A 124,610-nucleotide genomic window follows, 5' to 3' on the forward strand; every position below is an offset into this window, starting at 1 on the left:
CAAGAAGTCAATGCAACTTCCATTAGAATTAGTGATGTGATAACAGATGTTAGTGCTGTCAGACGTGCAACCTTACAGAACAAAACCACAATGGATTTTCTTTTACTGGCACATGGACATGGTTGTGAGGATTTTAAAAGACTTTGTTGTATGAACTTGTCTGACCATTCAGTGTCCATCCACAAACAACTTCAAAAACTGAGAGATCAAATTAAAACAAACAATAGGGCATGGTTAGACAAGTTGTTTGAAGGATGGAGTTTTGCACCTTGGCTAAAAGAACCTTGCAAAATAGGTTTATATGCATGGATTGTTATAGTAACATAGTGATAGTGCCTTGTGTACTTCACTGCACACAGCAAATAATGAACAAAGCCATCAAAGAACTTTTTTCTGTCCAAGAAAGAGGGGGAAATGTGGGAAATGGATTTGTAGAGAGCTCTCAGAGCCTGACAGAAAGCTCATATAGTCTGCATCTGCATGCAAACTTGGAGACAAGAAATGGTGACTTAGAAATGCCATGAAATGGGACAGACATTGTTAAGAGGGAAATGGAGCTAGAAAGAAGTTTCAAAGGATGGCCTTGCAAATAAGACTGGATACTTTGGAGAAATAGAACTGTGAAAATGCATTGTAGTGGGACCCACGAGGGGTGGTTCTAGATGATTTGCTTTAAGACATCTACAGCATGGTGTGACAAAAGCTGATAGGCCAAGAAATGCTTCTAGTATACTGTAATTAAGAAATAGTTGGCTGCTGATGGTGATGGAGTGAATTATAACATCTGTATTGTCTCACCCTTCTCATGAGACTGAAAATGGAATAAAAGTTTTTAAAATACCTCTTAGTTACCCCATCTCTGAGTCAAGAAAAGGGTATTATCCAACAAGATGATCCTATCCAACAAGATGATCCATTCTCTGTTGGATGACTGCATGTCATTCTTCTGACAATACCACTAAGCACACAAATGTACCTTCTTTCTTGGTATGATCATGATGCATTATCATTTCATGAGTTATTTTTGGCAATTATGTGCCTCAAAAGCAGACCTGCAAGTTCTGTAGAGTTGGAGATGTGAGAATGTTGATGTATGGGTAGAACAGGTTATGATTGCTCTGTGAAGATTCCTTTCTCCATTTATGCATCTCTGTGACTTTTTGATGGAGATTTTCATGAAAGCAGTAATGACATTTTCCCACCATGGATCTTCCTTTGGGTTTTGTTTCCTGGAAAGTTATGGTTCATGTTTTCTATCTGCAGACTGTTCTTTTGCATCTGTAGCTTGTGTTGTTCTGCATAAAATACTGACCTGCCTTGGAAACCCAAACCAAGACAGAATATTTTTTTGTGAGTAAAATGATACAGAAACTAAAACTGAGGTTCCCAAGGTGCTATTCATATAAAGGCCTTTGATACTGCTTTTAGACTTGTGGCTTCATATTTCTAGGAAGTTAATGGGCCACAAAGTAGAAAATTTAACAAGAATTGATGAATTTCCATATATGTACTTCCTTACAAAGTAGTCCAAAGTAAGACCTCTGGGCCTTGATTGCCGTCTCAGTTCAGACCTTACTGATTTTTGGGTGTTCTGGGAGTAGATGTTTTTAGGCAGAGATGTGTAAAACCAGCTGTACTTTAGAGGAGCCATATATTTACCTCATAGAGGCCAGTAACAGCTTTTGGTTTTGTTTCTTAATAACCAGAAATGAGTGAGAGATTTGAGGTTCTTGCTTGGCAAGGACAGCCCTTGCACACAGCCCTACCTGCAGCTTACTCCAAGTGGGTAATAAGCATTAAAAATGATCAAGGAGCTTTATTGCATAGCAGCACTCACCTCTGATCTCCCTCTGGCAAGCTCTGGAACATTGTCCAGACTGTTGAGTGCTGCTGGTCACACCCCACCTGCCTAGGCATTGTTCTTATGTCTCTCAGGACTACCCGACTATGAGCCTCTCTGTGATTTCCTACACAGTACAGGGCTAGAAGAGGCACAACAGAGAATAACCAGTTCCATGTGGGAGAGTGGGAAGTGTTTGATTTGGTTTTAATTAGAAGCATTTTTCTTGTTCTGAATAAAAGCATTGTCTGAGATTTACTAAAATCATTAGGTGCAGTCAAGAGAGACCTAGTAGCCCTTTCAAAGGTGTGCATCTTACCTAGCTTAAATCTTGAGGTTTTAGTGACCTTTCATCATCTGTGAGGGTGATCATTTTCAGGCAGAACTGTGGCAAAAACGCTGAAGGCCATAGGAGGGATATAACTTCCTCAGCAAGGTCAGAGAGAGGTTTGGGGTTTTGATATTAATCATTCGAAATTATTAAAAACTTACTACTATTCATGCTATCCTTTGACATCTGGGTTGGCCAGTTGATAGCACTTTGGTGTCGTAGCTCGCAAAATTAAACAAATACAAATGTGAAATCAATTCTTATGGCAGGCCTTAGAATTTGAGGTTTCAACCATCAGGACTGACTTTGATTTTCTCCTGGACTGGAGTCAGTGTAATGATTTGCAGTTTGTTTTTTTCTGCAAGGTATGGAAAGTAATATTGCTTGAAGTTCAGGTCCACTGACTGTGGGCTTCGCATTTCCTTTTCACTTTTAATAAAGGTTCTGAGTCAGAACTGAACGTTGACATTAAAAAGCATCATCGAATTCACACTTTTGAATGGGATGCACAGACAGGGTGGGGAAAAGGAAGCATTTAGAATTTTGGTGTAAACTTATAGAATGGGTTTGAAAAAGGTGAAAGCAGTGGTTAAAAGAGAGAATTCCGTTCTGTGTCTCTGCATTCTGGTTGTAAACTCGAGTCAAGAGTTCAATTCTTAGACTGCAAGAGCAAAATTTCTTATTTGTTCTGACATACATAATTGTTTCCTCCTCTGTTTTCATGCCACCTCCATGAACAAGATGGAAAGGTCTATGGCACTACATAATACCGGCTTAAATGTTTCCTGCAGCTACAAAAGAACCTTTTAGGTATGGCACGACTGTTGTTGCTATATTCATTAGGTTTTCTCCTCAACATAAAACAAGAGCTTCTGCTCTTGTAGATTGCAATCAAAGAGAGCCCCCGGGGCCGGTGCAGCCGCCGAGCCGCGCCAAAGCCGGGCCCCCTTGAGCGCGTCCGTCCGGCGGCTGCAGTGGCGCGGCGGCGCCTCCGGGTGTCGCTGTTGGCCGCCGCCGAGCGGCGCTGGAGCCGCCGCCGCCGCCGCCGCAGCGTCCTGCCCCCGCAGGCTGCTCGCTCGCCCGGCGCCGGCCACAGCGGCAGCGGCACCGCCAACAGCAGCAGCTGCAAGAGGCGGCGAGAGACGGCCCGAGCGGTCTGGCAGCGCTGCGGCGGCCCCTGCGCTTTGTGCCGTGAGCGGCTGGAAGGGAGGCAGGGCAGCGGCAGGAGGCAGGAGCGCGGCGAGCGCAGCCGGCAGAGAATGGCGGTGAGGCGGCGGCAGAGGCGCGGGCCGGGCGGCGGGCGAGCGCTGCTGGCCGCGCTGCTGCTGCTGCTGCTGGGCGTGTGGGGCCGGGCGGCGGCCGAGCGAGTCCGCTACGCCATCCCCGAGGAGCTGGGCAGAGGCTCGCTGGTGGGGCCGCTGGCGCGGGACCTGGGGCTCAGCGCGGACGAGCTGCCGGCGCGCAAGCTGCGGCTGAGCGAGGAGAAGCAATACTTCACGGTGAATGAGGAGAACGGGAACCTGTACGTGAACGAAAGGCTGGACCGGGAGGAGATGTGCGGCCAGTCGGCGACCTGCTCCATCAGCTTCGAGGCGCTGGTGCACAACCCGCTGAACATTTTCCACGTCGAAGTGGCGATCGAGGACGTGAATGACAATTCTCCGGTTTTCAGGAAGGCTGCTCTTGACCTCGAGATCGGTGAATGGATTCCTCCCGGGACTGGTTTTCCACTGGAGGTGGCTCATGATGCAGACGTGGGCAGCAACTCCTTGCTGACTTACCAATTAACCAGCAACCCATCCTTCTCTCTCGCCATGAAGGAGAGCTCGGACGGAAGCAAGCCGGAAATAATTCTGGAGAGAGCGTTGGACCGAGAGAAGCAGAGCTCTTTTGAGCTGGTGTTGACGGCGGTTGATGCTGGGGATCCCGTGAGGTCCGGGACTGTCCAGATTCGGATCAACGTGACAGACGCCAATGACAACAGACCCGTATTCTCACAGGACCGGTACCGCGTGAGCCTGCGAGAGGACTTGCCACCAGGTTCAGCCGTACTGAACCTGTCAGCCTCGGACGCCGACGCTGGCACCAACGCCCGCATCACCTACAGCTTCGGCGAAATGCCGCACAAGGCACTTCAGAAGTTCGTGCTCCATCCAGAGAGTGGGTCAGTCACGCTGCAGGAAGCACTGGACTTTGAGGAGACGAGCACATATAGCTTGGCTGTAGAGGCGAAGGATGGCGGTGGTTTGGTGGCACACTCCAAGGTGGAGGTAGAAGTGCTGGACGTGAACGACAACCCACCTGAGATCACCATTCTGTCGCTGTCGAGCCCGGTGCCTGAAGACGCGCCGGTCGGCACCGTGGTGGCCCTGCTGAAAGTGCGAGACAGAGACTCAGGCGAGAACGGTAAGGTGTCGTGCGAACTGTCGGGAGAGGCGCCGCTGTCGATTGTGGCGTCCTCGGGCGGCTCGTACAAGGTGGTGACGGCGAGCGCGCTGGACCGCGAGCAGGCGTCGGAGCACCGCGTGACGGTGGTGGCCCGGGACCGGGGCAGGCCGTCGCTGTGGAGCAGCACGGAGCTGGTGCTGGAGGTGTCGGACGTGAACGACAACGCGCCGGAGTTCGAGGAGGCGGCGTACAGCGCGTACGTGGCGGAGAACAACGCGGCGGGCGCGCTGGTGCTGCGCGTGCAGGCGCGGGACGCGGACGCGGGCGCCAACGGGCGCGTGAGCTACTGGCTGGCGGGCGGCAGCGCGGGCGCGGCGGGCGCGGCGCCGCTGGTGTCGGTGGAGGCGCGGAGCGGCGCGCTGTACGCGCAGCGCTCCTTGGACTACGAGCAGTGCCGCGAGTTCACGGTGGCCGTGCGGGCGCAGGACGGCGGCTCGCCGGCGCGCAGCTCCACGGCCACGGTGCGCGTCTTCGTGCTGGACCGCAACGACAACGCGCCCAGGGTGCTCTGGCCCGCGGCGGCGGCGGCGGCGGCGGCGGGAGAGGCTCCGGGAGGGGCGGCGGCGACGCCTTTCGAGGTGGTTCCGCGCTCGGCCGAGGCCGGCTACCTGGTGGCCAAGGTGGTGGCGGTGGACGCGGACGCGGGGCGCAACGCGTGGCTGTCGTACGAGCTGGTGCAGGCGTCGGAGCCGGCGCTGTTCCGCGTGGGGCTGCACAGCGGCGAGGTGCGCACGGCGCGCGCCGTGGGCGAGCGGGACGCGGCCAAGCAGCGTGTGGTGGCCGTGGTGAAGGACCACGGGCAGCCGGCGCTGTCGGCCACGGCCACGCTGCACGTGGTGCTGGCCGAGAGCTTGCAGGAGGCGCTGCCGGAGCTGAGCGAGCGGCCGGCGGGCGCTGAGGCGGCCGAGGCGGCGGCCGAGCTGCAGTTCTACCTGGTGCTGGCGCTGGCGCTGCTCTCGGCGCTCTTGGTGCTGAGCGTGGCGCTGGCCGTGCTGGCGCGGCTGCGCCGGGCCGGGCCGCCCGCCGTGCTGCGCTGCCTGGGCGCGCAGCGCTTCTCGCTGGCCGGCGCCGCCTTCCCGGCCGACTTCTGCGAGGGCACCTTGCCCTACTCCTACAACCTGTGCGTGGCGGCGCCGGCCCGCGCCGTGCCCGAGGCCGCGTGGCCGCCGCCGCCGCCGGTGCCCATCCTGTCGGCGGAGGAGCTTCTGGGCGGGGATTCCTGCGGGAAGCCGAGCCCGAACAACGACCTCGTCGTGGGAGAGGCGCCCGCCAATCCCGACGCACCGCAGGTCTGTAAAGCCTGAGTTTCCTCCTTTTTTAAATGTTGCCGAAACGTCACCTTTGTTTCTCGCGTGTTCTCTGCGTGGTGTCAGTGGGGATTTCTCATCTGTATTCCCCCTTAGCGGCGGAAGTTTTTCATTTTTCCTCGGTAACAGCTTCACATGACGGGCTCTGACTTTAGCTCTTCTTTCAGCTAGTAGTAGAAGCGTTTCTCCTTGTTACCTGGAGTCGTGTTTATGTGAGTTGCACAGTCCTGTCTCCGCGACGGACTGAATGAAGGAATGGGCCGTCCCCTGTTCCTGTAGCACAGGAAGCTCTTGTTTCTTCCTTGGTCACTGGTTCAGCTTCAGGCGCGAGGTTTTGTCTTCAGCACTCGAGCTCTATAAATTTGAATGTGTTAGCAACATTGAAAGCAGTTCCCTATTCTGTGGAAGAAGAATGGCTGATTCTGCATTATGGAGTCGAGGGGAGAAAAAGCCAACCAAGGAAGCGCTGACATCTGGTGTTGGAGCTATTTCCTTCCTGATTTGTTCAGTAAGGGTGTACTTGGAACTCGTATATAGCTTTACCAAGGCCCGTTCTTTAGGTTTTTTTTTTTTAATTTTATTTTGTCCTTGTAAGTTTAGGAAGGAAACGAATGTAGGAAGTTCCTTTCAGTCTTTTTTCTGAGTGAAATAAGAGATTGTCGGGCGTTTCGGGGGTGGGGGGGATTTCAGTAGTGGGACTAGATGGCTTCGTTTATTCGCCCTGGCTTGCAGTTCACTCTGTTGTACTCTTCATGGTCTCTTTTTCGTACACTGGTGAGAGTGCCAAAAGATTTCTTTTTCACAGATTTTTATTTTTCTATCGTCTTTGGGCCAAGATGTTAGGGGTTTTAGTAGAATTCTGGTATATTGAGAACAGCACATTTTTGCAATTCTCTTTACTGGGATAAACATCTGAGATATGAAGGGGTGTCATATCAGAGAGATTGGCCAGAGGTAGGTTTAGGCACTTGAATCAAGCCCATTTGCACATTGACTAGTGGTCAGCTCATTTTCAAGAGTTGTATTTTTGTTCTACGGTTCTATCATTCCTTTCTTGAATACATATCCAACCAACGTGATTAAGAAATACTTAGGAGATTAGTTTACTAACGAACTATGGTGCTTTAAACATTCATTTCAGAAAAAAAGGAAATCTAGATTGACTTGGTTAAATCTAAATCTGCATAAACTAAGGAAACAGTAGGCATATCTTAGGAAAGGATGTCATTTATAGTCCTGAACCTTTACTTTGAAAGTTTCAACTGCATCTTTATTTGTACCTATAATTGAATCCTGTAACAATTAGCTCGCTGACTTCAAGGAGCATGCAATTGCTTTTGTCCCTCTTGTGGTAATGAACCTGATACCTCTCTTTCTTCGGGGTGCAGTATCTTCCTGATTTCTATCTGAGAGCCTGTTGTTGAAGAAGCTTTTGAACAAAAAGGATAAGAGGACCAATAAGCTGCTGCGTAAAATACGAAAACTGTGTTTTAAATTACACTTAATGACATTAGTAAGTGCTGAGTTTCCCGTGCGGTTAAAGAACCCCCCCTACGGAATGCCCGTGCCTTCCTTCCGATGGCGATAGCCTGGAGGATGAAAGCAGAGATGGGCTGGAGAAATGCGGAGGCAGGAGATCGGCTCTGGACGAAAAGCGACATCCCCGTGGTGACCGTGCCCTTTATGGAGCAAGGCATGGCGGGCAGCGCTGGGCAGCGCTCGGTGCCTGCAGTGCCGGGAGGAGGCTGCGGGCGCCGCTGTTGACCGAGAGGAGCGAGAGGAAGCTCGGAGCGCCACCGGCAGCCCCGCCCGCTGCGGATCGGCTCACTCGGTTGCTCGCTCCCTGTCAGAACCTGCGGCCAGCGATCGTCCCCGCGGTGCTGATCCATTCTGGAACCAGGCGGAGGCACCAAGAGCTGTGCACGGTGCCGAAGCTGAGTGCATTGAGTGGCAGGGTGATTGGATCGGCGGTGCTGCGGTGCCGGCGGTTCTGCGGTGGAGATGTGCGCGGCGGGGAGGCGCTGGGGCCGGCGGCAGCGAGTTCTGCTCTGGGCCGTCCTGCTGGCGGCGTGGGAGGCGGCGTGGGGGCAGCTGCGCTACTCAGTGCCCGAGGAGATGCCCAAGGGCTCGTTCGTGGGCGACGTGGCCAAGGACCTGGGGCTGCAGCTGCCGGAGATCCGAGATCGCGGCGTTCATATCTTGGAAAAAGGTAGGACGCAATATTTCGCTCTGCACGGGAAGACGGGACATTTAGTGACAGCAGAGAGGATCGACAGAGAGCAGCTGTGCGAGAGTGTGCAGCAATGCGTGCTGCGCTGTGAGCTGATAGCGGAGGGGGAAATGCAGGTTTACGGAATCGAAGTGGAAATCACGGACATTAATGACAACCCTCCCAGCTTTCGAGAGGCTGAAAAAGAACTGAGAATGAGCGAGACGACCGCTCCAGGATCGCGGTTTCCCCTGGCCGAGGCTCACGATCCTGACTCGGGCAGGAATTCCCTGCAGAGCTACGAGCTGAGCGGTGACGAGCACTTCTCGCTGGCCGTGCAGGCGGGCCCCGGCGGCGATCAGCGTCCCGAGCTGGTGCTGGCGAAGGCGCTGGACCGGGAGGAGGCGGCGTTTCACGAGCTGGTGCTGAGGGCGAGCGACGGCGGTGATCCGGCACGGACGGGCACGGCTCGGATCCGCGTGACCGTGGTGGACGCGAACGACAACGCGCCCGTGTTCAGCCAGGCGGAGTACACGGTGCGTGTGCCCGAGGACGTGCCCGTGGGCTCCGTCCTCGTCAATGTCACGGCCAGTGACGCCGACGAGGGGCCGAACGGACTCATGAAATATTCGATTCAGAAAATCAAAGAGAAAGCCTCGCAGATTTTCCGACTGGACGGCGACACGGGAGCAATCACCCTGTTACGGAGCCTGGATTTCGAAGAAGGCAATTCCTACGAACTGGAGGTGCAGGCACATGACGGGGGAGGTCTTTCCGACACGGCGAAAGTTGTAGTTACCGTAACAGATGTGAACGACAACGCCCCGGAACTCACAGTGTCGTCTGCGCTTAGTGAGATCTCTGAGGATGCCCCGTCCGGGACGGTGGTCGCCCTGCTCCACGTGCAGGACAGGGACTCCGGAGAGAAAGGCGAGGTTCGCTGCTCGCTCGATGGGGGCGTCCCTTTCCGGCTGGAGAAATCCTTTGGAGACTACTACCGTGTGGTGACAGCGAGAGAGCTGGACCGGGAGCAGGTGTCGGAGTACAACGTGACGGTGCGGGCGGCCGACGGCGGGTCGCCGTCGCTGCAGAGCAGCGCGGTGCTGGCGCTGCGGGTGCTGGACGTGAACGACAACGCGCCGGTGTTCGCGGAGGAGCGCTACAGCGCGCGTCTGGCGGAGAACAACGCGGCGGGCGCGCTGGTGCTGACGGTGCGCGCCACGGACGCGGACTGGGGGCAGAACGCGCGCGTGCGCTACCGGCTGGCGGAGGGGCGGGTGCGGGGCGCGCCGCTGTCGTCGTACGTGTCGGTGCAGGCGGAGACGGGCGCGCTGTACGCGCTGCGCTCCTTGGACTACGAGCAGCTGCGCGAGCTGCAGCTGTGGGTGCGGGCGGAGGACGGCGGCGCGCCGGCGCTGAGCAGCAACGTGTCGGTGCGGCTGCAGATCGTGGACGAGAACGACAACGCGCCGCAGGTGCTGTACCCGCCGCCGGCCGCAGCGGCCGCGGGCTCGGGCTCGGGCTCGGTGGCGGCGTGGTCGGGCGTGGAGCTGGCGCCGCGGCGGTCGGAGGCGGGCGCGCTGGTGGCCAAGGTGGTGGCGGTGGACGCGGACGCGGGGCAGAACGCGTGGCTGTCCTACGAGCTGGCCAAGGCCACGGAGCCGGGGCTGTTCCGCGTGGGGCTGCACAGCGGCGAGGTGCGCACGGCGCGCTCGCCGCTGGCCCGCGACGCGGCGCGCCACAGCCTGGTGGTGCTGGTGCGGGACCACGGGCGGCCGGCGCTGTCGGCCACGGCCACGCTGAGCGTGGTGCTGGCCGAGAGCGTGGCCGAGCTGCTGGCCGAGCTGGGCAGCGCGGCCGACGAGGCGGCGGCGCCGGCCGAGCCGGCCGCCGGCCTGACGCGCTGGCTCGTGCTGGCCGTGGCCGCCGTGTCGTGCCTCTTCGTGGCCTTCCTGCTGCTGCTGCTGGCGCTGCGCCTGCGCCGCTGGCACCGCCGGCAGCTGCTGCCGCCCGACAGCGGCGCCCTGCGCGGCGTGCCCGTCTCGCACTTCGTGGGCATCGACGGCGTGCGCGCCTTCCTGCAGTCCTACTCGCACGACGTGTCGCTCACGGCCGACTCGCGCAAGAGCCAGCTGCGCTTCTCGGCCGCCAGCTCCTGCGACACCCTCCCGGCCCGGCCGCTGCCCGACGAGCCCGCGCCGCTGCTCGGGGGCGAGGACCCTGCCGGAGCCCTCCCCGTGGACCCCGCCCCTCCCTCGGTGAGTTCCTCTGCGCAGATTTTCTCAAAAACTCTTTTTCCTAATGCTGCCCTGCGCTTTCCCTGCCGTATTCTCTATCTTTCATCGGAGACTTTGTGTAACAACATGGTAAAGTTTCCTTCGATGAAGATCCTAAGGCTGGAGCACATTGCTATCACTATGTGAGCATGGGGTGGCTCCTCAGCCTTCCAGTTCGTGAAGAAGGGATGAGGGAAAAGGCTGCTGCTGGCAGGTGTTGGTTAGGTCGGAGGTTTGGATATTAATCATGTTCCAGGTATTGGTCCCCTATATCGTCTTTGCTGTATAGAATCCATGTTCCTGATAGCATTATCTCTCCTGAAGGGATGGATCCCATTACTTAGAAATACAACTTTTTATCAGGGTCATGTGTCTTCCCAAGAGCACGTGTGCTTGAATAGGTAGAATGTGTCTTGAACAAAATGTTGATGGCTTTGTGTGGAGCCCCACTGCAGGTTGTTTTCGGCCTTTATCGTTCTCCATGATACATAGTGGAGGTCAGGAGAAAAAGTGTTTGCATCATCCATTCTTCGTTCTTTGTCGCCAAGAGAGGATTGGACCAGGCAACTATTGGTCCTTGATGGTGTCTGTCTGTCTGTTATGAAGGATCCTCCCAAAGTTGTGTCTCTTTGAAAAGCCTGTGGGTGGCTCCATGTGGAGGAGGAAATGCAGGAGGAAATGGCAGAACTACTTTGGTTTGTACTTGTTTTTTAAGGTAGAGATTTGTCAAATGGAGCTGGATGAGCCATGGTTAGAAAGTATTTATTGTGGCAAGAGAATTTCCTGGATGGGAAGAAGAGATTCAAGGTGCAGTGGGAGATAGAAGGTGGGCATAATTCCATGTGAGCAGATGTTCACTGAGTCAGTGTCTCTTGGAAGACTGCTCGGCTTCTCCTTTGAGACCTCTGAAGTGTCTCCACAGAACTTCTGTGAGCAGCAAATATACATTCCATAGCACAGAAATGTCCAGAGAGCTGTGTGAAATTGGTGCTGGGAAGAGAAATGGTCTGGGGAACTGGGCCTCCACTGTCACGTTTTTATGCTAGATGGGTGAAAGGACACCATGGATGGTGTGAAGGGTTGCAAATCTGGGTGCTGTGAGCTGTGTGTGAATGTCTGCTGAAAGACTCAAGGGAATGTTTTCCTCCATTCCCTGTCCACTTCTTATGTCTAGGATGAAGAAATGTGGTGTTCTTCCCCAAGTAATTGTCTAGAAGATCTGTATTCCAGCTGCATGGAGAACTCTGGAAGAGTCTTAGTATGTGTTTTCATGTCATCATAATGGTGTCACTTCAAAGCTAAATTTTGTACTTATGCAAGATGGCATGTGAGAATTGCAAGCTGTGTATTCAGTGCCTTTAAACAATGTCTTCAATCATGTACTCTGAGTTATATAACACAGAAAAGAGTTGTGAGCTCTTCATTCTGCAATTCTGTGTTAAGTTTCTGTCTGATTCTTCTGATGATCTGAAAATGGTTCTTTCATGGTTATAGGTGCAAAGAGGAAGACTTCCAAAGACAAGTTTCTTTAAAATGTCTCTGTAATCAATGCTGTTTCTTGTCTCATGGCTAGGTTGAGAAGTCAAATATTATCAAAAGGAAGGAGATACTGAGCATGGTTGATTGTAAGGCTTCTGAGCAACTTTCCTTGTGGTGGAGTCGCTCAAAATTCTGAAGACCTGTGCTAACCAAGTGATCTGTGAATGGTTTGGAGGGAGTGTTGGGGGTGTGGTGTGTGAGGAGGCCCTGCTGGAGACATGACATGTGTTTCGTTGATCCCCAGGACTATTGCTGGCCTTCTGAAAATGAGTCAGGAGAAGTCTTATGATTTTCAGTTGTGTGGTTTGGGCTGAAATGGCCTAGTTTGGGTTCCATATTCCTTTGCATCTAGAGGGGAAGTCACACATGCTTTGAGGAGTCCATGTGCTGAGGAATGGAGATGTTGCCTTTCAGGTTGTACTTGGATGTGAGGGTCTTTGACAGAGCTGGTTATAATTTGTGGCCTCTGTAACATTTCACACTTTTTCATACAACTGGGAGGAGCAAAATAATGTTAGTTGTGATGCTTGGGCTCTGAGAAGCTGTGGGCATGAGTTTTCTTCTAATGAAGTCTGTTTGCAAAATTTGCTTTAATGCTGTGTTTGGTCAGAGAGAAGAAGTCTGTGTATGCAGGACAGGGCTGGTGCTGGAGTTCACTGTGATACAGTTCAAAATGAATGAATGTCCATTTTCTTGGGTTGTGTATGTACTGTATGTGACCCAATTTGAAATGTGAGGCCATGATTGATACTCTTCTGAGGTTTTACCATTCTTGGCTGGTTGATTTCAGGGTGTTTTTTGATAATTTTTTTAGTTTGGTTTGGGTTGTTTGTTGGTCTGTTTGTTTTTTTGTCAAAGAGTAAAGTTGATCCTCATTGTGCCTGGCAATCCTGCAAACTCCAAAACATATAATTACCCAGTTGGGAGAGTATCTCTCATCCATCCCTGGAAGCTGTACATGCAATCATAGAATCCTAGAAACACAGAATCAGAGAATGGTTTTGTTGCAAAGGACCTTAAAGATCCTCTTGTTCCGGCTGCTCTGCCTTGGGCAGGGACATCTTCCAGCAGAGCAGGTGGCTCAGAGCTCCAGCCAGCCTGACCTTGGATATTTCATTCTAGAAGTACAACTTCATGAATGGATGTTTCTCCAAGGTGTTGGTTTTTTGTGTGGCCAACGTGGAACCAAAATTGTGGTTGGTGTTGATGGTGAAAGTAAAGGCTGTGAATGCAGAGTGAGGAGGGTGAGAGCTCAGTTGTGTGCCAGGGAAATGGGGGACTGAGTGTGGGTTTGGCAGAGAAATGGTTTGATTTCATGCTTGGTGCCAAAGGCAGTGCCATTGCTGTTCTGCTCCTGGTGTCTCTGTCATGAAAGACAACGACAGTCCTCCAACAATAACACTTTTCACAGCAATTGTTCATGTAGAACATTAATTCTTGGCTAAAACTGCCAGATAATCCTGTGTGCAACATGCATTATCCATAATTACACTTTCATTTAGGGCTTTGTTTCCAGGCATGTTGCAACTCATTTTCACAATTCTGGTCAGTACTTTGAAATATGAAACAGTGACTGTTGTTTTCAGCCAATCCTTACTTCAGTCATCTAGGAGAAAATTGTGTGTGGAGGGGACAGGATGAGTAGGTAGCAGAAGCAATAAAGGAATCTGTTGTAATTTATCAGAAGATTTACCTGGAGAAAGAGGCCGAGGAGAAGCTGTTTGAAATGATGTTTTTATAACTGTGCAAGGTGAGCAAGTTATGCATTAGAAAAAATTGCTGAGGAGAGGAGTAATTCTTCAAATGATCCCGCTCTGCTATTTTTCGATGTTAGTCCTCAGGACTACATAATTGCAACTTCTCAGTGACTTCTCCATGCTCTCAGGTATGAATTTTAAGGTCTGCAATAAAGGCCTTGAAGACTTCACAGTGAGCATCTCTGTCTCGTTGTTTCCTTCTAATGTTTCCTTTCCTTATCTGATTCATGTTATAGGGTTTTCTGTGGGTTTTTTGCTTTGTTTGGTTTTCTCTTTATTTACTCAGTGTGTGGGTATACTGACAATTATCAACAATCCATCCTTTTAGAGCAATGTGTGGTGTGTAATGTCCCCTACTCTTGTTGCACTGGGAGTGGAAATCAAGAGATAGGAGAGTGACTTTGTGTTCTGTTCCTGTTGGGAGAAATAGATCTAAATATGACTTTAGTAGACTTTGCCTCTCTGTGGAACAGAGCATGTGATAAGGACAGGGAGAAGATTCCCCCTAAGCCAATGGTTTGATGAGGCATTCTCAGTTGGATGACTGCTGATCTTTTAGCATGATTGTTTATCATTTCTGTGCTCTGGAATCCTTCAGTTCCTTATCCTAATGGTGGTGAGCAGACAATTGTACCTCCCTTCTGGGTGTGGCTGCAGTGCATTGTCATCTGATGGTAGATTTGAGCAGTGAGGAGATAGCCACATCCAAAACCTCTCAGTGGCCTGGCGTGGAAGAAAAAGCAGAGAGGGGAGCTCTGAGTGTGAGGCTAGCGAAGAACTCTGTCATTGCCCTGCTTGTCACATGTCACAGATAAGACCAGGCTGTGCCTGCTGGAGTCCAGGGTGATTTGAGTTGCTTCTGTAGAGCAAGGCAGACCTACCAAATGTTATTGCATCTGTCCATTTCCATGTGTTTCTGACTCTTGCATTGTTGTCATGAGCTCAGCCTCAGGGTGCCTGAGCTCATGTGGAAGGTCTCCTCTGTCCCAGCTGCCCAAGTGCAGGTGCAGTTCCCACACACACCTGGGATGTTTACAGCTGTACAGAGGAAGGGTTTCATAAGAACTCCTGGTGGGCTCACCCAGGAACATTTTGTCTGTATGGTAATAATGCAGGATCATCTCTGCTGCAGCTGTCAAAGGGCAGAGTGACCACCCAGCCCAGCCAAGATTCCCACGCACAGATCAGGAACCAGTGGGAGAATGGGGACAGAGTGCCTCCCACCCCAATAAGCCAGAGGAACATGCTGGGCACACACCTGGGGGCTGTCAAATGGCTGAGGAACAGGCTGGAGAGTCACCTCCAAAGAGTTATAGACAGTGGCTCCATGTCCAGGTGGAAATCCGAGCTGTGTGCTGTCTCTACTGGGATCAAAGCTGTTCAGTACCTTCACAGACAATGGGATCAGGCACACCCTCAGTGAATTCACAGCTGACACCGAGCTGAGTTCATTAGTGACAGGTCAAGGGTGATGTTTAGGGATAAGCTGGAGGAGCAGACCTGTGCAAACTTTATGAAGTTCAAGAAGGTCAAGTGCAAGGTCCTGCAGGTCGGTCAGGGCAATTCCCAGTTTAAACGGAGAGTAGGGGATTAAGAGCAGCCTTGCAGAGAAATGCTTTGGGTCACTGCTGGATGCTGAATGGGTCATGAGCTGGTGATGTCCACTTGCTGCCCAGCTTGCATCTAGGGTTGCGTAACTAGTAGGATGACCAGAAAGAAGAGGAAGGAGGTCATCTCCCTCTTCATGACTTCATGGATTGTCAAAGAAATGCAACATCTCTGCCATGAAGAATATGTGGCAAAACTCAGGTCCTAAAGCCTGAGAAAATAAATCTTTGTGTAGAATTTATTGTGTCTCTTCAATTTATAAAGAATATTTAGAAGAAAGTTTGAAAGATATTTTTTAGGTGTAGATTAGACAAAATGTTTTATGATGAGGATGGTGAGGCTCTGGAATGAGTTGCCGAGAAATATCATGGATGTGGCACCATTGCAAGGCTTCAAGGACAGGTTGGATGGGCTTTTCAGTAACCTGGTGTAGTGATGGATGCCCCTGCCCATGACTGATGAGTAGATTAAATTATTTTAAAGGATCCATTCAACATAGAGAATTCTTTAAGTTTATAAAAGACTGATGGTGGCTTTGCATTTTGGTCATTACTTCCTCAAAAAGGTAGATGGAAAAGAAGCAACTATTCGGAATCAGAAACCAGAAACAAATGCTATGCTTAGCATAAAGATAGAAGCATTGCTTTAGACTAAACTACCCCGCAACTTAATTCGACCAAAGACAGGAAAGCAAAATGGAAGATACATGATAGAGTACTTATAAATTTCCCTGGCTATAGACATATATACAGTTTCCTATTTCCTTAGCTGTGCCTTGATATTATTAAGACAAATTTGGTTCCTTTATTTATAGCTTTACCATCAACATTTGTTTCTGTATATATATTGCGACTGAAAAAGAATACATAAAAGTATTTAGCAGCGGACCTAAATTTTAAACGTATTTAAAATCGCGTTTAGGGCCTGACCCTGCCCAAAGCCGGGCCCCCTGGAGCGCGGCCATCCGGCGGCTGCAGTGGCGCGGCGGCGCCTCCGGGTGTCGCTGTTGGCCGCCGCCGAGCGCCGCTGGAGCCGCCGCCGCCGCCGCCGCAGCGTCCTGCCCCCGCAGGCTGCTCGCTCGCCCGGCGCCGGCCACAGCGGCAGCGGCCCCGCCAGCAGCAGCAGGAGCAGCGGCGGCGAGAGGCGGCCCGAGCGGTCTGGCTGCCTTTCAGCGGTGTCTGTTGTGGCCGGCGAGAGCGGCTGGAAGGGAGGCAGGGCAGCGGCAGGAGGCAGGAGCGCGGGGAGCGCAGTCGGCAGAGAATGGCGGTGAGGCGGCGGCAGAGGCGCGGGCCGGGCGGCGGGCGAGCGCTGCTGGCCGCGCTGCTGCTGCTGCTGCTGCTGGGCGTGTGGGGCCGGGCGGCGGCCGAGCGGGTCCGCTACGCCATCCCCGAGGAGCTGGGCAGAGGCTCGCTCGTGGGGCCGCTGGCGCGGGACCTGGGGCTCAGCGCGGACGAGCTGCCGGCGCGCAAGCTGCGGTTGAGCGAGGAGAAGCAATACTTCACGGTGAATGAGGAGAACGGGAACCTGTACGTGAACGAGAGGCTGGACCGGGAGGAGATGTGCGGCGAGTCGGCGACCTGCTCCGTCAGCTTCGAGGCGCTGGTGCACAACCCGCTGAACATTTTCCACGTCCAGGTGAACATTCAGGACGTGAATGACAATGCGCCGCGTTTTCGGCGAGACAAATTTCAGCTGGAGATCAACGAGTTTACTTCTCCCGGTGCCCGTTTTGCCGTGGGCATGGCTGACGACGCGGACGTGGGCAGTAACTCGCTGCAGGGCTATCAGCTGGAAGCCAACAAGTATTTTGAGGTGGAGGTGAAAGATAGCCAGGATGGCACCAAGTTCGCAGAGCTGGTGCTGCGCCACCCGCTGGACCGAGAGAATGAGCCGAGCCTCCAACTGGTGCTGACGGCTCTGGATGGGGCAGATCCGCCCCGGACTGGCACCGCCCAGCTGTGGATCAACGTCACCGACGCCAATGACAACCCACCCGTGTTCGCTCAGGACAGGTACCGCGTCAGCCTGCGCGAAGATGCGCCTCCAGGAATGATTGTGTTGAACGTCTCTGCCTCTGATGCCGATGCCGGCACCAACGCCCGTATCACTTACGGATTCGGGGAAACGCCGGCCAAGGTACTTCAGAAATTCTTTATAGAAGCCGAGACTGGGGCGGTCACACTGAAAGAGACACTGGATTTCGAGGAGACGCGAGGTTACACGTTGTTGGTGGAGGCAAGGGACGGAGGCGGTCTGGTGTCCCACTGCAAGGTGGAGGTAGAGGTGCTGGACGTGAACGACAACCCACCTGAGATCACGCTGCTGTCGTTATCGAACCCAGTGCCCGAGGATTCGTTGGCGGGCACCGTGGTGGCTCTCCTAAACGTGCGGGACAGAGACTCCGGCGAGAACGGTCAGGTGTCGTGCGAGCTGTCTGGAGAGGCGCCGCTGTCGATCGTGGCGTCCTCGGGCGGCTCGTACAAAGTGGTGACGGCGAGCGCGCTGGACCGCGAGCAGGCGTCGGAGCATCGCGTGACGGTGGTGGCCCGGGACCGGGGCAGGCCGTCGCTGTGGAGCAGCACGGAGCTGGTACTGGAGGTGTCAGACGTGAACGACAACGCGCCGGAGTTCGAGGAGGCGGCGTACAGCGCGTACGTGGCGGAGAACAACGCGGCGGGCGCGCTGGTGCTGCGCGTGCAGGCGCGGGACGCGGACGCGGGCGCCAACGGGCGCGTGAGCTACTGGCTGGCGGGCGGCAGCGCGGGCGCGGCGGGCGCGGCGCCGCTGGTGTCGGTGGAGGCGCGGAGCGGCGCGCTGTACGCGCAGCGCTCCTTGGACTACGAGCAGTGCCGCGAGTTCACGGTGGCCGTGCGGGCGCAGGACGGCGGCTCGCCGGCGCGCAGCTCCACGGCCACGGTGCGCGTCTTCGTGCTGGACCGCAACGACAACGCGCCCAGGGTGCTCTGGCCCGCGGCGGCGGCGGCGGGAGAGGCTCCGGCAGGGGCGGCGGCGACGCCTTTCGAGGTGGTTCCGCGCTCGGCCGAGGCCGGCTACCTGGTGGCCAAGGTGGTGGCGGTGGACGCGGACGCGGGGCGCAACGCGTGGCTGTCGTACGAGCTGGTGCAGGCGTCGGAGCCGGCGCTGTTCCGCGTGGGGCTGCACAGCGGCGAGGTGCGCACGGCGCGCGCCGTGGGCGAGCGGGACGCGGCCAAGCAGCGTGTGGTGGCCCTGGTGAAGGACCACGGGCAGCCGGCGCTGTCGGCCACGGCCACGCTGCACGTGGTGCTGGCCGAGAGCTTGCAGGAGGCGCTGCCGGAGCTGAGCGAGCGGCCGGCGGGCGCCGAGGCGGCCGAGGCGGCGGCCGAGCTGCAGTTCTACCTGGTGCTGGCGCTGGCGCTGCTCTCGGCGCTCTTGGTACTGAGCGTGGCGCTGGCCGTGCTGGCGCGGCTGCGCCGGGCCGGGCCGCCCGCCGTGCTGCGCTGCCTGGGCGCGCAGCGCTTCTCGCTGGCCGGCGCCGCCTTCCCGGCCGACTTCTGCGAGGGCACCTTGCCCTACTCCTACAACCTGTGCGTGGCGGCGCCGGCCCGCGCCGTGCCCGAGGCCGCTTGGCCGCCGCCGCCGCCGCCGGTGCCCATCCTGTCGGCGGAGGAGCTTCTGGGCGGGGATGATTCCTGTGACAAACCGAGCCCGAGCGGTGACCTAATCGCGGGAGAGCCGCCCGCCAATCCCGACGCACCGCAGGTCTGTAAACCCTGAGTTTCTTCTGTTTTTGGAAGTTCCTGAAACGTCATCTTTTTTCCCCTTGTATTCTGTGCATGGTGTCAGTTGGTACTCGTCAGCTGTATCCCCACGTACAGGAGGAAGTGGTTTTTTTTCCTCGGTAATAGCTTCAGGTGACAGGCTTTGACTTTAGCTCTCCTTTCGGCTCGTTGTAGCCTTTCTTGATGTTTCTCCATGTTTCCCTGAGTCGAGTTTATATGAGTTGCACAGTCCTTTCTCTGTGACAGACTGAATTAAGGAACGGGCTATCCCCCTGTTTATGGAGAGCAGTAAGCACTTGGCTCGTCCTTGTTTACAGGTTCAGCTTCAGGCACGAGGTTTTGTCTTCAACACTCGAGCTCTTTAAATTCGAATGTGTTAGAAATATTGAAAGCAGATTCGTGTTCTGTAGAAGGAGAATGGCTGGTTCTGAATGATGGAGTCAAGGGAAAAAAAATGAAAGCACCTACATCTGGTGTTGGACATTTATCCTTCCCGATTGATTTGTTCAGAAAGGGCGTGCTTGGAACTCGTTTATATCTTTACCCTAACCCGATCGTAAAACTTTCTTTTGTCCCTCTTCGATTTAAAAAGGAAACGAAAGTGCAATGTTCCATTCGCCATCCTGACTGAAAAAAGGGTATCGCCCGTTTTGGAGCGGGGGATGATGCAGTAGTGGAAATAGATGGCTTCGTTTATGCGTCCTGGCTGGCTCTGTTTTGCTCTTCATGATGTTTATTTCGTACACTGGTGAGAGTGTTGAAAGATTTCTGTTTCGGAGATTTTTATTTTTCTATCCTCTTTTCCCAATAATGTTGGAGGTTTTAGTAGAACTCGCATATACTTAGAAGAGCAAATGTTTGCAATTCTGTTTACTAGGATAAACATCTGAGATAGGAAGGGATCCCATATTAGGGAGACTGGCCCGAGGAGAGTTTAGGCACTTGAATCAAGCCCATTTGCACATTGATTAGTGGTCAACACAGTTTCAAGTGTTGTACTTTTGTTCTACGGTTTCATGATTGTTTTCTTGAACACATATCGCATCAACGTCATTAGGAAATACTTAGATGAGTATTTTACTAACCAACTACGGTCATTTACACATTGATTTTAGGAAAAAATAAAAGGAAGCCTAGAAAATTATGATTAAATGTACGTCTGTTTAAACTAAGGAAATTCTAGGTGTATCTTAGGAAAGATTTTCAAATATTTGAAGTCTTGAAACTTTTTTCCTAAAGTTTTAGCTGCATCTTTATTTTAACCCCCTTGCAAACAATTAGCTCCCTGACTTCAATAAGTATGCAATTGTTCTCGTCCCACATTTGTTAATGAACTTGATAGCTCTGTTACTTCGGGATATGATATCTTCCCGTTTTCTCTCTGAGGGCCTGTTGTTGAAGATGATTTTGAACAAAAAGAATAATCTTAAGAATGAGCTACAGAGCGAAATACGAAAACTGTGTTTTAATTTACATTAGTAAGTGCTGATTTTCTCGTGCGGTAAAAGAACCCCGCCCACGGAATGCCTGTGCCTTCCTCCCGATGGTGATTCCCTGGAGGATGAAGGCAGAGATGGACTGGAGAAATGCGGAGGCAGGAGATCGGCGCTGGACGAAAAGTGACGTCTCCGTAGCGACTGTGCCCTTTATGGAGCAAGGCAGGGCGGGCAGCGCCGGGCAGCGCTCGGTGCCTGCAGTGCCGGGAGGAGGCTGCGGGCGCCGCTGTTGACCGAGAGAAGCGAGAGGAAGCTCGGAGCGCCACCGGCAGCCCCGCCCGCTGAGGACAGGCTCCATCACTCGCTCGCTTGGTAACAGGCTCGGCGGCGGGCCGTCTGCGAGCTGTCCCCGCGATACAGAGCCGTTTTGCAGAGAGGTAGAAAAGCCGGCGAGAGCACCGGCGATTGGCGAGTCGGAGCGTGAGTGGAAAGCAGTGGAGCGGTTAAGCAGCCGAGATGTGCGCGGCGGGGAGGCGCTGGGGCCGGCGGCAGCGAGCTCTGCTCTGGGCCGTCCTGCTGGCGGCGTGGGAGGCGGCGTGGGGGCAGCTGCGCTACTCGGTGCCCGAGGAGATGCCCAAGGGCTCGTTCGTGGGCGACGTGGCCAAAGACTTGGGGCTGCAGCTGCCGGAGCTCAGTGATCGCGGCATCCGCGTTGTTACCGAAGGTCGGACGCAGTATTTTGCTCTGCACGGGAAGACGGGACATTTAGTGACGGCGGAGAGAATCGACAGAGAGCAGCTGTGCAGGCTGGTGGAGAAATGCGTGCTGCGCTGTGAGCTGATAGTGGAGGGGGAAATGAAATTCTATGAAATCGAAGTGGAAATCACGGACATTAATGACAATTCTCCGAGCTTCAAGGAAGTTGAGCTGGAAGAGAAAATGAGCGAGACAACGGCCCCGGGGTCGCGGTTTCCCCTACCAGATGCTCACGACCTGGACTCGGGCCGGAATTCCCTGCAGAGCTACGAGCTGAGCGGTGACGAGCACTTCTCGCTGGCCGTGCAGGCGGGCCCCGGCGGCGATCAGCGTCCCGAGCTGGTGCTGGCGAAGGCGCTGGACCGGGAGGAGGCGGCGTTTCACGAGCTGCTGCTGAGGGCGAGCGACGGCGGCGATCCAGCACGGACGGGCACGGCTCGGATCCGCGTGACTGTGCTGGACGCGAACGACAACGCGCCCGTGTTCAGCCAGGCGGAGTACACGGTGCGTGTGGCCGAGGACGTGCCCGTGGGCTCTGTCCTCGTCACTGTCACGGCCACTGACGCCGACGAGGGGCTGTATGGACACGTTAAATACTCGTTAAAGAAAATAACGGAAAGAGCCTCACAGATATTCCGTCTGGACTCGGAGAAGGGTGTAATCACTCTGCTCAGAAGCTTGGACTTTGAGGAAGGCGACTCTTACGAAATGGAGGTGCAGGCACGGGACGGAGGACAGCTTTTCGACACCGCCAAAGTCGCGATCACCGTAACAGACATAAATGATAACACTCCAGTTATTTCTATAAGATCAGCGCTAAATGAGATCTCTGAGGACGCCCCTTCGGGGACGGTGGTGGCCCTCCTACACGTGCAGGACCGGGACTCGGGGGCTAACGGCGAGGTGCGCTGCTCACTCGATGGGGATGTCCCGTTCCGATTGCAGAGCTCTCACGGCAACTACTACAGCGTGGTGACAGCGAGAGAGCTGGACCGGGAGCAGGTGTCGGAGTACAACGTGACGGTGCGGGCGGCCGACGGCGGGTCGCCGTCGCTGCAGAGCAGCGCGGTGCTGGCGCTGCGGGTGCTGGACGTGAACGACAACGCGCCGGTGTTCGCGGAGGAGCGCTACAGCGCGCGTCTGGCGGAGAACAACGCGGCGGGCGCGCTGGTGCTGACGGTGCGCGCCACGGACGCGGACTGGGGGCAGAACGCGCGCGTGCGCTACCGGCTGGCGGAGGGGCGGGTGCGGGGCGCGCCGCTGTCGTCGTACGTGTCGGTGCAGGCGGAGACGGGCGCGCTGTACGCGCTGCGCTCCTTGGACTACGAGCAGCTGCGCGAGCTGCAGCTGTGGGTGCGGGCGGAGGACGGCGGCGCGCCGGCGCTGAGCAGCAACGTGTCGGTGCGGCTGCAGATCGTGGACGAGAACGACAACGCGCCGCAGGTGCTGTACCCGCCGCCGGCCGCAGCGGCCGCGGGCTCGGGCTCGGGCTCGGTGGCGGCGTGGTCGGGCGTGGAGCTGGCGCCGCGGCGGTCGGAGGCGGGCGCGCTGGTGGCCAAGGTGGTGGCGGTGGACGCGGACGCGGGGCAGAACGCGTGGCTGTCCTACGAGCTGGCCAAGGCCACGGAGCCGGGGCTGTTCCGCGTGGGGCTGCACAGCGGCGAGGTGCGCACGGCGCGCTCGCCGCTGGCCCGCGACGCGGCGCGCCACAGCCTGGTGGTGCTGGTGCGGGACCACGGGCGGCCGGCGCTGTCGGCCACGGCCACGCTGAGCGTGGTGCTGGCCGAGAGCGTGGCCGAGCTGCTGGCCGAGCTGGGCAGCGCGGCCGACGAGGCGGCGGCGCCGGCCGAGCCGGCCGCCGGCCTGACGCGCTGGCTCGTGCTGGCCGTGGCCGCCGTGTCGTGCCTCTTCGTGGCCTTCCTGCTGCTGCTGCTGGCGCTGCGCCTGCGCCGCTGGCACCGCCGGCAGCTGCTGCCGCCCGACAGCGGCGCCTTGCGCGGCGTGCCCGTCTCGCACTTCGTGGGCATCGACGGCGTGCGCGCCTTCCTGCAGTCCTACTCGCACGACGTGTCGCTCACGGCCGACTCGCGCAAGAGCCAGCTGCGCTTCTCGGCCGCCAGCTCCTGCGACACCCTCCCGGCCCGGCCGCTGCCCGACGAGCCCGCGCCGCTGCTCGGGGGCGAGGACCCTGCCGGAGCCTTCCCCGTGGATCCCGCCCCTCCCTCGGTGAGTTTCTGGGGCCAAAATCTTTGCTCGTCATTTCCCTTCAGTGCTCCCCTGTCCTTTGTTCCCGTGGTCTGTGTACGGTGTAGGAGGAATTGTAGAGAAGGAAAGCAAGTTCTCTGTCATCGGCACTCTGGGGCCCTGTGCTTCTTGCCCCTGGGCGATGGACATGGGGTCCGTGTTCAGCCTTTAATTTGGTGGGCACGGTCGGAAAAGAGAGGTTGCTCTTGGCTGGAGGTTTCTTCTTTTATAGAGTTGCGTTTTGTTTCAGCTTTTCTTCTCCTGACGTGTGTAATTCCTCTCAGCCTTCCGTATTGTCAAGGATGTGTTGCATCCAATGCAAGTGTAATTTACATTGTTTGGATGGTCAGGTGTTTCCCGGACGGGAACTGTTCCTGAGCCGATTGACTTTCTTTTGAAACAACACTGAGTCGCCCTGTGTGTAACATCACTTTAAACTTTGAGAATCGTGTACCTTGAAAGTTACCCATGTGCTGAAGGAGGATAAGCAGTTGTTGTGATGATTGGGGCCCTCTTAGAGCTGGGTATCGTTTATGCTCTTGACAATATTTTATTTTAGTTTGTAGCTCTCATTTCCTTTGGGTATCAGTGATTATTCTCAGACAGTGAGAGGTTTTGTGTACCATTTATCTTTCAAAGAAGGCTGACTTCCCTTGTAGCTTTCTTTTGCATAATGTTTGGCGAGGGTGAAAAATCTTTTTTTGTAGGTACAGGGCAGATTAAAAATTTGCTGTGATTTTTTTTTTTTTAAATTTCAAAAGGTGTAAAATGGTGTAGAAATTCATTTGGTCCTAGTTGTTATATGAAACCCGCAGTTGTTGTTCCTCGCATTCTTCCTTTTTTACTGTATAAATAAATTACATTGAGGACTTGTGAGCATGGCCTTTGGTGTGAGCTCCTGTGTGAGTGTTTTTTTGGATGTTTCACTCCCAGATACCCTTCTCCTGTTTAGATAATCTGAAATGTCAGGTTACTGAGCCTTGCAGAGAAATGCAACTGCCCTTCCCGGTAAATGTGGATGGCCTGATGGTGGTGTATGTAAAGATTTTTTAGTTGGGGTTTGATTTCATGTTATTGCAGATTATGAGGGTCAGAGAATACCCTGGATGTTGTTTAGCGCTGGAGACAAGAGTCCTGTGACCTGAGTGTGGAGGGCCTTTAAACAGGAGAGACATTGGTTGCTCTTGGCCTTGTTCAGTTCTCAGCCCTGCTTTTGTGCAATATGATTTTCTTCTTCCCTGGTAAATTTGCCATAACAGATTTAAATTGAGCTGTGTGCTAAGCCCTGGGAGGCTCTTCCTTTGTGTTCGCAGGTTGTTGTGTTTTTTTAATGAACGGTTTAATTAGGTTCTTATGGCAAGTGCCATAAAGGGAATTTTGGGTGGAGCCAGCCCTGTATTCTTACCTGCTAAGTACCCGAGCTTAGAGCCTGACCTTGGTGCCATCATCATCAAGAGTCTTTGCTGACCCCCTCCTTTCTGCAGATGTAAACCTCTTGCCTTGCTCGTTTTCATAGAGGTGTTTTCTTAAAGATTTACTGGAAGAAATACTCATGCTTGTCACGTACTCAGGTTGAGAAGTGAAACTTTATCCATGGCAATGGGAAGCTGTGTGAGGAACTTTTCTTTTGATGGCAAAAGGGGTTGAGGAGAGATTTGTTTCTGAGAACGTAATGTTGGAGACAAGACATGCATATTTTTGATTCATGTATTTATTAATGACTTTCTGAAAACTGCCTAAAGGTGTCTTCATTTTTTGATATTCTATCATTTGACTCAAAGGGCCAGGTTGTGTGTTCACCAGTTTTCACTTTCATGATGTTTTCATGAACGGTAATTTTTGGGCAGAGATGGAAACCTTGCATTCAGAGTAGGAGAGTCAGGCATCCTCCAGAAAATCCATGTGCTGGACAAAGATGGTGTTACCTTTGAGTGACACTTTGATGACTGGATCACAAATTGAGCTGCTGATGTCTTATAGGCTATACATTTCAGAATTGTTGGGATTATTGTGATGAGCAGAAAAATCGCTGTGCATGCATTTGTGTTGTGATTCTTGGGATTTGAAAAGATGTGAGAGCGACTTTTAATAATGGCTGTTCTCAAAATTTGATTTGTATTGTGAGACGACAGAGGAAAGTCGGTCTGTCAAGAGACAGGGCCAGTGTGGGAGTTTCCTGTGGTGTGGTTTGAAATGGATAAAAGAAATGTGTAAAGTTCCATTTGTCCTTGTAGTTTGATGAGGGCCTCACCTCTGGTTCCAAGTTCTTTCTCTTTTTTCATGGTCCAAGGAAATTACTGTGGCTGGGGTGTGTGGTTTGAGGTCCTGTATGCTTGGGACAAGACAGTTTCCTTTGTTGTGTAGCTACAAGTTACAGGAGAGGAAACATGAATTTATAAATTGTGGTGGTTTCAGGAGCGTTGTCTAAATAGCCAGACCCATGCTGGATGTGTCTGAAGACTTAGAATGCAGTTCGAGTAGGCCGAGAGACTGGTTTTGATCCAGGAAATTGGTGTGCCAAAGGGGTTTCTTTTGGAAAATACTTAGATTTCATCTCTGGGGTCTAGGCCTGTGTCATTTATTCCCTGTGATCCCTTTGCTGAAAGTGAATGACAGACATCCGGCAATAAGGAGCCATGTTGCTCAGATGCAATGGTTTCTATTTCTGATGTGAAACATTTTTCATTTGGTTCAATGAAAGACTCAGAAATGGCTTTGCACTTATTCACTGTAAAGCTCTCAAGTATGGAGACACAAAAGAAGACATTCCATGATTCAGAAAAAAATAATAAGCGTTATTCATTCTTATCACAGAGCTCTAAACTTTGCTTTAGGCTGATCTGATTCTCAAGCTAATGTGTCCCGTGCAAGGGAAGCAGAATTCAAAATGCATGAGGGGGAGCTGAAAGGTTCCCAACGTCATCCCTTTCTAGAATATCATTCCTTGTTCTTATAGAGTAACTACGAATTTTTTAAGAGCATCTTAGATCCATTCTGTATTGCTCTGCCACGAATAATTCTATCTGAGGTTTCAATGGGAATAAATGACATGAACTGAAAGAATGCCCAAAACGGCATCTGACCTAGTAACGCCTCGGGAGTCACACCGAGCCCGAACTTCTGCTGTCGCTGTTTGCAGTCGGGGAGAGCCCCCGGGGCCGCTGCAGCCGCCGAGCCGCGCCCAAAGCCGGGCCCCCTGGAGCGCGGCCATCCGGCGGCTGCAGTGGCGCGGCGGCGCCTCCGGGTGTCGCTGTTGGCCGCCGCCGAGCGCCGCTGGAGCCGCCGCCGCCGCCGCCGCAGCGTCCTGCCACCGCAGGCTGCTCGCTCGCCCGGCGCCGGCCACAGCGGCAGCGGCACCGCCAACTGCAGCGGCGGCGAGAGGCGGCCCGAGCGGTCTGGCTGTCTTTCCGCGGTGTCTGTTGTGGCCGGCGGGAGCGGCTGGAAGGGAGGCAGGGCAGCGGCAGGAGGCAGGAGCGCGGCGAGCGCAGCCGGCAGAGAATGGCGGTGAGGCGGCGGCAGAGGCGCGGGCCGGGCGGCGGGCGAGCGCTGCTGGCCGCGCTGCTGCTGCTGCTGCTGCTGGGCGTGTGGGGCCGGGCGGCGGCCGAGCGGGTCCGCTACGCCATCCCCGAGGAGCTGAGCAGAGGCTCGCTGGTGGGGCCGCTGGCGCGGGACCTTGGGCTCAGCGCGGACGAGCTGCCGGCGCGCAAGCTGCAGGTGGCGTCTGCCGGCAAGAAGCAGCTGAAATACTTCACGGTGAATGAGGAGAACGGGAACCTGTACGTGAACGAGAGGCTGGACCGGGAGGAGATGTGCGGCGGATCTGTGACATGTTCTGTCAGCTTCGAGGCACTCGTTCAGAACCCGCTGAACGTTTTCCATGTCGAGGTGGCGATTGAGGACGTGAATGACAACTCCCCGGCCTTCAGGAAAGCTGCTCTGGATCTCGAGATTGGTGAATGGACGCTTCCGGGTGCTCGTTTTCCGTTGGAAATGGCCCGGGATGCAGATGTGGGTAGGAACTCGTTGGTGTCTTACCAACTAACCAGCAACCCGTCCTTTTCCCTGACATTGAAAGAAAAGCCGGGTGGCAAGAAGCAGCCGGAATTAGTCTTGGAGAGAGCGTTGGACCGGGAAAAGCATAGTTCCTTTGAACTGGTGTTGACGGCAGTGGACGGCGGAGAACCTGCGAGGTCTGGGACTGTTCTGGTTCTCATCAACGTGACAGACGCAAATGACAACGCGCCCGTGTTCAGCAAAAGCGTCTACGAGGCACGAGTGGCAGAGAATCTGCCGGCGGGGTCTCTGGTGCTTCGGGTGCGGGCAACGGATGTAGACGTGGGCTCAAATGGAAGAGTGTCCTACTCCTTTGGCAACGTCCCAGACAACGTGCCCTCCATGTTCTCTATCGACAGCGAGAGTGGAGAGATCAGGACGGCTGGTCCACTCGATTTTGAGAAGGAAAATAAATACGTTTTTGGCTTGGAGGCAACGGACGGCGGCGGGCTCACTGATGACTGCGAAGTGCAGATCGACATCATGGACGTGAATGACAACGCGCCCGAGATCACTATTTTGTCGCTGTCAAGCCCAGTGCCCGAGGACGCGCCGGCCGGTACCGTGGTGGCCGTGGTGAACGTGAACGACCCGGACTCCGGCGAGAACGGTCAGGTGTCGTGTGAGCTGTCGGGAGAGGCGCCGCTGTCGATCGTGGCGTCCTCGGGCGGCTCGTACAAAGTGGTGACGGCGAGCGCGCTGGACCGCGAGCAGGCGTCGGAGCACCGCGCGACGGTGGTCGCCCGGGACCGGGGCAGGCCGTCGCTGTGGAGCAGCACGGAGCTGGTGCTGGAGGTGTCGGACGTGAACGACAACGCGCCGGAGTTCGAGGAGGCGGCGTACAGCGCGTACGTGGCGGAGAACAACGCGGCGGGCGCGCTGGTGCTGCGCGTGCAGGCGCGGGACGCGGACGCGGGCGCCAACGGGCGCGTGAGCTACTGGCTGGCGGGCGGCAGCGCGGGCGCGGCGGGCGCGGCGCCGCTGGTGTCGGTGGAGGCGCGGAGCGGCGCGCTGTACGCGCAGCGCTCCTTGGACTACGAGCAGTGCCGCGAGTTCACGGTGGCCGTGCGGGCGCAGGACGGCGGCTCGCCGGCGCGCAGCTCCACGGCCACGGTGCGCGTCTTCGTGCTGGACCGCAACGACAACGCGCCCAGGGTGCTCTGGCCCGCGGCGGCGGCGGCGGCGGGAGAGGCTCCGGGAGGGGCGGCGGCGACGCCTTTCGAGGTGGTTCCGCGCTCGGCCGAGGCCGGCTACCTGGTGGCCAAGGTGGTGGCGGTGGACGCGGACGCGGGGCGCAACGCGTGGCTGTCGTACGAGCTGGTGCAGGCGTCGGAGCCGGCGCTGTTCCGCGTGGGGCTGCACAGCGGCGAGGTGCGCACGGCGCGCGCCGTGGGCGAGCGGGACGCGGCCAAGCAGCGTGTGGTGGCCGTGGTGAAGGACCACGGGCAGCCGGCGCTGTCGGCCACGGCCACGCTGCACGTGGTGCTGGCCGAGAGCTTGCAGGAGGCGCTGCCGGAGCTGAGCGAGCGGCCGGCGGGCGCTGAGGCGGCCGAGGCGGCGGCCGAGCTGCAGTTCTACCTGGTGCTGGCGCTGGCGCTGCTCTCGGCGCTCTTGGTGCTGAGCGTGGCGCTGGCCGTGCTGGCGCGGCTGCGCCGGGCCGGGCCGCCCGCCGTGCTGCGCTGCCTGGGCGCGCAGCGCTTCTCGCTGGCCGGCGCCGCCTTCCCGGCCGACTTCTGCGAGGGCACCTTGCCCTACTCCTACAACCTGTGCGTGCCGCCGCCGGCCCGCGCCGTGCCCGAGGCCGCTTGGCCGCCGCCGCCGCCGGTGCCCATCCTGTCGGCGGAGGAGCTTCTGGGCGGGGATTCCTGCGACAAGCCGAGCTCCAACAGCAGCGCCGTCGAGGGAGAGCCGCCCGCTAATCCCGACGCAGCCCAGGTCTGTAAAGCGTGCACTTTTTCTGGTGTTTAACGCTTTCCGTAACATCATCTTTTTCCCCGGGTATTCTCCGCACGCTGTCAGTAGGGTTCGTCATCTGTATCTCTTCCTAGCAGCGGAAGTTTTTCATTTTTTCTCTGTAACACCTTCCGATGATAGGCTTTGACTTGCGCTCTTCTTTCGGCTAGTAGAAGCCGTTTTCAGTGTTTCTCCTTGTTTCCCGGAGTCGTTTTTTTGTTAGTTTCATAGTCCTGCCTCCATGACGGACTGAATTAAGGAACAGGCTATCCCCCGTTAATGCAGAGCAGAAGGAACTTGATTGTGCCTTGGTCAGTGGTTCAGCTTCAGGCGTGAGGTTTTTTTAACACTGGAGCTCTATAAATTCGAATGTGTTAGCAACATTGAAAGCAGATTCGTGTTCTGTGGAAGGAGAATGGCTGTTTTTGCCTGATGGTGTCGAGAAAAAAAAAAAACAAAACCAAAAATCAGTGACATCTAGGGTTGGACATTTTATCCTTCCTGACTGATTTGGTCAGAAAAGTGTGCTTGGAGCTCCTTTATAGCTTATCCGAGTTTTTCGTTAAACTTTGTTTTGTCCTTGTTAGATTTAGCAAGGAAACGAATGTTGAAAGTTCCTTTCCCTCTTTTTTTCTGAGTGAAAGAAGAGATTGTGGCTGATTTCTGGGGAGGGGAATGAAGAAGTGGGACTCAATGTCTTCCTTTATGAGTCCTGGCTGGCAGTTCGCTCTGTTTTGCTCTTCATGATCTTTATTTCGTACATTAGTGAGAGTCTTGAAAGGTTTCTGTTCATAGATTTTTATTTTTATATCCTCTTTACAGGAAGATATTGGGGGTTTTAATAGAAATCGGGTATATCGAGAACAGCAAATTTTTGTAATTCTGTTTACTGGGATAAAGATCTGAGATATGAAGGATCTCATATCAGGGAGATTGGCAGAGGAGGGTTTAGGCACTTGAATCATTTGCACATTGATTAGTGGTCAGCGCAGTTTCAAGAGTTGTACTTTTGTTCTACGGTCCCATTATTGTTTTCTTGAGCACATTTCGTATCAACGTAATTAGAAATACTTAGATTATAAGTTTACTAACGAACTAGGGTGCTTTACACAGTGAATTTAGGAAGAAATGAAAACCTAGAATTACTTGAATAAATGTAAATCTGTAGAAACTAAGGAAACACTAGGTGTATATTAGGAAAAGATGTCAAATATTTCAAGTTCTGAAAGGTTCCTTTGAGAGTTTCAGCTGTATATTCATTTGTACCCATAATTCCATCCTATTAGAATTAACTCCCCGACTTCAAGAAGCATGCAATTGCTCTCGTCCCACTTGTGTTAAGGAACCTAATACCTATGCTTTTTCGGGATATGGAATCTTCCCGATTTCTCTGTGAGAGCCTGATGTTGAAGGTGCTTTTGAACAAAAAGGATAATACTAATAATAATCTACAGGGTGAAATACGAAATATACGTTTTAATTTACATATCCTGACATTAGGAAGTGCTGAGTTTTCCGTGCGGTTAAAGAACCCCCCCTACGGAATGCCCGTGCCTTCCTTCCGATGGCGATAGCCTGGAGGATGAAAGCAGAGATGGGCTGGAGAAATGCGGAGGCAGGAGATCGGCGCTGGACGAAAAGCGACATCCCCGTGGTGACCGTGCCCTTTATGGAGCAAGGCAGGGCGGGCAGCGCTGGGCAGCGCTCGGTGCCTGCAGTGCCGGGAGGAGGCTGCGGGCGCCGCTGTTGACCGAGAGGAGCGAGAGGAAGCTCGGAGCGCCACCGGCAGCCCCGCCCGCTGCGGTTCGGCTCTCTCGGTTGCTCGCTCGATCACCGAACGTGCGGTCACTGATAGTTTCCCGCACTGCTGGTTCCATTCTAGAGCCAGGCGGAAGGACCGGCGGCAGCTCACGGTACCGAAGCTGACAGCATTGAGTGGCAGCGGGATTGGATCGGCGGTGCTGCTGAGCCTGCCGTTCAGCGGCGGAGATGTGCGCGGCGGGGAGGCGCTGGGGCCGGCGGCAGCGAGCTCTGCTCTGGGCCGTCCTGCTGGCGGCGTGGGAGGCGGCGTGGGGGCAGCTGCGCTACTCGGTGCCCGAGGAGATGCCCAAGGGCTCGTTCGTGGGCGACGTGGCCAAGGACCTTGGGCTGCAGTTGCCGGATATCAGAGACCGCAGCGTTCATATCTTGGACAAAGGTAGGACGCAGTATTTCTCTCTGCACGGGAAGACGGGACATTTAGTGACGGCAGAGAGGATCGACAGAGAGCAGCTGTGCGAGAGAGTGCAGCAATGTGTGCTGCGTTGTGAGCTGATAGTGGAGGGACAGATGCAGGTTTATGGGATCCAAGTGGAAATCACGGACATTAACGACAACCCTCCCAGCTTTCGAGAGGCAGAAAAAAAATTGCGAATGAGCGAAATGACAGCCCCTGGGTCGCGGTTTCCTCTGCCAGATGCTCACGATCCGGACTCGGGCCGGAATTCTCTGCAGAGCTACGAGCTGAGCGGTGACGAGCACTTCTCACTGGCCGTGCAGGCGGGCCCCGGCGGCGATCAGCGTCCCGAGCTGGTGCTGGCGAAGGCGCTGGACCGGGAGGAGGCGGCGTTTCACGAGCTGGTGCTGAGGGCGAGCGACGGCGGCGATCCGGCACGGACGGGCACGGCTCGGATCCGCGTGACCGTGTTGGACGCGAACGACAATGCGCCCGTGTTCAGCCAGGCGGAGTACACCGTGCGCGTGCCCGAGGACGTGCCCGTGGGCTCCACCCTTGTCACTGTCACTGCCAGTGACTCCGATGAGGGGCCGAATGGACACGTGAAATACTTGTTCAAGAAAATAACAGAGAAAGCCTCGCAGATTTTCCAGTTGGACTGCGACACTGGAGCTATCACACTACTGCGGAGCCTGGACTTCGAGGAAGGCGATTCCTACGAACTGGAGGTGCAGGCACATGACGGGGGAGACCTTTCCGACACTGCCAACGTTGTCGTTGCTGTAACAGATGTGAACGACAACGCCCCCGAACTCACTGTCTCGTCGGCGCTGAGCGAGATATCTGAAGATGCCCCGTCAGGGACGGTGGTGGCCCTGCTGCACGTGCAAGACCGGGACTCTGGAGCCAACGGCGAGGTGCGCTGCTCGCTGGACGCGGGCGGCCCGTTCCGGCTGGAGAAGTCCTTTGAAGACTACTACCGTGTGGTGACGGCGAGAGAGCTGGACCGGGAGCAGGTGTCGGAGTACAACGTGACGGTGCAGGCGGCCGACGGCGGGTCGCCGTCGCTGCAGAGCAGCGCGGTGCTGGCGCTGCGGGTGCTGGACGTGAACGACAACGCGCCGGTGTTCGCGGAGGAGCGCTACAGCGCGCGTCTGGCGGAGAACAACGCGGCGGGCGCGCTGGTGCTGACGGTGCGCGCCACGGACGCGGACTGGGGGCAGAACGCGCGCGTGCGCTACCGGCTGGCGGAGGGGCGGGTGCGGGGCGCGCCGCTGTCGTCGTACGTGTCGGTGCAGGCGGAGACGGGCGCGCTGTACGCGCTGCGCTCCTTGGACTACGAGCAGCTGCGCGAGCTGCAGCTGTGGGTGCGGGCGGAGGACGGCGGCGCGCCGGCGCTGAGCAGCAACGTGTCGGTGCGGCTGCAGATCGTGGACGAGAACGACAACGCGCCGCAGGTGCTGTACCCGCCGCCGGCCGCAGCGGCCGCGGGCTCGGGCTCGGGCTCGGTGGCGGCGTGGTCGGGCGTGGAGCTGGCGCCGCGGCGGTCGGAGGCGGGCGCGCTGGTGGCCAAGGTGGTGGCGGTGGACGCGGACGCGGGGCAGAACGCGTGGCTGTCCTACGAGCTGGCCAAGGCCACGGAGCCGGGGCTGTTCCGCGTGGGGCTGCACAGCGGCGAGGTGCGCACGGCGCGCTCGCCGCTGGCCCGCGACGCGGCGCGCCACAGCCTGGTGGTGCTGGTGCGGGACCACGGGCGGCCGGCGCTGTCGGCCACGGCCACGCTGAGCGTGGTGCTGGCCGAGAGCGTGGCCGAGCTGCTGGCCGAGCTGGGCAGCGCGGCCGACGAGGCGGCGGCGCCGGCCGAGCCGGCCGCCGGCCTGACGCGCTGGCTCGTGCTGGCCGTGGCCGCCGTGTCGTGCCTCTTCGTGGCCTTCCTGCTGCTGCTGCTGGCGCTGCGCCTGCGCCGCTGGCACCGCCGGCAGCTGCTGCCGCCCGACAGCGGCGCCTTGCGCGGCGTGCCCGTCTCGCACTTCGTGGGCATCGACGGCGTGCGCGCCTTCCTGCAGTCCTACTCGCACGACGTGTCGCTCACGGCCGACTCGCGCAAGAGCCAGCTGCGCTTCTCGGCCGCCAGCTCCTGCGACACCCTCCCGGCCCGGCCGCCGCCCGACGAGCCCGCGCCGCTGCTCGGCGACAAGGATCTTGCCGGCGCCCTCCCCTCGGATCCCTCCCCTCCCTCGGTGAGTTTCTCGGATGGAATTCTGTCCGTGAGGCTTCCTCCTAGTGCTTCTCTGTCCTCTTTTCCCCCTGGTGTCTCTGTCCTGAGTAGGGAAATATTTTGACAAATAAGGCATAGCCTAGGTGTGCCATGCTCTGGTGCCTCTTGCTGGGGGGCGGTGGACGTAGGAGTCGCATCTCAGTGTTACACTTGTTGAGCCTTTTAGGAGAATTCAAGCTCTTCTCTGCTGGAGATTCTGTGGTTGAGACCTTTTGTTTTTGTGAGTGCAGGTTGTTTAATTATCGTCATCTCGCCAGTAATCGGTCTGCTATTCTATTTTATTCCATGGTAAAGAAGTGGAACTTTGCATTGTTTGTCAGTATCAACTGTGTTCTCGACAGCATACGTGGTTGAGGTAGCGTGAGAGAACATTTTGTTCCCATCTAGACTTTAGAGTTCGTTATAGTATTTTTAGTTTTGTATGCAGTCTTATGACTTTTATTTTCTTTCTTCCCTGTCCCCCCCGCACTATTATTTGCTCGTGGATATAGTACCCCCTCGTCTTATATTTTTTTATTATTTATTGTCATTTAAAATAGAGCATGAACTACGCTGTAGTATGGATTTTTAACGGTGGCACTTTTCTCAAGTCTGTCTTTGGTATACTTAATTATCCCTCTCCCCATATTCCTTTTCTGTAAATAATATTTGGGATAAATGTAAGCCATTGTTTGAAATTGAACGTGGACCCGTGTTTTCCTGCTTTCTTTTGGGTTTGTTACATTTCTGACTTTTTAAAGGGCCTCATTGAGTGTTCCTCATCCAGTAGTTGCAGCACTGTCAACTTTTTGTAGCATTCTGGTTTTTCCAGGAGACTATTCCCAGGCATTTTTTGAGTTTGCTTGTGGGAATTTCTTTGGTTGAGTAAAAAGTGAGCTTCGTGTTCAGGAGTGAGTAGAGATGGTGGAAGAGTAGCACAACTGCTTTTTGCTAGTGATGTTTAATCTAAATTATATATGTTAACACTGGTTTGTCACCTTAGTGGTGCATTATCACTGTGCTCCTGCCAAGATGGGAAGAACTGGATGTTCCCAGACAGAAGGTTCAGATTAGAGACCATATGCCTCTTTTTATGCCTTCAAACTATGGGTAATATCTAGAAATTAGAGTGTACTATCGAGATTTCTGCTGAGATGCATTACAGGTGGCACGGCAGTGCAAGGAATGTGAAGATAGGTGTGTGTGAAGGGTTGTTCGTTTGTGCTTTTTGCATCGCCTTAAATCTTGTTTTATACTGTTCTCTCACGTAGCAGCGCTCATTCTTTCCATGCCAAGTGTTTAAAATTGATGCAATGTAGGAGAAAGAGCGTTAGGTACATTGTTAATGCATCACTGGTTAGAAATGTTTTTTCTTTCTGTGCTCCTTAGCAGCCGGTGAGCAGAATCCAGAGTTAGTGCACCTGCAGTGATTTTGTGAGAATGACCTGATTTTCCACCAGAAGCCTCTTGTGCCAAAAGAAAAGTTGATTTCCAAAGGATTGCTGTCCTATGGGCAATTTTTCTCTGTTTTACTCTTTGCCATTGTGCCTTTTTCAGAGAGATGGTGCTGTAGCTGAGGGTGCAGCGACAGTAGGTCCTAATATGCCTAAAGTTCATTTGCCAATGCTCATTTCCTGATCACAGCATTGCTCACAGGTTTGGACTCTTAGACATAGACAGGTATTTTCATCATGAACTGTTTATTGGTTGAAGATTTTCCAAAACTCAGTTGTCCGTTTTTGTATTTATTGCAGTTGTCGTAGAACACAGAGTTTTCAATTAACGTTAATTATTTGAAAGCAGTGCTTAATTTATGTAATGCAACAAAGGGTGAGGAAAGGTGAAATTCTACTTAAAATACTTTCTCAGCATTCTCTCTCTGAAGCCAGAGTGTGGCTGCTTCTTGTTGTGGAGGAAGAGCCTGTTCTCACAGCAATGCTGAGGCTGAGTGATCATTTCCTAATAACTGCTGCTACAGCAGCAGAAGAGATAAAAACTGAGTCTCGTAGCTTGTGTCTTTTTTTCGAGACAATGGCAAGAGTGGCATAAGTGGGAACTGAGTTATCACCAGGACCCTGTGAATGAGCACAGGAAGCATTCATGGAGTTATTTCTTGAGCAATGGCAATGCTGGTAAAACCTGCTGTACCTGTAATTTCCCAAAACCTGGTTTGGGTCGTGCTTGGAATGGTTCAGCTGATCATAACATGCACTGATCCCTGCAAGGTAATGAAACAAGAGCTGTTGGTTTGTGAAGAGTTTTGTATTTCCTGATTTCCTTTGGTTGTTGCAGAGACGTGGAGTCAGCACAAACAAGCACTGAGGTGGATCAGTTGTTTTTTCACAGGTGTGCTCTCAAGAGTGTTTTATCATTTCTGTTTTCAGACCATCCCACGCCAGGAGCATTCAGTGTTTTATCATTTTATCATGGCAAAAGACATGTCAGTGTGTTTGAGCCGGGGGCAAACTGCCTTCTCTAGTTGTGCCCTTCTGAGATTAATTTTTCTGACTTTTTTTTTGTCATTGAATCTCGAAGTCTCTGTCCTTGGAAAGGTAGCTGAGATGTCATGTATGCCTCTGGCATCACCACAGAGGAGTATTAACCCTCATTTTTACAATTCTCAGAGTAAAATATTCAGCATGCTGCTAACTGAAGTATCCTGGGAGCATGGATACCTTTTTCAGTCTGGCCTCGTTCTTAGATCTACTTAGGCTGTTCACTGAAAAAGCTTTTTGAAGAAATGCTTTACCAGGTCATTCTTCCCAGATCTAGGACAAGAAGTTGTGGTAATCTCCATGATTTGTAAAACTGGGAACATGGAAGGATGATGCTGTAATAGAGAATAAGACTTGCCATTTTCTCCCAGTCACAGTTACTGTGAGAGGGATATAAAATAAAAGGAATATAAACAAGAATCTCCAGGAAGAAGATGTTGCTCCTGGTGCTTCTTTTATACAAAGGCTTCTCTTCCCAAGTATTTAGTCGATGTTGCTTCACAGAGATGGTAGAAATGAAATAAAAGAGCTGGGTAAAGAGAGCCCACAGCAGTAACAGAAGGGGTAGGAATCCGCAAGGCATTTGGTGCACAGTGTACCTGCTTGTACTTACCTGTACTCACCTGTGATCCTTCGTACAAAGTCTGTGTGATCCTCCACTATTCCACTACACGTTCCCCAGCCAGGCTCTGCAGTTTAGCTCCTGAACAGAGCTCCTCGATTCCCCTTTCCACGGGTATTAAAAAATTCTCCAAAGTGAACTCCGACTCGCTCTTTTGGGTAGCTGAAGGAGGTGAGCAGCGTGAGCAGCCGACGGCGCGGCCGGGGGCGAGACCCGCTGGCGCAACCATCCGGCGGCTGCAGTGGCGCGGCGGCGCCTCCGGGTGTCGCTGTTGGCCGCCGCCGAGCGGCGCTGGAGCCGCCGCCGCCGCCGCCGCAGCGTCCTGCCCCCGCAGGCTGCTCGCTCGCCCGGCGCCGGCCACAGCGGCAGCGGCACCGCCAACAGCGGCGGCGGCGAGAGGAGGCGTGCTGACCTCGGTGCCTTTCAGCGGTGTGTGTTGTGGCCGGCGAGAGCGGCTGGAAGGGAGGCAGGGCAGCGGCAGGAGGCAGGAGCGCGGCGAGCGCAGTCGGCAGAGAATGGCGGTGAGGCGGCGGCAGAGGCGCGGGCCGGGCGGCGGGCGAGCGCTGCTGGCCGCGCTGCTGCTGCTGCTGCTGGGCGTGTGGGGCCGGGCGGCGGCCGAGCGGGTCCGCTACGCCATCCCCGAGGAGCTGGGCAGAGGCTCGCTGGTGGGGCCGCTGGCGCGGGACCTGGGGCTCAGCGCGGACGAGCTGCCGGCGCGCAAGCTGCGGGTGGCGTCTGCCGGCAAGAAGCAGCTGAAATACTTCACGGTGAATGAGGAGAACGGGAACCTGTACGTGAACGAGAGGCTGGACCGGGAGGAGATGTGCGGCGAGTCAGCGACCTGCTCTGTCAGCTTCGAGGCGCTGGTGCACAACCCGCTGAACGTTTTCCACGTCGAAGTGGTGATCGAGGACGTGAACGACAACGCGCCGCGCTTTCTTAAGGAAAATATCCACTACGAAATCATTGAGTCTACACCGCCTGGTGCCCGATTTTCCGTGGATGTGGCCGAAGACGCAGACGTGGGCAGTAACTCGCTGCAGGGCTATCAGCTGGAGGCCAACGGGTACTTCTCAGTGGAGGTGAAGGAGAGCCAGGACGGCAGCAAGTTCGCGGATCTGGTGCTGCGCCGCGCGCTGGACCGAGAGAGCGAGAACAGCCTGCGTCTGCAGCTGACTGCGCTGGATGGTGGAGACCCGCCCCGGACTGGCACCGCCCAGCTCTGGATCAACGTCACCGACGCCAATGACAACCCGCCCGTGTTCGCGCAGGACCGGTACCGCGTCAGCCTGCGAGAGGACACGCCTCCCGGCTCAACCGTACTGAATGTCTCTGCCTCCGATGCTGATGCCGGCACGAACGCCCGCATCACCTACGGCTTCGGGAAAATGCCGACCAAGGTACTTCAGAAGTTCCTGGTAAATGCAGAGAGCGGGATGATCAGTCTGCAGGAGGAGCTGGACTTTGAGGACACACGCGGCTACATGTTGCAGGTGGAGGCGAGGGACGGTGGCGGTTTGGTAGCCCACTGCAAGGTAGAAGTGGAGGTGCAGGATGTGAATGACAACACGCCCGAAATCTCGATTCTATCACTGTCGAGCCCAGTGCCCGAGGACGCTCCGGCCGGCACCGTGGTAGCCTTGCTGAATGTGAACGACCCAGATTCCGGCGAGAACGGTCAGGTGTCGTGCGAGCTGTCGGGAGAGGCGCCGCTGTCGATCGTGGCGTCCTCGGGCGGCTCGTACAAGGTGGTGACGGCGAGCGCGCTGGACCGGGAGCAGGCGTCGGAGCATCGCGTGACGGTGGTGGCCCGGGACCGGGGCAGGCCGTCGCTGTGGAGCAGCACGGAGCTGGTGCTGGAGGTGTCGGACGTGAACGACAACGCGCCGGAGTTCGAGGAGGCGGCGTACAGCGCGTACGTGGCGGAGAACAACGCGGCGGGCGCGCTGGTGCTGCGCGTGCAGGCGCGGGACGCGGACGCGGGCGCCAACGGGCGCGTGAGCTACTGGCTGGCGGGCGGCAGCGCGGGCGCGGCGGGCGCGGCGCCGCTGGTGTCGGTGGAGGCGCGGAGCGGCGCGCTGTACGCGCAGCGCTCCTTGGACTACGAGCAGTGCCGCGAGTTCACGGTGGCCGTGCGGGCGCAGGACGGCGGCTCGCCGGCGCGCAGCTCCACGGCCACGGTGCGCGTCTTCGTGCTGGACCGCAACGACAACGCGCCCAGGGTGCTCTGGCCCGCGGCGGCGGCGGCGGCGGCGGCGGGAGAGGCTCCGGGAGGGGCGGCGGCGACGCCTTTCGAGGTGGTTCCGCGCTCGGCCGAGGCCGGCTACCTGGTGGCCAAGGTGGTGGCGGTGGACGCGGACGCGGGGCGCAACGCGTGGCTGTCGTACGAGCTGGTGCAGGCGTCGGAGCCGGCGCTGTTCCGCGTGGGGCTGCACAGCGGCGAGGTGCGCACGGCGCGCGCCGTGGGCGAGCGGGACGCGGCCAAGCAGCGTGTGGTGGCCCTGGTGAAGGACCACGGGCAGCCGGCGCTGTCGGCCACGGCCACGCTGCACGTGGTGCTGGCCGAGAGCTTGCAGGAAGCGCTGCCGGAGCTGAGCGACCGAGACGCTGTGTCCCTCCTGACGTCTGATCTGAACCTCATTCTTGTTGTGTCGCTCTCCGTCGTGTCCTTATTATTCGTTTCCACGGTCATTTTTGTTTTTTTCTTTAAGTGTCGACAGTCGAGGAGCCCTCCTATTTTTATAACTTCTGATAAGGAACTGTATTCCACCTTGGGTTCAAAAGCACCGTACAACTACTGCAACAGCACGCTGCCCTTGCCCTATTCCTACGAGGTGTGTTTAGCCTCTGAGTCGGGGCAGAAGGACTTCACATTCTTGAGACCAGGGGCGGAAGCCTTGACTGCCGATCTCCTGCCTGCCGATCCCGGCTCAGGCACTGGTTCTGGGAAGGACCCTCCTAGCCGTGGGAGCTCGGCACAGGTGAGCTTCTGTCCTACGCTCCTTCTCTGTGAGTTTTTGTGAATCCTTTTTCCTCTGTTCTGCTGTGGATGATCAGTGGGGAGCTGGCAGATCTGCTCACTAGCTCAGCGGTGTGGGGATGTGAGTGGGGGTGTACTTGAGATCCTGACCCATCCTTTTGACCTGCCAAGTCTTATCTGCTAATTGCTGATTTTCCCCGAGGAACGACGTAAATGTTGTCAGTATTTCTGTCTGTCCTGGAGAAGGACAGACAGCTGCGAGTTTCACCAAACTGGAGTGGTGAGGTGGACTGGGGTGGAGCGGGACCAAAAGTGTAATGGAGCGTGAAGCTGAGATAACCTTTTCGTCTGGGTCTAGTGACGACTGTCTCAGCCACCTTTGGGCGCTTTCATGTGATAGTGATATGTGATCTGTCCCGGAGTGTTTACTCCGAGGGGGCAGCTATGCTGGAGTTCTCTCCTTTTCTGACAAGCTCGGTTCTTTAGCGCTCTGAACCCCTTTAACGGAAGGTGTTGTGTACACCCGTAACTCAACTTTTCCCCTCCTTCTGTAGAGTCTGAGCACTGAGCTGGTGCTTCAGTGTAGCTCCAAGCCTGGCATCGAGCAGAAGGAGCTTTTTGTTGCCCGCTGCCACCGGCTTCCCTGGAGTGGAGTCGGGAAAAATGCCGATGTGAGCGGCTCAGGGTGGGATTTGGCTTGTACCAATCCCCGGAGGAATTCCTGGTGCGGGGGAAGGCGTCTTCCCCCTTAGCTGTTGTACTTTTTCACTCCTCTCCCTCAAAGCGGCGCTTTCAGGTGCTCTGAAGCGTCGTCTGCAATATTCAGGCTTCCCATCGAGGTGGAGGAGATGTAATGTCTGCAGATTAATCGAAATACGGGAGATGGAAATGTTCTGTGTTTCATGCCTTTCTAAAATCTCTTTTCTACTCATCGCTCCATTGCTTGGCCATCCCACTTGGGATTAAAGGGAGAAGGTGCTCTGGTACGGGTGGTGTGTGCACTCATACATGAGGAGGGAAATTACTTCAGATCTGTGGTCCCCACGCTGAGAAATAGCGTGTAGGAAAAACCTAAAATGGGCAGTGATTGGAAAAAAAGGATTCAGAACTTACAGTGGTTGGGAAAAAGATTCAGAGTTTATTTCAGAGAAATAAGTTGCTGAAGACTTTTTCAATATTTGGGTCGAAGAGAGATGTGGATTTTCTTGGGTTTAGGTTATATGTGAGAAAGAAAGAAAATTGGGATTTGGTTTTCTATGAGAAAAGAAGTGCTTTGGAAACGTTAGATGACTCATACTGGATTTTATTTGTGTGAAACCCTATCACAAGTGAACGCTATGTGAACTTTTATCACATTCTGCAGACAGGTAATAAGAATGATAAATAGTGCTGATAAAGTTTATCTTTTGGCAACGATTAATCAGGAGAAAAGGAAATAGCTGAGCATGTAGATAGGACAGACTGCGCCGACTCTTTCGATATTGTCGACTCTTCATGTAAGTGCCGAACTGCCGCGTCTCTGGGTGGATCCCCTGTGCTCACCCCAGCTTTTAGGATTGTGCGGGGCGAGGACACGCAGGCAGAGTCGAGATCCCTCTCGCTCTGGCGAATGTTGCTGTCCAGCGCTGGTGCGGGTGGCTTGCAGCCGCTACGAGCTCAGTCCCCACAATTAGCGGGGTAACAAATAACCCGCCGCATGTTTCCGAGCCAGTTCTGCAAGGCTCTGGGAGCCTCCATAACCGAATGAACGCGGGGGCGCTCATTTCCAGTCCGGTTTTTGCTTTCCTTATCAGTGTCGGTTGTGGGCGCTGTGTCACAGCTGGGTTTTCACAGGGCTCCTGACGCTCCCTTATCAAGCATCCTCTTTCCTTTTCATTACCCCGTGAGAGCCGAGCGGTTCTGCGGGTAACAGACGACGAATGCCGGAATTTCGGTAATTTTATCCTTATGTGTGCGTGAAAAGTCGGAAAAGCCGACGTAGCACGAGTTGTTGATGACAGCAACGACAACTCAAAGGCAGGTTTTTGACCAGGCACTGCCGGTGCTGTGACCTGCCAGGCTGCTGCTGCGCGGGAACGGGATCGGCTCCCACCCCGGTGAACCTACACCGCAGGTCGCAGAGCGTGATTGCCCTGAGTCCGGCTGGTGGAAAAAAGTACCGGGGAGCAACCTGGGAGATTGCGAGAGTAGGAGGGCATATTAAACCGAGATTTCTGCGGTTTGTCGGGGAAGACGCCTGCTGGGATAGTGGTGGCAGTGAGGATCCCGCAGGAGGGATGATGCTCCTGAAAATCCAGCGGCGGGAGCCGCCCCGCGGCGGGACTCAGTGTTGCGGCCGGAGGAGCTGCTCATAACACAGCCGCACGAAATCAATGTCGCTTTGCCGGCCACGCTGCTTTGGTGGCATACTGAGCAGCGACGTCCCGACACCTTGAGAGGGGCTTCCTCCCCGAAAGGGGCTGGCCAAGCATTTGGGTGGGAGGACCGGCATCTTGAAGGTCCTGAGAGAAACACTGGGAGCTGGCGCCTCGTGCCGGTGCTGGCTCTCCCTGGCCCCCTGCGCACCCCGGAGGACCCTCCCCACTCATCCTCCCGCCCTCTCCACCTCCCTTTCTTACTCCCACTGCCTCATTTCAGCGAGGTGTTCCCGGGACGCACACACCCCAAACACCTATCTCCTTATCGCCCCTTTTGGCGTCACTCTGCCGACTTTTACAGCTTCTTGCCCACACACGCAGTCCCCGTGCCCGATCTACCCTGCCTCTGCCAGCGCTCCCCCCGCCTGGCTGTTTCCATAGCAGGGTTTCTCGCAGGGCTGTGCTCTCCCTTCATGTCCTGCCCTCTCGAACCCCGCTGTCCCGGGGCCGAGGTCGGCGCGCTCGCTCCGGCGGGGCTCGGGGCGGTGCGGCTCGGGCGCGCCGCGCTCCGTGCAGTTATTGGCCGGGACTCTGTGTGCCGCTGTCGGCCAATGATGGAGCGGGGGGGAACTGGCGGCCCGGCCCCGCTCGGAGCCGGGATGAGGCGCAGACGGTCTCAGAGAGACTCTGCGAGTGAGTCACCGCCGAGCCCGCCGAGCAATGCCCGGCTTCCCGCCGCCGCCGCCGCTTCCCGGGGCCGCTGGGCAGCGGCATGAGGGGGCGAGCTGAGAGTTTCTAGCCGGGGCGGGGGGGCGAAGCGGAGAGCGCGGCCGTCCTGTGCGATGAACGGCGTTGCTGTGAGGAGCCGCGGGGTGACGACGGGGCAGGTACTGAGCCTCTTGCTTTTGTTCGGCGTTTCCGACTGGGTTTCCGCCGCGATTCGCTATGCGATCCCCGAGGAGGCGCGGAGAGGCTCCGCGGTGGGGAACGTGGTAGCCGACCTGGCGCTGGACCTCGAGCGGCTGCCGGAGCGCCGATTGCGGGTGGTGTCCGGCGGCAACAAGAAGTACTTCGGGGTGGATCTGAAGAGTGGGGCGCTGCTGGTGAACGAGAGGATAGACCGGGAGGAGCTTTGCGGCGCGCTCTCTCCCTGCTCCCTCAGCTTTGAGATCGTGGTGGAAAACCCGCTCGAGCTGTTCAGCGGCACCGTAGAGATCCAGGACATCAATGACAACGACCCGGTTTTTCCCAGCAGCCAGGCGAGGCTGGAAATCAGTGAGTCGGTGGCTGCCGGAGCGCGCTTTCCGCTAGAGAGCGCGCAAGATCCCGATGTGGGAATTAACTCTTTGCAGACCTACCAGCTCAGCGCCAACCCGAACTTTGCGCTCGACGTGCAGACGAGGGTGGATGGCAGCAAATACGCGGAATTGGTGTTAGAGAAGGAGCTGGACAGGGAGGAGCAAAGGGAGCTGAATTTGGTCTTGACTGCGCTGGATGGAGGCAGCCCGCCACGGTCGGCCCACGTGCAGATCCACATTGATGTGGTAGATGCCAACGATAATGCCCCGGTCTTCAACCAGTCCACCTATAAGGCGAGTGTGAGGGAGAACACGCCCAGTGGTACCCTGGTCGCCAGGATCAGTGCATACGACCTGGATGATGGGCCCAATGGAGACATCATCTACTCCTTCAGCAGCCACACCCCCGCCAAGGTACGAGAACTCTTTGCTCTGGACTCAGCCACAGGGGAGTTGAGGGTCAAGGGACAGCTGGACTATGAGGAAACAAAGTTGTACGAGATTTACTTACAGGCTAAAGACAAGGGAGCCGTTCCTGGTGTGGCTCATTGCAAAGTGCTGGTGGAAGTCGTGGATGTGAATGACAATGCTCCAGAGGTGACAGTGACTTCTGTGTACAGCCCTGTGCCTGAAGATGCAGCCCCAGGGACGGTCGTAGCTCTGCTGAGCGTAACAGACTTGGACTCCCATGACAACGGCCTGGTGAACTGTTTTATTTCCCCTGGGATCCCGTTCATGCTCAGCTCCTCCCTCAAAAATTACTACACATTGAAAACAGAAGGAGTTCTGGACCGGGAAAAGGCAGCAGAGTATAACATCACTATCACAGCCAAGGACTCGGGCTCACCACCCTTGTCTGCAGTAAAACACATCTTGGTGCAGGTGTCAGATGTCAATGACAACGCTCCCAGGTCGTCCCAGGACTCCTATGATGTCTATGTCCTGGAGAACAACATGCCTGGCATCCCCATCCTTAATGTGAGCGCCACAGATCCGGACCTCGGGCGCAATGCCCACCTCTCCTATACCCTTTTGGGTGACACCACTTTTGGCCACCTCTTCTCCATCAACCGGGATAATGGCACCCTCTACCTGCTCACCTCCCTGGACCATGAGGACCAGGTGGAGTTCAACATGATGGTGCAGGTCCAGGACGGTGGCCTTCCGCCTCTGGCCACTAATGTCTCAGTCAGTGTGTTTGTCACTGACCTCAATGACAATGCCCCAACGGTGCTGTACCCTCACCCCAACACCACCGCCACCTACACCGATGTGGTGGCACCAGGCACTCCTGCTGGCCACATGGTCACCAAGGTGGTGGCGGTGGATGCGGATGCAGGGTACAATGCCTGGATCTCCTATACCCTGCTGCAGGCCACTGACCCCAGCCTCTTCTCGGTCGGGCTGCACAACGGGGAGATCTTCACGGCCCGCCAGCTCCGCGAGGATGACGCTCCCGAGCACACCTTAGTCATCCTGCTGAAAGACCACGGAGAGCCTGTGCTGTCCACCAGTGCCACCATCTCCATCTCTGTGGCCGAGATGGTCAAGGAGGTGCTCACTGACCTCACTGATGTGGCACCTGCCAATGATCCCAGGAGACATGTGACTTTCTATCTCATCCTGGCTGTGATTTTGGTGTCAGCAGCCTTCTTCATCACCATGTTGTCCGTGGGCATCTTCAAGTGCTACAAGTGGAGGCAGTCAAGGGAGCTGTACAACAGCTCCAGGAGCACCATGTACAGGACACCAGGGCCCTTACACCACATTGATGCCGTGAGGGGTGGCTTCACGCCACCCAGCTTCTACCACCAGGTCTATCTCACCACAGACTCTCGCCAGAGTGATCTCCTGTGTAAAAAGCCCTTCACTTCCAGCCCCTTGGGGAGCCGCCAGGGCACCATAAGGAATGGTGAACCAGGGTTGTACCACCAGATTGTGGGCACTGCCAGCCGGCTCCCCACACCTGCTGAGGTAACGTAGCTCCTTCCTTGGTGTGTCCCCGCGCTGGGCACAGCCACGGTTCCTTTGTGCCGTACGCGTGTGGTGGCATGTTGGGGTTGGGAGGGACATCCAGTCGTGCCACGCCCCTAAAGAGTTCAGCTACAGCTGAACAGGTGTTCTTTGGGGTCAAATGAGCCATTCTGAGGGCTGATGACTTTTGCACAGTGATGAGCAGGATCAAGTGAGTCAGTTTCCTCATGTTGGCAATCATACATCTTTTGGAGGCAGTTGTGGGCACGCCTTGCGTGAGTAACCGGTGGAGGCTGAGGTCAGCTTGAAACCACTTGTTAATCCTTGGCATGAAGTTTGCTGTTAATGGTATTTCCTTCCCCGTGCAAAAGGAGAGCCAAGGGGAGCACTTGCACTGCAGGAGAACGTAATCTCTGTGCATCGTGACTTGGTGGGGGCTGGAGAGCTGGGGGTGCAGGTGGGGCTGGGAGCTGGGGATCGGCGTGTCGCCTCTCTCAGTGCAGCACGCAGAGCTGAAGGATGATGCTGGCTCCTCTGACAGCCCGTGGTCACAGAGCAGTCCCTTCCATCTGTGCCGTTCCTCATGTTTGACTCCTGAATGGTTCTGGTTTTATTTCCACAGAAGTTCTGTGCTGATGTTCACTTTGGGGGAGGGGGTGGGATTGCACACTACTTCTCTTGCTTGCAGGGTTCTGCTGAGCTGGCCTTTGGCTCTGAGCAGGGTGGTGAGTCGTCCAGTGAGATGTTGCTCAAAAACCCCATTACAAGCTCTGCATGATTGGTAATGTGCTGTCTCTGGGTGATGTCTGGTGTCCTGACTGCAGGCTGGAAGGCGTTTGCGCATGGCAGCAGCTCCTGTGCTTCTCCCCGATGAGAATTGTGCTGCTTAATTTGAAAGCTTTCAGTTACAGGAATCCTTCAGTCCTCAGAGGTGAGGCCAGGTAGTGGATCCAGTGGAGGAGGAGTGTGGATCTGGTGGATTTCCAAGGTCATTGGTGCTGGTAATTTGTCCTTCCTGGGAGGCAGTGGGTAGGAATGACTGGTTCCTCAGAGCAGAAGGAAGTGAGGTGCAGCGGAAGCTGTTCATGGGTGTGAGGCTGCGTGTGCTGCCTGCTCAGTGTGGCCAAATCACAGATGGAGGCAGAAACCTCTCAGAATTATTTTATGCCTTTTTATTTTTTCCCCTGCTTGCGTCACTGCTCAGACTCAGCAATTCTGATTTGTGGCAGGTGAGAATGGCTGCAGCAGCTGCAGGAGCAAGTGTTCCTCTGCATTGTGTGGGCTGTGCTATGCCTGGGGACAAGGATGTCCCATCCACCTAAATGTCCTGACAAGATGCCTTTGGGGGTGAGGGCAATAAATTATTTGAGAGTGAGGGTAGAAGGAGGGCAGCAAGCCTGAGCCCCAGCCATGACTCCCTCCTGCTCCCCAGTGCTGCACTGGAAAGGCACTGGCCGTGAGAAATCAGCGGGGCTGGCTCTGGGCCCTGGATTTTCAGTCTTTGTGGTGACAATGGACTGTGTCAAGCCTGCAAAGGCTTTTCACCTCCTTGCTCTGCAGGGCACAGCCAGCCCCTAAAAGGGATGCAGGGGGAAGGGTGCTGGCCCTGTCTCTAGCAGGTGGTGTGTCCTGCCATGAGGGATCCTACCCCACAGGATCTCCAGTAATCCCTGGGTTGTCTGGCTTGGTGCCTTCCCACAGAGTGAGCTCTGACCCTGTGGAATAAGGAACATCTCCTTCTCCCAGACACCCCATACCCTTCCTGCCTTGTCCCACTGTGCCCATCCCAAGCTTTGACAGGCCCAAACAGCAGCAGGATCCCTGTGTAAAGCCCTTGCTCATGGTCCTTGGTGGCTGAGCCATCTCAGGGCACTGAATGGTTTCTCCCAGGCTACGTGGGCTTTGCAGGGGCTTCTGCTGAGGCACTGCAGCAGCACCAAACCCATCTCCAGGGGTGCAGCACCCCGTATTGCCATGGAAAGCTCTGTCTGACACCCAGCTGTACTGTCTGGGATGGGGACAGGGCACATGCCAGAGCCAAGGCTACCGTGACAGCTTCCTGCTGGTGGCACCGTCAGGAGCCCTGGGGGAATGAGTATGTACAATAAGGAATTGGTCTCTGTGTGCTGGAGAATCCCTTGTCCGGTGTTTTTCTGCATTGTCTCTTTAAGGACGCCTTCCCCCCCCCCTCCTCCGGAGCCGGCGGTAGGTGGGACCCGGGCGGTGTTCTCACCATTCCTAAGGTTCCTCCCGGTGTCCCTCCCTGACTGGCAGCACGGTGGTCCCGCCTCACGGCTCTTAGAATAGGCAGGGAGGTGCTGCAGGCGGGAGGGAGGGCCCTGGACTGCCGCACCTTCACCGTCCCTGCTCTCGGCAGGATGCTGTCCCCGTCACTGTCCCCGTCACTGTCCCCCCACTGACACCCCAGGCACGGGTGCCCTCAGCCTCTCCCACCTATTCCCCAGGTCCCTCTGGTGCCGAGGTGGTGGGGACAGGCAGGATCCTAGGTAGGCACTGCTCCCTGTGTGCCACAGCACTGCAGCCCCCAGCCCCCAGGGTCTGTGTGCACCCAGGGGAGGGGCAGGGTGGCCTTCAGTGCACCAGGGACAGAGGACAGACCGGGACTCTACAAAAGCATGTCGTGACAGGATAAGAGGGAATGGTTTAAACTGACAGAAGGTTTAGATTAGATAACAGGTATAAAAATTCCTCCCTGTGAGGGTGGCAAGGCACTGGTACAGGCTGCCCAGAGAAGCTGTGGCTGCCGCATCCCTGGAGGTGTTCAAAGCTGGGCTGGATTGAACTCTGAGCAACCTGGTCTAGTGGAAAGTGTCCCTGCCCATGGCAGGAGGTCAGAATGAGATGATTCATAAGGTCCCTTCCAACCCAGCCTATTCTGTGACTCTGCACAAGGCTTCTGCAGGGATGTGAATGGAACTAAAAGTCTGCAGCTTGCCAGTATCATCTGTGACAAGGAGAGCAGGAAATTACTGTGCTCCCCCCTGGGGAGGCTAAGACCCCTGCTTCTGCCCTCAGGGGACTGACTGCAAAGCTGAACCAGGCACAGAGTATCAGTCTGTGTGTGTGTCTGCCAGGTGGGAGGCTTGGGCTTTCTTCCCAGTCAGAGATCCTGACCTGGTGTTGTGATCCTGTGGTGATCTAGTGGCCTTATTGTCTGGCTCTGTGTGTTTGCAGTGATTTGGATGCTGTGAAGACTGACCCCTTCCTTGCCCCAGGGTGAGAAAGTGGCTTGCAGTCAGGTATGCATTCGGAGCAATTGTATTTTGGCTTTGAATGGCCCACCTGCCTTTGCTTTTGCACCTTCAGCCAGCCATTCCCACGGTGGGCTGGCAGGGGTGGGAGTCCCCCTCCCAGTGCAAAGTCTCCTGGCCGGTGGTGGTACTGGTGGCAGTGATGCCTCACTCAGAGAGGCAATCATGGGGTGCAGGCAGCAGCCAAAGCAGTAGCTGAGGGGGAGAAGAGGGGTGAGAGAAGAGCCCCTGGCACCTCGGGGCTCTAACAAGCACCTTTTCATCGGGCATGAAAAGTCCTTTGGCCTGCGTTCATGACAGCTGCCCTTTGTCTGTGGGCACGATGTGAAGCCACCATTGTGGAGGGGGAGCACACAGGGAGGGCTTGTACCTTGCTTGCAGGCTGCCAGGACGTGCAGTTTCCCTGTGAACGCAAAGCGAGCTGTCGGAGCAAGTGAGTCAGGCTGGCAGAGGGGAGGCCGGGGGTGGCAGCCCCGCTGTTGCCGGCTCAGGCCCCTGCTTCCCGCACCTCCGGAGCCACTGCTGGCCGGGAGGGGATGGAGCTCTCGGCCAATTGGGTGCTGATCTGAAGCGAGGGGGGGAAATCTGCTTCTCCCCCACCCCCCCTCCCACCTCCGCGCTGGGGCTGTGATTCAGTTCCCCTCCCCCAGCCCACCCCCTCTGCTTGGAGGCTGACAGTTGGAGCCGCAGCCTGCCGGAGCCCCGGAGCTGTTTTCTAAGCCGTGCAAGAGAGAGAGACCCGGGGATTTATTCGCAGTTCCTCAGTGCCTGCCGTGTCCCGGGCCGGATGCGCACGGACATGGAGAGTGCCAGCCTCCAGCGACCCGCCTGGAAATGGCAAGTACTGAGTTTGTTTTTGCTCTGCGGCTGGGGCCGGGGCTCCGGGCAGATCCACTACTCGGTTGTTGAGGAGTCAGAGTTGGGAACCGTGGTGGGGAACGTGGCCCAGGACCTGGGCTTGAAGGTGGAGGAGCTGCCGGGTCGCAGGCTGCGCCTGGGCTCAGAGGAGAGCTTGCGCTACTTCGCCGTGCGCCTGGACAGCGGCGCGCTGGTGGTGAGCCAGCGGCTGGACCGCGAGCGTCTGTGCGGAGCAGCTGCCAGCTGCGTGCTGTCGGTGCAGGTGGTGACAGAGAACCCCCTGCAGCTCTTCCGCCTGGAAGTGGAGATCCTGGATCTGAATGACAACTCCCCGAGCTTCCCCACCGCTCACCGCACCCTGCGCATCGCCGAGTCTGCCACGGTGGCTGCGCGCTTCCCCCTGGAGAGCGCGCAGGACCCCGACGTGGGCACCAATGCTGTGAGCTCCTACCGGCTGAGCCCCAACTCCCACTTCTCCCTGGATGTCAAGCAGCAGCCGGATGGCAAACTCTTCCCTGAGCTAGTGCTGGAGCGTGCCCTGGACCGGGAAGAGCAGCCGGAGGTGCAGCTGGTGCTGACGGCTGTGGACGGGGGAAGCCCAGCGCGCTCGGGCACGGCGCAGATAACGGTCCAGGTCCTGGATGTCAATGACAACGCTCCCACCTTTGACCGTACCACGTACAAGGTGAAAGTCCCGGAGAACACACCTGTGGGGGCTGTGCTCCTCCGGGTCAATGCGTCTGACCCCGATGAGGGTCCCAATGGGGAGACACAGTACTCCTTCGGGGTTCACACCTCCGACTCGGTGCGGAGGCTCTTTGCCCTGGATCCCCGCTCCGGCGAGGTCCGGGTGAGTGGGGCCCTAGACTTTGAGGAATCCCGTTTCTATGAGATCTATGTGCGAGCCCATGACGGAGGGGTCCCGGAGATGGAGGGCAATTGTGTTCTGCAGGTACAAGTGGAGGATGCCAATGACAACCCCCCAGAGGTGCTGCTCACTTCCCTGTTGAATCCGGTGCCAGAAGACACCCCACCCGAGACTGTCGTGGGGCTCTTCAATGTACGGGACCGAGACTCGGGGGCCAACGGGGATGTGAGTTTGGAGATCTCCCCTGATGTGCCTTTTGCCATCAGGTCCCTTCAGAACCACTTCTCCCTGGTCACCCAGAAGAGCCTGGACCGAGAGTCTACCTCACAGTACGCAGTGGAGCTGATCGCCCAGGATGGTGGTTCTCCTGCCCTCACCACCACGCTCACGCTGCTCCTCAATATATCTGATGTGAATGACAACCCCCCACGCTTCTCGCAGCCCTCCTACGATGCCTTTCTCCAGGAGAACAACCCGCCTGGCTCCCTGCTGTGCACCGTCTCTGCCTCAGATCCTGACGATGGGGATAATTCCCGGCTTGTTTACTCCATAGAGAGTGGCCAAGTGCAGGATGCACCCATCTCTTCCTTTGTCCACATCAACCCTGACAATGGTAACCTCTACGCTCAGCGCACCTTTGACTTCGAGCTGCTGCAGGTTCTGCCAGTGTCTGTGGTCGTGAGGGACTCGGGGTCCCCCCCTCTCTATGCCAATGTTACCGTCTACATCTTTGTGCTAGACCAGAATGACCATCCCCCCACCATCCTGCACCCTGCCAGTGACAGCGATGTGCCAGCACCCCAGAGGGTCCCACTGTCTGCCCCACCGGGCTACCTGGTGGCCAAGGTGACAGCAGTGGATGCAGACGCTGGTCACAATGCCTGGCTCTCGTACCGACTGTTGCCACAGTCCACCGACCCCTCCTTGTTCCACGTGTCGCTGTACACCGGGGAGGTGCGGACCGCGCGTGCCTTCCAGGACAGCGACATGGCAGTGCAGCAGCTCCTTGTCCTGGTGACGGACAACGGTGACCCTCCGCTCTCCACCACTGCCACCATCACTGTGGCCCTGGAGGAGGCAGACCTGGAGGAGAGCTTCAAGCCTCAGGATTTCCTGGCTGGCGCCAAGGAGAAGCCGGACCTGACCTTCTACCTGATCATCGCTCTGGCAGCCATTAGCACGGTGGCACTGGCCACCGTCACCCTCCTGGCCGCCCGGTGCCTCCGGCGCAGGGGCCGTGCCGCCGTCTCACCCTACTGCTGCTGCTGGCTCAGCGAGTCGCCCTCCCGGGACTTCTGCAAGCACTCCAGCCCCAAGCTCCAGCTCAGCTCCGACGGCACCCTTAAGTACATGGAGGTCACGCTGCGACCCACCGACTCCCCTTCCCAGTGCTACAGCACCTGCTTCTCCCCCGGCTCCGAGCGGAGCGACTTCACCTTCCTGCGGCCCTGCCCAACCCCCGCCACCCTGCCGAGGGAAAGCGGGGCTTTCCTGCCCGCCGCCGGCACGCTGCGGGACCGCGGCCAGGTGAGCGGCGATGCCGGGGCGGGTCCGGCGCTGCCGGGCGCTCCGACGGCGCGGTCCCCGCGGGGGGCGCGGAGCGGCCGCGCCGGTTCGCGGCGCGCGGCGGCGGCGCGCGGGCCGTGATTGGCGCCGGTGTTGCTGTCCTGGGGAACGAGCGCGGCGATTGGAGCGGCGCCGCCGCGCCCGCAGCCAATGGCGGGGCGGCTGCGCGGCCGCGCTCCCCCCGCCCCGTCGAGCCGCGTCCGCCCCAAACAATGAATGGGAGCGGCGAGCGCTGAGCGCGGCCCCCGGCGCCGAGGGCATCGCTCCCCGGCCGGCCACCCGGCAAGGATGCCGAGGGCAGGGCAGGCGCGCCGGTCCCTGGGGCTGCCGCGCGTCTTCTCCTTCTGTTTGTTCTTGCACAGCTCATCTGCTCAGATCCGATACAGCATCCCGGAGGAGCTCACACGGGGTGCCTTTGTGGGCAATATCGCCAAGGACCTGGGCACCGATGTGGCTAAACTGGCGGCAGCTAATCTGCAGGTACTGTCGGATTCGGATTCCCAGTACTTCTCTGTCAATGTGAACACCGGTGTTATTATGGTCAGCGAGAGGATAGACCGGGAGCAGCTCTGCGGGCAGAACCCACGCTGCTTCCTCCACTTGAAACTTGCCATCGAGAACCCGGTGGAGTTTTACCGTATTGAGGTGGAGATCCTGGACATCAATGACAACCCCCCGCAGTTCCCCAGCGATGAGGTTTCCTTGCGCATCTACGAGCTGGCATCTCTGGGTGCCCGCTTCCCCATCCAGCCAGCCCAGGACCCCGACGTGGGCACCAACACTTTGCAGACCTATCACCTGAGTGCCAATGACAACTTCAACCTCAACGTGAAGGCCCGCACTGATGGTGGGAAGTTCCCTGAGCTGGTGCTGGAGCGGGCCCTGGACCGGGAATTCAGAGCTTTCCACTACCTGGTCCTGACTGCTGAAGATGGGGGCTCTCCCCCACAGTCCAGCAAGATACGCATCACTATTCAGGTCCTGGATGCCAATGACAACCACCCGGTCTTTGACAGACCATCATACGGAGCACGCTTGGTGGAGAACTCGCCGCTGGGCACCCTCGTGGTGAAGTTAAATGCCACGGATGTGGACGAAGGACCCAACGGAGACATCCGCTACTCCCTCAGTAGCCACAACTCAGCTGCCTTACGCCAGATCTTTGCCATCGATGAGCAAACTGGGGAGATTCGTGTCCAGGGCAACCTGGACTTTGAGGAGGCGACAGTGTATGAGATCGAAGTGGAGGCCAAGGACATGGGGTCGCCCACGATGGAGGAGCACTGCAGCGTGGTGGTGGAAATCACGGATGTCAACGACAACGCCCCTGAGGTCATTCTCACCTCCTTCTCGAGCACCCTGAGTGAAGATGCACTGCCCGGCACAGTGGTGGCCGTGATACACGTCAGAGACAGGGACTCTGGCGAGCAGGGCAAGGTCCTGTGTCACGTGTCTCCAGATCTTCCCTTCCAGCTGCGCAAGGACTACGAGCACCAGTACTCGCTGCTCACCAGCACCCGCTTGGACCGGGAGCACGTTGCCTACTACAACGTCACCGTCTCTGCCTCGGACCTGGGCAATCCCCCCCTCTCCCGCCATACCATCTTGCCAATCACCCTGATAGATGTCAATGACAACGCTCCCCAGTTTGAGCAAGCGTCCTATGAAGTGCTGGTGGCAGAAAACAATCCAGTGGGCAGCGTGCTGGTTACAGTCTCTGCTGTCGACCCCGACTCTGAGCAGAATTCCCGCCTGTCCTACTCCATCCTGCGAGCTGGTGGGACAGATCCAGGCCTGGATCCTACTCGCTACCTCTCGATACATCCCACGAATGGGCAGGTCACCGCCAAATTCCCTTTTGACTATGAGCAAACCACCTATCTCCAGTTCCACGTGGAGGTCTCTGATGGTGGCTCCCCGGCCCTGAGGAACAGAACACTGGTTCATGTTTTTGTAGTGGACCAGAACGACAACGCCCCACGGGTGCATTTCCCCAGGGCTGGGGAGGACTCTGCCACTCAGTTCCGAATTTCCCCCTCCATCGTCCCTCCTGCCCTCATCACCAAGGTGGTGGCAATAGATGCGGACTCGGGGCGCAATGCCTGGCTGTCCTACCACCTCGTGGAAGCCACAGACCTGGGGCTTTTCAGCGTGGCCCTGCGTTCCGGGGAGGTCCGGATCATGCGGGCTCTGCAGGAGACGGACGCCTCTGAGCACGAACTGCTGGTGGTGGTCCGGGATGCCGGGGAGCCCCCGCTCTCCACAGCTGTCACACTGGTGGTGCTGGTGGAGGAGAAGGGTCCGGAGGCCCTGCAGGGCTCCGAGGCTCAGGCCGCTGATGGTGGGGGCTTGCCCAGTATTACGCTTTATCTGATTGTGTCCCTGGTGCTCATCTCCACCGTCTCGCTGGTGGCACTGGCAGCGCTGGGCATTCGGTGCCTCCGGCGGGGCTCTGCACCGGCCAACCAGGGCTGCTGCGTGGAGAGCGTGAACACGCTTCAGCCTCCTCCCAGCCACATCTTTGGGCACTTGCACTATGAGCCTAAGAAAGGGGACACTGTGATGGGCGTGCAGGTGACAGCAACGGCACCCCCCGCCCCTCGTTACCGCTCCTGCTTTTCGCCGGTCTCGGATATCAGCGAGTTCATGTTTGTGAAACCCTCCGCGGATCCCACCCTGTGCAGCGAGGTGAGCTCGGGGGTGTGGTCTCCAGCCTGAACACAACCCCGGTGTTCGCGGGGCTCGGCACCGAACCGGCCGGCTTTGGGGAGGGGGTGTCCGCCGGTGCCCGGTGCCAGCAGCCGGGCGGGGCGGGGCGGAGCGGGTTCCCCCCGCTGCCGGGAGTCCCCGGCGCCCTCCCGGCGCTGCGGGGGCGGAGTGGCGGCAGCGGGGGAAGGGGAGGGCTACGCCGTGCGTATTTTGGGGAAGGCGGTGAGATGGAGAAGGGGAGGAGGAGGGAGAGAAAAAGGAGGAGGCGGAGGAGGAGGGGGCTGTGGAGAGACGTAAAACTGTCACTCGGTCCATCCCCTCCGCTCGCCGACTTTGTGTGTCTTTGCGTATCGAGAAGCGGTTCAGCCGGCCGGGCTGCGCTCGCCCCCTCCCCCGCCTCCTCCATCCCTCCCTGTCCGGCTCCGGCGGCTCCGGCGGCGGCTTCCTCCCTGCACAACCCGCTCGGACCCCCCCGGGGCGCAGGGGTTCCGGCTGCCGGGGCCGGCTGCGGGGGCGGGGAGGAGGGGGAGGCTGCGCGGAGCCGCCGCCGCTCCTCTCCGCGCTGCTCCGTTCGCACACCCGGCCCGGGATGCTCGCGGGACAGAGTTTGTCATGGCAGCTCCCGCTGCTGCTCGCAGCCCTCTCCTGCCTGCCGGCTCCCAGCTGCGCCCAGCTCCACTACTCCGTGCCCGAGGATCGCGACCCGGGTTTCTCTGTGGGCGACCTGGCCAAGGACTTGGGGGTGGAGGTGCGGAGCCTGGCCGCCCGCAACCTGCGCCTGGTGAGCGAGGGGGGGCAGCGGCACTTCCAGGTGGACCTGGCAGCAGGTGTGCTGCTCCTGGACAGCAGGCTGGACCGGGAGGCACTGTGTGGGCAGAACCCCACGTGCTCTCTGCACCTCCAGCTCGTCATGGAGAATCCCCTCCAGCTCCACCGTGTTGAGGTGGACGTCCTCGACGTGAACGACAACGCGCCCCAGTTCCCCAAGCCAGAGGTGCTGTTGGAGATCACTGAGGTAGCCAACCCTGGGACTCGGCTGCCCTTGGAAGTAGCAGAAGACCCAGATATGGGCTCCAACTCCATCTCCACCTACGAGCTCAGCCCCAGCAAGCATTTTGCCCTGAGCATCAACGTGAGAGGAGATGGTGTTAAAATGCCCGAGATCGTACTTGAAAAAGCGCTGGATAGAGAGAAAGTGCCTGTTCATCATCTAACACTGACAGCCCTGGATGGAGGGAATCCCGTGAGATCTGGCACTGCCAGGGTTACCATCCATGTCTTGGATGCAAATGACAACCCTCCTGTCTGTGACCCACCCATATCCAAGGTACTTCTGGAGGAGAATGTGCCAGTGGGCACTCTGGTCACCAAGCTGAATGTCACCGACCTGGATGAAGGTCCCAACGGGGATGTGGAATATTCTTTCAAAACCAGCAATAATGCACCTGGTAAATTCACCAAACTGTTCTCCTTAGATGCCCGTACAGGAGAGATCAGAACCAAAGCCCCTCTGGATTATGAGGAATCCAGTGCTTACGAGATTGCGGTTCGAGCCAGGGACAAGGGATCCCCAGCCATGGAAGGCCACTGTCACCTGCGAGTGGAATTAATTGATATCAACGATAACAGCCCAGAGATCGTGCTGACCTCTGTCTCCAGCCCAGTGCAGGAGGATGCAGCCCCAGGCACGGTGATCGCCCTCATTGGTGTGAAGGACAGCGATTCGGGTGACAACGGGCAGGTCCGTCTGCAGATAGCAAAAGAGCTCCCATTTAAACTGGTGTCATCTTTTAAAGAGCATTTCTCGTTGGTCACCAGTGGTCCCCTTGATCGGGAGAAGGCCAGTGGATACAACATCACAGTGAGGGCTGTGGATTCAGGGTCCCCCCAGAGGGCCACACAAAAAACATTTTACCTCCGCATTGCTGACGTGAATGATAACGCACCGAATTTCTCCAGCCCTTTTGATACAGCTCACGTTCAGGAAAACTCCCTCCCTGGAACTTCTGTCTTCTCAGTGTCAGCATCAGATCCCGATGAGGGTAGCAATGCCAAGCTGTCTTACTCCATCCTGGACAATGGGATGCAGGATGCACCTATCTCAACCTACTTCCGAATCGATCAGGACAATGGCACCATCTACACCGTGCGAGCTCTGGATTACGAGCAGGACAAGGTGTTCCAGGTGCCTGTGGAGGTGAAGGATGCTGGGTCTCCTGCTCTGAGTAGCACTGCTGTGGTCCATGTGTTTGTCCTGGACGAGAATGACAATGCTCCCAACATTGTCTACCCGTCTGTGCCCAGGGGCTCTGCCTTCCACCAAGCCATCCCGGCCTTGGCAGAGCCTGGCTATCTGGTAACTAAAATTGTAGCAGTTGATGCTGACAGTGGCCATAATGCCTGGCTGTCCTACCAGCTGCAGGAGTCTGCTGAGGCTTTGCCTTTCCAAGTGGAACGCCGCTCTGGAGAGATAAGGGTTGCACAGGCTCTCAGGGAGTCAGAAGATTCCCACAGGCTGGTGGTCGAAGTGAGGGACAATGGCACGCCGTCCCTCTCGGCCTCCGTGGTAATAGTCATTTCTCCGGAGGAAAACAGCGTGCAGGACTTCTCCAAGTCCTTGGACCTCCCCCAGCCTTCTTCTGAGGATACCAACCTAACTCTTTACCTCATCATCTCCTTGGTGTCCATCTCCCTCGTGTCCTGTGTGATGTTCGGGCTGGTGGCTGCCCGGTGTCTCAAAGCTGGCAGTGCCAGCTGGACCTTCGCGGGTTGTTGCCGAGGGACTGGCCGCAAGCCCGCCTCCCATTTCCGAGGGCAGATGAAGCCAGATGGCTTCATCAAGTACCTGGACGTGGGAGGAGCGGGCTTGACCTCCCAGGCACAGAATTACACCTCTTGTTTCTCACCCATGTCTGAGCAGAGCGATTTCCTCTTTGTAAAGCCCTTCAGCCATTCTAGCACTGCGGAGACCGTGGCTGCCTATGAGCAGGTGACCAGCACCTTAGCGAGTCCCTGCGATGGGGTAAGACATGGCTGTTTCTTACTGTCCTCTCTGCTGAGTGCAACAGTTTGTCATATCCAGGCCACTTGGCTCTTCTCTGTCCGTCCTTCCTCCTGAGACGGTGGCCTCAGGGAACACGTGTCACTGTCATCTCCTGGGAGGTGGCAGGTGAAAGTTTTGGCTCGGCTTGGTGGAGGTGGGGGAAGGGGCTGAGCAGCGTTATAGAATCAAAGATTCTGTGTTTGTAGCAGTGGAGAGTTTCCCCTTGGCCCCGCTCGTACTTGTTTCTATTTAAAGTGATTCTTAGCGTGGTCGGGAACAGGTTTTCTGGGGGTTTAACTTCTTGGTTCTGTTCAGCCCATTTTCCCTACATGGCACACGAGCTGTGGTGCGGAGGAGGTTATCTGAAAGTCTGCCTGTGTTTCTTTTGCTCAGTTTTAGAGGTGCCTTGTAGAAATTTCTCATTTCTCAAACCCCAAGTGTCATTAATTACTGACTGTGCCTCGGCCAGGGATCATTTTCCAGCCTGGTCGTGTTGAGCGAGGAGCTGAGTTCGCTATTCAGCACTAAAATACTGAAATGTCAGGAGTGACATTATTCACAAAGATCCTGGTGACCTTATGTGCCCTTGGCTTGCAGAGGCTGAGGAGCGGCAAGCTTTGAAAACTTGAGCTGTTTGTCCTCAGATGCCTAAATATAGATGTAGGTGACTGTGTTTAGCTGGAGCTTTTATAACTTTGAGATATAAAAAGTAAAGCAATTTTGTGTCACAAATGCCTGCCCTAAATTTGAAAATGGTAATTACAGCAGGAATTCAAAATATGGAAGGGCTACTCAAAATATCGGGAAGGGCTTATCTAGTGCAGTATTGTGTGCCAGCGTGTGCAAAAATGTGTATCTGGAAACTGGAGGGCAAGTCTTTCAACAGCTTCATTTGCATGCAGCATGGGGACCAGTGGGGCATCTATTTTAGGGGAGTAATTTATTCTAGTATCTTCTTTCATGAGTATCATCAAAGCTGCAGAGAAATTAGTGAGAGCACATCTACTAAATAAAAATCTAGGTCAGCTCTACTCGTCTTCACTTTTCCTTAGTAATTGCATGTACAAGCAGAATAATCCTATAAAACTGATGTTCCACTATGTATGGACTATGAACTGCTCCTTCCTAAAATAGCTGAGGGAAGCATTGTCCTTTCCAGGTAGTATGTCATCACTCTGGAGTTCATTTAGGTGATGATGATTTTCGGAAGCGTGTGTGTTTTCCCGACAGAAACAGTTGTGCTATTTAGTGCTTTCCACAAAGGCGTGATTCAAACAGGAATATACAAGCTTGCTCCATCTCCTTCCTTATTTACAAAATGTTCATTGTCTGGCTGTAAAATAACACGGGCAGGGAGTGATATGAGGGCTTATTAATGAGGTTACAAAGTGTGCTGCTGTGTCTGAAGGTTATTGTGTCTCCTAAACAAATAATGCTTTTTCCTCTTGCTGTCGGAAGTTTATTCTTTTTTCTGTGGACAGAAAAATATTGTAGTGCTCCAAGGCCACCACAGCTAGGAAAAGTCATTCAAATACCATGCATAAAAACAAGATCTCAGGCAGGCCTTTTTAAGGACAGAAGAAGAGAGGTTAGGAAGGTCTGTTACCATTTTACCTTAGAGTATTAAGAGCATCTTTCTCAGTATCAATTAACTCTGCCACCCCCTCACACCCCCTTCCTCCTCCAAGCTCATTACTGTGGTACCACTGCTCCTGCTGAATTCATGCCCTTATCAGTTTATTTCATGCTTCATTTCTTTCACAGCCTGGCTTCCTGAGCTGCTTTGGAAGATTATTCTCAGAACAGTTTTTGTCATGCTTTTTGGTATTCATGCTGCTTCAGAAATAGTCAAGAAAGGGGGAGGGGGAGCTTTCTCTTTGTTCTAATTGATTTGCTTCACTTGGACAGAACATGCTGATATTCCAGACTGAAATAATCCAGGATCAGTTCACTTTCATTTCCAAAGGCAAGAATGGAGGTATTAAAACTCTTCTTTTTCTTTGCAGCAAGCTCAGCCTAACACAGACTGGCGCTTCTCTCAGACCCAGAGACCTGGAACAAGTGGGTAAGTGGCTCTTCCTTCATTTATCTGTGGGATGAAGGTTTCTTTTCTTGGTGTGCCACTTTCAGTGCTGGGAAGTCCATGAGCGGCAGCTCTGAGAGAGGGTGTCCCTGTCATTGCTGGAGTCAGAAATAGGGCTGCTCCTGTGTCAGCTGTGTTTGGTGGGGCTGTGACAGCTGCTGTGGGCAGTGGTGTGTCTGGGTTTGGTGTCTGCTCCTCAGGAACTGGAAAGAACTCCAGGTGAAGTGGGGAGATGGTTGAAGGACTGGACACAATGGGTTTCACAGAGAAAGGGCTCTTTGCTAAAGCAGATTCTGAGCATGTAAATTCCTTCCTGAGTCAAAAATCTTAGTGCCTCTCCCTTCATGGAGGCCACTGGAAATCACTCCCTGTCCCAGCCATGGAGCCTTGAGCTCTGTGCTGCTGAGGTGCTCACAGAGCCACAGGATGGGTCAGGAGGGGGGAACCACAGAGCTTCACCTGCTCCACCTCTCTGCTCAGCAGGGTCATCCCAGGGCTCACAGCACAGGATTGTGTCCAGACACTTCTGGAATATCCCCAGTGAGGGAAGATTCCAGCACCTCTCTGTGAGGTGTGTGTGAGGGCAGAAGAGAGGCCCCAGCAGCAGAGCAGAGAGCTCCCAGGGGTGTACCCTGCTCCTGACCAGGGCTCTCTTGCCTCTGACCCACCCAGATCTGCTTGTCTTGGTGTAGTGAGAGATCACTGACAACAAAATGTTCTTTGCCTCTCCCATCTTCTCTCCTGGTTCATGAGCAGGGATCCCCTTCAGAGGGTGAACTCCCTTGAAAGAGAGAGCTTTAACTGAATTCCACCTTTCTCTGTGAATACCCAACCAGAGGTTACTGTGTATGAGCAGACTGGCTCCAGGATAATTTATATGTGAAAAGATTTTATCTTTTGGGGCATAGCTGAGGGTTATACTCTCTGAATAATCAGGAGTAAATCTGGGTGGTGTGCTTGCTCCTCTGGCTGGCTCAGGCACTGTATCTCTGTGCTTGGTCACTCCTGGTGGCCACTTGGGCAGCTCCTGTGGAGTTTCAAATGCTGGCATGGGAGTAGTGGGTGCTGGATTTTGGTGTCAGAGCTTGCAGTTAAACATCTGCAGCAGCTGCTTGTGCCTGGCTCTTTCCCTGGCTCAATAATTTATCTTATCAGAAAATTAAGAGATTGCTATAGCCAACTTGTTGAAGTGATTAAACTTTGCTATTCCAGCTGATAAAGCTGAAATGGAGTGAGGGTTTGATGTAATTAGATTAAGTGTTCCTAGCAGAAGCTGGCCTTGGACTTTAAAGCAAAGCTGTAGCTGGAATGGCTTTCTCAGGGGTCTGTTGAGCTCCCCATCACTGACAACATTTTAATCAAGGAAAATCTTTCTTAGCATTTCCGCTCTAGTTGAAATGACAATTAACAAAGCCCTGTTAATGCAGAAGTGCACCACAGCTGCTGTAATTGTTTTGCTGTGAGGAGGCAGCAAATGAGCCCCATCAGAGCAGGCTCTGCTGCTCCCTCTTCCAGCATCATGCTGGGGCTCTTCAGGGCACAGAGCTGATGCAGTCCAGACCCCCTCAGCTCAGTGACAGGGACTTTCCTCAGGTCATGGGACAGTGACACTCAGCCCAGCTCCCAGCCCCTGCCTGGATCTCTTCACAAGCTCCATCCCCTTCCCAGGGCCTGAAGACAGCAGCAGCAGCTGTGGTGTGGGAAGAGAGAGGGCAAGAGGAAAGGCAGCCTCAGAGTGTGTGTGGGGAGCTGAAGGAGTGGGACATGTTGGTTCTGCTGCATGAGCCACCATGTCACTGCTGAGGATCTGTGACCTGGGTGCCCAGGACAGCCCCTGAACAGCTGCTCTTCAATCACAGAATGGTTTGGGTTGGAAGGGACCTTCAAGCTCATCTTTTTCCACCCCCTGCCATGGGTAGGGACACCTTCCTCTGGACCAGGTTGCTCTGAGCCCCATGTTGTGACAGGGGGTCCCACAGCATGGGCTGAACCCTGGCTTTGGAAAGAGATTTTGCTGAAGCACAGGCTGCTGCTGAAATAACTGGAAAAACTCAGTGGATTTTAATTCCTGCTGGTTTTCCCCACTTGCCTGTGTCCAAAAACTGCTCTTGCAGATTCTTCCCCCCCCCATTTCTTTCATCCTGTTTTAGGTTAAATGAAGGGGGATGTTTTTCATCCAAACCTGTGTGACACTATGAAAGGATGGAAATAGAAAGTGCTCTCATATGTTCAGTGCCCAGCCCTGACATCTCCCTGGTGATCAAACAGGCAGCTCCTGGAAAGCAGCCCACTCCCCATTGTGCTGTTCCCGTGCTCTTCCCAGAGTTTTGATACCTGGTGTGTGAATTCCCCAGGCACTGCTTGGTAGTACAGGCATTAAAGAGGGGGCAAGTGCAGCTGCCTGAGCCTGGCTTGCTGTTCTCTCTCTGCTGTTAAACCCTGTACAAATGTGTCTCCTGCTGACAGGTGAAGCTCTGTAGCACCATGAGCTCTCTGAAGTGCAGGGCTCTGCCTGGTGCTGGGGGAGCACAGCTCGACTTTCAGCTGAAAATCAAAAAAAAAGGGATGTGCTCTTAACTATTTGACCCAAATTAAACGACAATAAAGACACAGCAGCTTAGGGCAGGGGTTTGGATGAGTCCTGGGGGGAGCCTGGCACTGACCCTAGCCAGAAACAAGCTCAAACCCATGTTGGGATTTCTGCCTTGCTGTCTCCATGGGAGCTGGGGGAGAAACAATCCTGTCTCTTGTCCACATAGCCCTGCCCATCACAGCAAATCCCACATGTCTCTGGGCACCTAGAACCAGGCAGAGCAGGGGAAGCTCAATGAGGCAGGGACCAGCTCTTGATCTCCTACATCAGCTGCTGCTCCAGGACAACAAAGGGAATCTGCTCTTTGTTCTGAAGAGAGCTCTGGTGCACATGCTCAGGAGAGAGGAGCTCAGACAATATGCTCTGAAAATGTGGTAGCGAGGCAGACCTGAGCACAACAGAATTAATCTTGTTTGGGAGAAATAGGAGGATAGGATGATTAATTAAATGATGTTTGTGGTTTGTTTTTCTTAAAAAAAACCACACCCATGCTGTCGCTGGGCAAAGGGGAATGAATCCAGACTGATTCCGAGCAGCAGATGCCATTCCTGGGTAAATCAGATCAGTGGCTCTAGCAGAGATTACAGTGATGAATTGGCCAAAGTGCAGTAAATGAATGGTCCAGCAGCATCTCAGGATATCCCTGTGGGATCATCACTGTGGGGTTTCCCTGTGGGAGGAGGCTGCTGGGACTGGGGCTGGTACAAAGGACCCATCTTGTTGTTTTGGTTTGTATTTTCATTGTTGTGCCCTGCATGTTCATGGTGCTGCCTGACCCTGGCTGCTCTTTGTTTTGGGGTCTGTGTGATGATTTGTTCAGGAAAACACCGGGCTGGAGGCAGGATTTCCTTCCTGGAGGATGGGGAGGGCTCTGTGTTGCTCACAGGTGGACATGAGAGGGTGAGACAGGTCTGGGAGGCATCCTGTGGCAGGGCTGAGGACAGTTCTGGGCTGTGTGGGCAGGCTGGGAGGAGATGGCAGGCAGGAGACACCCCAGAGACAGTGGCAGGGGACTCACAGGGAGGTGGGAAGCAGTGTGAGAATCCATGGCAACTCCAGGGGAGGGAGGAGCAGAGCGTGTAGAGGAGATGCAGCGTTGCCATTTCACAGCCCCCTTCCATGTGTTTTCTCCAATCCTAAATCCCCCTTTGTTAAAGCTTCCCAAAGCTGTTGCTAGCCAGGCTTCCCCTCCCCGGCTGAGCACAGCCAATGGTGATGTTCACTTGGCTCCACTTGTTTATCAAGCAGCATCACAGCTGCCCTGCCTGGCCCCAGCCATCATCCCCCCCCACAAACCAGGGGCCTGGGGCTCACAGGGGAGACACTGCAGCAAGAGACAGCCAGGAAGGAAAAGAGGGATTTATTTTTTTTTTTCCATTCTTTGTTTTGTTTTCATGCAAGAACTTCAAGAGCTGGGCTTGCAGGACTATCAACAGGCTGCCTGTGTGTGCTGGGGCTGGGGAGAGGAATAAAGAATAGTCCTCTAAGCTCTCTGGGGTGTTCTTGAGGCTCAAAGCATGCAGGTATTGCCAAGGTGGGGGGGGCTTGTGGTGTGTTTTTGGGGTGCATGACAGTGTACCAGGGCACTGACCCCACGTTTGTGTCTGGGGGGACATCCCAGAGCAGCTGGGGCCAGAGAGGAACCACGGACATTCCTGGGCTCCCCCAGCAGAAGGACAAGTGGCCACAGCTGCAGGCTTTGCCCACATCCTTCCTAAAAATAAATAAAGGCAGGCCCAGGAGCCCCAGGGGTGTCTGGGGGTGTTGTAAACACGGAGGAATTTACTCTGGGAGTTTGGTGCTGTAGTGGATCCAACAGCAGGTGCTACAAGCACAGGGCACCAGTGGGGCTGTGCAGATAAACACTGCTGGATTTGCCTTCTGCTCCTTGATGGAAAAGGTGGCAATGGGCACATGCCAGGCAGGGCTGCTGGACAGGCTGCAGCTTCTCACTGACAGCAGCAGAGCAAAGTGCCCCTGTGGGAAGTTTAGGAAATAATTACAGTCCTCACATTGCCATGCCAAACACACCCCAGGGTTAAGCCAGAAGTGGTATTTGCTTTGCCAGGTGAGGTTCCACACATTCTGCAATTCACCCATTCACATTCTGGGTGAATTATAAAGTTGTAACAGTCTCTGGGCTAAAATTCCTGCTTTTTCTGACTGGGTTGGATTTGTTTGCCTGTTCAGTGGTGAGCAGTGATTCCTCCAAAACTCCTGCAGCCTGTGGAGTGTGGACCTGCTCTCAGCTGCCTCCCCAAGGCCTGGGGAAGGTGTGAGTGGAGCCCTGCAGCCTGAAAAATCACAGCAGCCTCTGGAATTCCATTTGAGCACATTGCTTTGAAGGAACAGCCCTAACCTAAGTGACAGAGCTCTCCTAAGAGTGAGAGCTGCTGTGTTCAGTGTGGGCTCTGAGTGCAGGGGGAGTTGTGCCAGTGGAGGAGCTCTGCTCTGAAGGAGATTTCCCCCTACCAAATCCTTGGGGCTGAACAGCTCAAATCACCAACTTGTGCCATGTCCTGGGGAGCCTGGGAGAGAAGTTGTCTTTTTGGGGAGTATTTGGGGTGGGTGGTTGTGTCCAGTGATGAAGCCCACACTGGTCCCCAGCCTCTTGTGTGGCTTTTGCTCAGCAAACACCTTGGAGAGAACCACAGAAGCCCAGGAAGGGCCAGACTGTTCCATCTGCCAGGTTTGACCTGGTGGGCTGTGGAACTGGAAAGATTGAAGACAACTGAGAGCCTCCTGCTTGGAGGGGCTGGAGCGTGTCCAGGGAAGGGAACGGAGCTGGGAAGGGGCTGGAGCCCCAGGAGAGGCTGAGGGAGCTGGGAAGGGGCTCAGCCTGGAGAAAAGGAGGCTCAGGGGGGACCTTGTGGCTCTGCACAGCTCCTGCCAGGAGGGGACAGCCGGGGGGGTTGGGCTGTGCTCCAGGGAACAGGGACAGGAGGAGGAAAAGGCCTCAATTTGCACCGGGGCAGGTTAGGATTGGATACTGGGAAAAAGTCTTCTCTAAAGGGGTGGTCAGGAGTAGGAACCAGGGCAGTGGTGGAGTGTCTGTCCCTGAGGGGATTTGAAAGTTGTGCAGATGTGGCACCTGGGGCCTGGGTTAGTGTGGAGTTGTCAGTGCTGAGTTCATGGCTGGAGCTGATGATCTCAGAGGACTTTTCCATCCCAGCAGTTCTGTGAGTTAATTACTGGGGTTTCCTTTCAACCCTACAGACAAAGCCCTGCTTTTAAAGGACTGTGAGGCTGCCCGGAGCCTGGCTTTGCTCTGGGCACGGGCTGCAGCCTTGGGGTGCAATTTTGGAGTGGGTTTGGGTTGCAGGGCAGGCAGGAGCTGTTTTGATGCTGGGAGCAGGACTTTTCTCTGGATAACTCCTCTCCCCCCACCTCTTCCTGCAGAACTGATCTGATTTTGGGATTGGAAGCTGAAGGTTTTTGTAGAGATGTGTCCTGTCCCACCCCACCTCCCCTTCCAGAGTCAGGAGGCCACAGAGCTGTCCTCTCTGCCACCTGTGACCACTCCTGCTTGCAGGGGCCACTCTATTGGCTGCTAACAGCCCAAATCTCAGCAGATTCAGTATTTGGGCTTCTTTCTACATCACACAGCCCCTTCAAACTGAGTATTTCCTTCCCTTATGGAGCATTCTGGGCCAATAATCCCTTTATCTGCATTTGTCACGGCCCTTGAAGTCTGAACCCTCCAGATCCTGCCAAGTGGGACAAAAGTCTTTTGTAGAGAAAAGGAAATATCTGGGTGATGGGATGTGTTTCTCACTGTGGAGAGACCCCAGAATATCAGGGGTTTCATGTATAGAAAAGCTATTTTAGGTGATTTAACAGGTGCTATGTGTATTAGTTTAATTTTTCTCCCTCCATGTGTTTCCTGCACAGCTGAGCTCGTGCCATGGCCGGCTGCAGAGATGGCTCTGAAAAACAGGCACAACAACCTTTCCAAAGAATTTCCCAAAATATCCATCCTGGCATGTCTGGGACATGGATGGTGGCAGGATGGCCTGGGGGAAAAAATTACTGCTCTGAGCTCTGTCTCCTTCAGGAGGGTTACAAGAGTTCCAGGGAGAGGGAACGCTGCCCTGGCCCCATTTTAGGAACATTTTTGGCTTTTGTTCTGCCTTCATCCAGCAGAGCAGCATCCCAGCAGCTCCACAGGCTGGGAGTGAAGGCTCCCCTGTTTTGGGGGGCTGGAAACGCTCCCCCACGCGCCGTTCCTCGCTAACATTTTCAATCTTTGCATCTTTGCAAAGTCACGATCCTGAAGCTGAGCTTCACCCAGGCTCCCTCAGGCCTCGGAGCTGCCGGGAATGAGCCCAGGGGCCGAGGGGGAAGGGCCGGCAGCGTCCCCTGCCAGGGACGGGGAATGGTGGCACTTCTGGAGCTGATCCCGGCTTTTGGGGCTGGGGAGGGTGGGGGCTGCGGGATGCGGGCGTGGGGAGTAGGACAGAGAGATGCTCGCCCTGCGCTGTGTCCCCAGGCTCGGGGAGGGTCCCCAGGGATGGGGCTGTGTCCCCACGCTCAGGGCTGTGTCCCCAGGCTCGGGGCAGTGTCCCCAAATTCGGGGCAGTGTCCCCAGGCTCGGGGCAGTGTCCCCAGGCTCGGGGAGGGTCCCCAGGGATGGGGCTGTGTCCCCACGCTCAGGGCTGTGTCCCCAGGCTCGGGGCAGTGTCCCCAAACTCGGGGCAGTGTCCCCAGGCTCGGGGCAGTGTCCCCAGGCTCGGGCAGTGTCCCCAGGCACAGGCAGTGTCCCCAGGCTCAGGGCTGTGTCCCCACGGACAGAGCTGTGTCCCCAGGCTCGGGGCAGTGTCCCCAGGCTCGGGGCAGTGTCCCCAAACTCGGGGCAGTGTCCCCAGGCTCGGGGCAGTGTCCCCAGGCTCAGGGCAGTGTCCCCAGGCTCAGGGCTGTGTCCCCACGGACAGAGCTGTGTCCCCAGGCTCTGGGCTGTGTCCCCAGGCTCGGGGCAGTGTCCCCAGGCTCGGGGAGTGTCCCCAGGCTCGGGGCAGTGTCCCCACACGCCTGGAGCACAGCGGAGGCTCAGCCCCGGCTCTGCTCCCTGTCACTTGTCACTTTGCCAGCCGGGGAATGTTCAGGCTGAGATTTTCCTGCCGCTGCTGCCTCCGGCTGGAGCCGCGTGTGGGAGGCAGAGGGGGATGGGGAGGAAGCTGGGAGAGAGGAAAGAGAAGCACAGGGGATGGGGAGGAAGCTGGGAGAGAGGAAAGAGAAGCACAGGGGGATGGGGAGGAAGCTGGGAGAGAGGAAAGAGAAGCACAGGGGGATGGGGAAGAAGCTGGGAGAGAGGAAGAGAAGGACAGGGGGATGGGGAGGAAGCTGGGAGAGAGGAAGAGAAGGGCAGGGGGATGGGGAGGAAGCTGGGAGAGAGGAAGAGAAGGGCAGGGGGATGGGGAGGAAGCTGGGAGAAGGAGAAGGGCAGGGGGATGGGGAGGAAGCTGGGAGAAGGAGAAGGACAGGGGGATGGGGAGGAAGCTGGGAGAAGGAGAAGGGCAGGGGGATGGAGCAGGGGAACAGCCCGCAGCGAGCAGGGGCTGCTCGGGAATGGGGCTGCAGGAACGGGCTTGGGGATAGCCCTGGCTCCGGGAGCTGGCTGGGGAGGGCAGGGCTGGGTGCTGCCCCAGGGGAAGGGGGAGCAGCAGCCGGGGCTGGCGTGTAAATGGGAATGAAAGGAGAAGAGGCCGGCAGGAGAATAAATCCCAGTCACAACGCCTTGCCTGGGGACAGCCAGGAGCACGGGCTGGGAGAGGTCCTGGCTGGGACAGGGCACGGCCACAGGAGCCAGAAAGCCCCAAAAAGAGAGGAGAGAGCATGCTGAGGGTGTCCCGGGAAAATCCCCAGCCCAGCACTGCCCACAGCCCTGCCAGACACCTCGCCGTGCCCTGGGGCACTGAGCTGCCCTCTCCATCCCCTGGGGCTCTGACAGCACTGCTCTGGCACGAATAAACTCTCCCGGTTTGTTGTGGCGCTGCTGTGACTCGTGTTTCCAGCTGCAGAGCAAAGAAAACAAATTTTCAGGAATCCATCGGGCGATTGTGCAAATAAATGTTTGCGAGGCCTTTGGCTGCCATAGTGATGAGCTCCATGGCAACCCCGCAAGGAAATGAATAATTCTGTGCTCGAAGTGGAATAATTTTGTGCTGGAAGTGGAAGATAAAAAAGGACCTGATGAGCAAAGCACCCAAGTGCCCCCCTGGTGTGGGTGCTTGCGGAAGCTCTCGGTAGTGGGGCAGTGCTGGGATGCAGATGGATGCAGTGGGGCTGTGGCAGGGCTGCCAGGAAAGCCTTTTGTCTGGTTATTCCCTGATTTCCACGTAGCCAGGTTTATTGAAGGCAGCTCCAGGCGGTGCAGAGGCTGTGCCTGCCTCTCCTGACACAGCACCTGGCCTGTGCTCCGTGCCCACCACACCCTGAGCCCCTGCAGATGCTGCACCCCGGGCTTGTCTCAAATGTGGCTTTGATTCCTTCTCTCAGCTCTAGCTAGGCTGGAAGCATTCCTGAAAATGAAAGCCAGCTCTTTTCTGAGCTTTGAAGTGTGGAGTAGAACTGAACAGAGAGGGAAAAAAAAAAAAATCTATCCTATGGGGGATGGGTTTTTAGAAAAACACCCTATTGAATCAACAGTATTTGTATTAAAACCAGCCAGTCCTTGGAGTATTTCCACAGGAACCAGCCCTCCCATTCCGGGCAGGCTCCCTGCAGCAGCATCCCAAGCTGTGGAGGGGTGGGTGGCCGTGCCAGGGGGGTTCAGGGGTGTGCCCACCCCGGGCAGGGCAGCAGGGCAGGGAGGGCTGCTCATTGTTGAGTCAGTGATTCTCAGCTGTGACTCACAGCCCCATCCTATAGCCCTGGAAGGCAGCCAGGTCTGGCCATCAGCTGTGTGCATTCTCCTCTGTGAGAAGTTATTTTTGGATGTTTTTAGATTACAGCCCTTGGGTTTTTTTTCTGTGCCTCTGAATTCTGGATGATTGCACTGCAAGTAATTGAGACACTTGAATTTCCTGCTTAGAGAAGTGAGTTCAATGCCCTTTTTATTTTTTTAAAAATTTTTTTGAAATTTCTTTTGCAATGCTAAGGCATTTCTAAAATAGCTTTTCTTTATGGCGTCATGAGGAGCAGGCACACAGCTTTGGGGCTCTTTGTGCAAAATTTGGGGACACTGGCTGCAGTAAGGGTGAAAAAAAGGACATGGGGGTGCCAGGTTGAGCACGAATCACCAGTGCACCCTTGCTGTGGTGGAGAGTGACTGCTTTTACTGGTCAGGTTGCAGCCAGCAGGACAAGAAGTTGCCCTCAATTCCCCTGTGGCACCCAGATATCCACAGCTGGAGCACTGGGCCATATGAGAGCCACCAAAATGCTCTGAGCACTGGAGGCCAGGGCAGGGTGGGAGAGGCTGGGGGAGCTCCTTCTGCTTGGAAGGTGGCACTGAGGAGCACTGCAGCACCCTTAAGGACCCTTCCAGCCCAAACCATTGTAGGATTCTATGGTTTGTGCCCCTCTTGCAGTCTGATTTTGATCCCACAGGGAATTAAGGGGAGGTTGGGCTTTGGTGTTCCCCAAAGTGGAGGGGCTGGTGAGGCTCATGCCAGCAGTTCACGTGCTCATCCCTCACTGAGAGCAGGAAGGAAAAGGGTCTGAAGTGCTGCCCATGCTGAGCTGGCTGGTGATGCACAGCCCTCCTTCCTGGGACACACAGCTCTAGACCAGGAGCTCAGAACAGCCTGAGCAAGATCCACCCTCGGCAGGGTTGGGCTGTGCCACTCAGACCCCTCCCAGGCTGCAGGGACTGCCCAGACCCCTGAGCCCTCCCTTTCCAAGCCATTCCTGGCCAGGTCTGGTGCCCAGGGGTGCCAGCTCTGCTGTCTGTGCCCTGATGCAGCCCAGGGGGTCAGGAGTCCTGGTGCAGGTGAATCTCCTGAGCACGGGGTGAGCCTTTCCTTCCTGCATTCCCTCTGCTGTGGGACACAGAGGCTGTGACAGGAGACAGGAGGAACATCTGTACAGGGGAACCTGAAGGAGTTGCCTGAAGGAGGGGTGGAAGAGGAGGGGAGAGTCTTTTGGGAGGGGGAAAATGTGATGCTGGCACTGCCACATCAAAGAGAGAGTTGAACCTGAGCCTCTGATTTCACAGCAGAGTTCAAACCACTGGAATACTTTAAAAAAAACCCCTAAATGTATTTGATATTTATTGTGCTTTCTCTCCCCCATCTCTGGGTACCACCATCATGTCAGGGCAGCTCCCAGAGGCAGGATCAGCGCTGGGAGGCTCAGGGATGTTTCTGAGCAGCTTTCCTGAAGCCCTGAAAAACGTGGGAACCTCGTCTTCCAGCTGGGGGTGGGGCAGGAGCTGCTGGGGTGAACGGGTGCCTGAACGGGCTGTGGTTTGCAGTGGAGTTCAGGTTCCTAAGTCCTTTATTGGATCTAGCCCGGGGCTCTATTCCCAGCCCTGTTTGTGACATTACCAGGTCACTGCAGCCCCAGGGCTGTCCCCACCTTGTCCTGGCATGGGGGGGCAGTGGAGTCTCGGCACGGAGGAATCCATCTGGGAGGGGAACACGCCTCACTTCTGGTTTTTGAAGCCGTGCCACCACCCCCGGCGTGCAGGAGGGCTGGAAATCGTGCCCGGGATGCCCCGGGATGGGCAGGGATTTCAGGATGCTGCCCACAGGGTCCTGCCGGGGCAGCCTCTGCTCCATCAGTGCTTCTTTGCATCCCCCAAAGATTACCTGGTGTGGGAGCAGCGCCCTGTGCCCGGCTGGGGATGGCTCAGGCACGGCATACAGAAGGGGAGGGACGGTCCTGTGGTCCTGCCTCGGGTCCTGCACATCTTGGACGAGTTGCTTCAGATCACATTTTGTGCAGAGCGCCTGGGAGTGTCTGCACAGCATCCTTACAGACAGATACTGTGTTTCAAAGGCAGTTTGAACTTATATTCAGAACTCCAGAATGGGTTGGGTTGGAAAGGACCTCACAGCCCATCTCGTTCCACCCCCTGCCGTGGGCAGGGCACCTCCCACTGTCCCAGGTTGCTCCAAGCCCCATCCAGCCTGGCCTTGGGCACTGCCAGGGATGCAGGGGCAGCCCCAGCTGCCTTGGGCACCCTGTGCATGGGGCAGGATTTCACAGGGATGCTGAGAGCTCACTTGCATTCAAGGCTTCTCTCCCTGCAGGGCTTTAGTGCAGCTACAAGGTCACTGTGGCAGGTACAGCCTTCAAGAACAGCACCTGTGGGTCCATCCCGATTCCAAAATGCCCACACTGAGCCTGTTCCGTGGGTGAGGGCACAGGTGGAGGGGGCCCTCAGGCAGGGGGATGCTCAGCAGGGCGTGAGGAGCCCGTCTGGTGCCCAGCACGTGGCCCTGAGCTGGCATGGGCAGCGTGCAGGGTGCAGAGTGCTCGGGCACGGGGCTGCCAGAGGGACACCCCAGAGCTGGGCTGGGCAGGAATTCAGGGGCTGGGCAGGGATCTGGTGGCTGAACAGGATGCTGAGATCTCAGCAGGGCTTCAGGATCTGAGCAGAGTGTTGGGGTCTGAGCAGTGTTGGGGTCTGAGCAGGGCATTGGGGTCTGAGCAGGGTTTTGGGGTCTGAGCAGGGTTTTGGGGCTGGGCAGTGTTGGGATCTGAGCAGGATGTTGGGGTCTGAGCAGGGTTTTGGGGGCTGAGCAGGGTTTTGGGGTCTCAACAGGGCATTGGGGTCTCAGCAAGGCATTGGGATCTGATCAGGGTGTTGGGGTCTGAGCAGGGTTTTGGGGTCTGAGCAGGGCATTGGGGTCTGAGCAGGGTTTTGGGTCTGAACAGGGTTTTGGGGTCTGAGCAGGCTGTTGGGGTCTGAGCAGGGTTTTGGGGTCTGAGTAGGGTATTGAGATCTGAGCAGTGTTGGGGTCTGAACAGGGCATTGGGGTCTGAGCAGGGTGTTGGGATCTGAGCAGGATGTTGGGGTCTGAGCAGGGTTTTGGGTCTGAACAGGGTTTTGGGGTCTGAGTAGGGTATTGAGATCTGAGCAGGGGTTTGGGTCTGAGCAGGGTTTTGGGGTCTGAACAGGGAATTGGGGTCTGAGCAGGGTGTTGGGGCTGGGCAGTGTTGGGATCTGAGCAGGATGTTGGGGTCTGAGCAGAGTGTTGGGGTCTGAGCAGGGTTTTGGGGTCTGGACAGGGTTTTGGGTCTGAGCAGGGTTTTGGGGTCTCAGCAGGCTGTTGGGGTCTGGCAGCTCCTGTTACAAGGGCTGGGACCACAGGGGTGGAGGAGGCACCTCCATGCCTTGTGGCCTGGTGGTTTGAACACTTTCCTGGGAAATGGGGTAAGGTCCTTTCCTGGGAAGGGCTTTCCAACCCTCCATCCTCCCCTGCCTCACTTCAGGAGAGCTCCCAGGGCAGCCCTCATCCCAAGGGAGCCAGTACACAACCAAGGGGTAAATCCTGGCATTCCAACAGATGGAAAGGGCTGTGGGTGGTCAGAGCAGGGACTGGGAGAGGAGACAATGCTGATCTGAGTAGTGGGGTCATTTAGGGACAGAGCAGAGGGGACCCCAGGAAACTGGTGAGATGTTTAGGAAGTGTGAGGGCTCTGGAGGGGCTCTGGGAGCAGAGCCCCGAGCAGTGAGCAGTGGCTGAGCACAGCTGACACCTGGCAGACATGAAAGCCAGGCTTGTTAGCCTGCACACAGAGTGCTGATTGTAGCCTCAGCCACAAAACCTCCTCAGCCAAAGTCTCTCAGCATCCCCTGAGCTCTCCCAGGCTCATCTGTGGTGCTCAGCACCCCCAGCAGCCAAGGGGAGCCAAGGCCCAATGCTCTCCCTCTCCTCTCCTCTCCTCTCCTCTCCTCTCCTCTCCTCTCCTCTCCTCTCCTCTCCTCTCCTCTCCTCTCCTCTCCTCTCCTCTCCTCTCCTCTCCCTCTCCCTCTCCCTCTCCCTCTCCCTCTCCCTCTCCCTCTCCCTCTCCCTCTCCCTCTCCCTCTCCCTCTCCCTCTCCCTCTCCCTCTCCCTCTCCCTCTCCCTCTCCCTCTCCCTCTCCCTCTCCCTCTCCCTCTCCCTCTCCCTCTCCCTCTCCCTCTCCCTCTCCCTCTCCCTCTCCCTCTCCCTCTCCTCTCCCTGCTGCTCCAGCCTCCCTAGGACTGAGCTTGGACTCTTTTCAGAGCAGGTTCTGTGGTGCCAGGCAGCTGCTCTGTGATGACCCAAATTCCCACCCCACTGTGGGGTTTTCTCACCCTCCAGCACATGAATGAAGCTGCAGAATGGAGTTGTGACCTGAAAGAGCTTGAGAGGTGCTTCCACTCCCAGCCTGCAGAAGGGCAGAGGATCCTACAGGGGTGGATATGCACCCCTGGGCCTTTGGGACTGCAGTTTTTCTGACATGACACTGTAATTTTGGCAATGGATGACATTCTGTCCCATGGCAGGGGGGTGGAAATAGATCATCCTCACGTCCTCTTCTGACCCAAACCATTCTGTGATTCCATACTGGTGGGGTTTGGAGGAGATGAGATGCTTAGCCATGACCTCTGAAGGCAGCAGGAGTTAGGAAGGTGTTGCTGGATGCACCAGTGAGTCCCCAAATGCTTTTGGTGGTTTTTCTTCAAGAGCCTGGTGAGGGATGGACACTCTGAAAGGGTCTTGGCCCCGGAGTGCTACTTATGGGAGGATTTAAAGCATGCACTGATCCAGCCCACTCCCCCTGACTGAACTGGAGTAACTTGCTGTTTGTTTTCTTTTCCCACAGCTCCCAGAATGGAGAGGAAGCTGGAGCCTGGCCCAACAACCAGTTTGACACAGAGATGCTCCAAGCCATGATCCTGGCTTCAGCCAATGGTTGGTGTCCATCCCTCCTGGGAAAACCCTGACTCCTGCTCTGGGGGGCACCTCGGGGTCATGCTGAGAGAGAAGATGCTCTGGGATTGATTTATCTGGGTTGGGCTGCAAAGGTTCTGCTGCAACAGATCCCAGAGCTGGTGGAAAAGCCCTGATGTCCCTGCAGAGAGAGGGGACAGGAGGGATCCAGGGGGAAAATGACTGATGTCCCTGCAGAGAGAGGGGTCAGGAGGGATCCAGGGGGAAAATGACTGATGTCCCTGCACAGAGAGGGGTCAGGAGGGATCCAGGGGGAAAAGCCCTGCTGTCCCTGCAGAGAGAGGGGTCAGGAGGGATCCAGGCAGAGGAGATACCTGGTTCCTGTACACAGGGACACTTCTTCCACCCAAACTCTTTGCTTTGTACTGAAGCAACACCGCCTGGCTGTTCTGTGGTTGTGTTACATGGGAGAGCCAGTCTGGAGATGATGTTTTATGAACTACTTGGTTCCAGAAAGTCACAGTAAATTAAACTTGCTGTGAGGTGAGGAGGAAGGAAGGCTGGAAGTTGTGTGTGGCTGGAGGCTGGACCAAGGGAAACAGGGAATGCCTGACTCAGTATTCCCAACAAATCTGGTGTGCAGAGGAGCTCCCCGAGCCCCTCTGCTGAGCCATGGGCTCACCAAGGTTTCCTCCCCTGGCTGCTGCTGCCTCCTTGCAGTTGTATTCACAGGAGGGTGGTTTGGGGTCGTTTTGGGTTGGTTTGTTCTGGTTTATGGCTGTGCAGAAGCCTTGGGCAGGGAGGGATGTTCCCACGCAGCCACAGTCTCCGTGGCTTTGTGTAAAACAAGGACAATTACCATTCTGTGCAGCACTATGGATAAAGAGCCTGGTTTTCATACAGCCTTTATTTATAAATACCTTCAAGTCTTTCCCCCCCTTGATTTAAAAATAGAAACACAGCCATAAAACCCTGTGCAAAATACTTAGGATGTTTCCTTTGAGCTGTTGGGAGGGAAGGAATCTGAGGGAGGAGGAATGGCTTTGGTGTTGCTTTCTTGGAAAGCTGCTGCAGCTGAGTTTTGGTGCTCTGCAGACACCAGGAGACAGCTGCCGTGGCTGGGGAGGGGGACAAGGTCTGGGGCAAGGGAGTTGTTTACACTCAAGAGAAAGAAACAATGTGAAAATGTGTCTTTGCTCTGAAAAACCACCATGGAAAAACAGCCCTGGGGGTTGCATGTGGTTATCATCGCCCAGTGTCTCCAGATCGGGTTTCCTCGCTGGTAAATAAAGCTGTTTTTCTGGCTGCCGCTCCAGCAATCCCCAGGATCAGAGCTAAGCGGGTCCCTTCCAGGTTAAGCACCGACTTTCGTGGAGCCCCGGGCTCTGTTGCAGCAAATCTCCCCAATCCACAGTCCCAGCCTCTCCCTCGGCTCGGGTCCGCCCCGGGGCTGATGTAAATCAAATCCCTCCTGCAGATAATGGCTGTCCCTTCTCCATCCCGTTCGGTCCTTTCTGTGCTGCACGTGTGGATGGGGACCCAGCAGCAGTTCTTCCCTCCAGCACAGCCTTTTCGGGTCACCCTTGCTCTCTGTCCCCCTTTCTGCTCTCCCTTGAAGCCAATAGTTTGATTAGGGGCAGCGCTAATTGCCCATTGAGCTTTGTGCTGCCCATCCCTGGGTGTGATTTCCTGGCCATTTAAATAATCCTTACGTTTCACTGTCACCCACTGAGCTCAGTCTGAGCTCCGGGGTGACAGGGGGGTCACAGCGATGCCTTGGATGCATCCTTAGCCTGGCCCAGGGGTTTTCCTTGGCTTCAGCAGGAGGCAGTGCCGGCCATGCCAGGCCAAGCCCGCACCATCCAGTCCTTTGAGGATTAAATCCCTTCCCCAATGGTTAAATTACCATCACAGAGTATCTGGGGACCTGATTTTCCCCCCAGGGCTGTGACCTTGCTGTAGGGTTTTGTCTCCCTTCCCAGCCATCCTTGCTCTGGATCTTCCTGCCTCGCAGCTGGGAGCAACATGAAAAACCAGTGTTTGGAGGGATCTGGATGGGCAGAGGCAGCTGCAGGGCCAGCCCAAGGAGCACAGATGCTCCAGCACCCCAGACTCTCAAGGACAGACATCCTGTCCTTAAAATACTCTGGCTCCAGGGAGAATTTAGAGAGGTGCCGTGGGATGGTGGGAGAGCAGACAGAAAGGGGAGGTCCTTGTGCCCCCAGGCAGGGACAGACACGCTATATTGGGTCCCCTGAAAGCCCCCCCAGCAGCTGCAGCAGCACCTGCTCTGGGGCTGCCCCGCCTCCCCTCTGCCCCGGGGGCGATGGAGCCACTCCCGGTTATTTTTGCCAGAGCCCAAATTCTCCTTTTCCTCCTCAGGACAGTTTGAGATAATGACAGGCTGCTGGTAGAGGCTGAGCATGACCTTTCCAGCAACAAGTGCTCAAGTGCTTTGCTTGGCAGGAGCACCTCGGTGCCCATTTATAACCCTCTATTGTTCCTGTTCTCTCTTCTTTTCAGCCTTAATGTCAGTGTTACCTAGAAACAGCCAGTTGCCCTTACCCGGGCCCGATGGCAGGCTGGGAACTTCACCAGTGCCTTTTTGTCCCTTTTTGTCCCTGCTGGAAGCTGTGCTGAGACTGCAAATTAATTCATGGGGCTTGGGTGGTGCTGGCACCCCCAGCCCTTCACTGCTCAGAGCCCTGGGGTGGCCCCAGAGGGACACAGGGCAGCAACACCCAGGGAGGAGAAGGTGCCCGAGTGCACCCAGCCTCTCACTGGGCTGGCTGCAGCTGGGACAGCCCAGAAAAAACAATTCTCTTGTGGCTGGAGGCTGTATTCTGTCAGAGTTGAGATGGAGACAATACAAAGCAACACCATTTTCAGAAGGCTTCAAAACTTTTTTTTTATAGCATGCATGCTTTTTGTACATTCTCACAAAACTCCTAAGTTTACTCATTGGTCTCGGGAGACAAAGTGCTCATTGGAACAGGCAGTTGCAGGTTTCTCTTATTTCTCCTTCTTTCTTTCTTGGTTTCTGTGTCAACGACCTTGGTAGAAAATTCTTTCAGGGGTAAACGTGGGTCCTCTTATCAAACTTCTCTCTGGCTCACAGAAGTCACTGTAAAACCTCTTCACAGAAGTCCACCTGTGGTCCCTGCACATCTCCAGTCATCCCATCCCATGAGGGTCATTTCTAACACCTCCAAGGGTGTGGGCTCGAGTTGGTTGCTAATGAAATGTTCTGCTGCTCAGGAGAGTGGGGATTGGTAATAAATATCACTAATTACACACACGTCTCCCCAGCACGAGGTCCTGCAAGCCCTGTTGGGTCTGGAACCCATTTCATGGGGACTGTGGAGGAATTCTCCTTTGGGGAATGCTTCCAGAGCAGGAAGTGAAAGGCATTTATTTCCCTGTGTGCACCCCACAGCCCTGCCCCAGTGCACAATGTCACTCCTGTTTTCAGCCTCGCTGTTTTTCTTCCCTGCCCGCTCCAACAGAGCAGCTGCAACTTCTCCAACTGCAGTTGCTTCATCCTTCCGACCCCTGCAAAGGGAATGTGTACACAGCCATATTTCAGAGGATGGTGGGATGTGCTCCAGCTTTTTGTCCAGCTTTCTGGCTGGCTTAGCCACCTCCATCTGCTCAGGGGAAAGCAGAGGCAGCACAGAGGCTGCACAGAGCTGGTCTGGAGTGAGGAGAAACACGAGGGGACCAGCCCACCACCTCTGCTCGTTGTTTTTCTTTGTTCCCACAATCTCTCTGCCTCTGGAAGGAGGGAGCAGCACCCCTGGGCTCTGCCTTGGGCCCTCTGGGTGCCCTGGCTGGGTGTCCCCACCCTTCAGGAGAGCCTGGCCCCAGCCATGAGCATGAGGCAGTCAAAGGCTGAGATGGGAGCCACAGTCTCTCAGACAAAGGCTGAATTTCAGCAAACCATTTCAGGAGGATCCCACCCTGAGCCGCGCACCGGCAGCTGCACTGGAGCAGAACGTGCAGCAGCTCATGGCAACAGCATCACTCAGCCCTGCCATCTCCCCGTGCTCGTTCCCCCCCTGCCCCCGTGCATCCCCCTGTCTCCATCTGGTCTCCAGCATGCAGCAGAGCCCCAGCATCCCGGGGGGCCCTGTGCCCCTCCCCACCGCTCGCTCCGTGCTGGAGCTTTGCATAGCGACAGGAATGAATTTGCCCTCCCCTCCCCCTGCTCCCAGCTCTGGACCATCAGACACGCTCTGGCATTGATTTCCTTCGTGCTCGGCTTCCTAGAGCCATTTTGTGGTATTGCAGGGGAGGGGTTCTCTTTCTCCTCTCCCGTGTCCTGCTCCCTGAATAAACCTGGCTGCAGAAAAATACCGCGGGCAGGGTTTTAAATGCGGCGGAAAAATAAATAAATATCGGATTTCCTTTAATGCATCGCTAATGGTGTGACTGCACAATATCTTTGCGATGGGCAGTTTCTGTGCCAGGCTGTCCCGTGGGGAGCTGAAGGGTGATGTTGGATTGGGTTTGACACCCTGTGGGGTTGCTGGGGTTTGGGGTGGGGGTCTCCAGCTGACTTTAACATCCTGCCCTTCTCTTCCCCCCCTTGCCCGGCGTTCCCCACAGAAGCTGCTGACAGTAACTCGACCCTGGGCGGCGGCAATGGCACGATGGGGCTGAGCGCCCGCTACGGCCCGCAGTTCACCCTGCAGCACGTCCCCGACTACCGGCAGAACGTGTACATCCCGGGCAGCAACGCCACCCTCACCAACGCCGCCGGCAAGCGCGACGCCAAGAACGCCGCCCCCGCCGGAGGCAACAAGAAGAAATCCGGGAAGAAGGAGAAAAAGTAGTGAAGAAGTAAAAGGAGACCTTAGAGCTACAGGGCAGCCGGCTCCAGCACTCCCCCAAAACCACAGCCCAGGCCGGAGGACGAATGTGAATTTTTTTGTGGTGCAAAAAGTAGGAAATGCTGCGAATGTATCTCGTCATCATCAGAGCTGAGAGCAGGGGCTCGCTGCTCTCAGGTCTCATGATGAAAACCAATCTGGAACCTATCCCAACACAAACAAGTGCCCTGTGAATAATGTTTTATACGATCCCTCGGGTATTAGAATATGCAAGGGCGGAAGGTCTTTTGCCATGTCTTTGGATCCAGTTTGCTCCCAGGTAGTCCAAGAAAGGCACAAGGCTTGTGCTCGGCTTTGCCCAGTGTAAATAATTTTAATGTGGATCTTTTAATTTATAGCCCTTCAGCTATTTTTTGGAAAGGAGAAAGAAGTTCTTAGCTTAGAGCCCACGCTCCAGTTCTTTGCTGTTAAATTTTCCATTCGTAAAATTCACCCCCAGTCAATGATAGCGATGGATTTTGGAATCTGGAAGTTGGTAGGGAGTGCTTCAGTTCCTGCTTACCTGTCATCTGGAAAAAAAAAAAAAAAAGTGTTTATATTGCATGAGTCAAAGGGAATATGGCAAAGCTGCATCCTAAGCATTTTTAAATTTTTTTTTTTTTAAGTGTAACCACTAATGGCCTGAAATATGATAAGGAAAAAGCCCTCCAGCTGTGTGAGAGTCAGGGAATTCCATGAGGAGCATGCCGAGGTGCGCGGCAGCTGCCCCGGCGGTTCTAGGGGTCTCCGAAGAGCAGACACATCTCAAACCTTCTTTGCAGTAAATATTTATATGTACAGTCGATGTTCTTATGGAATTAAGGCTAAGAGAGCCTCGCTCCCCCGCGGCCAGGCCTGGCCAGGTCCCTGCCCAGGGGACACGGGGACGACGCCTCACTGTCTGCACACGGTGTCTGCATGCACGTCCCTCTCCTCACACCTGCACTAGCGCCGTAGCTCCACGGACCCGCACAGTCCTCGCATGCCCACGTGGTGTGAACGCGCCGGCAGCCGCCCAGGCTGCCCTGGGGAAGGGGTGGGAGGGGGTGGGATGGCTCAGGCGGGGTGGGGAAACTCAATATTGCTTCTAGTTCGGGCCCCAAAGGTTCTTTGGGGTGGCTGGGCGGTTCCCGGGGTCTCGCTCGAGGGGCGGGACCCGCGGAGCTGCCGGTGCATGGCTTTGGTGCAGAGTTGGTGGCTGAGTAAGTGATGGTTGTTTTGGTGGCGTTTGGGGACCACATCCAGACAAGGGACCCAAGAGCAGGGGGTGACGCTGCAAAATGGGGGGAGTGGCACACGGGACCGTGCGGGGCCAGCCCGGAGGAGGAGGTGATGCTCCCGCTGGCTTTGGGCTTCGTACCCTGCAGGGAGAATGGAAGGATGAGGATTAGGGTTTCTCCATGTGCCCATCACCAAAGCACCAGGCCAGCTTCCCATAGCAAAGCAGCTCTGAGCCCCCGGGAGAGGCAGATGGGGACTGTGTGCAGCCAGAGCCAGGAGAGGAGCTGTGGGGTGGCTTGGAAGGGGCCACACCAAGTTTCCCAGGGGGGTTTGTGTTGTTTTTTTCCTTTTTTAATCACTAACACGTAACTCACCCACCCGAGCAGATCCAGCCCTTTCAGCCAGGCTCTCCCCACCCCTGCCCCCTCCCCAAACCAGGGCAGCAGGAGCATCCTCTGTGTTTCATCCAGATCCAGCCACCTCTGGCACTGGCTGCGCTGGGAGCTGTTCCCACCCTGTCCCCTGCAGCTGCCACCTGCCCCCCCCCTCCCCTAGAAATGCTGTAGCTGAATCGTAGTCTTTATATTTTCTTTTTAATCTGCAATCTGAGGTAGCGTAGTGAGTGTCGTGTATTTAGTGGCGTGTTATTTTTAATTGCAGTAACTAACTTGTGGACATCAGTATTTTCAATTTTCTCTGTATCTTCTTTCCATGTGGTCTGTGCTCCGAGTGTGCGTGAAATGAAACACGTTTGCCCTTTCAATGTGTCTAATATTGAATTATACTTATATATTATATATATGCTTATATCCTTCTTATACCCATATAGACCAATGTCGATGTGTTACACGCAAGTTTTATACTCTAATATTTATATTGCTTTTTTTCTTTGGGAAAAAAAATAATAAAATGGTTTCTTCTGAACGAATGGTGTTTATTCTGGTGGGAAAAAGGAGGCACAGGTGGGGTCTGGCCATCCCGGTGCTGCTGACAGGGGGTGGTTCAGCCCCTGCCTGCCTCCAGCAGTGGGGATGCTCTAGGGGCACCCCAAGTCTTGTGCCCCCAGGCCTGCTCTGGTGGCACCCCCATCCTGTGGTCACCACGCCTTTGAGAGGAGGGTGACTTGGCTGTGGATCATGACTGAGGACATGATGGGCTTGGAAGCTGCAGCCCCAAGAGGCTCCAGCTGCCCCTCTCCATCACTGCAGGGATCTGGCTGCTGTTGCCCAGTCCTGGAGGATCTGGAGAACCAGACCCAGCTGGGATTCTACCACCCTTCCCCATCACCCGCAGGAATCCACTCTCCTTTCTCCAGCCCTGGTCTGATTTGCTTTCCTGATCTCCCCTCTCTGCACTTGGGGACAGTGGGTGGGAGGGCATTCAGATATTGTCACCAGAGCTCCCTGGCCAAGACAATCCTCCCACCCTCCCCCTGCGGGTCCAACACAGGCTCAGGAAAAACATCCCGTGGCTCAGGATGTCGCAACCCTGGAGGAAAAAATAAGCTGCTGCTGGCCAGATGTGAGGGGGAGGATGGAGGAGGCGGGGGCAGAGCAGTCCCGGGAGACAGACAGACAGACAGACAGAGCCCGGGATTGGGGGTTGGGGCTGGTCCCTCCTGTTAGCAGAGCACAGGAGGCTCCAGGTGTGCAGGGCACAGTCCCCACCCCCGTCCCCACCCGGTGTTTCTGTCCAGCTGCAGCTCTGTGCCCTCCACACTCTGCCCCCCATACCCCCCAGTTCTGCCCTTGCACACAGCGAGCCCCCCCTGAGCCCCCCTTGCAGACTGACAGACACTCCCCAGATCCCCCAGTGCCCCACAGAGACACCAACCCCCCCTCCAGCTGCACAGACCCCTGAGAATCCCCATGCACCTCGCAGAGGGACATCCCTCTCCCCAAATCCCCTTGCACCCCACAGACCCAGCTCTCCTGCCTCCCCTGTGCCCACGGGGACAGCTCTGGTCACACACACACCCCCACCCATGTGAGGGGTGTCCTCCTTTGGGACAGGCGGTCCCAGACCACAGGGGAGGCCACGGGGGTCAGGGCAGTGCCAGGGCAGGGATTTGCTGCTCTGGGGCCCCTGTGACACCGTGTCCTGTGCCCCCAGCCCGAGCTGCTGTCCCTCCCGTGCTGGGTCACCTGAGCTGCACCAGGGACAGCTCCAGGATCAATCCCATGACCCGCAGCTAATGGGGAGCAGGGCTGAGCACTTCCAGGTGCCACCCACGGGCTGTCCCCAGCACCTGTCCTAGCTGGGTGGCTTCATCCCAGGGCACCGGGCATCACTGCCCGCTTGGCTGGTGATGCCACCGGGTGCTGGAGCTGAGTGCCGAGGGCTGGCGGTGAAGGAACCAGGGATGGTCAAACGAGTGCGTCCCCGGGCGGGTGACAGCCACCACTGGCAGGGAGCAAAGATTTGCAGAGCTCCAGGGCTGGGTTTGGCTCGAGGAGCCTCCCCGGTGCCCTGAGCCCCGCGGTGTCCCCGTGTCCCAGCTGCGGGTGTCGGTGTCAGGATGTGCGCGCTGAGAGGGGGCACCTCGAGCTCCATTTCACTTCTCTCGCTGAAATTACCGCAGGGCACGGCGAGAGCCAGGGAGGGGAAGCCGCGAACACAGACCTGGCCAATTAGCACTGATGAAGGAAACTCGGTCAGCCGCGCTAATTACCGAGGACAGGCGGGAGCGGGAACGTGCTCAGCGCAGTGTGGCGAGCTGGGGGAATTCCCGAGCTCGGGAGGTGACACGGGGGAGGCAACAGGAACAGAGCCGGAGTCACAGCCCTGACAAAAGGGACACAAAGAGAGAGGCAGGACAGAGCCCCCGGAGGCGCTCGGGACATGGCGGGGGTGGTGGCATTGCTCGGGCATGGCGGGGATGGTGGCATTGCTCCCGGGAACGGCGACTTGGCCTGGGGAAGGAGCTCCTGGATGCTGGAGGTGTTTCACTGCAGCCATGCTGGGGACCGAGGGGCTCTGCTGGGGTAGGGCAGGGGGTCCCAGCCTCTGTGCCCACTGCTGGCTGTGGGGGGCAGTGGCTGTGTCCCCTCAGACCAGGGGGGTTCACCAGCACACTCTGAGGTGCCCAGCCAGTTCCAGCTGGGTCCTGTGCCTGGGTCAGGGTTTCCATGCTGGGCTGCTCTGAGCATCCTTCAACAGCCAGGAGGGGCTCAGATCTTCCTCCACCGTGGTGGAGGCACCTCACCTTCACCTTCCTTCCTGCCCTCCTGCTGCTGCTTCTCCCTCTCCTCCATCTCCTTTCCCCACCACTGGGATTAGCTCAGCACTCTCCCTCCCCTCCCTGCCATTGTCCCAGGTACAGCCCTGGTGTGGGGCCAGGGAACCTCCACACCCCGCAGGCAGCAGGGCTGGAAGCTCTCCGTGGTACAGGAACAGGTCACACAGTGGTGGAGACCCCTTTGTCACCCTCTGGGGATTGTTTCCCACTCTCTCCCTGCTCCTGACAGAGCTGGAGCATCCAGATGCCACAGGTAGTGCTGGTCCCATGTCACCAACTGGTGGAGCCCTTGTTTGCAGCAGTTTTGTTTTTTTTTTTTTTTTTTGTTTTGTGGTTTTTTTTTTCCGACTGACCTTGAAACTGAAACACAACAGAAAATAAAAAATTTAAAAAAAAGGAAATAATTGAGCCAAGCCAGCTTTCCATTGGATCTGAGTTGAGCTGACCTGTCACTGGGCCCCAGGGAGGGCTGGGTGGGGAGCTGGAATCTCCATCAGGTTGTGGTCATGGCCTGAGTCCCATCAGCAGCTCCTCCAGTCATGACTTCACCCAGTAAAGCAGGGGGGTGGAAATCACCAAAAAAGCTGAGTTTTCATGCAGCTTTCTCTCACCCCTTCCTTTGGGGTCCCCAAAGGCACTGGGGAGATCACCCTGGGTGTGACACAGACACGGGGAGCTGGAGCCTGCTCAGAGCAGAAGACACCCCTGGAGCTGGTGGCAGCAGGGGCTTCTCCTCCCATAAACACCTCGGAAGGGAGGGCAGGCAATGCCATCCAAAAGCACTTGGAAATCCGAGTATTTGGGATAAAAATATCCAGAAGGGATCTACGGGGGCAGTGGGTGCAAAAGGCCAGGTGAGGAGAGGGGATATCCATAGCAGGGGATGTGGTGGGAAAGTCCCCCCAGCCCCCCACAGCATCCCCTGGGCTTTTATTTCCCCTGACACAGCTGGCTCCTCTCACACCTCACATCCCCCCCGGGGGGGAAGCGAGAGGTGTTTCACCATCCTCCACATCCCTTCCTGCTCCCTAAATCCACTTCCTGCCGCTGGGATTTATTATTATTTATAACAATAATAAAGCGTGCGTAAATGGAATGAAATTTTCCTTTTGCTGACTGAAGCCTTGTGACCGCGGGGAAGGAGAGGGCGGGGGGAGGGCCCTGCTGGCCCTTGGCCGCCCCCTCTGGGACTCGGGGCTGCCAAAGGCTCGTCCATCACGTGGAGGGGCCGGAGCAGCCCTCAGCCCCTCTCCGGAGAAAATTGCATGCGGTGGGATTTTGCCCTTTTGCAGCCTGTGTGACCTGGTGGCCTCTCCATGGGCTGCTGGGAGAACACTCTGTCTGTCTGTCCTCCCTGTGGGACAGAGCCCTTGTCCCAGCCGTGCTGGTGGCCGGCTGCCCGAGGAGATCAGTCCCAGGGAAGCAGCCAGAGCCTGAGGTCATGGGGCTGGCAGAGGGGAGGGCAGGGAGGCAGTGCCAGGAGGGATGAGGGCAGACCAGACAAGGATTCTGGGCACTGCTGTTGGGACACAGAGCGGATGGCAGGGCTCAGCTCCAAGGGGATGCCCCTGGGTGTGTCCCCTCTCCCGAGCCTCCCCACTCCCTGCTGGAACTCGCTGTGGCCCCTGCAGGGCTGTGCGTGGCACTTGCCAGGGTCACTGTCACCGAGCTGCTGGTGGCAGAGCCAGCCCTTGTGCCTGGTCCCAGGGTCTGCTGCTGCCCCTGCAGGCAGGAACATCCCTCTGCTCCCCCGGAGCCCAGGGCTGGCTCCACAGACCATCCCTGGAAGCACCAGGCCGTGTGAATTCCCCCAGGCATTCCTGCAGCCCCCATTAACCACAGGGAGCTGGGGCAAAGGCAGAGCTTTGCAAAACTCCACCCCAAAAAAGGCCAAGAAAAGCCCAAATGCTCCTCTGGCAAGGTGCAGGGGCTGCCCGTGCCCAGGGCTGCCTGCCTGCCCCTTCTCCCTTTGGCACATGACAAAAGCAGCCAGGCCCAGTTTGGGCAGGGGGTTTTGGGCCCCTCTCCCCATGAAGGGGCAGCAATGCTGAGCCAAACCACCCCAAGCTTTCCTGGGGTCTCTGGCAGCAGGAAAGGGAGCAGATCCAGCTGTGCTGGGGTGTGCTCCTCCCGCGGGGACAGGGAGGTGGGTGACACAGAGCCCAGCACATCCTGCTGGCCAAGCTTTGGGAGGCACTGCCAGTTTTGGGCTGGGAAGCAGAGACACATCCTGGGACCCCATGGGGCTGGATTTGGGATTTGGGATTTGACAGGAGCCCTCCTGGTGAACTCCAACCTAGCTGCCACAGGGGAGGGAGAGCAGCCACTTAAGCCAAGGGCTGCAGGAGGAAAAGAGCCCCCCCAAGGCACCCCAGCTGCAGGGGGCTTTGGGGAGCAGTGCCCACCCTCGCTCAGTGCCACCTGCACCCCTGGCCCAGCGTGTGGGTGCTGCCAGGGCTGGGGGTGGGGACGCTGCCATCCTCCCCATCACCCTGAGAGCTGCCAGGGACAGTGGGGGGCTGGGACCCCCCCCAGATAAAGGGAGGAGGAGGAGGAGGAGGAGGGTCCTTGTGTTGCAGGGTGAGATGGGATGGATGCCAGGGAGGGACAGCGGCCAGGAGGAGCAGAGGGACAGGAAGAGGGAGACAAAGCTGCTTTGTGCAGGGACAGAGGGGAATGGGGAAGGGGCTCCTGGGTGCCAGGGAGGGCCCAGACAACCCCACTGCCCCCACAGAGATAATCCACAGGGTGCAAGAAGAAAATGTGTTTTTTACCATTAATAACTTCAAAAATATTTAAAACCAGTATTTTTTCATCTCTCCCCCCTCCTTTTTTACCTCGTGTTTTAGCTTTAAAGTGTGTTTGTTAGCCCAGCAGTACGTGTAGGGAATTTATAAGTCAATGAATATATTGAGGGGATGTGGAATAAAAAGATGTGGAGCCTGGAGCTCTACCGGGTGCTGGAGGGGGCTGATGTTGTGAGAGACCAGAGTCCTCCCCCTGCTGCAGCAGCCTGGGTAGATGGGCAGTGTCCCTGCTGAAGCTCTCCCAGCCCCTGCAGAGATTTGGGGTCTCCCCACCCCCTGAGTGAGCAGCAGCACCCCCGTGGTCTCTCTGAGGCCACCCCAACCTGGCTCCCCTCCATCCTCCTGGTTCCAGCAGTCAGGCCCAGTGCCAGGTTTAAACAGCTTTTTTTTTATCCTGGCTTTTTTTCTCCCCCATTTTCACAGGACACTGTGGGCCTCCCACTCCTCAATTAGCAACTTGTCATTGACAAGCTCATCAAAAGGCTGCTAAAAAAACCCAAACTGAGATTTGATGCAAACTAGGGCAATAATCAGGTCTCTGCCCTGGATTTTAAATCATCCCAGCAGTCCCTGTGTGTCCATGCCTGTGGGGACTTGCTCCTGAAAGCCTGGTGGAGCCAGTGCTGTCGTCTGGCTCCACCCCACACCTCTGCAGCAGGGAGGTGGCAAAGGGGGCTGGGGAACAGGCAGGGACACTCTGGGACACCCAGGAAATTCCTCTGACTGCCCTGGAGGGCTCGAGCCCCTGCCCAGGGGGCTCAGAGACTTTGGCACAGAGCCCAAGACCCCTGTGCCTTTGATCTTCATCCATGGAAAAATCACCAACCTTATATGAAGAATTACAAGTCAAGAGAGTTTAAGTAGAATAATAGTTTGTCACAGGGTGAAAAATAGATTTTTTAGGGTTTTAGGATGGAGGCTCGAGGTCCCAGGATGGAGGAATCTGGGCGTGTCCATCCTTTCTACTTCTTCTTCTTGGCCACCATCAGGTGGCCACGCTGGTGGCGGGGAGGGGGGACAGGGCTGCTCCCCACCTCAGGCAGGGGGTCAAGGAGCCCTGCCTGGGTGGGAGGGGTTGGGGTTGGGCTGGTTTTCTACCTTGTGATATTACACACTTTTAGTCAAACTCCACTCCCACAATCCCGGTGCTGTTAATCAATTTTGGAACCCTTCTCCACGGCCTCGGGTCAAATGCAGTGTTCTCTTGGGGACAGAGTCTCTCAGCACAGAAAGTCTAAAATTCTCAGCATCCAGAGCTCCAACAGGGTTGGCCACAAGGAGGGACTGGGCAGCCCTTGGAGCACCCACCAGGAGGTGCCAGCAGGGCTTGGGCAGCAAAGCAGCTGCTGCAGGGAGCCCTGGGCCCCAGGGCAGGACACAGCCCGGGCTGGGGTGTCCCTGTGCTGCCCTGGGCTCAGTCCCAAGGACAAACCCCCTGTGCCACCAAGCCAGGGCCACGTGGATGAGCATTTGTCCTGCCAAAGTGGCCATCTGGGAGAAGGTGTCCTTGATCCCAGCAGAGCAGCAGGGAGCTGCAGCCTGGCCCAGTTCTGGCTGCTTTGACCTCTAAACTCAGCTGGTGGCTGGGCTGAGGCTCCTCATGTCACTGCAAGGGCAGGGGGACCCTCTGGGGGTCACCAGGAGGGACACTGCTGTCACAGAGCTGTCACACAGGTGTGCACACCCTCAAGGACAAACAGGCTCCAGTGGAGTGACCAGGGCTCTGCTGCTGCTTTGTCCCTGGGGGGACATTGTGACAAGTGGCTGCACAGGGAGGGTGGCTCCTGTCCTCCCCACTTCCCACCCACCTGGCCTTCAGCCCTGGGGACATTTGGGCAGGGGGGACACCTCCATCCCCCAGAGCCTGTGTCTGGGCTCTGAGACACCACACCTGGTGTGCCAAGGTGGAGGTGTGGGGCAGGGAAGAGGATTTCCAGCCTTCTCTGGGGATGTGGTGGCACTGCCCTCACCGCAGCTGCGATGCTGCTCCAGCTCCTCAGCTGCCCCCTCCAGCTTGGATGAGCTCCCTGCAGCTCAGTGCCACAGGGCTCTGGCTTCAGCTCTGCACCAGCAAAGTTAGACAAAAATCACATTTTTGTACCAAAAATCATGTTTATTTCTCCATTTTTTGTACAGAAAAGCTGTCATGATAACACCGTGCTCTCAGATCCCACAGCTAGCTGCAAAGCCATGGAGAAAAGGGAGCTGGTGCAGGGAAATGCAAACTCCCAGGCAGGGCTCCAGGCTGGCCTGGATTCAGCTCACATGCCCCAATTCCTCTCTCATTTTGAAGCTTTCCAGGGCATTTGGCAGCTCCTGGCTGCCCTGGCCAGCACTGGCACCCTGACAGGAGGGTGGCACAGCTCTTGGCCCCACAAGGAGCCCTCTCACAGCCCAGGTGCTGGGAAGGCAGAGGGACTGCTGGATTAAGATCTTTTTTGACTTAGAGATGGAGCAACTTAGAGGCATTTTTGAAACTGTTATTCTGCTTTTAGTCTCATGTGAAGGGTTAAAATAATATAGATGTCATAATTTATGCCATTATAATCAGAAGTTAACTATTTCCTAATTACAGTATATTATAAGGTTTTCTTGGTCTGTCAGCCTTAGCTACACCAGAATGAAACTTTATTTTACTTACTGAAGGCTCGTTTGGGTCCAACAGCTTTCTGCCTTTTTCCAGGATCAGTGTCCAGCTGGGGCAGCTGCTGGGCTCAGGGATGCTCCATTTCTTGTCACCTCACTGGCTTTGCTGGCTCTGAAAACAAGGTGATGTTAAAAATGGGGAGAGCTCAGCCAGGCCAGCTCTGGCACAGACCTTCCCCAGGGGCCACCCGTCCTGGGGACACGGGGGAGTCCAGACATTGTCCCTGGGGTCAGTGCCCCAGGTGCCCCACGTTCAGGGCTCAGGTATCCCCTGTCTCACCTGTCCTGGGCTGAATTTATGATGCTCCTATCCCCATTGGTCTGTTTAGCCCAGAAATATGTTTTGCACCTTTAAGGCTGGTCTGAGAGCAAAGCAGGGAGAGAAGAAGCTCAGTTTGCTATCAGACACTGCACTCCCTCCTCCACATTCCTGCTCCTGGTCTGTGCTGTCTGTGGATGGACAGACAGCAGGACAGAGCTCTCCTTTGCTTTTAGTTAATTTTAGCTGGGGCAGAGGATTTCCCTGGACTGTGGTTTTTATTTTTCTTGAAACTGTTTAAACCTGCTCTGGACTGAACACCTGTGCAAACCCAGAGCACAGGAATATATCTCTGTCTGCTCTGGGGTGCCCTGACCCCCAGGGCAGCACTGACCTTGCCCCTCATTCATGGAGAAAGTTTCCCAGACTTTAAGATAGACTGGAATCCAAAAAAGTGTGCAATAGATTATAGAGAGCAGTGTAGGTGTGTCACTGGGTGAGACATTGAGGTTTTGGGATTTTTAGTATGTTGTGGATGGAAGCAAGATGGAGGGCACAGGGTGTCATCCTGGGCTTCTTCTTCACCTTCTTCTTCCTCCTTGTCCATGCGTTTGGGTGCCTTTTGTAATTGGGCAGAAAAGTCCCCATTGTGGGCTCTGTGGGATCAGTTATTGGGTTAAAAGGGGAAATAATCCAGGTGTCAGTTCTTAATTGGACAGTTTAGTCTTGAAAGACCTTGGAACAAGAGGTTGTTGGCCATTTTGTGCCTTCTGATGAAGGGCTGCAGAACTCACAGCAGTGAGACAGTTTTACTGATAAAAATAATAAACACTTGAGTCTGAACATGAACTGCTGTCTCAAGTGCCTTCAATCCAGACCCAGAGAAACTGATAAACATCCAGAAGAGCACCGGCAGCTCCACCTGTGGCCCACCAGGCCGGGCCTGGCCCAGAGGGACTGATAAGAGACTGGTAAGAGACTGGTAAGAGACTGAGTGAGCCAAGCTGCAACCCACAAAAATAAACTTTCTGAATTTGTCATCTCTTTTGGAGTGGCAAGAGGTTTTATTGTTTATTTTGTTCATTTTTTTTCTGCTGGTGAATGCTTTGCCTGTTAAACAAACAGGGTTTTTTTCCACTTTTCTCCAAGGAAGTATTTTCCTGAACCGGTTTGGGGGAGGCTGCTTGAATCTGCTTTCCAGAGGAACCCCTTTGGAGGTTCTCTCCCAAATTCGCCCGAAACCAGGACACACCCCAATGCCAGAGAACCCCAGAGCTCTTGATGGGCAGCACTGTGACCCAAATGGGATTGCAGAGCTCCAGACACAACCTCCGCAGCAGGCCGGGCCTCCCGTGCATCCCCTGCATCTCCTGTGCATCCCATGCATTCCCTGTGCACCCTGTTAATTCCCTGTGCCTCTCGTGCATCCCCTGTGCATCCCATGCATTTTCTGTGCCTCCCGTGCATTCCCTGTGCATCCTGTGTTCCCTGTGCACCCTATTAATTCCCTGTGCCTCCCACGCATTCCTTGTGCATCCCCCATGCATCCCATGCATTTTCTGTGCCCCCCGTGCATCCCCTGTTCATCCTGTGCATTCCCTGTACATCCCCTGCCCATCCCCCGTGCCTCCCCGGTTCAGGCGGGCGCTGTGATGGAGATTTTTGTCCCAGGCTCTCCCGGGCTGTGCCAGCAGAGGATCAGAGGCCCCGGCGCCCCCGCTCCGCTGCCCGGCCTTATCCCGCTAAGCCCAGCCCCGGTGCCCCAATAACCGGAGCCAGACAGGGGTTTCTCCCCTTAAGAAGCCTTTGCAGCTCAAAGCCTGAGCTCATCCAGCTCATGACGCCACACCCGCGGCAGGAACCCCGAATTAGAGCAGCTGCCGGTGCCAGCCGGGTGGCCGAGGGCACGGGGTGAGAGTGGCACCGGCCCGGCCGCGGGGCTGGCACCGGCACCGGCACCGCCGCTCCTGCCCGCGGTGCCCCGGGAGAGGAATTTTTACCATCGGGAGGAGGAGGCAGAAGGGAGGGGACCTGCTCAAGGATAGCAGCGGCTGTTACTGCCCAGGCGCTGCAGGCGGGAGGATTTAACTCTTCCAGGGCTGAAAATCTTCCCGTGCTGTCCCCCCCAGCTCCTGAGGGATCTCCTCTTCCAAAGGCAGGCACGTGAGACTGGGCAGGAGGAAGCTGAAGGATTTAAAATCCTTTTGGAGACTGCTAAATAATCACAAACTGAGCACCCCTCTCTCACCATCTCCACGCCCTGGGGATGCCTCAGGTTTAGCTTTTATATTTTTCAGGTTCTGTGCTGCTTTAGTGTGTGGGTCTGGGCTTCACATTATGGGATGGTGAGCTCTGTGCACAGAGCAGGGAGACAAAACAATTCCTGCTCCAGCTGGGCACCAAGGACAAATGATCCAAATCTCAGGCCCAAGAGCACAAAAAATGTGGATTGAAGAGAGAAAAAAAAAGAAAGATGGGACTGCCTGGGCTGGAGCTGGAATTGGACAATGAACTCCAAGATGCAAATGGAGCAGAACTGATCAAAGTGAGAGGCCTTGTGAGTGCTCGTGCATTTTGTGCCCATTTTGGTTCATCTTGGGTGCAGCCCTGGCTGGGCTCTTGTGCTGCCCAAGGTGGATCCATTGGGGCCTGCTAATAAATCCCTGCTTTATTCTTTAGCTCTGTCTGGTCTCTGTTCTAGGCCAGGCTGCACAAGGCAGCACTGGAGCATCCCTGACAATTCCTCTCGTTCCTCCTTGGTGCATTTCCTCCTCTGCAAACAGAGGAAGATGGAACTGTGGCACAGTGGGCAGGAGATGCCACCTCTGGGTCTGTGCTCAGCCCTAAAACACGAACCCGTGGGGTGTGCATGGCGGGGCTCAGGCAGGACTGAGCTGTGCAGAGCGGGGCTGTCACACACGGAGCCTGCCTGGGAGGGGACCCCCAGCCCTCAAACCTGGACATCTCCCATCCCTCCCCCTTCCCAGCTGTCCCCCCTAGCCGTGGGTGTTATCTGGGCTCTGTGTGGGTGCTGCTGCTGGGTCACAGCCCCTGGGCTCCGGCAGCAGCCGGGCTGGAGCATTCGGTGAGCGCAGACAACACAGGGAGCATTCAGAGCTGCCAGGCTTTGTGCCTGAGCCCCTGGGGCTGCAGGAAGGGGGGTGCGGGTGTCCCCCCAGCTGCCAGCTGGGCTGGGCAGAGCTGGACGGGGCTGAAAGGAAGCCGGAGCCTGCTCTCAATGCACCGCTTGTCCTCCTGCCCTGCAAACGCCGCTCTGAGCCGGCAGCCCCTGCTCCCCCCGGCCCTTGCTCTCCCACGCTCCCAGTCCCTCTCCTGAGCCCGACATTTCAGCGACAGCTTCTTGCTCCTCCGGGCAGAGCCATCCTCTTCCCACAGCCCGTCTCTCCCCCCGGCTAACCCCCTTCCCACCACAGCATGAACCCGGCAGACTGCTCCTTCCCTCGTTCCCTCCTTCCCTCCTCCCTTCCCTCCGCTCCCTGCAGCTCCCTGCAGCTCCCTCACGCCCCCACCGACGCTCTCATCTTTCTCAAACAGTGAAATTTCTCACATCCTCCCACCTTTTTATTCCATAAATATATCCCATTGCTTTTTTTAACCCGGACAAACCGTAAGGATCTGCGACATCCTGTGCAGGGGAGGGCTGGGAAGTGACAGCTTGGCATTTAAAGCTGCCCCTCCCAGCTTCATTCAGCTCTTCCTTACAATGGGGACACAAACACCTCCGGTTTATCATTTCATATGCCTCCTCCATGCCCCTTTCCTGAATTAAGCAGCTCCAGGGCTATCCCACTCCATTTGCTGCCTCCCTCTGCGCCTGATCTGGCTCATGAGGTCCCTCCTCAGGCAGCAGAGCCAGAGCTGCAGGCAGCACAGCTAAATTAAAACAAAGGAGGGGGGGAAAAAAGCCACTGGTGTGGTTGCTTTTCATTCCTCTCCTTCCTTTCCCAGGGATTTCTTGATCTCAGAGGGGGCTTTGAGGTTTTAACTACTGCAGACATGATATGGACACCTCACACATCCATGTTTTGCTCCAACTGGAAATTGTTGGCTTGGAGCATCCCTCTGTTCATGTAGGTAGATGGGAATAGCAGCCAGGGCAGGAAAATCCTTCTGAGATCATAAAATCACAGAATGTTGAAAGGGACCTTAACAATCTCTGTTTTTATGAAAAGTCACACAGAGTCCTGGAATAGTTTGGGCTGGAAGGGGCCTTAAGGCCCATCCCATTGCACCCCTGCCATGGCAGGGACACCTCCCACCATCCCAGGCTGCTCCAAGCCCTGTCCAGCCTGGCCTTGGGCACTGCCAGGGATCCAGGGGCAGCCCAAGCTGCCCTGGGCACCCTGTGCCAGGGCCTGCCCACCCTGCCAGGGAACAATTCCTTTCCATCCATCCCTGCCCTCTGGCAGTGGAAGCCATTCCCTGTGTCCTGTCTCTCCATCCCTTGTCCCCAGTCCCAGTCCAGCTCCCCTGGAGCCCCTTCAGGCACTGTCAGGGTCTCTAAAATCTCCCTGGACCCTTCCCTTCCCCAGCACTCCCAGCCCCCACAGCATTGTTGTGGCCCTCTGAGCCACCAAACATCCAGGTGAGGTCCCTCTGCATCCCTTCACAGCCTTCTGTTTGTTCCCTACTGGAACATTGTCAGAAATATTCCTGCTACTGCCAGCCTGCCTGCTGTGATTTGTTTCCTGCCTTTTAGCCAGTTCAATACCTGGCTGAAGCCATGTAGGAACCTCCCCTCTCCTCCCACAGGAACTCAGCTTCAAGAGACCCCTTTGGAAATTCAGGTGGGCTTTATCAGCCTGCCATCAGCAGCAGGACAGGAAAACCCCAGAGTTACTGAGCGTTAATAGCATTTTGGGCAATGAGTGTTTATGGCTTGGCCAAAGGATTGCTGGGCTGGAACCCCTGCCCAAAGATGCTGGTTTTTATCCCCAGCAGATCTGCTCTGAGGCTGCAGTGGCTTTGGACAGGACTGACAAAACATTTCAGGAAGACCCAGAAATTTCTGCCTCTACCTACAACACACAGATTTTTGTGCCAGTGTGGTTTTGTCACTGGCAAAGCTGCAACCTGCCCTGCTCCCCTGGCTCCATCTGGGGTTAGAGAGGAACATCACCACCCACAGCAGGGAAGGGGCTGGGCACTGGGAAAAGGGCTAACGTGTCTGATCTCTGCACCAGTGCGTGGTCTGAGAAATCAGAGTGCCCCCACATCCAGCCTGGCTCAGCCCCTGCTCCCCCTGGGCTGGCAGTGATGGATTTGGGATTGATTTTCTGCCTTCACTTCCCGGTGTGCTGGGAGCAGATGGCAGAGCTGTGACATCGAGGTGACAGAGAAGGACACTGGTTGAATCACTGAAACCACAGAGCAGCTCTGAACTTTGCAGGTGCAGCTCTGGGGGCAGCACAAGCACTGAGCCAGCCCAGCCCACTGAGCCTTCTTGTGATGGCCCTGCTGTGGGAGATTCAGGACTCCTGGACCACTGACCAGTAGGATTGATCAGAAGCTGTTTATTGTTTATATTATGCACTTATCTATACATTCTAACTCTCTGCACATGCTGATCACACATTTCTTACTGGTGCCTTTGTCTTGTCTCCCTGTTCTGCATGCACCTCAGAATATAGGATTGGTCACTGTTGGGAAGGATGAAAGTTTGACAAGAAAGTTTCACAGCTATGTGTGCTTGGCAGAAAGCTCTCTGAATGCAGAACCTGAGAGCAGAATAAAGGTGGAAGCAAGTTTTGATATAGAAGAACAACAGATGTGTAAATTGACAATTGCTGAGCCAGTCTTACTGGACAACTAAGAAAGTAAAGGTTGAGTTGGAAGGAGTTTTATGAGTTAGAGCAAAGGATATGTTAACCACAGACGAAAAGATGTTCTTACCAAGCAGAAATAGATCTTAGGAAAAGCAGAAAGATACCACAGGCAAACAGACAGGCCATGTGGCAAGTGAAAAAAAGGCCTAAGAATTTTCCACTGCAAGAAAACTGAAAAACAACTTTAATCTTAAACTGAAACATACTAACTCATGTGATTGGATAGTAATGAACCATAATGTAGTAATGATGGTAGTTGTGATAGGCTGTAGGTAACAGTAAGGTGTTGATTGGTTGTTATGTATTAAGATGCTTAGCAAAAAAAAAAAAAAAAACAACAACCTTTGTAACCAGAACTAAAGGGGCTTCAGGCTTGCTCATAGCTGGAGCTGACAGCTGTAGGCCTGGCTGTCACCCACGACCTGAGGCTGCTGTAACATCTTCTGTACAATAAACAGCACTTGTATACAATAAACACATTTTTGAGAGCTGCCTGCAGTCCCACATTTCTCGTTTCAGGCTCTTACTGGTCACAGTCCAGGTGCTTCACTGCTCCCCATTATCCAGTTCTTGTGGTCTTGGAATTCAGTTTCTCAGCTTTTTCTTATTTTAGCACAATTTATGTCTTAGTAACCTTGATGGATTCCAGAGGGGCCTGAGAAGACTCTGATAAGAGCAGTTACAAGGGGCATGGCTGGTGCTCACTGCAGCCTGAGCTGTTCAGGTACATTGCCACACCCTGCCCTGGTCCTCACGCCTCCCTCAAAGGTGCTGCAGCTTCTCCCTCTCCCTGACCTCACTCCCCCACAACAGCTCCTTCAAGCAGCAGCCCCACAGCTTTTCCCCTTCCTCCCCAGTCTGGGGATGGAGCTGCAGGAGGCTGAATGGGCTCAGCTGCCTGGGCAGGGTGGGAATGGGGATCAGAGCTGCCACAGCTCCCACGCTGAGCTCCTCCTGCCTCCCTCGGCACCGTGACAGGGCATGGAGAAATGTCCTGACAGCTGAAGGAGAACCTCACTGGGAGAGCTGCACAGAGCATCAGACAGGGGGCTCATGGGGAGGAGGGCTCAGGGAAGCACCAGCTCCAGCAGGGATCCCACCCAGAGCGATGCCAGACCCAGCACAGGCCTGGCAGCTCTGCCCCACACAGCTCTCCCTCAGTCCCCACAGCGGGATGGGGGCAGAGCTGGAAGGGTGAGGGTTGAGATAAAGGTGATTTAATAGATAAGGCAGGAGCTGAGCCTGCAAACAAAGCGAAATAAGGAATTCATTCATCACTTCCCCTTGGCAGGTGTTTGGTCACTGAGCAGCTGCTGGGGTTTAGCAGCTCACCAGCCACGACAGGACCACACAGATGCCACCCTGCCCTGAAATCACCTTCTGAAAAGAGCAGAAAAGGGAAAACCCAAGGGTCAGGAGAAGAAAATCCCATGGGGACAGGCAGAGTTCAGGCTCATGGGCCTGGGACTCCCTGCCCTGGCTCCTACCCCCCTGAGTGGAGCCCTTGTGTCCCCTGCACCCTCCAGACAGTGGGCAGGGCCCCTTGTTGTTGCAGCTGTGGAAGGGGAAATCCTCCCCCCCAAGGGAAGCAGGATCTGCAATGGCTGTGACAGTGATCAGTGTCCCCTCAGGGTTTTGATTGCAGTGGAAGAGATTCCTGTGGTCTGAGCACACAGTGATCCTCTGGGAAAGAGCTGCAGGGGTGAAAGAGCTCAGGGAGGTGTCAGTGGGACACAGGGAACACTGTCACCACCAGCTGAGGTGGCATTTGAGCACACACACGGTGCTCTGCCTACAGCTGATGCCATCAGGGAGGGGGTACAGGGACACCCCGAGTGTCACAGCACCGGGGCATGGCAGGGGCCAAGCTGCTGCTGGCTGCTGGCTCAGCAAGGCTGGGCTAAGAACAGATTAACCCTGGACCCACTGAGGCCAAAAGGCAGAAGAGTCCATTACAATCCCAGAATTGTTTAGGTTGGAAAAGCCTCTGAGGTCATCGAGTCCAACCACTGCTGTGGTCACCACTGAGCTGTGTCCCCAGTGCCACATCCATGTGGCCTTTGGACACTTCCAGGGATGGTGACTCCACCACTGCCCTGGGCAGTCTGTTCCAGGGCTTGACAACCCTTTCAGTGAAGAAATTTTCCCAAAATCCACCCTGAGCCTGCCCTGGCCCAGCCTGAGGCCGTTCCCTCTCCTCCTGTCCCTGTTCCCTGGAGCACAGCCCGACCCCCCCGGCTGTCCCCTCCTGGCAGGAGCTGTGCAGAGCCACAAGGTACCCCCTGAGCCTCCTTTTCTCCAGGCTGAGCCCCTTCCCAGCTCCCTCAGCCTCTCCTGGTGCTCCAGCCCCTTCCCAGCTCTGTTCCCTTCTCTGGACATGCCCCAGCCCCTCAATGTTACTTTAAAGCCCTGCTCTTTTCTGTGTGTAAAAGATGAGCAAAAATCCCACTGCCAGCCTAGGCTGTGGAAACTTTGGAGATTTCTTTCACGCTTCTCCTGACCTTTCTCCTCCTCCTGTGTGAGAAATAGAAAAGTTGTAGCATCCCCACTTCTACCTCTCTGCTCTGGTTTTCTTTTTGCAAATGCCTGGTTGAGGGATCTTCCTCCCCACTCTTCTACCCTGGCGGAAGGTGGTTGGGGCTGAAACCAGATGACCTTTAAATGTCCCTTTCAATCCAAACTATTCAGTGATTTTATGATTCTAAGAAATACTTTGGCATTCTGGGCCTCACTCCCGGGCAGGAGAACAGACAATGGCACTGAGGAAGGTGCTCTGTCAGCCAGCACAAATGGAGGGGTGGAGAAGCTATTTTGGATCTGGATTAAAAGGCCAGAACACGTCAGCAACCACAGCAACCCCAGCTGGGTATGTGGCCCATGCCATGGTTTCCTTGACAGCTGAGAGGATGGAACAAACACTACAAAGAAGAGCAGGTACTGCTTTTTTCCAACCCTGCCAGCCCTGGAGCTCCCTGTGGAAGGAGCACAGCAGAGACACAGCTCAGTGAGCACCTCCTGCCCTGCCACGCTCCCCTGCCCCAGCAGTGTCCTTGTAGAGATGGGGACAATGCAAAGCAACAGTCTCCATTTTCAGAAGGCTTCAAACCCTCTTTTTATTCTGGCATGCATGCTTTTTATACATTCTTACAAACCTCATCAGTTTACACTTTACTCATTGGTTAGGAGACAAAGTGCTCATTGGAACAGGCAGTTGCAGGTTTCTCTTATTTATCCTTCTGTTTTTCTTGGTTTCTGTGTCAGTGACCTCGGTAGGAAATTCTTTCATGGGTAAACGTGGATCCTCTTATGAAACTTCTCTCTGGCCCACAGAAATCACTGTAAAACCTCTTCCAGATGGCAGAACTCCCCATGGAACATCCATCGCTGTGCCCCAATAGCTATGGGCAAGGAGAACACTAGACCTGGGAGAGCAGCCTGGCAGGAACAGGGAATTCCAGCCCCTGGAATCCCTCACAGAGCCTGCTCTGCTCCAGAAAATGGCATCTGGTTCCTACCCTAGGAAAGGACCGCAAATATCCCATGTCCTTTAGGGAGAGGGTAAAGTCCAGTGGGTTTCTATTCTGAATATGCTTTAGGGAATGTTTTCATGCCCCTGAGTGTGATGGGGGATGGAAATGCAATCAGCTCCCCCCTCTGGAATGGAGGGAATGGATTGGGGCCCAGACTGCCTGGCAACACCTTCCTCCTTGGGAGAAGGAGGTGGGGGATGCTCCACAAGGATTTTTGGGCATGTTCCTAAAGCCTTTCCCTTCCCCTGAGCCCCCAGCTGTTCTTTGCTGCCCTCTGAGGTCTCTCTGGCTGCTCCTCTCATCTCCCTCGGGTTCTTCTCCCTCTGTGCCTGCCCCAGTTGTCTCCCGTGCCTCTCCAATGAGTATCCCGGGCTGCCCGAGCCCCCCTGCCCTCTAATCTCCCTTTCACTCCCGTGCTGCTGCTCAGCCTAAGCAGATTAGCCCCGGCCGCAGCTGCTCGTCCTCCCCACCGCCGGGCTGGGCTGTCCCCCCGGGGGGAGCCACGTGCGGGGGTGACACATGCAAGGCCACCACCCCAGTGGCAGCGCAGCTCGGGTGCCCTCTCCCGTCCAGCCCCAGACCCCGAGAGGGGTGGGATGTGCTGGGAGCAGGCATTAGTAGGATATTTCCCCCCCAAGACGGGAGATGGGCACCCAACCTCACCTACTGGTCCAGCTTTTTGTGTGGGAACCTCCCAAACTTGAAGAGGTGAGGAGCAGGACACGCAGGCAGGAGACGGGACATCCCTCCTGGGGCACCGGGGATGCAACAGCACCGAGGCAGGTTTAAAAGGCAATTGGAACCCCAATCCTAAAGGAAACAGCTGACCCTACAGAGCCAGGCGGGGCTTGGGAGCCTCGGGCACGGAGCGCTCCCCTCCGGCGCATCCTCCCCGGCAGCGAGGGGGTTAAGGCCGAGCGCCCGGGCTCTCGCAGATCGGCGTTTCCGTGACAACAGCTCCCGATGGATCCCGGAGCTCTGAAATCCCATTAAACATCTGCGAGAGGCTGCCCGTGCCGCCTGCCCAGGCTGCCACCTGCCGGCACCCCGGATCCGCAGCGCGGGCACGGGGCCGTGAGGGGCCGGTACGGGAACCGGCTCTGGGGCCACTGAGGGCCGGTACCGGAGAGCCTCTGGGGCCACTGAGGGCCGGTACGGGAACCGGCTCTGGGGCCGTGAGGGGCCGGTACGGGAACCAGCTCTGGGGCCACTGAGGGCCGGTACGGGAACCGGCTCTGGGGCCGTGAGGGGCCGGTACGGGAACCAGCTCTGGGGCCACTGAGGGCCGGTACCGGAACCGGCTCTGGGGCCGTGAGGGCCGGTACCGGAACCGGCTCTGGGGCCGTGAGGGGCCGGTACGGGAACCAGCTCTGGGGCCACTGAGGGCCGGTACGGGAACCGGCTCTGGGGCCGCTGAGGGCCGGTACCGGAGCCACCTCCGGGGTCATGAGGGCCGGTACGGGAACCGGCTCTGGGGCCGCTGAGGGCCGGTACCGGAGCCACCTCCGGGGTCATGAGGGCCGGTACGGCAACCGGCTCTGGGGCCGTGAGGGCCGGTACGGGAACCGGCTCTGGTGCCATGAGGGCCGGTACCGGAGAGCCTCAGGGGCCGTGAGGGCCGGTACTGGAGAGCTTCTGGGGCTACTGAGGGGAGGCCGGGAGGGCTGAGGGTGCCCGTTCACAGCCTTGAGCCCCCTGAAGCTTTGGGGTGCCAGTTCACAGCCCCTGAAGCTTTGGGGTGTCCTGGGAAGGAGCAGCCCCAGCGCTGGGATTTGGGCTGGCAGGGACAAACCTGCCCAAATCCACCCCTCGAAGTTCTGGGGCAGGTTTGAGTGACTGGCACCTACTGGGGCTTTTGGGGGTCTTACAGTGCTTGGGGTGGGTCTGGGGAGCTCTGAAGGGTCTCTGAGGGTGGCAGGGTGGTGGCCCTGTGGCAACTTCAGAATGAGCTCATCCAAACCACTCAAGGGGTGTGGAGGGATGTTGTGACCGGGATCCTCAGCTTTGTGCTCCATCCACTCCCCTCCAGCTTTTGTGCACTCCAGGATTCCTAAAAATGCTTTGTGTTTGATTTCAGAAATCTGGACTTGTCCTTCTCTGTGCATCCACTGCTGCTTGCAACAGGAAGAGGCACCAGGAGAAGGTGAGAAGGAATTTAGGGAGGTGTCACACATTTCAGGGGATCACAGAATCGTTAAGGTTGGAGAAGACAACTTTAATATCATCAAATTCACAGCACCACTCTGTTCACCTCTAAACCACATCCACACTTTTTGAACACTTCCAGAGATGGTGACTCCATCAGTGATGCTCCTGCTGGCATTGCTCAACCAGAAAATCAGAAACTAGTGTCCAGGCTTATTATAATACAGTTTAAAAATATTTACAATATTTATATATTGTAAAAATATAATATAATGTAATATAATATAATAAATATAATATAATATAATAAATATAATATAATATAATATAATATAATATAATATAATATAATATAATATAATATAATATAATATAATATAATATATTTAAAATATTTATATATTGAAAAATATATTATTTACATATTGTAAAAATATTGAGTTTACAATATTTAATATAGATTAAATTCATATATATAGAATATATAAACCTTATTATGCGAGGGGGCTGCTGCAGCTGAACGTGGCTGTGGCTGCTCAGCTGTAAGTGTTGTTATCCCCCACTGCATCCCAAACTGCTCCCCTGCACTGCTGCACTCAGAGATGCAGCTCTCAGCTTTTCCTGCCTTTCCCAAATGCTGCTGAGCTGTTTTTATCCTGGGAAAAAGCCTCTCCCACGCTCAGGGAAGGATGGGACAGGAAGAGGAAGGAAACACGGGGCCAGCAGTGCCTTCTTCACCCCCTCCCCATCACACAGCTCCAAGGCTGGATGGGAGGGAAGAGTCCCAGGGGCTTGGAGCAGCAGGAGCCCTGGAAACTCTGGCATCTGCAGGCACCAGGGGAATGCAGAGGGGCCACAGATGAAAGCTGACACAGAAAGAAAATGCTCTTTTGGAGCTACAATTGCTGGCACAGCTGCTGGCCAGACCCCCTTCCAAAGCCTGAAACGTGCCAGCGAGGGGCTGGGAATCATTAACTGGCTCATTTGTGGGATTGAGCCGTTCCCACCTCCCCCTGAGCCCTGAATAAGCTCAGATTGCTCAGGGTTTGCAGGGCCTGGGGCTCCCCCAGCAGCAGGAAGGGGCTGAAGAGCTGTTGGATTAAGCCTTTTTCTGACCCAGAGATGGGGCAACTGAGAGGTGTTTTAAAAACCTATATTCCATTTTCAGTCTCAGGAGAAGGGTGGGATGATACAGATGTTATAATTCACTCCATCATGATCAGAAGGCAATTATTTCCTAATTACAATACACTAGAAGCATTTCTTGGCCTATCAGCTTTTGTCACACCATGCTGTAAATGCCTTAAAGCCAATTATCTAAAATTACCCCTCGTGGGTCCCACTACAGTGCATCTTTCACAGTCTATTTCTCCAAAGTATCCAGTCTTTTTTACAAAGCCATTCTTTGAAACTTATTTCTAGTTCCATTTCTCTCTCAACAATGTCTGTCCTATTCCATGGCATTTCTAGGTCACCATTTCTCATCTCAAGGTTTGCATACAGTTACTCACTGTGTGAGCCTTCTGTCAAGTTTTGAGGGTTTTCTACAAATCCATTTCCCACAAAGAGCCACTGACAGAGCTCTCTCCCCTCCTCCAAAGCTTTGAGAGGCAGAAGCCACGGGCACATGGCTTTTCTGCAGGGGTAAGTGCCCAGGAATGAGGCCAAGCAGTGCCCAGGGGAAACCCAGGGTGGTTTGATGCTCCTTTCAAAGGGCAGAGGCTGGGAAAGCCCTCAGCCTCAGGAGGAGATGGAAATAAAAAGAAGTCTGAGTCTTGCAAATCAAGTTAAAAAAAAAAAACCCTGAAAACTTCAAGGGGGTGTGGGATGGGTGCTGAGAGAGGGGGGGGACTCTGGACAAAGCCCTGCAGCACACTGGGCTGGGCGGTTTGGCTGTGACCAGCCAGGCCCTTGGGGCTCCTGGGCTTAGTGACAGCACCTGGGGGGATCTGAGCCTGCTCTGTGCCTGCTCTGCATCAGCACCCCCTGGTTAGAGGCAGCAGAGCAGCAGCAGGGAGGCAGGGAGGAATGTGAGAGCTTGCAAAGCATCTCAATGCAGGAGCTGAAGCTGCCAGGAGGAGGGGATGAGTTTCAGGAAAGCCAGAGAGGCAGGAAATCAAGGGAGAGGACAGTAATTGAGGCTGTATGTTGGAAGCAAAGAATGCATCTGGTAGCAGGGAGCAGGCCCACGCCGTGGGGACAGCAGGGGACATGCAGAGCCACATGAACCTCCAGGGCCAAGCAGAAGGTTGAATTCAGACCAGCCACAACTGCTGAGAGGGGTCACTGTTGCAGGTCTGTGCCTGGAGTGGCTGCAGGCTCAGGAGGTTTCCAGAATTACACTCAGTAACATCCAAATTTCGTGGGTAATGTAGGAAAAATGTGAAGGAAGTGGCTGCTTCATCACAAAATGACAGGGTTTGTTCTACACCCATGTCCCTGAGCATGCACAGAGCCAGGGAGGAAAGTGGAAATGTGAAAATATGGACAGTGCCAGGAGCGAGGCCACATCCTCTCTGCTCCCCAGAACTTTGCCTGCCATGGGGAGATTTACTCAGCCAGGGGTACAGACACACTTGGGGTGATGAAAGAGCCACCTGGGCTGCCCAGGTCTGTCCCACAGCGCCAACCCCACAGGGGCCATTCCACTCCTTTGGGTATTCCCAGGCTCAGGCAACAGTCCTGGGAAAGAATATTTATGGCCTCTCCCCTCCTCCCTTTTCAACCACATTTGAAATAAATGTGAAATGTGTGTGGTTGGAATGGAGGATTCTGGCACAACTTCACAGCTTGGGAAGAGGGAAAAGAGTTCTGATGCTGACACCCACCGAGCTTCCCAGGAAATCCAGGAGGAGATGGAGTGCAGGAGTGCAGCACTGCAGGGGTGCACAGCCTTGGGGCTGGCGTGCAAATTGCTGCATTTTGCAGGGCCAAAAGAACCCATTTTGAGGGTTCTTCCTGGAACCCCCCTGGAGCATCCAGCCCTGGGGGGCCACAGCACAGGTGATGCCTCAGGTTTTGGTTTTTCTGTTTTTCCGATTCTGTGCTGCTTTACTGTGTGGGTCTGGGCTTCATATGAGGGCATGGTGAGGTCTCTTCACAGAGCAGGGAGACAAAACAATTCCTTCTCTAGCTGGGCACCAAGGACAAATGATCCAAATCTCAGGCCCAAGAGCACAAACAATGTGGGCACGGAGAAGGTTCTCTGGAGCTCAGCAGGCTTTGCACAGCCATGGGGCTGCTGTGGGGTGTCCCTCAGATGAAAGTGGAGCTCTGCAGGCAAACCTGAAATTGCTGCTTTCAAGGCTTCTCCTCCCAGTGAAATGCCCCTTGTGCTACCCCAAGTCTCCATCCTTGGTGATCCAGCTGCAGAGCATCCCTCTCTTCATCTGTAGCTCTCTGCATGCAGCCCACAGCTCCTGCTGCCCCAAACACCCAGCTGCATCCCATCCATGTCCAGCAGCTGCTCCCTGCTGCTCTCACTGCTGCTTCTCCTCTGCCTCCCCCCTCCCCAGCTTGGCAGATTGAGTTTCCTGCCTGTCCATGGCAGCTCCTGCAGGACAGGAGGAACAGCTGCTGTGATGGGTGGGAGGGAGAAAACCACACAAAAAGGGTTAAATCCTCTTTAAAGGGGAGTGAGGAGCATGGCAGAGCTGAGCAGTAGGGCTCTGAGTAATCTGCTCCAGTTAAGGGTGTCCCTGCTGATGGCAGAGCAGCTGGAAGAGGATATGTGGGAGAAATTCTTCCTTGGGAGGGTGGTGAGGCCCTGGCACAGCTGCCTAGAGAAGCTCAAGGGCACTCAAAGATGAACCCAGCCTAATCTTCTCAGTGCTGGGGTGACATTCGTACCTCCTGTGGGAAGGGTGGACAAGGGGAAATGGCCTCCTGTTGTCATAGCCCACATCCTCTTTGAAATGTTTTTCTCCCTAAAAGCAAGAGGATATTGTCAGTTTTCCCCCACAGATTTGTCACTTATCTTATCTGTGTCGGCTGGGAAGTTCACAATATTCCCCTGCACATTCAAAATCCAACCCCGTGTCCTGTTCAAGCTTTTCTTCAAGTTCTCAGGAGACACTAAAAAAAAAAAAATAGACATAAAAATGGAGAAGGACATTCCTTAAATATTTGCTCTAAGTAGGGGCAGTTCCTATCCTGGAGTCATCAGGACTCCAGCTGTACCCACTGAGAACCCTCTGACCTCTCTGCCAGGAGTGGGGCTCATCCCCCCCTCTTTAGATCCAGCCAAATAACCCCCCAATAGAGAATTAACTGCTTCAGGCAATTTCTGGCCAGCAAATATCCTGGGAAATGTGATCCTTCCTCCTTCCTGCCCCCGGATGGGGGGGGGGGGGGGGGGGGTGTGCTCAGAGCACGGGCAAAGCTCATCACACTGATGCTCCTGGGCATTTCCCAGGCAGATTTGAGCTCTCTGCATCATAAATGCTCCCCAGGGCAGCACCGAGGCTCTCCCCAGCTGCTTTTACAGTGTTTTGGTCTGGGACACACTCACCAGAGGAGATCTGAATGTTTTGCCAGTCTGCAAGGTGAGAAAAATAAAGGGGGTTCCTTTGGATTTGCTTGAAGCTGTTTCAAGACTGAAAGAAGAGCTTGAGCAGTAAAAAGGTTCTGAGGAGTACCCAGCTCCAGTGCAGCCTGGGACAGGGGAGGGGCTGGGATTTCCTGGGGCTTAGGAGAAGATTTGGAGCTGAATGCCAACATTGGAGCAGGTAAGGCAGAGCAGAGCACTGGGGCACAGTCAGGGGTTCAGCAGAGCTTTCAGCCCTCAGGGACGGATGCATCTGCTCTCCACATCCTGCTCCTGCTTTCCTTCCTCCCACCACTGACTCAGCAGCAGCAGCCTTTCATCCCAGACAGAACAATAGGTATCCTTCCTCCCAGGCATCACATCCCCTTATTCCATCAATAATTCCCTCCCTGTGCAGCCAGCACATCCACAGCTTTCAGAATAAAAAGCTTTCCACTGTAGCCACACAAATAAAGCATCTTTGGGACGCAGCCCTGGGCTTTGCAGACTCAGCAAGGAGCTAAAATTGTCTTTGCTGGGAGCTGCCAAGATCCAGCTCCCTGTTCCCACCCCCAGCAGTCACCTCACCTGCCCTGGCATCACTCTGATCCCAGGACTGGTTTTTTTGGAGATGGATGTGAGGAAATCTGGTCAGGAAAACATCTGAGCAGGAAAATGGGACCGTGCAGGAGGGACTGGGAGCCTGGCCAGCAGCAGGGGCTTGCAGGAGCTGGGAATCCTCTGGTGTTCTTCCTGGACCCCCCCTGGAGCATCCAGCCCTGGGGGGGCCACAGCACAGGTCATGTCTCAGGTTTCAGCTTTTTTATTTTTCAGATTCTGTGCTGCTTTAGAGTGTGGGTCTGGGGGATGGTGAGCTCTGTGCACAGAGCAGGGAGACAAAACAATTCCTGCTCTAGCTGGGCACCAAGGACAAATGATCCAATGGCCCAAGAGCACAAACCCCGTGGGCTGGAGAGAGAAAAACAAGGATGGGACTGCCTGGGCTGGAGCTGGAATTGGACAATGAACTCCAAGATGCAAAAGGAGCAGAACTGATCAAAGTGAGAGGCCCTGTGAGTGCTCGTGCATTTTGTGCCCATTTTGATTCATCTTGGGTGCAGCCCTGGCTGGGCTCTTGTGCTGCCAAAGGTGGATCCATTGGGGCCTGCTAATAAATCCCTGCTTTATTCTTTAGTTCTGTCTGGTCTCTGTTCTAGGCCACCCTGCACAAGGCAGCCCTGGAAGGACCTGGAGCTGCTGGAGTGATTCCAGAGAAGGCCACGGAGCTGCTCGCAGGGCTGGAGCCCCTCTGCCATGAAGCCAGGCTGGGAGAGCTGGGCGTGCTCACCTGGACAAAGAAGGATCCAGGGAGAGCTCAGAGCCCCTTGCAGGGCCTAAAGGGGCTCCAGGAGAGCTGCAGAGGGACTGGGGACAAGGGATGGAGGGACAGGAGACAGGGAAGGGCTTCCAGTGCCAGAGGGCAGGATGGATGGGGTATTGGGAGTTAGGAATTGTTCCCTGGCAAGGTGGGCAGGCCCTGGCACAGGTGTGTGTAACCTGTCTGAAGATGGCACCCTGAGATTCTCCCTCCTCCTCAACTCCTGGATATCTCTGTAAATCCATTTCTGGCCCTGATCGTGGACACTCAGGCTGAGCTCTTGTAAAGAGGGCAGGGTTAGATTCGATTTCAGAAAGGTTAGCTTAGACTTTAGGAAGGTTAGATTCGATTTTAGGAAGAAATTTCTCCCTGTGAGGGTGGGCAGGCCCTGGCACAGGGTGCCCAGAGCAGCTGGGGCTGCCCCTGGATCCCTGGCAGTGCCCAAGGCCAGGCTGGACAGTGGGGCTGGGAGCAGCCTGGGACAGTGGGAGGTGTCCCTGCCATGGCAGGGGTGGACCAGAGGCTTAAAGGTCCCCCCTCCTGAGCCCTCCTGTGCCCCCTGGCAGGTGCAGGGCTGTGCAGGCACAGCCCCGGCAGGGATGGAGCTTTCCCTTGCCATGCTCAGCTCCTGCCTGCAGGATCAGAAGCAGAGAGCATTAAAGGACTCCTGCAGCCCCACAGGCCTCAGCCCAATCAGACATTTGTGTCCTGCTGGCCTGAGGCAGAGCCCAGCACGGGGACAAGCCCAGAAACCAGCAGGAGGATGAGGCAAAGATGTGTTTCAGCAGAGATCAAGAGATGCTTCCTGAGCTGAGCCTCCCTGAGCATGGCTGTGCCCCAGGTACTGCAGCAGCTCATGGAGAGACCTGCTGCTTTTTGGAGCCCCACAGGACTGGAAACAGGCATTTAATGAGAAACAGCTGCTCTTGTGCTGCTTCCCAACTTGTTACAGCAACAGGAACATTTTCTGCACAGGCACATTCTGTCTTCAGAGCAGTTCTGCACTCAGACCCCATCCTTGGGCCAGCTTTTGGGTTGGAAGGACCTTAAAGCCCATCCCATCCCACCCCTGCCATGGCAGGGACACCTTCCACTGCTCCAAGCCCCGTCCAGCCTGGCATTGGGCACTGCCAGGGATCCAGGGGCAGCCTCAGCTGCTCTGGGCACCCTGTGCCAGGGCCTGCCCACCCTCACAGGGAGGAATTTCTTCCTAAAATCGAATCTAACCTTCCTAAAGTCTAACCTAACTTTCTTAAAATCTAATCTAAGCTTCCTAAAGTCTAACCTAACCTTTCTAGAATCAAATCTAACCCTGCCCTCTTCAGAAGAGCTCAGCCTGAGTGTCCATGATCAGGGCCAGAAATGGATTTACAGAGATATCCAGGAGCTGAGGAGGAGGAAGGAGAATCTCAGGGTGCTAGCTCCAGATGGGTTGCACACACCTGGGTGTGGAAGAGGTTTTACAACAACTTCTGTGAGCCAGAGAGAAGTTTGAGAAGAGGATCCATGTTTTCCCCTGAAAGAATTTTGTGGTTGACTCACAAACCAAGGAAGAAAGAAGGAGAAATAAGAGAAACCTGCAGCTGCCTGTTCCAGTGAGCACTTTGTTTGTCTCCTGACCTATGAGTAAAGTTGAACTGATGAGGTTTGTAAGAATGTTTAAAAAGCATGCAGGCTATAATAAAAACAGTTTGAAGCCTTCTGAAAATGGAGTGTGTTGCTTTGTATTGTCTCCATCTGAACTCTGACACCTGGGCACAGGGAGATCAGAGAGATCCTGAGCCAGGGCTGAATGAATCAGCAAGGACAGAATCCTCATCCTCCCCAGAGAGCAGCCTCTAAGCCCTGAGTGCATCTGAACTGGGTAAAAATAGTGCTCTGATCAATTAAAAGAAAAAATTACAGGAAAAGCCATTTCCAAGGTGTTCCACCCCCACTGTGCTTCTCAAACCTTGTGCTGGGGACAGCATTGGGTTCATTTTCCTCTGCCCTGTTTCTCCTTTGAGGTCTGGTTTATGGAGCCCCATCCCTGGGTCAGGACCCTGCTCTCCCCATTCCCACCCCACTCCCTTCGCCCCACCATCCCCCAGCAGGGCTAAGCAGCACTGGGAACACTTAAATTCCTCTGCAGGAGACTTCTTTTAGTTCTGACAACTTAGGTTTGACTTCTTGCGCTGCAGAAAGGGAAAAAATCACAATGAGATTTTCCTACTGACATTGCACAGCCAAAATGTTTTATTTCTGTTTGGAATTAAATGTGTCCAGAGAAAATGACTTTTTCCACTGAAGTCTTCCCGTTTCTCCAATGTGGACAACCCAGGATTTCTGTGAAAAATCCAGGACAACTGAGACCTTCTCAGGATATTTTGGGAAGATAAATAGGGAGTTCTTAACTCTCCTTTATTCCTGCCTTTAAAAAAAGCAGGATGGGGGTGTGGAGCCAAGCAACCACATTTCTGAATGGGAACAAGGGCAGGGGAAAAAGATTTTCTAGAACATATATGTACATAAAAAAATATTGCTTGGATCTTCAAAATCCATCCAGTCCAAATTTCCCCCATCTAGATACTCCCCACATGGAAATGTGATGCTAAAGCTGCTTCCCTACAGGGATAGGGTCGGTTTATCAGGAAATTTAGGGAACAAAGCTGGAATTCAGCAGTCCAGGGGGAATAATTGATGTCCATGGAGGTGAAAGCCCCGGTAGCCTCTCTTCATTTCTTCTTTCTTTCTTTTCCTTCCTTCCTTCCTTCCTTCCTTCCTTCCTTCCTTCCTTCCTTCCTTCCTTCCTTCCTTCCTTCCTTCCTTCCTTCCTTCCTTCCTTCCTTCCTTCCTTCCTTCCTTCCTTCCTTCCTTCCTTCCTTCCTTCCTTCCTTCCTTCCTTCCTTCCTTCCTTCCTTCCTTCCTTCCTTCCTTCCTTCCCTCCTTCCCTCCTTCCTTTCCTTCCTTTCCTTTCTTTCATCTCTGACTGGTCAAAACTAAAAACCATTCCCAGGCAGCAGGATGGGGAAGAAAATTAGACTATGGAAATAAAGGCCCTGCTGCCAGACAGGGTGTGGGGCAGGCAGAAGAAATTTTCCAGTGTCTTTTTCCTTGGGAAAGCTGCCAAATCCAGACCCAAGACTAACCCTGAGGCCACACAGTGCCCTAAGCTGCAGATCTCTAACCCTTATCTTAAAATCAGCCCAGCCCGGTGCTTTGTGTGGCAGCGGGAAGCGATTAGAAGAGTTAATTACAAGGGCTGGGAATGCTCCTCTCCCTTTTCCTGCCCTTTCTTGGCGCTTTGACCTCAGCCCGGGACCCTCAGACGACAACAAGAGGGGACAAGGGTCATTAAACCAGCGCTAATCATCACCCGGGGCTCAGCAGGCTGGGCTTAACGGGTAATTAGCGTCTGCTCCTAATCAAAGCCTGCTCCAGTCAGCACTTCCAGCCTCGGGATTGACCATGGGGAAGCTCAAAGAGTGGGAGAAGAACCTGGGCACTCTGCAGAAAGGGATTAGTGAGGGACTCCTGCTGCTTCTCATCCCAGGTGGCCACCGGGGAGGTTTCCCTTCTCCTTTTTTCCTCTTTTTCCTTATTTATTCCTCCTCCCAGCGCCCGAAAAAGGAATTTTCCTGCTGTAGCTGGTGTTTAGCACAAGCAGCAGAGGCTGAGGATGAATTTCTGTGTGAGGCTGGCTGGGCACCTTTAGCCCAACCCCAGGGGGAAAGCAGGAATGCTGCAGGGAGCACAGAGGGGGAGGTGGAGTGGGGAAAAAGCAGGAATAAATGCAATTGTTCTCTTAGGAGAAGGTGCTGAGAGCATCTCTGCTTTTATGAGAAGTCACAGAATAATTTGGGCTGGAAGGACCTTAAATCCCATTCAGTGCCACCCCTGCCATGTCAGGGACACTTCCTGCTCCAAGGATGTCCAGCCTGGCCTTGGGCACTGCCAGGGATCCAGGGGCAGCCCCAGCTGCTCTGGGCACCCTGTGCCAGGGCCTGCCCACCCTCCCAGAAGGATTTCTTCCCTATATCCAGTCTGAATCCCCTCGGTTTTAGTTAAAACCATGAGCCCTCGTCCTGTCCCTCCATCCCTTGTCCCCAGTCCCTCTGCAGCTCTCCTGGAGCCCCTTTAGGTGCTGGAAGGGCTCTGAGGTGTCCCCAAACCCTTCTCTGCCCCAGGATGAACAATCCCAATTGTCTCAGCCTGCCCTCACAGGAGAAGAATGCATCCAGGCTCCTCCTAGGAGGATGTGGCATCAGCCTCGCTGCATGGCTGAGACAGTGGGAAGGTGGCAAAGCTCCTGTAGAGCCAGCAGCAGCCAAAGATTGCTTTGTTACAGAGGATTTAGAAAACTTTCTAGCCAATAACACATTGCTAAAGCTAATAATTTAAAAATAAAGAAATAAATAATAAAGATTTTTAGCCAACCACTAGAAGCACACACACTCCTTCACACAAAGCTTGCTTGTCTGATTCCTATTAACAATGCACAATACTCTATTATTGAGCTCAAAACCTTCTACTACCTTGCTAAGCATATTTTTCTGCAGTCTTAAGGTCTATCTTAGCCAAGCCCAAAACTCAAACTATTGTTTCATGTCCTTGCTTGCTGTACCATTGTAACTTTTCTACTTTCGGATTTGCAGCTGCAGCTAGCTCGAAGTTTTCTGGGTTTTGTTTGTTTGTTTGTTTTCCTGTTTCTGAGGCCTGCTTTCACAATTCCTCAAAATTTTCTTACCTGTGCTGTGTTTCCCACAGGGCACCCCCTGCTCAGTGCCTCACCCGGGGCTGGAGCAAGCAGGAACAGGGGCTGGGCCCACCCTGGGTGCCCACAAACCCCAAAATCTGCCCCCCTGAGCAGGGATCTGCCTCAGGATTTCAGCTTTTGTATTTTTCATCTATTTGTAGCCCTGCAGCTCTTTAGTGTAGAACCCTAAACTCCACACACAGCGTGAGCTGCTGCTTTCCCATTTTGGGCAGACACAATTCCTCTCCAGGCCTGGAATCAAGGGCACCTCACTGCCTCAGGCCCTGAGAAATGTGAAACAAAAGTGACTTGGAGGGTAGCAAACCTGGGGTCAATGACTTCATTACCTGCAGCTGTAATTGGAACATTTACCCCCAATATGCAAATGGCCCAAACTTATAAAAGTGAGAACCCGTGACCATTTTTGGATGTAGCCCCTGTCTCCTAACCAGTGATATCAATCAATTTTGAAAGCCATTTTTGGAAGCTCCTGTCTCATAATCTGCTATCAATCAATTTTGGAAGCCCACTCCACAGCCTCAGGCCAAATGCAGTGTTCCCTAAAGTTTAAAATTCTCAGCATCCCGTGTTCCAACAGCCCTGGATGGCTTCATCTGCCCTAAATGTACCTGAAAGCCCTTCAATAAATAAACTGCTTTTTATTCCCTTCATTTTCTACCCTCAAAAAGACATCACTAAGAGGCAGAAAAGCATCCTGAAAACCCAACTGTGCTGGGCGAGAGGGGTGGGCTCGGGGGTGCTGCTCCCCCGGCAGCCCCGGGAGCGGCTCCTGCCCGGTAACAGCGCAGGGAGGGCCAGAATCCCTTCCCCGGAGCTGGCCAATGGCTGAGCCACCTCTGCGAGCATCCCGAGCATCCCGAGCATCCCTCCCCGAGCTGGCCAATGGCTGAGCCACCTCTGCGAGCATCCCGAGCATCCCTCCCCGAGCTGGCCAATGGCTGAGCCACCTCTGCGAGCATCCCGAGCATCCCTGCCCGGGAGCTGGCCCATGGCCGGGCCACCTCCGCCAGCCTCCCGAGCCCGCCCGCCGCCTGGGGCAGCGCTGCTCCGCCAGCCCGGCACGGAATCGCTGACCTATTTTCGTCCAGGCAGGCGCAAGATGACAGACAAAGGGAGCTTTAGCTCGGCGGATTTAAAGGAAAAGTCGCTCGGAGTGAGCGGAGTGTCCCCAGGAATCACAGAGGCTCTCGGGATGTTTTCTGGCCAGGGAGCATCCTCGTGTGTGGCTGCGGGAAGGGGATGGAGCAGCTGGGGGGAAACGGACCAAAACTGACCAAAACTGACCAAAACTGACCAAAACGGACCAAAACCAGACCAAAACTGACCAAAACTGACCAAAACTGACCAAAACTGACCAAAACAGACCAAAACTGACCAAAACTGACCAAAACCAGACCAAAACTGACCAAAACTGACCAAAACTGACCAAAACCAGACCAAAACTGACCAAAACAGACCAAAACTGATCAAAACTGACCAAAACTGACCAAAACTGACCAAAACTGATCAAAACTGATCAAAACGGACCAAACCAGGCCAAAACTGACCAAAATGGACCAAAACTGACCAAAACTGACCAAAACTGACCAAAATGGACCAAAACTGACCAAACCTGACCAAAACTGACCAAAACTGACCAAAATGGACCAAAACTGACCAAAACTGACCAAAACTGACCAAAACCAGGCCAAAACTGACCAAAATGGACCAAAACTGACCAAAATGGACCAAAACAGACCAAAACTGACCAAAACTGACTCCACTGAGCTGCATAAGCAGGTTTTTAGGAAAGGAATGAAAGAGTTTGGAATAAACTGGGTGCAGGATAAGCACAAGGACAGGCAGGATGTGGAAGGAGCAGATTTGTGGGAATGGTCCCACGGGGATTTGGGAATGGTCCCTCAGGATTCCTCCCCTCCCTGGCTCTGAGGGATGAGCTGCCTGGGCAGACCCAGCTGAATGCTCAGGAGACAAGTCAGCTCTCCCAGGGTTTCTGTTCCAGTTTGCTGATGGACTTGGCCCGGATTTGGGAGTGTTTAATCCCCACCTCGGGCAGGTTTTGGAGCTGGCAGCTCGGGCTGGTTGAAGTTTGTTGGATGCAGCGACACCAGTGATTGTCTGTGAGCACAGTCCTGTGAAGGGGAGGGCACAGCACTTCACTTCTCAGCTATGAGGTGCCACAAAATCCCCTCCCCAAACCCCAAACTGCACTCCTTAGCCTGGAAACCACTCAGACAATCCCAGGAAACCTTTGGAAGCTCACGTGGAAGGGAGGGATGTGCTGTGCCCACCACAGGGCACAGACAGGCAGGGGCTGGGGGGGACCACAGCCCATCCCTGAGCATCCTTGGCTGGCTGGGTGGAACTGGAGCAGTTTGGACCCCTGGGCTGCTTCACATCCCGGATTGGGGGTGCCTGCTCACCCCTCAGCCCTGCTCAGCACGGAGCAGGCAGCCATGAGTAACAAAAAAAGGCTCCCACAAAGCGGGATGATGACAACAATTGCTCCATAAATGCTGGCAGCTCTCCTGGGACTCTCCACACAGCTGGGGAAGGTGCTGCTGCCAGGGTTTGATGGTCACGGAGCTGGGGCAATCCCCTCCCCCTCCCGAACGTGTGCAGGCAGGAAGGAAAGAAAGAACAAGGACAGATCTCAGCGTCCCGAACAATGAAAACAGGAAAGTCCCTCCGGGCTGGGGAGCCTGGCAAGGGCAGAAAGCTGAGCTCCATCCTGAGCTCCATCCTGAGCTCCATCCTGAGCTCCATCCTGAGCCTGAACCTGAGCCCCATCCTGAGCTCCATCCTGAGCTCCATCCTGAGCTCCATCCTGAGCTCCATCCTGAGCTCCATCCTGAGCCCGAACCTGAGCCCCATCCTGAGCTCCATCCTGAGCTCCATCCTGAGCCCCATCCTGAGCTCCATCCTGAGCTCATCCTGAGCCCCATCCTGAGCTCCATCCTGAGCTCCATCCTGAGCCCCATCCTGAGCTCCATCCTGAGCTCCATCCTGAGCCCGAACCTGAGCTCCATCCTGAGCTCCATCCTGAGCTCCGTCCTGAGCCCGAACCTGAGCTCCATCCTGAGCTCCATCCTGAGCCCCATCCTGAGCTCCATCCTGAGCCCCATCCTGAGCTCCATCCTGAGCTCCAATCTGAGCTCCATCCTGAGCCCCATCCTGAGCCCCATCCTGAGCCCCATCCTGAGCCCCATCCTGAGCTCATCCTGAGCCCCATCCTGAGCTCCATCCTGAGCTCCAATCTGAGCCCAAACCTGAGCTCCATCCTGAGCCCCATCCTGAGCTCCATCCTGAGCCCCATCCTGAGCTCCATCCTGAGCTCCATCCTGAGCTCCAACCTGAGCTCCAACCTGAGCTCCAATCTGAGCCCCATCCTGAGCTCCATCCTGAGCTCCAATCTGAGCCCCATCCTGAGCTCCATCCTGAGCTCCATCCTGAGCCTGAACCTGAGCTCCATCCTGAGCCCCATCCTGAGCTCCATCCTGAGCCCCATCCTGAGCTCATCCTGAGCTCCATCCTGAGCTCCATCCTGAGCTCCATCCTGAGCTCCATCCTGAGCCCCATCCTGAGCCTGAACCTGAGCTCCAATCTGAGCTCCATCCTTAGCCCGATCCTGAGCTCCATCCTGAGCCCCATCCTGAGCTCCATCCTGAGCTCCATCCTGAGCTCCATCCTGAGCTCCATCCTGAGCCTGAACCTGAGCTCCATCCTGAGCCTGAACCTGAGCTCCATCCTGAGCCCCATCCTGAGCTCATCCTGAGCTCCATCCTGAGCCCCATCCTGAGCCCCATCCTGAGCTCATCCTGAGCTCCATCCTGAGCTCCATCCTGAGCCCCATCCTGAGCTCCATCCTGAGCTCCATCCTGAGCCCCATCCTGAGCCCCATCCTGAGCCCCATCCTGAGCCCCATCCTGAGCTCCATCCTGAGCTCATCCTGAGCTCCATCCTGAGCTCCATCCTGAGCCCCATCCTGAGCCCCATCCTGAGCCCCATCCTGAGCCCCATCCTGAGCTCATCCTGAGCTCCATCCTGAGCCCCATCCTGAGCCCCATCCTGAGCCCCATCCCGAGCCCCATCCTGAGCCCCATCCCGAGCCCCATCCTGAGCCCCATCCTGAGCCCCATCCCGAGCCCCATCCCGAGCCCCATCCTGCTTCCAGGCAGCCTGGGGGATCTGCTCAGCCCCCTGTGGAGACAGGGGTTAAAAGAAACATCCAGCTGCAGCATCCTGCGGGGAGGGATGCAGGGATGCAGGGATGCAGGGATGCAGGGAGGGAGGGGGCACCACCCGCCCTGGGGGCTGCCGGGGGGCTCCACGCAGCATTCCAGCTGGAATTCCACCTCCCCCCTCGCCAACCCTGCCCTCCCTCCCCTGCACCCCCCTGGGTACCAGACCCTCAGTGCCCCCCCATCCCGCCCTGGCACCCCAAAACCCACAGCCAGCCTCTGCCTCAGCACATCCCGCACCCCCCCGGCGCATCCTCCCTCCCATCCTCCCTCCCCCCCGCGCTGACCTTTTTATTTTCTGCGTCAGGAACATAAAATGGAGACTGCAGGGAAGGGAAAGCTTTCCCTAAGATGGCTGAGGGAGAAGGATGAATCGCACGGCGGTGCATGAGCACCCTCTGCTGCTGGATGGGTTTGGGGGGGACAAGGAGCTCGCCGGCCCTTCTCCAGCCCCGCAGGCTCCAGGCAGCAAAAAACCCCCCAAAATTCCTCACCGGGTGATTAAAATTCTTGTGATAGTCAAATTATTTGATTAAAAAGCTTCAGCATCCTTGTGACCCACGGTGGTCTCCTGGTTGTCTCTCCCTGCCACGTATTTTACATTTATATTTTCATTGCTGTTTTACATTCAAAACCTCCCCAAAAGAACAGTATTTTGCATTAAAACCCAAATATTTTGCACACACAGGTCCTAAAAATTATTGCCAGTGCCACACAAAATTATGGAATTTTCCAGGTTTGAAAAAACCCATTAAATTTAATTTATTTGAAATTCCACATTAGGACAAAGACCCAAAACTTGGTATTTTTTCTCATGGGACGGCAAAAAGGGTTAAAGATGGATGTGAGGGGAGGACCAGCACTCACCTGAAATGGGGTGACCAGGTGTGGTCCCCAGGAAGGGTTTAGGGGTGAAAAGGGTACATGGAAAACCCTGCAAGCTGCTCCCTGAATATCCAACTATTAATCCAGGACTGTGTCAGTGTAGGGCCAAATCCTGTTGGATCTGAGGCTGAAATTCTTTTTGCTTAAAAGTTTTCAGCAGCTTTGTCACCCCCTGAGCTCCCCTGGTTGTCTCTCCATCCCCTTTTACACTTCTGTTTTCCCTGCTGTGTAACATTTAAAATCCTTAGGAAAAGGAGAGTATTTTGTATTAAATCCAGCATTTGTCACACCCACAGCTCCTAAAAATTATTGCCAGTGCCCCACACAATTATATAATTCTCCAGCTTTGAAAGAAACTTTAAATTTCATTTAAGTTCCATCCAGTTAGGATGAGCACCCAAAACTTTGTGTTTCCTCTTGTGGGATGGGAGGAAGGGTTGAAGGTGGATATGAGGGGAGAATCAGCTCCCACCTGGAGCGGGGTGACCCCATTTAGGGCCAAATCCTGCGAGGCTGAAATTCTATTTGCTTAAAAATCTCCTGGAGTGCTGTCACCTCCCCTTTTACCCTTCTATTTTTCTTGCTGTGCTACATTTAAAATCCTCAGCAAAATGACAGCAATTTGTATTAAAACCAAATTATTTCACACACACAACTCCTAAAAATTAATGGCACTGCCCTGCACGGTGATACAATTTTTCATGTGTGAGAAATTTTATTAAATTTCATTTCTATGAAGTTCCACATTAGGATGAACACCCAAATTTTCTCTTGTGGGGTGGGAAGGAGGGTTGAAGATGGATATAAAGGGAGAACCAGCCCCACCTGAAATGGGGTGAGCAGGAAAAGCCCCAGGAAAGGTTTGGGGATGAAAGGGTCCATGGAAACCCTGCAAGCTGCTGCTCCCTGAGTGTTTCAAGGCAGGAGTGTGCCAGGGTTGGGCCGAATCCTGCTGGATCTGAGGCTGAAATTCCCAAGGAAATCTTGCAAGAAATTTCTCAAGATTTGTTCAAAAAGGGCCAAAAGGCATCGCTCAGGAAGGAGGTGAAAAAACATGAAAAAATCCAAGATACTTCTTTATTATTTTTTTTTTTCTGGTAATAATTTAAACACTGAGGGGATGAGGAAGAAAAGCAAAGAGGTTTTAAAAAATGGAAGAGACAGATGGAGGTGATGGGAGGTAAAATGGCAGCACTGAGGGGTGGGATTCAGGCAGGAATGGGATGCCCAGCACCAACCTGAGCCCTCAGCCCTGCAGAGTCCTTATGTAACTTCTTCAATTTATATAACTGCAAGAATTCCTCCAGGGGCCTTTCCCGGGAGAGAGCAGAGCTTTTTGTGGGATCAGGGCGAGCTGACCCAGAGCTGGAGCTCTGGGGGATGCCTGGGGGTGAATGGAGTGGAGGACAGCCAGGATGGGACTCCCAGGGAGCCTTGATTTTATTACTGTCATTAAAATGTATATAAAAGATATATTTAAATATATATAATATATATGATATTTAATTTTTTTTATATATAGATATATAAAATAGGGCATGTTCTCCTGCATGGCAGGGGACACTGAGGGTGGCACTGGGACAGCAGGAGCTCAGCAGGGAAGTGGCACTTGAGGAGAGGGAGTTTTTGCAGTGCTGCTGAATAAAAAGGGGCATTAGGAGAGGGGGTGCCAGGACAGCTCATCCCATGAACAATGGGGGACTGAAAAAATTGCAAAACCTGGCTCTGGGGCTCCAGGGGCAGCTGAATTCCCAGCACACCCCGGTGACTCAGGCTGGCAGGGCTGGGAAAGCACAAGTGACACATCGGGGTGGCCCCGGGCTGGGCAGGGCACGGGGAGAGCTGTGGGAAGGCAGGATCTGGGATAGGGACGGGATTTGGGGTAGGAATTGGGATTTTGGCACTGCTGGGCCCAGAGCCCTGGGTGTGGGGGGCACTGCAGAGATGGGAGAGCCCCACAACCGAGGCAATGCGCAATCCCTGATCCATTTCAGGGCACAAACCCCTGCAGATCCCCGCTCCTGCTCCCAAAATGCCCCATCCAAAGCGCCCTGAAGTCTGGGGATGCTCCTGGCTGCGATCTCTGCCCGGGACTCCCCTTTCCCCCCGCGGCAGATGGAGACCCACTCCCAATTATGTTCCCGTCACAGGCAGAAGAAAGAAAGACAAATGTCCCCAAGAAAGCTCTTGAGGAGGACAAAAGCTCCTTGAAATAGGAGCTGAGCTGTTTTTTCCAGGTTCAGAGCGGGGGCCGGAGGGAGGGGAAGGAGAAGGGGGGGATGGAGGGGCGGGATGCGCACGCAGGCGGCACTTCCCGTCTTTGTCTGCTAAAGGAGGTCACGGGGGGGGCCGGGGGTGCGGGGGGGGATTTGGGGAGGATTTAGGGGAGGGTTCAGGGCAGGATGCGGGGCCGCGTCAGCATCACGTCAGGCCAGCAGCTGATCCCGGCTCCCAATCGCGGCGCGCTGAGCTCATCCCGGGAGCGGCGCCAGCGCGGCTCAACTGCGCACACCTGGCGGGTGAGAGCGACACTGCAGGGACAGCGCGACAGCACGGGGGGCACCGGGAAACCCCCCGCTGCCACGGCCGGGACACCCCCGGTACCCCCCCAGAGGCAGGAACCCTTTGGAAAACTCCTTGGTCTAGCTCAGGGTTCAGACAGGGGCTCCTCAAAGTTTAAATTGCCCAAAAAAATCGCTCCTCAGTGGTGATGCCCCAATGGGAGCACTGTGGGGGTGTGGTGGGCACTGCTGGCCCTCCAGTGCCTCCCAGTGCCTCCCAGTGAGCTCCTGGCACCGGCACTCAGCCTCACCAGTGACAGCCCCAGCGCTGCTCGCAGGGGCAGCACCCCGGGACAGGCAGGAGCTGCACCCCAGGGCTGGGGGCAGGTGGCACCTACAGCTCCCCAAAAAGTGAGGGGTGGCAGGGGACTGGCACTGGTGAAGCCACCGCAGTGGCAGCAGGGACGGGGACAGCGGCAGCTCCTCACTCCCAAAGATTCAGCCCCGGGACCCAGCCTGGCCTCGCTCCCGCTCGCTTTTCCTCCTGTCCTCTGTTAAAAGCAGCACTTCCAGCCAGGAGAACACCTGGGCCAGGCTGGCTGCAGGGGCTGCACCAGGCCAGGTCTCCCAGGGATGGTGCTGGAATGGCAGGGAAAGAGCTGCTGCACTAAAACATCAGCAAAAGTCAGTCCAAGACCAGGCAACACCTGGTGTGAGGTGTAAACACCTGCTGAACATCCCAGCTGTGCTACAGGAAGTTTGTGAGGTGGGGAGAGTCACTGCTGAGATGGACACACACACACACACACACACACACACACACACACACACACACTTGTGCAGTGACAACAGCAGCTTCTTTTTTATTGTAAGTTGTTCCTAAGCTTTACACTCTTAACAAAGTGTGATTTTAAGTCATTACTTACAGCAAAACAGCTCATTCTATTCATTGGACAAAGCAAGAGTTTATTGTATTTTATTGGTATAAAGCAATTAATGGCAGTAATTAATTGGGAAGAGCTTAGAACAAATTAAGGCACAAATAGTGCTCACTAAGGCAGGTGTCCTCTAACTGCAAATATCCCTTTGGTACCTGTTTTATCAGTTTCCATGCTAGTGGCCTTGCTTTCTTCCTTGCAATGGATAAACTCACATTTTATCCATTTCTTCCTCTGCTAACTCAGCCCTTTGGCCTGCAGAGCACTGCTGAGCCCAGCCACAGGCAGCTCCCTCCAGGCTCTGATAAGCAGAGCTGGGAATCAGGGAAGGTACAAACACTTCCCAGAGCAGCCCACCTGCACTTCCAGTGTGTGTGAGATTGGGAATGACTGCAGCTTCCAGGAATTGCAGGAACACTCAAACCCCTGTCCCAGGGCTCACAGGGAGCAGGCACCCCACAGGTCCTGCAGAAATCACTCTCAGCACAAAGTCCAGGGAGAAGGTTCTCCAAACAGGCTCCAGAAAGCAAAGGAACCTTCATTCCCTGGTGCAGCTGAGATGGAGACAATGCAAAGGAACACACTCCATTTTCTGAAGGCTTCAAACTGTTTTTATTCTAGCCTGCATGCTTTTCATTCTTACAAACCTCATCAGTTCACACTTTACTCATTGGTCAGGAGACAAAGTGCTCATTGGAACAGGCAGTTGCAGGTTTCTCTCATTTCTCCTTCTTTCTCTCTTGGTTTCTCTGTCAGTGACCTTGGTAGGAAATTCTTTCAGGGTGAACATGGATCCTCTTCTCAAACTCCTCTCTGGCTCACCAAAGTTGCTGTAAAACCTCTCCCACAACTTCCCAGCAGTGCTGCCCCCCCAGAGTCCTGCCAGAGCACCCTGGTGCTGGCAGGGTGTGTTCCCCAACACCACTGCAGGGGAAATGAGGAGGCAAGAGCAGGGAGAAGGTGAAGGGATGAGAGCCACCAGGTCCCATCAGGTAAATCCTGATTTATTTAAAGAGAATATATTCACAAGGGTGTTAAACAGCAGAGAAGGGAGCTCAGTTGTGCTGAGAGAGGAGCTGGGACAATGTCTGGCCTTGCAGGGACTCCAACTTGACTGCAAAATGCCCTGAACAATCCCTAACTTTGGACTGGCCTTACCTGGGGCAGGAGGAATGAGCCTGAGCCCTCCAGAGGAGCCTTTGAACTGAAATCATCCTGTGAAGAAGGACCCTGCTGAGCTCCCCCTGCTCCTTCTCCTCAGCAGAAACTTTTGGATTTACCAGCTGCTGGTTTTGGACAGATTTCTCCCTTTTTCCTGAGAATATTCCAGAGGCAGAGAGAAGTTTCTGTCCCTGTTTGCTGCCACTGCTCAGCCAATGCTGGCACATCAGGAAGAGATGGAGGGAGAGAGGAGCCACAGCTGCAGAATCCCAGAGGGCTCTGAGGGGACAGAGCTGGGGACACTGGGATGGACAAGGAAGGGGAGGGAGGTTTTGGCTAGAGAAGACCCTGATGCCTGCAGGCAGATATCTGTGAGCAAGGGGAAGGGATGCCAGAGAATCCTGGGAATCTGAGGCCATGGGAAGAGTGCACAGGGATGCTGGAACTGGAATTTTGGGACTGGTCCCCAGCACTGCCAGGAAACCCCAAAGCTTCAGTCCCAAGAGAAATTTAATTTTGGTCCACACAAGGAGCTCAGGGCCCTGAGCCCCAGCCTGGGGAAGTGAAGTCCCACTGCCCTTTAAGGGAATCTCCAAATCCATGTGTCAGGAGCTAAATCCACCCTGGATGTGACCTCATGGACCTAAGGGGCCACTGACTTCCAGGATTGCTCTGCATTATGTGAGATGGGTAAGGAATTCCTGGGGGCTCCATCCAAGAGTTACAGACAACATCCTCAGGTCCAAATGGAAACCAGCAACTCACAATTTGAAATAGAAATAAAAAAATAATAAGCATCTAAATCTAAACACAAAATACCATCTCAAACACCTTCCATACAACAAAATAACAACACCCTAAATACTTCCATAAACAATACCTACATGCTTGCACCAACACCACGTTAAAACCAAAAAAAATTCATGTTAAATTCAACAAAACACCTGCAACACCACCTCTAACCACTCCTGTTATTACCCCTTCCAGTTCTAATAATATACAACAACAAAAACAACTACCAATTCCTTATACAAAAAAAACCCCCTCAAAACCTAAAAAAAAAAAATCTTTGCAAAATGCAAACCCACAAAATACAAACAAAAAATTAATCCCATTTCCTCATACTCCAAAAATCTTCTCAAATAATAATAATACTACAAAAAATTCTTCAAAAACAAATCAAATTCTACCAACTAAACAATTTTTTTTTTTTTTTTAGTTATGCTGAGAAAGGAGCTGGGACAATGTCTGGCCTTGCAGGGACTCCAACTTGACTGCAAATTCCCTGAACAATCCCTAATTTTGGACTGGCCTGGTCCATCCTGGGACTGCAGAGTTTAATGTGACATCAGACTGGGGGGACTGTGTGGGGACACCTTATCTGGGGCTTCCCACATTGGAAGGGGCTGATAAGAGAAGTGCAGAGAGACCTTTTATCAGGGCCTGCCATGGCAGGAGGAGGAGGAGGAAGGGTTTACACTGGAAGAAGGAGGTTGAGACAGGACAGAGGAAATGCACAATGAGGGTGGTGGGGTAATGCTGAGAGTAATTAATTAATTAATGCTCTGCTTGGAAGGGAGGTTTGAGCAGCCCTTGGCACTGATGGAGCTTAGAGGGAAGGTGGAGAGAGACTCTGAACCAGAGCCTGTGGTGACAGGACAAGGGGTGGGGGATTTAAACTGAAATGGGAGCCCTGGGGAGGGGTGGCACAGGATTTGTTGGGCCAGAAGTTCACACAGGGAAGCCACAGGAGCAAACTCTGCTCCTGGTGACAGCCAGGCCACAGAGGTGCCCCTGCTGGGCTCTGCAGTGCCCTGGCAGCCCCAGCCCAGCCCCCCTGCTCTGCTGCAGCACCTGAACTGTCACTGACCTGTCCCACACTGGCAGGGCTGAGCCCAGCAGCACAGGCCTGCAGCAAACACCTCTGCTTTTCCTTCCTGCAGGTAATTCTGCCCCAGGAGGAATCAAATCCACACCCCCCAGTCCCATGGACTTCTCCACCTAGGAAATTTGGTTAGTAGGAAATAACCAGGACACTCAGGTGGGTCAGGGCCTGCCAAGTTCCCCCTTTGCTCAGAATAGAGGGAGGGAGAAGATTTAAAGCACTTTTCTATCCCCAAACTCTCAGTCCCTGTAAGATCAGAGAAGGGGAAGAGGTGACACCCCCGTGGCTGTGCTGCACCTTACCCTGGGAATGGGAAACCAGCCTGGGCTGTGGCAGTGCCTGGAGGGGCAGCAGGGAATGCTCCTGATTCCCTGGGCCCTCTGGCATGAGGGGAGTGAGAAACAGGGATTGGGGGTGAGAGCCACACCTGGCTGGGCAGCACACCCCAAAATCAGCTCCTGTCAGTGCCAGTGTGTGCTACAGGGCAAGCAGGCACTGGTGTGAGGTGTAAACAGCAGCCAAACATCTCAGCTGTGCTACAGAAAGTTTGGGAGGTGGGAAGTTCCCTCCAGGGAAACAGAGGTGGGAACCAGGGAAGGTACCAACACCTCCCAGAGCAACAAGGAGGTTCTTATCCCAATTTCCTACCCAGGCACAGGGGTGCACAGACTCCCAGCCATGCCACACTTGTGGAACAGCCTGAGCTCCAGGAGATGGTGCAGTGAGCTCATTAACTTGGGGTTGTTCTGTTTTGGGGCTCACAGGTAAAGCAGGGGGGGAAAAAAAGTATTTTATGTGATTCTTTATGGGAAATTAAGACAGATTATTAATTTCTCCCCAGGAGGGAATCTCTGGGAGATTCTGTGCAGGAAGGGCAGTGCCAGCCTGGTCACATCCCTGCTGCCAAGGGGTTTGCAGGGCATAGTGTGGAAGCTCACACAGGGAAGTCACAGAAGTGCAGCAGGAGCAAACCCTGCCCCTGTGCCCTGGTGACAGCCAGGTCTGAGAGTGCCCAGAACCCCCAGACCTCCCTGAGAACACAGCCAGGACTCTGCTCCCACCCCAAACCCCCCTGTGGGGCTGCAGCAGGGCCAGGGAGCCTCCATGGAATCCCAGGGATCCAGCTGCCACCTGGTGTCCGAGCACAGCTCTGCACAGGGAGCCTCAGTGCACCCAACAGAGAACTCAGCCACTTCCAGGTGCAAATATCCTCCCATCAGGGGCATTGCCAGGGTTGGGGCAGCACCAGCTGCTCTGGGCACC

At 55.2% G+C, this 124,610-nt stretch overlaps 2 protein-coding genes and 1 long non-coding RNA gene across 3 annotated transcripts; 2 read left to right on the top strand and 1 right to left on the bottom strand.

Moving 5' to 3' along the window:
- Positions 1 to 3,310: 3,310 nt before the first annotated feature.
- On the top strand, positions 3,311 to 81,530 carry LOC132334464 (protocadherin gamma-A5-like). The gene is made up of 6 exons (XM_059860537.1): positions 3,311 to 5,908; positions 7,620 to 7,803; positions 7,887 to 10,393; positions 60,039 to 60,097; positions 74,447 to 74,535; positions 79,123 to 81,530. Exons 1-6 carry the CDS (start codon positions 3,431 to 3,433, stop codon positions 79,347 to 79,349), a joined length of 5,544 nt encoding a protein of 1,847 aa, XP_059716520.1. The 5' UTR covers positions 3,311 to 3,430; the 3' UTR covers positions 79,350 to 81,530.
- On the top strand, positions 49,658 to 52,361 carry LOC132334431 (protocadherin gamma-C5-like). Its single transcript, XM_059860503.1, has one exon. It carries the CDS (start codon positions 49,776 to 49,778, stop codon positions 52,359 to 52,361), a length of 2,586 nt encoding a protein of 861 aa, XP_059716486.1. The 5' UTR covers positions 49,658 to 49,775.
- Positions 81,531 to 104,093: 22,563 nt separating the features above from the next.
- LOC132334314 (uncharacterized) lies at positions 104,094 to 116,346 on the bottom strand. Its single transcript, XR_009488373.1, has 2 exons — positions 116,265 to 116,346; positions 104,094 to 105,151 (listed from the first exon to the last, which is right to left on the bottom strand). It is a non-coding gene; the product is annotated as an uncharacterized LOC132334314 (long non-coding RNA).
- Positions 116,347 to 124,610: the final 8,264 nt, after the last annotated feature.

This window comes from Haemorhous mexicanus, chromosome 15 (genome assembly GCF_027477595.1).
Source record: "Haemorhous mexicanus isolate bHaeMex1 chromosome 15, bHaeMex1.pri, whole genome shotgun sequence".
Taxonomy (NCBI): domain Eukaryota; kingdom Metazoa; phylum Chordata; class Aves; order Passeriformes; family Fringillidae; genus Haemorhous; species Haemorhous mexicanus.

Bases quoted from the DNA above. Each gene is read 5' to 3' on its own strand.
- LOC132334431 (XM_059860503.1), top strand. From the start codon at position 49,776: ATGCGCACGGACATGGAGAGTGCCAGCCTCCAGCGACCCGCCTGGAAA.
- LOC132334464 (XM_059860537.1), top strand. From the start codon at position 3,431: ATGGCGGTGAGGCGGCGGCAGAGGCGCGGGCCGGGCGGCGGGCGAGCG. The intron at 10,394-60,038 runs GTGAGTTCCTCT...TTTTCTTTGCAG, and splicing joins TGGACCCCGCCCCTCCCTCG to CAAGCTCAGCCTAACACAGA. The intron at 74,536-79,122 runs GTTGGTGTCCAT...CGTTCCCCACAG, and splicing joins GATCCTGGCTTCAGCCAATG to AAGCTGCTGACAGTAACTCG.